The following is a 102,683-nucleotide window of genomic DNA, read 5'->3' on the forward strand; positions in this document are numbered from 1 at the left end:
GCTCATTACCTTATAAATTATTTTGTTAGTCTTTAAAGTGCTACATGACTGCTGGTTTGGTTTACTCCGGCAAGCAATCAAGGTGCTTTTAATAGGGACGAACCAGTAAATAAGAACTTCTCCCATATTAAGATATTTGCAAGCCACTCTCATTGTCTCTAGACACAAGCCCTGTTGCTAATGTTTCTCTGATTTAACAAAAGAACAAAAAAACTAAAAAAACCAAAACATTTCAGTCAGGGAAATTATTCTTCTGCTCTCATGTCCTGCAGTCAGGAAGTTGCCAGGGGTCTGATCCTTCAAATGTCAATTACATTTCTCACTGCCATAGAGTGAAAATCCTACTGTGCGCGCTTGGGGATGTGAAAGAGAATAACTAATACTACTCTCTGCAAGGAAAGCCCCCTAGGGTCTATTGGGTCCAGGACACCTGCGTGACTTTCTGTGCTTTTTTCCCCTAGGAGTTTAAATTGCTTTAGCTCAAAATCAGAGCTGGAACTGCTCTAAAATATTTGGCCCTTAAATGTCTCAAATTTCAGGGGTGTTTGGAAGAGATAAGATTGTCTGCTCTCAAACAGTATGCGCAGCAAATGAAACATACAGGTTGAACTGCTCTAGTCCAGCATCCTCAGGACCTGACTGACACCGAACCGGTGAATTTGCTGAACAACAGGAGATCAATATTGCCTAGCAGCATTAGCAACACTTCCACTGCTTCCTGGGCTCTTACAAGACATTCAGTGGTAAACTATTGTTAAATAATAGCACAGAACACTGGGAGCCAAGGCTGGTGGCTGTAAACAAACTCTGTGGGAACTTGGCCAGACCCAGAAGTGGACATCCAACTAAATAAAATGTCAGACCATGGCTGTTGCCAAACCAGGGATTGATGGACTAGAGAGGTTTAACTTGCGCACAGATGCTAGCTAAAATATCTGAGCCTTAGCAATATTCAGTCTCCCTGACCCTGAGATAACCCAGGTAGACAATCTTCCCTTAGCGGTTGGCCTTGTGAGATGGAACTTCACTTCGCAAAAATCCAGGCATGAAACCCTGATGCATTTCAAGTCAAAGGCAAACTCACATTGACGAACAGAATCAGGATTTTTGCCCTAGTTTTTTTATTATAGACACGTAACCCCCACAACAAAGAAGTGGACATAACTGCTTCACACTGGTTTTGGAACAATATGCCTGGCTACTTGCATCCCCCAAATCACAACCTCTTCCAACAGTTGCAATTTAATCTCTTTTGGAGCAGTTAAATCTCCATTTCTGGGCAGTCAGATTGTTCATGGGTTCAAGCTGTTAAAAGAACTTTTCTCAGCATTCAGTTCTGGTAGGTGATCCTCTACATTTGGTTGGGCATCAGATGTTGAAGAAAGCGCTTCAATTTCTTCTATTGGGTAAGGATTTTTAGTTCCTAGTATGTCTGCTGATGTAAGAAATGTGCCAGCAGGAACTCAAGGCTGGGAGGAATGTGTCTCCCAGAGATCATTTGCATGAGAATGCAAAGGTGTGCCTATGTGATACCTTGCAAACAAAGCCTGATGGGTAGCAAGGAAGCAACGGGGATTTTGTTTATTGTAAACACTTTGTTGTAAAATCACAATTTATGCTAACACTCAGGATAAGAATTGCGAAACCTCACCAACGCTTGAAGTCGTCGTTGGGGGACAGGGCAGTCATCATGACTACATAAGACATGGATGGCACATGGCTCCCCTGTTCTAAAGCATTGTAAAGCAGGAGGGAAGGGGTATTGGTTAGGCTAGCTGGTTGAGGGGTTTTGCTTACCATGCCTTGGTTCTATAGCTATAAGCCTGGTTTGATTAGCCTTTCCCACCTGTTAAAAAAGAGCATTGGATAGCAGTGTTTTTTATGAGCCTCCACTGTGGGAGATATTAAGAGTTGATATCACAGAGTGGCAGCTGTGGCTGCTAAGAGCTGAAATCACAGGGTTTTGCCTCAAACCAAACTCACAGTGGCAGGTGTGGGTGGCTGGTAGGAGGAGCGGCAGGTGGTGTGACTGGCGGGCAGCTGGTAGGAGGAGCAGTGGCCAGCGTGACCAGCGGACAGCAGGTAGGAGGAGCAGCCAGTTGCCAGCAGGTGGCAGTCAGCGGGACGCTGTGGACAGCTAGCACTGCCATGGTGATGTATCTGTGGGCTCTGGGTCTTGGACTGCACTGTGAGAGGTACACCCTGTAACTGTGTGTGGGGTAAAGGCAAAGAGCCCTCAGCAAGAGACGGTTCTATAAAGACCTGGAATGGTACCTTGTTAAAGGGGTTTCGCTCTCCTTTGTTTAGATATATTGCACATGTCACTGTGTAAACCTGGGTTAGGTTATCGTTATTAAATAAGCTGTTTCCATCTTAGACTCTGTGCTTGCAAGAGGGGAAGAACTGCCTTACGGGCACCCAGCAAGTGAGGTGAGATTGTCCCAGGCCACCGGGTGGCAGCTTGAGCCAGTTGGTTGTATCATTGACAGAAAACCCCTAGGAGCTGAACCTGGCCCTTCTGGCAGGCACCTGGCATTAATAGAAGGGTTACATTTATTTCTTGTTCCCCAAAAGATGGAAAAGCCTTCTCACATTTACAGTGGGTCACAAAGCTGCTCCCACCACCCCTGCAAATTATCTTTCCTTCCAATTATTGTATCACTTATTTCTGTGTGCTGGGGGCAGCCAGCTTGCATAGCTCAGGAGCACTACTCTGCTCCCCACCTTCCCCTGCAGCATGGGAACATTCCTCTTGCACTATTTCATCCTTAGCCGGCATCAAGGGCAGAATCAGCCTTGCACTGAGAATGAGCTTTGAGTGGTTAGGCCTGGGAGAAGGAGGCATTTGAAAAGACGAATGCTTTGTTTGCCTACCTCCAGACATGGCTACTGATCATAGATCCCCCCCACGTTTTAGCTGTAAAGGATGCAGAGGCTTAGCAAAGGTGAAGCTAAAAGCACCATTTGAAGAAGAAATATTACCTGTGATCCATGAATGGTTGCAAATGTTTTAGGATGAAGAGTGGAGCTGCTGAAATCGTGACCTTTTCTTGGGCATTTCTCACAGCTGGTGATTTTATTATCATGACCATTGCAAATGTATAGATTTTTTTTGAAATGGGGCTAGACAAGAGGAAGACTTACAAGGGGTGGAAAGGAATCATACAGGTTGAACCACTCTAAGTTCTTTGGAATGTACAGAAAAGAGTTCACATTAGACCATGGTGGGGAGGGGAATGGATTGTGAGGATATGTGTTATCTGTGAATCTAGGGGCACTGAGGCTGACAGCTACTGCAGGACTCCATGGCAAGGTGGGAGGGGAGCCTGGCTCCATGGAAGGTGGAAGCAGCGCGGCCAAGGGCAGAAGGGGTGGGGCCTAGGGCAGTCAGACTTTAGCCCCCCGCCCCCACAGGCCACAGTGTTGGGCCTCCTCCCCAAGCCCTAGCCAGGCAGAGCGGTGCAGCAGTGCTGTCTCAGTGTTTTAAAAGGGCTCAGAGCTCTGGCTGCTGCCCCTGACACTCTGGCAGTGGCGACAGCTGGAGTTCTGGGCCTTTTTGAAACTCCAGGCCTGGGGGCAATGGCCCCTTTGGCCCCTCTCCCACACCCCATCATCGGGCCTGTCTGTGGGTCTTCAACACCTCTGAATAGTAGGTCCCATAAGTCCCAGCTTGAGGCCCCCTCAACAGAGGCACACAACATTAGCAAATACTTCCACAGATGTGGCTGCGTGACACTATATCCAGACGGCAGCGGAGGTGGAAACCTCAATGAAAGCATTATGGGTGAGAGATTGCTTTTACGAATGGAGTAGGCATTGCAGCATTCATAAGGACTCCTGGAGAAACCACAAGAGAGTTGGTTTGGGTTGGAATTAGGCAGCTTTTCCAAATGTTACCCCACCACTTATTTGGAAATCTTGTGCACAATCGCACAGTTATCCTGAGAGAACAGTCCATGTCACTCCTCTGTGGAACTCTCTCCTTCTTTCTACTTGAACGAATACTGACAAGATTAAAAATATATACCCATTTGGCCAACAAACTCACCATCTAGAAATAGTCAGCCCAAAGAATTTGTACATTAAAATCTACATACCTTCTCCACACATTTAAAACATTTTATTTAAAAATAATGGTAAGTACAGTACACACATTTATGATTATATGGGCAGAACTGACACACATTGCAAACGATACTTTTCGAACTGCAGACAGAAATATAACCTCAAGGGACGAGGTCGATTAGCCCTCGTGGATATATAACCTATCAGGAACAGAAAAAGAAATACAAAAATGTTCTATTCCTAAAAATAAACAGTGAGCATGTGAAGTGACTGCTGTCTTCATCCCTATTCTGTTTGGCATGAGAAACAAGAAGAGAGGGTTGAATAACTCCACAAAGCTTTGTTTGTCAGAAAATAAAAGCTAGCCTCAGTAGGGTTTTTGGTCTGTTAATACGGAATGTTATGTTTTTGAATAGGAATATTTCAAAAAACCTGACTATTATTAATAATACTGGGGCAACATCTTAAAAACCCTGATTAGAGCTCAGAGCTCCACTGTGCCTGATAGCATCCACAGATAAAAGAAGTATGTTTTACCTACAATCTAGCATAATCAAACTGTTTTCAGAGGAACGCCTCATGGAGTAAGAAACTACTTAGCAGCATGCAGGTGGAAAAGTTCTGAATGAAACACTGACTGGTTGGAAAACTGGGTTTTGTCAAACTCACAGGAACACAAAAATGGCCCTTCCGAGCCATATCCAACCCAATAGTCTGGATTCTGGTGAGCCAGTGTCAGGTGCTTCTGGGTGAATGAAAAGAATGCAATTACTGAGTGATTGCCCTGTCATCTAGTCCAAGCTGCTGGCAGTTAGAAGCTTCAGAACATTCAAAGCATGGGGTTGTTTCCAGTGTTCTAATTGTTCCCTTCCATGTGTGGAATAAATTTTGTCATGCATGCACTGAGGCATGTGCAAATGTGCACCACCTGTATGAACAAATGCTACCAGCTGTCAGTGCACTGCAAACCAGCTGGGCGGTGTTTGAATCTCTCCTGGGCAGCCACCCAAGCACTTGTCTTACAGGGAACACTGGTTCTGTCTATGACTCTCTTGGTTATAGCCATTGAGAGATTAATCCTCCATAAACCTATCTAATTCTTTACCCCCCGCCCAGAGCCAAGTTATAGTTTTGGTCTTCACAAGAGCAGCTGGCAACAAATCCCACAGATTCATTGTGCATGCTGTGAAGAAGTACCTATGTTATGTGAAGGGGTAAATAATACATTATTCACTTTCTGTGCACAATTCAGGGTTGTATAGATCTGTATCATATCCCTGCCCCCTTCAGTCATCTCTTCTCTAAACTCAACAATCCCAGTCTTTTCACCTTCTCCTTACATAGAAGCTGATCCAAACCCGTAATCAAAAATTTTCTCAGGAAAAAATTTGACTCGGGCAGAGTTTTTCATTGGGGAAAATCAATGAAATTACCTAAAGAGAAACATTGATACCAGCCTGCAAGCTCTACACCTGCCTGATACACCCTAGTGACTCATGGGAATTGGAGTCCCAGGCTTTTCCTGTCCCTTTTTTTCCCTACAGGCCTTGCTCTCTTGACAGATTATATATTCGATCATTCACTAGGCTTTCCCCCGTTGAAATTCCATTTTCCACATGACTGTACTCAGTGTGAATACGGGATGAAGACTATAACCCAAAACACTCCAGCGCTACATGCCCAGAGCACAGTTTCCCTGTGCTCAGAGATTGGAGATCTAAATAACGCCTCAAACCGGCACAACAGCTTAGGTTCTAAGGGAAAATGATCTGTATAAAAACAACGGCTGGGCCAGCTGCGTTGCTAAGTGCCTCCTGAAGCCGAGCGCTTCTGTGGACACAGTGTAGAAGGATTCTACAAGTTTGACAAGGATCTGCAAGTTTGACTCACACTGTAGGAAAAGGCTCACACATCAACCTGAATTGGTTTTTGTTTTCAAACTGTCACTGGAAGAATTTGATTTAACAAACACACAAACAAACAGCAAAATCTACCAGACCCACACTTCACACTGCTGGCTTTCTTTTCAATGGCCATGCGTTTTGAAAGACAGCCTACTCTAACTCTTGATTTGAAAGGGAATGTTTTTATTAAACTACAGCAAGCACGAATGAGGACTAATTTCTGATTCTTACTTTATTAACACGACAGGAAACAATTCTAGGGAATTGCACTTGGAAATACATTGACTATAAAAGATGTAAATTAATAAGCACTTTGTTGCGACCAAATGCTTTTCTTTAATGTGATTTTTTTCTAACTATCATAGTGAATAAAACAATTTCAATCCTTAAGAAATCTCAAAAAGGTAGGAAATTTATTGTTTGAAAGCATAAAGATTTATGTAAAAAATTCTCTTTGAGATGTTTAATAAATCTAGGCATAAACTCTGCCTACTCCCACCCATCCATCTCCTCAAAAACTTCTGCAATGGAACATAGATAAGAATTATTCCCTCCTGTTTAAATTATTTGAAAAATTAGAAAAAGCTATTCATATCTTCCCCCTTAATGCCTTGACACAGAATAAAGCACAGCTGTGTAGGCTCTTCAAACGATATTTTACTGAGCAGGGTGAAATTCACCCAGTACAGAAGACTTGAACAAGGATCCTAGCAGAGTTTTAGAACGACTTCAGCTCCTAAAAGGGAATTAATGAGCTGATCCACTTTAATTTGGTTACACGCAAAATGAAGCAAGTGTTTAAATGCTCAATTGTGGCTTAAATGGGAATTTAAGAGGGCAAGGGGGCGGATTTTTTAAACAGTGGAATTGTACCAATTTTTGCTTCTGTGTGATGGTGTGAGAAGGCATGAATTGTCTGTGGGGTCTGTAGTGTATTTCCTGTTCAGTTCAGCTTTTACTCTCTTGTGAGGTTGTTTCACTCGTCCACCATTCGCCAGAGAGTATTCAGGGCAGACAAGACTTCAGGCAAGTCTACATTTAAACAATGAATTGTTCCAGCTCTGCTGATGCAGCGCTTTAATGAAGACACTCTGTGCCAATGGGAAAGAGCCCCTCTATCAGCCAAGTTAATTTCTACATCTCAGGGAGGCGGAGAAACTATGTTGCTCAGGGGTGTGGCTTTTTCACACCCTGAAGCAACAGAGTTATACCAATATAGATTGATAGGGTAGCCCAGACTTTGTGCTGGTCTCTTCAAAGGAGCTGTGACCCTAGCTCCCATGAGCCCTGGTCCAAAACTCACTGAAGTCAGTGGAAGGACTCTCATTGAGTTCAACCATCTTCTGATCAAGCTGTTAGCCTCTTCCGAAAATCCCAACCTAAAAGTCCTTGATGCTCTCCTCAGACTCCCCAGAACCAGAAGTCAGTCTTCACGAAAGAGAACTCTGGCTCGAGCTTAAACTGTGAGAGAGCTCCCAGACACACCAATCTGCCTGCCTGACCAGGAAATGCCCATCAAAAACTGTGCCAACCTAAATCTTGCCGTGCAGGTAACATTCAAGAAACTACAATTCCACAGTGTCTGACGTGTCCAGTCCTTTCTGGACACTGACAGGTGTTACCCAATCTTCTGGCAGAATACACACCACCAGCCTGTTGGACTACAGAGGATACTCATCTTCCCTGAGGAGAGCATCACAATGGTGAATGTAAAAATGAAATAAGAATTTAAAAGAGGAAATATTTCAGCCCATTCTTAGAAACACCATAAAGAAGCAAATAGCCCAAAAGCTACAAATCCATATATATATATATATATGGAGATACATATCTCATAAAACTGGAAAGGACCTTGAGAGGTCATTGAGCCTAGTCCCTTGCCCTTCTGGCAGGACCAAGCACCATCCCTGACAAATTTTCTTTTCTTTCTTTTAATCTATTTGCCCCAGACCCCTAAATGGCATCCCCAGGGACTGGGCTCACAACCCTGGGTTTAGTAGGCTAATGCTCAAACCACTGAGCTATCCCTCCTCCAGCCTTAAGTTACAAATTGGATCCTGTGGGTTTCTCTGTACTTAGGCTATATCTACACTAGCCCAGAATCGACCCGCTCAGGGTTGGTCTTTCCGGGTTCGATTCTGCACGTCTGACAGCGAAGCGCAAAATCACCTTCTCAGGGATTGCAGTCGACCCCTGTACTCCTTACAAGACTTGAGGAGTCAGGGAGTTTGACCTTCAGTGAGGACGGACAAGGAAGCTGAGCACAGATACGTCGATTCTAGCTATGCAATTGTTATAGCCGGAACTGACTATCTGCCGTCGACTTATTTTGCCTAGTGCAGACATAGCTTTAGTGAATTTCATCATTCTGGAATAAATTCATTACCTTGAACCACAGTTTCAGCATAAAAAGAACTTCAATTTTCACCCTGTGGTGCGTCTTCATAATAAAAAGTTTAATAAATATCTAGTAAACTGCAATTCATTTTGTTCTCTTAAAACAGTCATTCAGTATATGACTTGTAAGTTCACATTTTGAGAAATGTTCATCCCTCTGACTACTATATGGGATCAGTAGATTAGCTTCCTCTTTTCTTACACACGTAGCTTAGATGCTTTCACATGCTCTAGCGTTCGTGTTGCAACTGTGAAGCGGCAAGAAAAAATAGTAATGTGCAACCCTTGCAGAATCTTCAGGTTCACCAGGTATTGGTTCCCATGGACCTACTTTATTTCCTTCTCCTGAAACATGTGGTGAATAGGAGCCTGATCCTGAGAGCTACTGTGTCCCCGTACATGGAGGAAGCACTCAGCACCTTGCAGGGTCAGGGGTTAGTTCTGTCAGCAATGGCACAATTCAAGGGTTGTAAATGTTAGGCAAGAAATTATATTTGCAAACTTGTTTGAGAGGTTTCTTCTTTAACACTGCACCATTTCCTTATTGCAGAATGCATCCACCACCCTTGTCTGACATCTTCATCTGTACTGGCTCCATCAGGTCCTTGGTTCTATTGCCCAAGGATATCAAAGTGGAGGCCCTGTTGGGCACTGCAGCTTGTCCCCTGTAGAATGCTGCACCATGAAATACATTGGCAGGCTGGCGTTCAGTAGCACAAACTGGCTGCAGATAGTTTTTGCCTTCTAGATTTTATTTTCTCAAGGAGACAGTTGCTTCTGAGACAGAACTCTGCTTCCTCCTTCCCTCTGTCAAAGAAAACTGGATTGTAGATCTGAACAGCTGTAGTAGGCTCCATTTGTAATAAGCATTGGGCTTGGCCATGAATTATAATTATTCTAAGGGGATTTATTTAAAAAAAATCACACCGTGATTCTTCTGTAAATCTTTAAAATGCCCACGTGACTTCTAATTTCTCTGACACATTGTATACATGACACAACTGCAGGGATGTGAGCTGCTTTGGCTTTCTTGAGACAGCAGGAATTTTAATGAACAAAATCAAAGTAGTTTTTAAAATGGCTATAAATGTACAATATCTTCAGGTCACTCCAGGATTCCAAGGTCTTCCTTGCTACCCCAGCACACGTCCTGTTTTGAGAAGGATTTTAAGTTACTCCTTCTCTGTTTTGAAGGATCCAGTCTGTTTTGACACTTGAAAAATGAGAGAGAGAGAGAGAAAACAAACCTTTCAAACAGGCGTCGTTCTCCTGTTAACCATGTTGATGTGGAGTCCTTCTTTAAATTCGTTCTGGAGAAAGTTGTGGACCTGCAGAAAGCTGGCTTCTTGATCTGAGTTATAGCTGGCTGCAGTTGTAACCCTCAAGGGCTCTCTGGACAGAGCGTACATGGAAATTTCATTCATAGGGATGGAACTGGCAATCCTCATGCCAACTGGAGAAATGTCTCTAGATGGAGAAGGCTCTGTAGATCGAGAGCTGGATCTGGACTGCCTCCTTCTGTACCTATAACTTGGCATCCTGGCATAAGGGGAAGAGGAAGAAGTCTTAAGGAATTCCCTCTTGGGTTTGAATCTCAACTCTTTGTTTTTCTCAATGTAAATGTTCACGGCCAGTACTCCTATGGTTTCAGCCACAATAAAAGACAAAGCTCCGAAGTAAAAAGACCAGCCGTAGTTGTAATGATTCTTTTTGTCTTCATCTCTCTTGTCACTTGGGTCACCTGCATTGCTGGATATATAGACTATGATCCCTATGATATTACTTAGTCCTGGAAAGAGAAACAAAAAATGAGTCTTTATGAGTGGGAAGGAAGAACCTCAATCCAACTTGCCCTCTAGATCTGAAAACATTAAATTGCTACAAGGTAAGATATCACTTATTCACAGTAAAACAATATATTAGCACTCAGAAATTTAAAAACAAACCAAAAAGACTGCCTGCAAGTAGGCAGAAAAATATCTCCTGGAAACTAAAGGTGTGATCTCACTGAATAGTTTAGAATAATTCTTAGACGGATTGAGACAGCCCTCACTGGACTTATTTCGATGACTTCAGTGTAATGTGGTTCAGGGACATGTAGGATGTTCCATACACACATCTCAAAGGTCTTCACAAAGGAAAAGAAGCACAGGTTGAACGTCTCTATTCTGGCATTCTCTGGTCTGGCACCATCTGTAGTCTGACGTGATTTTAGTTAGCTAGATGCCTGCTTATCATGGGTGTAGCCAAGTTTCCCATGGTCCCATAAAGTTTGTTTACAGCCACCAACCTGGCTCTCAGCGTTCTGTGCTGTTTTCAGCTCTAAATTATCCCTAAATGTCTCCTAAGAGCCCAGCAAGTAGCAGAAGTGCTGGTAATGTATTCTTTTTAATGCTTTATCAATCTATTTCCTTGAGTCAATACACTAATATTGTGTAACAACACTCACACTTTGGTATTAAGAGGGCTGATAAACCTTGGATAGGCATAGGCTTATAGAGGGTGTATCAGTACAGTTAGACTTTATTAAACAGCATTGTGAGTGTTGTTTCACCTATTTGCCTTGGAGAAATAAAACTACAGAGACCCACTCACCACAACATTGGCCTCCTTTGGTTTGGCACTGTGATGAAGTGAGGGGCAGGAGGATTTCATTCCCCTGGTTAGGTTCCATGTGTTTCCTATTGTCCTGTAGCAACTCAAGGTGTGTGCCTCAGTTTCCCTGGGCACAGCATCAGTGCATAGTTGGTGATGGGGGTTTTGATGTGATGATGTCTCGCACGTACTCGATGGCCCCCCATGCCCTTTGTAACCTAGGCAACCAGGTAACACTTTTCTTCCCTGGGAAACAGGACAAAGGAGGGGCCTGGCTAGCTTGAATTAGAACTGGGCTGTTGAGTGGGACAGTCTGGTCTGGCTGGAGAGGGAGGAAGGGGGGCCAGGGCCCAGGTCAGGCACCCCCTTTCCCCCAGATAGATTGTACTGATGGCTTCTGGTTACTGTGCTGACAAGTCTGTTCTACGCTGTGTGTTGGTCAACTAATAAATCTGTTCTCCCTGCTAAGTGAGTCACATCTGACTGCAGATGGGGCACAGGGCCTGGTGACACCCCCCGCCCCCACCACAGTCTGTGACGGGCAGATTCTCTCGTTCAGCACCGGTCAGGTCCAGAGGGTGTTGGACTAGAGCGGTTCAACCTGCAGCATTTTGCAGATGCGTAAAATGAGCACTGGGGCTTACCCAGGATAACCCAGCGGGGCAGTGGCAGAACCAGGAACACAAACCAGGAGGCTTGACTCTCATGCCAATAGCCCATCCACTGTGTCACACAGTCCAGGGCTATAATTGCTCATCTTGATCAAAATGAACTCTCATCCACCTTGCAAGACTTTCAGCTAGTGGCTGTGCACTTAACCTGAGGCTTGAAAGAGAGATAGTAACAACAAAGCTATTACCAGACTCTGATGTCCCTAGAGTGAAAAATGTCTTGTATGTCACAGCCTGTATGTTCTGACAACTTGGGGCACAAAAAAACCATAGCTGCAAGAAATGCCTTATTCAGGGTCCACTAGCCACCTAATTTGAATGTCTTTAATAAAATGTAAAACGCTTGTGTTACTGGCCTTGGGTTAAATGCCTTTCCCAAGTTTCCTTCTTAAAATGCTTCAAGAACTTAGTTTCTCTCATGAGATTTGCCTAAGATGAAGTTGCCGACGCCTTTGAATGCCTGGGAAAAAAGAACAGAAAGGGAGCCTCCTTCCTTGTCCAGTGTTCCCTCAAATACTTCCATTCATGTGCAGAATAATTTTATGTGTACCAAGGCATGTGCAAATGCCACCACCTAGTAGAAACAAAACCTAGCTGTGGGCGCTCTGCCAATCAGCTGGGTGGCTTTTGAATTTCTCCTGAGTGTCTGCACAAGGACTCATCTTACAGGGAACAGTGGCCCTGTCCCCTACCTATTAATCATCTGGTGGGAAATGGCAAATCTCTGCAGCTTTCTGTATAACCTGGAAGCTAAATCCACCTTATCTGTTGCTTTCAGTAGAAGTTTGGAGCACCTAAGGCAAGCAGGATTTGGCCTTGTGTGCCACAGAGTGATAGCCACGATACAGCAGAGTCATATGTCATTTTGGCTGTGTCTACACTAGCACCCCCCTTTCGAAAGGGGGATGCTAATGAGACAGGTCGGGATATGCTAATGAGGTGCTGCAATGAATATGCAGAGCTCATTAGCATAATGGCATCCGCAGCACTTCGAAAGTGCCACTTTTGATTGCAAGTGGCTCATTTACACCAAACAGGAAAAGGGGATTTCAAAATGTGCAGGGTCCTTTCGAAAAGAACCCCGTGTAGACGAGCCATGTGCGATCGAAAGCAGCACTTTCGAAGTTCTGCGGCTGCCATTATGCTATGAGGTGCTGCATATTCATTGCAGCACCTCTTTAGCATATCCCAAAGTGTCTCATTAGCAACCTCCTTCCGAAAGGGGGGCGGGGGGGTGCTAGTGTAGACACAGCCTTTATGTTTTAAAAGTGAATCAGGAGCTTAAAACGTGGGAAGGAAACCCATATGGGCTGTTATGCAGTATTTCATCGGCTCCTGCAACAAACAGGGGGAAGGGCAAACCAGAATGCAGATACCTTGCTGTGGATGATAAGGATCAACCGGCTCCTTGATGTGTGTCAGAAACTGCCGGGAGCTCTATAAGCATCCAGGGAGCATTTGCACATCCCTGGCAAGCTGAGGGGAAGCTCATGCACACCCACCCTGCGTTCATTCAGCCCTGCTGCTCTTAGAAAGCCATTAGCACGTTCACAAAAATGAACCACCAAGGTGCTGCCTCAGCACTCAGGGATCCACGGCGTGTTTCCATTTCCATGTTCGAAAGGAGGTGCTACTAAATCAAAACATTTCAGGCAGGAACTTACCTGCTGCAACAAAGAGAATCCCAGCACTGAGGATAATGTTGTTTTTGCTGTTGTAAATCCTTCCTGCTCCCACGCAGAGTCCTCCGAGCAATAGCAATATCGTGCTTAGGATGGGGAATACGCTGGAAGCACGGACAATACCTGAGGGATAGATCAAAGGACAAACATGACAGACAGTTATCAGCCCAGATCCCTTTTCAGGTGCTAGCAAAGAGAGCACAAGGCTCATTTCCCCAGGCCGGGCCCTCAGCCTCAGCTGGCACCATTGTGCCAGTGGCTGATGTGATGGAGACAAAGTGATTGTGACTGCGCACGTCCATTGCTGCTCCTAAATGTTTTGAGATTTCTGTTGGCCCATTGGGAGCTTTTATCATAATCTCTCTTTTGATGCTGCTGCATGGGAAATATTTTTGACAATGCACCAGCCGGCGAGGTTAGAGAGACTAACCCACAGCATCTGGCAGGTAAAGGCCCTGAAAAATGTATGAGCTATTAACCATGTAATGCCATGCTGGCAGCTTTATGGGTTGGGAAGGTGGTTAGAATGTGAGACACCCGCACATTCAGGGAAGTCAGCCTTTTGTTTTCTGACACAATCTTGCTGGCATCTTTCTCTGCCTGTCAGAGAATATTAATGGGCTCAAAGCTCTTTGACATTTAGAAAGGAAAATATTTAGGATACAGGTCTGTGAATATTTGCATTTAATTGGAATAAATTGCCGCCCTTTTTTATTTCTTTATATGGTAGGAAACTTCAGGCCATCCACCACAATGATATTGAGGCCACGAGGCCAGCAAGCCAGGCATCGGAACAAGGGCACTCCTGGGTTAGAGAACAACAGAAAGGCAAGAGGAGGAGAATAAGAATGGATCCAAGTGAAATGATGAGCTCAAACAAAAGCAGGAGGAAGAAGAGGGCTGCACGCACCAACAAAAGGAGGAGGGGGGGAAGAAATACGGTGGAATGTGCTAGAAATAGTGATACAGAGCAACAAAGAAAAGAGGGGCCTATAGATTGGGGTTGCAGGCAGTGAAAATATATAGAGAGTGGTGAGTACACGGACTGCAAGGCCTGCCAACGGACATCAAAAGGACCAACTGCCCCAGGCCCAGTGATTTAAAATGGCTTGAGGACCTTTAAATTGTTTTTGTAGTGGGTGCCGCTGAGACACAATTGCACCAGGCCTGTCCCTTCCGCTCAAGGCCCCGCCCCTTCCCAGAGCACAGAACCAGGCTCCTCTCCTTGCCTGGGGGCCTGTCCGCTCCCCTGCTGACTGCAACGTGTTGTTCTAATGATGCGATCTCCCTTGAGTGAAATTTCGAGGCCCATCTTGTTTTTTTGCCAGGCGCAGTGAACCAGGCCGATTTGCCAAGGAGATGTGGCCTGATGTCTTAGCTGAAGTCTCTCATTTTAGTTCTGTTGGCAGCGGTTTGCCCGTATCAGCCAAATACTTTCTAACCTGGCTGTTTAGCAGAGGGCTCCTGGCTTCATCCTGCTCCCAGTGAATGAATGACAAAAATGCTTGTGCTCTGCAACAGGTACAGGTTTGGGCACAAGCATCACGATGCTTTATTTTTTATTGCAGCAGATGTGATACATACTCAGAACAAAGGGACAGTCCCTTCCCAAAGGGCTTAAAAGGAAAGCCCTGCGCAGATATAAAAACGTGAATCCGCATCCACACCCCTTTGATATCCACATCTGCTCCAGTACTTGCAAAAAACGAGTCGTTCCTATGGAGTGGCTAGGTGCAGATTTGCAAGGCTCTATTACAATTGTTTTGAACTGCAGCTGTGAGAAAAGTCCATCTCCTGCTCCATGGAGCTTCTATGCTGCACAGGGCCTGTTTATGCTGGAGATATTTTCTAAGCAGTGGTAAAACTGGTTCTGATAAAATAACTGAAAAGTCCCTAGAGATCCTGATCAATTTATGCGGTTTTAGGCAGCGTAAATTGATTTCAAGATGAATAAGCAAGGAAAATATATTCCCGTTCTTTGCTCACTCCTTGCTAGGATACATAATCTGACACCTGTTCCTGCTGCTGCCTTCCATTTTACTTCTCACACTATCATTCCACTCCTTTTACAAGCAACTCATGTGTCTTAAAGCAGCACACTGAGCAAGCAGCAAGCTCTGGTGCTAGGAGTGGTAAGAATAACAGATTAACAAATTGCCTTTTTTTTTTTTTAAATTTGCCAGTGATTCCAAAAAACTGAAGATATTTGTTTCGGGTTGTCTGAAAGCTTTCATTTTGATTTAGAGTGTCACTAAAGGGGTTTTTAAATTTAATTTAATTTTAAAGGAATTTTTTAAATGAAAAATTGTTTCAACTCGAAAAAAAATGGGAAGTTTCTTTTTTTTTCAGACATTTTTTTTTTCTTTTTGGTACCAAAACAATTTGGTGAATTTGCAAAATGTTTCAAAAGACCTACATCTGCTTTTTTCACCAGGGAAACGTTTCACCCGAAAAATTTCACCCACTGCTTCTGTTGCTGTCAGTGTCTCCTCCTGTCTCTTGGTGCCTTTCCAGTAATACCAGAGACTGAATTTTCCCTGACAGAAGCAGTACTATTTAGGCCTGATCTAAATTTCATGTTCACCCTGGTATGGCTATCTTGGCTGGGGACATGAAGAAAACCCTACATCTTGGTAACATCACTGAGGGTTGATCTATGCAAGAGCTCAATCTAAATTTTGCAACTTCAGTGATGTTAATAACATCGCTGAAGTTGATGTAGTTGGATCTACTTACTGCAGTGTTGTCACTGCAGTTAGTCGACTGGAGATAGTTTCCCATCGACCTTCCTTGCGCTTCTCATTGAGATGGAGTAGCAGAGTTAATGGGAAAGTGATTGGCGGTTGATTTATTTTTGTCTGTACCACTGGATCAATCGCTGCCTTGTCAATCCAGCCCACAGTGAAGGCAAGTTTTGAGTGTATCTATAGATACAACTTCCCTACCACAAGAGCACTATGATGCTCCAAGCCACTATAATTCAGGGTGGTGGACTTCCAACACTAGCAAGACTCTTCTTTCTGCTGGCGCATAAACAAGAAGTCCTGTGGTACCTTATAGACTAACAGATTTATTGGGAGATAAGCTTTTTTGGGCAAAGACCTGCTTCATCAGATACATCAGAATGCACCCTGGAATGTTTTAAAGCAGTGGTGGCCAGCCATTTAGTGACTAAGAGCCACGTGGATAGAGTGGAAAGCGCTCAACATATTATCTATCTAGATAATATGTGGCTCAATGCCCTCCCCCTCAGCCTGAGCCAGCACCCCCAGCCACTCCTCTAACCCAATGCCCCCCTCCAGAGCCAGACACCCCAAGCTGCTCCCCCCGATCTAACCCACTGCCCTCCCCCAGAACCTCCAGTCCCCCGCTCAAATGATGCTGGTGACTCAGTGGAGCTGCTGCCACTGCCTTCACCACTTGCTTCTCCCGCCACGTGCTGGGGCGCGTGCATAGTGTGGCGGACAGCACTCCTGGCACATGGCTCCAAGCAGGAGCTGCGTTTAATTGCTCAAAGAGCCACAGGTTGGCCACCCCTGCTTTAAAGGCTTAAAGGGAACTAATTTTTCAGAGAGTTCCAAGTGGCCACCCTGGGCATATGGTGGTCGGAGTGGGACACCCAAACAGTCAGTCATAAATATCCTAGTCAGAGAATCCTAATCAGTAGTAATCAAGTCACACACTTTCCCCTTCTCCCATTCACACTGTTCATAATGATTTCATTTCAGCTAAAAGAACTGACCTACAATGTTGCATTGTTACAGTACGAGCGAATACTAACTACACGAGCCAAATTCTCAGCCTGGGCTGTTCTCCTCCTAACAATTAGCACCCCAGATAATATTTTCTGCATTAGTTAATTAACACAAAGCGAGCTGAAACATGGCATTTTCTTCCCACACCATATTACAGTGTTTTCCTTCTACAGCATGTAGTTTTGGTGCTGAAATTTCAAAGCAGCTCATGTGTGCTGTGCAGAGTTTACATATGTCTTCCCAGACCGGTAATAAAATGACAACACATCCAAAAATATTAAGGGAACCCAGCTTTTGCTTGCTCCTCTATTTGTTTTTTCTTGTCGACTGTCCTGTCTCTTTGCGTAGACTTTGCTGCATCACTATCCATTATGACACCTCTGGGGGGAAAGAAACAGCAGCACCATTCTGCTCTTCTTCCTGCCAGGCTCAGAAAGCTCTACCTTTCTGTTCTGGCTTTTAACGTCACCCAGCCAGGGAGTCATTACGGAAACAGTGTGGGTTATATTTTCAAACAAAGCTACAGACCTTTGTGCAGCAGTAGGGTTAGTGACAGACTTTACTGGGCCCTGGGCTCTCTCTCTCTCTCTCTCTCTCTCTCTCTCTCTCTCTCTCTCTGTGTGTGTGTTAATCATTTTCTCATTGGAGTCGTTCATATTGTATCAAGTCCTTTTATATATCATTGTATTAAGTCCTTTTATATAGAAATTTTAAATCTTGTAGCATAGTTCCTAGCAATAAGTAAGATTAACAAAGGTCTTTCTCACACCCTCTTTTGCTTAACTGATTGCCCTGTTGAGTGAATGAGGCATGAAGGGATAATGCACAGAGGACGAGCACCCTCAGGTAGTTGCAAGGGTTGGAGAAGGGATGAAAGGCAGATCCAAGACCAGTGAGAAGAACTATGGGACCTGTGAAGCGGGCCCACTGGAAAACAACTGGACATATGGATGCCTTGGCAGACAGAGCAAGTGCCTGCTTTTGGAAGCACCACCCTCTTTGAACGTGAATGTGGCCACACTGAGACACCACCCAGAAGAAGGCGCCACAGAACTGCATGTGCTTTGGATGGCTCTCCCAGATTATGCATATGAGTGTGATGGCTAACTGGTGCCAACCTGTATGAGAGGGAAGACACTATAAATCTAAGGCATCTTGCAGCAGGACCCTGCGTCTCACCTTGTTGGCACCGGCGCTTCGATCCGGATCAGCAGAACCCTGGTTCCATCCTCTCACCATCTAAACTCACTGGGCCATTGTAGTTAGGAGGAGCAACTAATGGAGAGAGAGTGTGTGTGTGTGTGTGTGTGTGTAATATGTGCATATGGTAAGTGTTGATTTCTATATGTGCATTACCAATAAATAAAGTGTTTGCCCCCCCCCCCCCCGCCGAAAAGATCCCATATAGTACTTTTAAGTACAACACGGGGCCCCCCAGAAGGGGCAGGGCCTCAGGAAGAAAGGATGGGCTTAGGGACTAGCCTCCCCTGGAAACTCTTCACCACCACACAGACTGAGCCATTGGGTTCTGGTGGCAATTTAAAGGGCTCATAGTGACAGCTGACATGATAGCAACAGTGGTGGCCTGAAACCCCAGGCCCCTTTAAATCACTGGGCTCCAGGGCAACTGCCCCCTTTGCCTCACTTTGTCAGCGGCCCTGTGCATCAGCTCTGTGCAATTTCTGACAGCTCCGTGCATGCATTGCGGAAATGCCTGCACAGTAAGCTGCCAGCCATGATCTCGCAAGCTGCTCTGTACCAATGCACAGACCAATTGCGGTCTCTGGGCCTCAGTGGGGCTCCAGCTGTACACAGCTATAAAGCAAATGTGGAGTTAAGCCTGTGAGTAACTGGGGTGTTGCACAGGGCTGGCTGCTGGCCGAATTGGGCCTTTGAGCAGAGGGGTTCCACCAGCAGAGCAGTTTCCAGGTTTCAGGCCTACAGGCCCTATTTACAAAGGTATTTAAGCACCTAAATACACAGCCAAGGGCCCCAGACGAGTTACAAAAGCACCTGTGCAGGCTGAGTGCAGTACTCATTTTCATGCAGTGTGGTTGCAGCCATGTTAGCCCCAGGCTATTAGAGAGAGAAGGTGGGTGAAGTAATATCTTTTATTGGACCAGCTTCAGTGGGGGAGAGAGTTGAGCTTTTGAGCTCCATCGAGTTCTTCCCTACAGGGAAATGTACTTGGAGCATCGCATTTAAGGTGGAACAGTTTGTTTAGCATCAGTAATTAGCACATATTTCCTGGGCCCATTCAGGGTGAAGTGGTGCCTAATGCTCTTGAGGGGGGAAGGTGGCAGGCAATGTTCCCTCTAATTTTTTCCATCCATGGGTGGGATAAATTTTGTTATGTGCACCAAACATGTGCAGATGTGCACCACCAACAGAAACACAAGCAGCCAGCTGCGGGCGCTCTGCTCATCAGCTGGGCGGCACCTGACTCTCTCCTGGGCAGCTGCCCAAGAGTTCGGCTTACAGGGAACACAGTGGCAGGGACGACTTAAGCGTCTGATCAACTATTCTACTAACTCCAATGGTTCTGATAACTCCAAGTTTTCTGTGAGCTCAAAAGCACCTCTCCATCACTAGCAGAAGTTGGTCCAATAAAAGCTATTACCTCGCCCTCCTAGTCTACCTAAGATCCTGAGTCCAGTAGGCCCCAGAGAAAGTGCTCCCCTTGTTATTGGGCCTGCATAAAACTTACAATTCAGATCTATCTTTTCCTGATTTCCACAAGCACTTGCAGGTGGAGGAACAGATGTGCTTTCGCAGAACCCAGGCTGCCTCTTTTTAAAATGCCCCTTCTCTTTCACCTCCGTGAATTTATAGTTTGGCTGGGCTAAGTCAGGTGTGGGAGAGCCCCGAATCACATGAATGAGTGATGCTGTCCTTGCATGCGCGGGCCTACAAAATCTCCATCCTTGGCTCTGTGAGTACATGCTTTGTTTATGGCACGTGATTTAAGGAACAGACGATTTTGACAATATTTGAAGAAAACAGTTGATTTCATTGGGAGTTCTCTAATCTGGAACTCCCTCATCCAGCAACATCTGTAATCTGGCAAGATTTTAGTTGGCCACATCTATGATAAGTATGATAACTAGTCATCTGGCTAAGATTCCTGTGGTCCCATAAAGTTTGTTTCCAGCCGCCAGTCCTGGCTCTCAGTGTTCTGTGATGTTATTTAGCTCTAATTTACCCCTAAATGTCTTCTAAGAGCCCTGCAAACAGCGGAAGTGTTGGTAATGCTGCTAGACAATATTGACCTCCCATGGTCTGGCAAATTCTCTCATCTGGCACCTGTCAGTTCCTGAGAGTGCCAGACTAGAGAGATTCAACCTGTATGGTCAAACCCCTTCACTTGTAAAGCAACGTCACTTTTGTTATCAGGAAATAAACGACTTACAGCAATCCAACTCAACAGGAACCAGTGTGTGATAGTCAAGCCAGTACTTCTACGTTGATAATACACACTGAAAAACATCCTAATTATTTTTTTTACATTATTGGATTTCTCAGGTTAGATACTTCATGAATTGCCATGTCTTGAAGGCTTTATATAACTGAAAAGCAAGTAATCTCTGTTTCCCATTATTTCTAGTGGTATTTGGTCTTTGTTTCTAGAACCGATGCTTTGGAAGATAGTGACTCTAAAACCATCACTGATCTGTGACTTCACGTATTATAGGAAATCTCACTTCTCCAACCACTCTAATTTCTTTTCTCTGCTTTCACCTTTATCCTAGTTCCACATGTGGGTGGAGGAATAAAACATTAAGGGCAGGGTTCCTTTTACTTAAAAACAAACCACGATGGCAGTAGAACTGCTTGTTAAGATCTAATCTTAGCAGTTACCCTTAATAATCTGATTGGTAGAGGGAGTGCAGTTGTAAAGATTAAAGGAGTAAAATAAATTCAGTTTATACTATGTTTGGAATGAGTTTATTTAGTCACGCGGTCCATGGACAGATTGCTATGAATACACTGGGGCAAATTCTCTTTTTCAGTTTCACCAATAGGAATTTTCTGGGTTGGTGTGTCCTCTATGAAATCAGAGCTGCGTCTACACGTGCACGCTACTTCGAAGTAGCGGCAGTAACTTCGAAATAGCACCCGTCACGTCTACACGTGTTGGGCGCTATTTCGAAGTTGAAATCGACGTTAGGCGGCGAGACGTCGAAGTCGCTAACCCCATGAGGGGATGGGAATAGCGCCCTACTTCGACGTTCAACATCGAAGTAGGGACGTGTAGACGATCCGCATCCCGCAACATCGAAATAGCGGGGTCCTCCATGGCGGCCATCAGCTGGGGGGTTGAGAGATACTCTCTCTCCAGCCCTTGCGGGGCTCTGTGGTCACCGTGGGCAGCAGCCCTTAGCCCAGGGCTTCTGGCTGCTGCTGCTGCAGCTGGGGGTCCGTGCTGCATTATACAGGGTCTGCAACTAGTTGTTGGCTCTGTGTATCTTGCACTGTTTAATGAAAGTGTGTCTGGGAGGGGCCCTTTAAGGGAGCGACTTGCTGTTGAGTCCGCCCCGTGACCCTGTCTGCAGCTGTGCCTGGCTCCCTTATTTCGATGTGTGCTACTTTGGCGTGTAGACATTCCCTCGCTGTGCCTATTTCGATGTTGGGCTGAGCAACGTCGAAGTTGAACATCGACGTTGCCGGCCCTGGAGGACGTGTAGACGTTATTCATCGAAATAGCCTATTTCGATGTTGCTACTTCGAAATTAGCTATTTCGATGTAGCGTGCACGTGTAGACGTAGCCCAGGTGTCACAAGCTATGTCTACGCTAGAGAGTGTTGTTGACAAAACCCTGGTTTGGTCGACAAAAGTTGTGGAGCGTCCACACTAAAAATGCATTCTGTCAACATACTGTCTACCAAACTCGCTCTTTTGTCGACAGCCTTCTGGCCTCTCTCCCACCAGCCAGAATGCCTTTCTTGACAGAATCTGTAGATAAAAAAGATGTGTGGACACTCCAGAGAGCCCTCTATTGACAGACAGCGCTTCCAGGTCACCAGGCAGCCCTGTCTGGTTGGCCATTCTGTTGAGAGAGCGCCTGGGCAGTTCGGCTGCTCTCTGTTGACAGAGTGGATCGCTTTTTCGGTCTGCTCTGTAGTCTGGCCACAATCTGTTGATAGAAGTTTTGTCAGAAGATCTCTTCCAAAAGTAACTTCTCTTGACAGTTGGCTGTAGCGCAGACATAGCCACAATGTGGTAGTGTAAACAACAGCAGGCAAACTCGAACTTGGAACCTCTGGAGATTAGTACATGAACCTCTACAGCCTGAGCTAAAAGCCAATTGCTTTTCAGCTAAGGTCATAGAGGATACTCGTTCTTTCTTTCTGCACATGGTCTAGATGCCACTACATGGGACAGTTAACCACACCCAGCAGGTGCATGGGTTACAGTAGCTCCAAAAATTATTCTCCCAGTGACTGAACCACGTACAGCAAAGTATTAAGTTGTCTGCTGTTTGTTAAGTCTGTGTGCAGCCTGTGGAGGAAAATCTACATACACAGAGGAGTTACTTTTATTATGAAAGACTGAGTATATGTCTTCTGTGCATAGCTCATCCATGATGGCACCTGTCATTTTTTTTTATTTAGTGGGGCGACTCAATGGTAAATATGAAAACTGAAGTGTATATAACTCTAGTGGAGGCACACAGAGTTTTTAAACATGTACACATAATCTCGGTCTCAGACCACTGTTCTTTCACTCCTCATTCCTCCCCCATTGCACCCTCCACCGCTTTGCAAGAGTGCACTCATCTGGTCAGATGCAAGGTCATGGCAGTTCATTCTAGGTCTCAAGGCACCAAGGTAGCAGTTCACTGCTTGGTTATCTCAAAGCACATGAAGTTCAGTATTTCAACATCATGGCCTCTGCAGTAATCTCTGGAAAGTTGCTTGGTAGGAGCCAGTCAATAAGGTGCCACAGGACTTCTCATTGTTTTTGCAGATACAGACTAGCACGGCCACCCCTCTGATACTGGCTACTCCAACAGCTTTGTCTGTCCCTACTGCTTATTCATGAGCAGCCCACGAACTTCTGGCTGGGTGAGGCTAGATCCCAGCTCCATCTCATCTACCCAGACCCTGCTGCTTCATCACCCACCCCCAAACTGAGAGGTTCCCCACTGCAGCCATCGGCTCACACTCTGGGCTGGCTAGTGGCCACAGCTCCTCCCCCAGCCCCAGGGTGTTAGGAGGGAGAGTGCACAGTGTCACCAGAACCTTCTCCCACCCGCAAGAATGTGGGTGGCCTGGCCCCAGCCCCTGGAAGCCAACAGCACAGCCAAAATAGGGATCCTCTGCTGGTAGACTGTGGGCACCTCCATGCCCGGCTGTTTGGGGAGGCATATTCTCCCTCAGCCTCCCCTCCCTACCAGCTATGTGCTTATTCTTATTAATGAGGTGTGCTACTTTGATACTTACGAAGAAGGTATTCTGAGCTGTCATGGTCATAGTCATTGTCCTCAGGGAAGTGGTTAATTCGGAAGCAATGTCCTTTGTAGAGTCCTAAAGGAGAGCAAAACGGAACAAGGCACTGAAACACATCCAAACAAAAAGCAACTTTATAAATGGTCCTCTGCAAATTCTACCCGCTTTTTTTTAATTCAAGGGGTAGTTTTTCCTCCTATAGAATTTGGTCAGCAAGTTCCTCACAGCAACAAAACAATCTTACAACCAGATCCATGTGGATAGAGAGATCCATTCAAAAAGGGTTTAGTATAGGAGCAGGGCCTAACAAGGTGCAAAGGAATCTGTGTAGCTGTAATTTGTTAATTGGTGCTCTTCCACTTGGGAATAAAATTAATTCAGGGAGAGTTATCTACTGCACAGAAATGTTCGGTGCTGACAGATTTGAAAATCATTAGTTCATACCATTTTAACAGGAGCACAGCTGCACCTTCTAGGATATAGCTGTGGATTTACTTGACTCATAGTAATAATGATCACGAGGATTTCCTACAAAGTAATGACTAAGCCAAGGGATTTCTGCAGTGCTCTGTGGCTCACAACTGCAAGTCTTGCAACTACACAGTCCATTGAATTCATTTCCCTGATAAAGTGGCATAGCTACTGTATTAGTGGTAACTGCTTGGGAATGTTATCTGTAATAACAAGAAGTCCTGTGGCACCTTATAGACTAACAGGTATTTTGGAGCATAAGCTTTCATGGTCAAAGACCCGCTTACTCAGATTCTCTGTAATGCATTTCACTGGCTCTAAACAGCAGATAAATAGCCCATCCAGTGTGGGTAAACAACCCTCCTGAGCTGTCTGCTATTCATAAATAACTTTGTGAATGTCTACACAATGCAACTGCTATTTCAAAACAATTTGGAAATAGTGGATGAATTATTTTGAATTTCATAAACCTCATTCTAGGAGGAATAGTGCCTATTCTGAAACAGATATTGCAGAACAGGGGCTGTGTAGACAGAGCAAGACATGAGAAGTCATTCTTAAGCTCTACTCTGCACTGGTTAGGCCCCAGTTGCAGTATTGTGTCCAGTTCTGGGCACCACATTTCAAGAAAGATGTGGAGAAACTGGAAAGGGGCCAGAAAAGAGCAAGAAGAATGATCAAAGGTCGAGAGAACATGACCTATGAAGAAAGGCTGAAAGAACTGGGCTTGTTTCATTTGGAAAAAAGAAGATTGAGGGGGGACATGAAAGTGGTGTTCGGGTATCTAAAAGGGTGTCATAAGGAGGAGGGAGAAAACTTGCTCTTCTCGGCCTCTGAGGATAGAACAAGAAGCAATGGGCTAAACTGCAGCAAGGCAGGTTTAGGTTGGACATTAGGAAAAAGTTCCTAACTGTCACGGTAGTCAAACACTGGAATAAATTGCCCAGGAAGGTTGTGGAATCTCCATCTCTGGAGATATGTAACAACAGGTTAGATAAATGTCTATCAGGGATGGTCTAGACAGTACTTGGTCCTGCCATTAGACCAGGGCGCTGGACTCGATGACCTCTCAAGGTCCCTTCCAGTCCTAGTATTCTATGATTAGGGGCTATTTCAAAATCAGCTATAGTGTATCCAAGGGCTCTAATCCAAAATAGGCTCTTTTGTGCCTCGACACTCTATTTCGAAATAGCAGAGCGCTATTTCGACAAGCATTGTGTGTGTAGGTGTTCTATTTTGAAATAAGCTATTCCAGACATAGCCTCACAGACATTTACAGGCCTATCAAATAATTCCCTATGAAATCCTTCCTCCCACATAGTTTGGATACTTGACTGGGCCCCACATGTGAATTTATTTTGGGCAGACGCTCTATTATTGCAGCTGCTTGGTTCCTTAAAGGGGCTCAATGGATTCTTAGGCTAGGTCTGTACTGCTGTAGAAGATCGACCTGCTCAGGGTCGATTTTCTGCGGTTTTGTTTTGCGCATGCTCGAAACGGCACTTTCTGGGGTCAAAGATGACCCCGTAACTCCTCGTGAGCGGTGAGGATTAAGGAGAAATGCTCCCGTCAATATTCTTCCATATACAGACATTGAAGTCGACCGCTCATAAGTGGATTTTAGCTATGCGATTGGCGTAGGTAAAACAGCGTATCAGTGATCGACTATTATGTTTAGTACATATATAACCTTAAATTAAGGATGATGGTTACATCCCCCAGTTTCACCAAGGTTTTACCCAGGGCATAAACAAACTATAAAATGGCCAGTTTAGAAGGGAAGGGCTTATATTCCTAAGAGATCCAGTTCAGAACCTGTTCCATGTTACGTTTGTTCATGTGTGGAGTTTTGCTGCTCCAGGTTCCCTCTCAGCTTAGAAAGAAATAGAATGGTCCTGACTTGTCACTTTCTGCATTAATTTGTCCATAGGTTGATTGTTTGGTTCCTGCGGTTCTCTAAAAATGTCCTGGGCTTTTATTGAAGTGCCTCAAACAAGTACAGATTTTGTGAGCCCTTGCCAAAAGATTTGTCGTGCTGGCATTATAAAGGAAATCATGCTCTGACAAACGCAGGTGCTTTGCAGAACATGCCAGGTTTGAATTTGCTATCTCACGCTGGCTTCGTTGTTATAGCTGGGGACGCTATTGGGGAAAGAAACCACGAGAGGTAAAAGGAACATTTACAGGGTCTTTAGGCTTTGAGAGCTGTTTGCTAGCTGAGCAATCTTTGTGATACTCAAAGACCCAAAGTCCATCTTCCTTCTGAAAGTTACTCTTCTGTCTATTTAATATTTTGGCAGCACCTCCTTATCCTAAAATTCTCATGTACTCATCCTACCTTCTCTTCACAAGTACAGGCTGAACTTCTCTAGTCAGGCACTCCCTGGCCTGGCAACATCCATGGTCCGGAATGATTAGTCAGATGTCCATTTATGGGTGTTACCAAGTTTCCCAGGGTCACATAAAGTTTGTTTACAGCCACCAGTCCTGGCTGTCAGTGTTCTGTGCTGTTTTTTAGCTCTAATTCACCCCTAAATGTCTTCTCAGATCCCTGTAAGCCGTGGAAGTGTTGGTAATGCTGTGAGACAATATTGACCTCCTGTAGTAGTATGTAGGCATCCTTCAGTCTGCATAGACTATGGATCACGCCCTTTATAGTTTCAATTGAGGGCTTCATTTACAGTGTCCACTGTGACTATGAAGACCCACATGAGAGTGACAGTCCTTGCTGCATCTCTTGCAGATGTGGTGGCTGTCTGGCAAGTCCTTAGTGTGCTTTCTGTGCGCTTGCTTCTCCTCTGCTAGCTGTCTGATCCTCATCTCGCCCTTCTGAAGGCCCTTGTGTAACCCCTGCCTCCATCTGCTGCAGTCGTCTGCTAGTTCTTCCCAGTTGTCCAGCTCGACGTCTACCTCTCTGAGGTCTCTCTTGCAGACATCTTTGTAGTGCAACTGGGGGCATCCGGGAGGTCTTTTGCCAGAGGCTAGCTCACCATACAGGACGTCTTTTGGAATCCTTCCATCATTCATCCTGTGGACGTGGCCTCCTGTGGTTCAGCAAATTCTCTGCTTCAGCACCGATTAGGTCCTAAGGGTGCTGGATTAGAGAGGTTCAACCTGTATACTCATAACTAACCCTTTATATCAAGCCTTCTGAACTCTCACTGTAATCATTAAACCTTAAGCTTTCTCCAGACAACAAGTTGATCTTGTGCCTTCTTCAGTTCTGGCTTCTTTTCCCATCTACAGCCATTGAAGTGTCTCCAGACCATAGTATGGATAACCTCGGACAGTTTCATCAGTGTTGCTCTTTCCATAACACTGGAATTAGTAGTTTGGTTAAAGGCTATAGGTCAGACTCTGTTCTCATGGACACTGGTGCAGATTTGGGTTTACCTCAAGGTACCTGACATCAGATTCTGGCTCTGTGCCTTCTCCATATTGTTACTGTACTTCTCCAGAAAGGAAACCCTTGTTTTAAAATGTCAGCATAGAATCCTAGAACTGGAAGGGACCTTGAGAGGTCAAGTCCAGTCCCCTGCCCTCACAGCAGACCCAACCAAAGTCTAGACCATCCCTGATCGACATCTATCTAACCTGCTCTTAAATATCTCCAGTGATGGAGATTCCACAACCTCCCTAGGCAATTTTTATTTCAGTACTTAACCATCCTGACAGAAAGCTTTTCCTAATATCCAACCAAAACCTCCCTTGCTGCAGTTTAAGCCCATTGCTTCTTGTCCTAGCCTCAGAGGCCAAGGAAAACAATTTTTCTCCACCCTTGTAACGCTATCTGCTATATTTTGTCCCCTCTTAGTCTTCTCTTTGTTAAACATGAATGCACTGAACTCATCTCACGTCAAGAGCTGTTTCCTCAAGAGTTTTCTTCAAGAGCTGTCAGGTCTAACAAACTCTTTGGGCTTGTCTTTTCAACCATCTCCCGTTGTCTGGTAGGCAAAATAAATCTCTTCTGGTCTCTGATTTTCTTACCTCCTGGAGTGGCAAGAATCCCTCCTCTTCCACCATCTGGGGTCTTTCCTTTCCACTGCTTAATGCATTCTTTCCCTCTCAATGATGCAAGCTGAATAACTACCAGTCTCCTCCTATTGTCTCCTGCTCCTGCTGTTTTTTAAAATATGCAGCCCTCACCATGATTCTGGTCATTTTGGCCTCCTTGCAGCTTGACGACATATGCTGCAAGGTCGCATTTGCACCACATCCAGGCTGCAGCTGTCAAGTCCTCTGAGCCTACCCAGCTGCAAATTAGGGATTATGGTCTGTTCTTAAAGAGGGTTATGTTATTAGCTGCCTCCATTTCCCACAAGTTTGGGAAGTCATGTTGAATTCTAGGTATGCTTCCCTGTTTATCCAGTCACTCCATGGTCTCAGTCCTATCCCCTTGAGTCTTCCACTTAACCGTAGCGCTGCTTAGTAATTCTCTTATCTCCCTAGAATGCTGAATACCCCTAACAGGGGCATGCTGACCTGCTAGGCCCCAGCCCTGCTTCAGTGATGCTCTCCTGACAATCCAAAATTAGAACTCTCAGTCTTCACCCCAGTTTTAGCTGAGCTCAGCTCTGCCCAAAGAGCTGGGCACAGTCCTGGACGGGGGACTGTCTTTCTGCCTCCCAGCCTCTCCTGCCTGGGGTTTGTCCTTTTCCACAGTCTCTCCTGCTGGGCCTTTGAAGTCTCTAGTGCGTTTTCCAGGCCTGCCTCCTAGAACATCTTCCTCATGCTCTCCTCTTTTGTGAGCTTTCTCCCCACTGAGTGAGGGCCCGGCAGGAGACTCCTGGATCCCAACAGTATCTACAGACTTCACTAGTTTTCTGGACTTCTCCACTTGGCGACAACTTCCTGCTCTTTTTGTAGTGGAATCACCTGATCCCTCTCAGGTGGGGCTCAGGGTATGATCAGGGTTGGATTCACTGTAGGATATGGGGCAATTTCCCAATTATAATGTTCCAGGCCTTAGATATCATGCATCATTTACAATGGAAGAACATGATTTTTACTCAAGATTCTTGAGATCTGCTTCCACGATCCTCATTCACCATGAGGCATTGTCTAGTCCTATTTCCCTTTACTGTTTCTCCTTTGGTATCTGCCCATAAGCTCTATCTTCTGTGACAAAGTTCCTCCTCAAACTTTGTGGGGCCTGTGCTTTTAAGCAGACCGCTTGCCTCAGAGGCTCACAGCTCCCCATGTAATGGGGAGAGGGTGGTGGGTAGAACTCTGCCCTCTTCTATGGGCTCCACCCCAGAGACACTGTGAAAGCAGCCGCCTACAAACATCTCCAATAACAGAGGCATGACAGCTACGATTTCCTGGGCCCCTTCCCCCAGCCGTTCCCTGCACTGTCCTTACACACAGGCTCTTCTCTCTGACATCCACACTTACTTGCTCCTCCCAGATCCTCCACAGCACCTTCTCTCCACAGCTCCTTGGACACACTGAGCTACCAGAAGAGGAGCCTTTTTTAATGTCTCAACTAATTCTTAATTGTCCCCATATGTCCTGATTAGCCTAACTCACTTGTCTCTGGGAACTGGGTCCATGTGCTTTAATTAGCTTGATTGTCCTGACTAATTCTGGCAAATGCCTGCTAGTTCTAGACTTGCCTCTGTTAGTTTACCCTGGAAGCCGGGACCTATTTAATCTGTGGCTAATATATTTCCCTTCTACTACTTTGCTATAGTCCTCTGGCCTAACTCTGTCACACCCCATTATTTCCTAGGAAGATAAATTGCTAAAGATTTCTCCTCTGTTTCCCCATCCCCAGTTAACTGTGCTAACTAAGCATTGCCATCTTACTACTTTTACACACAGTTTTAGTATGCAGCATGGCTGGAGTGCTACATTTCTGGAGTGCCTTATCCGGTGTCTCAAGTGTACGACGTGCAGCCATAAATAGTGAGAGGCCAAGTAGTAGTCTGGGAAATGTGAACTTTTTGTCCCCACCACTCCCTTGTCTCGTAAAACGTTCTTTAATATCACCAGTTGGAATCCATCCTCATCACGGATCTGCAGCTAACATCATCCATTTCAGCCATGCCAGAGAACTAGCGCCTTCCTTCAGGCACCAATGTCTCCTGCAATATGGTGCATATGTTGCTCTCTACATTGAGTATTAATAATTTTTTTTTTTTTATCATTGGACACATTTCAAATTTCATGCTAGCTGGGGCCATCTGATCTCTCTAGAAATAATAGCCTGCAGGCACCAATGAGGACAGCATCTTCGCTCCATTACCCCGCAGCACCCTGACCAGATTGTGATTTCAGTCATGCTGGGATAAACCCAGAATACCGCCGATGACACGAATGTCAATTTTTTTTTATTAAGATTGACTACTTGTATCCCATCTGAATACCGATACATCTTCGTCCAGAACAATAGCCACTTCTTTCTCGTTGCTTTTTCCTGGCCCCTGCATATGCCAACATACCTGGGGAAGTCTCCTTCAGGGCACATGATAGGCTGTTGCCATCCTGTCAATCATCAGAGAGGCCTGCAATGTCAGTTCTGTCCTCTACAACTTGGAGATTACATGCTCTTCCTGTTTGGAGTAGCATTCATAATCTCTGAATGACAAACCATATTTATTTTCACATTGTCCAACTGTACTTTCTCCCACTGCTAGCGCTACTGGGACGGAGTTTCCCTTAAGGGAGAGTTTTCTATAGTTTAGCCTCTTATCAATTCTTCCTCATTAACATGGTGATCAACTAGGACTTGATGGGCTTCTTGTTTGTATACACATCACAGTTCTAAAGCCAATAGCATGGTCTATAAGTTCCGCCACGAACAAAACATAAGGAAACGGGCTGTTATGTCCTTTCAAATTCCTTTGTTAATTTATACTTTGACATGGACCTGGGCATACTCAGGGCATGAATGCTGATCTCAGCAATAAGTAATGCACTCGGCATAGTATATTAGGCCCCCAGCTCAGGGGTTGGCAACCAAAGTAGCAGGAAAAAACATTTTTGTCAAATTTAGTAAAAAATCAATAATTTAAGAGCTGCAGTGCATGAGAATACGAGACGGTTGTCAGTAAATAACATCAAGCCATACTTTTTGTTAACCCCTATTTAAAGAACAACGCACATAGAAAGATTTGTAATGTGATACAAATTTACTGCAGCATGTTCACAAACTTTTTCTACATTCTATTTCCTCACACTTTACGTGCGTGTGTGTGTGTACCACTATCTTCCTAACTTTCACTCCTGAACCCACTTTAGTTATTCCAATTTTACTTTATATTTAATTTCAGTGGTTCTTCTTAAAATGCATGGTGCCCTTCACAGCAGGAATGCCGTAAGCTTCCTTTTCCTTTTCAGAATCAAGACTTTATTAGCAACATGATCAAAACACAGCTACAGTATCATATCCCACAATGCACTGTGCATATTAACGGGAGAGCTACCCCAACATTTCGAGATTACATATTGTTTGCTATTTATATATGAAATGTTTATTGTTCAGCTTTAGATGTTCATTGTTTATCTAAAATAATCAGGAAGGTTTTTTTTTGTTTGTTTGTTTTTTAAATTTTGCAATTATATTGTTGGGAGCCACAAAGAAGTCCTTGAAGACCCACATGTGGCTCCGGAGGCACAGGTTGTAGACCCTTGCCCTAGATTGTCCGTTGTCTCACTTTTTCAGGCACGTTCGTAAGCTACTGCCATTGTCTTTTTTTAGAGCCTGTTGGAACTACCAAATATCCCCACTTAGACCGACTGGATTTCCTTCATCCGCCTTGGCAGGAGACAGAGGTTTGAGCTGCAATTTGAACAACCCAGCTTTGTAAAACTGTAAGAACCAACACTCCTGGATAAGAACTCTGGAGACCTTTGAGGGTGTTTGGATGTGCTTTTGAAGAATGTATCTGGCATCTATGTTTATAAGAGACCAAGCAAAAGAGTCCAGATCTAAATGTTGTGGCTTAGGCCCACCTCCAAGGTTTCATAGGTCTTGTGATGGTGCATTTGCCCTACACTGAGAGCCAATCAGAAGAGGGCTTGAGGCACTCAGTCAGAGCCAGGCATCACTGTATAAAGAGATGGTTGCCCAGAAGTAGCTCGCTCCTCCTCCAGCTCTGGAGGGAGAGGGACCTAGCTATCTGCTAGCCCAGAGTATCTTGGACAGAGCAGTGCTGGGTAAAGGCAGGGTGAGCCAGGGGAGCTCAGGCCTGAATAAACACCAGACTAAGGCACAGCAACAGGGGCCAAGGTACTAAAGCTGCAGAGGAACAGCAGGCAGAAGGCAGGAGATCCGCACCACCTTATCAATGATGAGTGGCCATTTCCGACTGCAGTTTGCCCTGAGGTAGAGACTAGTTGACTGGTAGTTGGGTATAGGGTGCTAAGGGTTCTCCGGGAGGGGAGAACTCCAGAGTGTTGCATCACTGCTGCAGAGCAGTACTTGGAGGGAAGGGCACTGTGGTCTGAGGGACTACAGGTGTGGATGAGTGGTGGAGAACAGACAAAAACATAATAGTGGGTGAGACACCACCAGGAGAGGGCGCTCTGAGGCTGGACTGAGCTAATTCCTGGTATGACCAACAGGAGGCGCTGCAGCAGTGAGATACCAAGACTTTCTTCACAGTTCCTGCGACACATTCCGTCACATCACCAACCTAACATTGTCCAGAAGGATGTTGTGGTGCAAGGAAGTGCTCACTGTCAGTGGCCAGCACAATTTTTCTGGGTGGGAGCAGTCAGCATCCTATGAGCCCTTCACCATACAGCACCCTAGGGTGCTCTCTGACTTCCACACTCTCCTAGCACTTTTCCCATAAAAGCCCACGAAGACCGGTGGGCCACATTTCCACAGTACATGTTGGTGACATGCACTAGTGGCGTGATTACTGGCAAACAGAAAGAGGAGCTCACATTAGTGTTGCCCCTTGTGAGAGCTCATGATGAGTCAGAAACGCACATGTCACCACAGTACTTATTTCCTAGCACAGACCTGATTATTCAGTCTGCTACAATAACAAAGAACAGCTCTACCTTGACAGATAGCACAGAAATTACGGCAAAGGAAAGCAGCCGCTTGACACTGTAAAGAGAAACTGTTCTAAATTGCCCTCTATCAACTGACTCCTCTCCTCTCGTTAAACACGGCCTTCTGGATCCAATCTCCTCAGCTCCCAGGGCAGAGGCCACTGCACACCAATACTTTTCTGCATGACATCCAGAGCCACTAACAGCCGCCAGGGAGCTAGGGCAAGGTGGGAGGGGGGCCCAGCTCTGCACCCCAAAAGGGGTGTGGCCAAGAGAAGAAGGGGCAGGGCAAAGGGCAGGTGGCTCTCCATACCACCCAGACTGTGGTAATGGGACCCTCTCACTACCTCAGAGCCATGTGCAGCTGCTGCAGTACTGCTGTGGCATTTCAAAGGGGACTGGAGCTCTGGCCACGGCCAAAGCAGCAGTGGTGGTGGCTGGAGCTTTGGGACTCTTTAAAACACCAGACCTGGGGCAACTGCCCCTTTTGCCCCCACCCCCTCAGCAGGCTTGGCATCTGAAAGGATAGCAACAGACTCCCTGTGGCATGGGCTAAAAGCACAGGGCCTGGCACGTAGATCACTTCCCCTGGTGCAAAGCAGGAAAAAACACCACTGAAGTCTATGGATTTAAAGCGGCGTAAATCTTGAGAAGGCAAGAGCGGAGTCGCTCCAGTTTGTAAAGCGAGCTGCCTTTGCAGGCGTAAGAATGGACTTGGATGAGTAAACAGCACAGGATCAGGTGCCAGCGTTGACCTTGAACACAGGTAAGAATCAGAACACAGTACAGGTATACGCAATAGAAACGGGTTGATTTCAGCAGTTCCTGTAACTGAGTGTAATGACAGGCTGATGACTTCACAGCTCAGAGCCATGAAGACGATAACAACTTATTAAAGGCTACAAGCCTTGGGATGGCATGCATAAAAACCTTCAAAAGGTAAAATGTTACATTTCAGAAGGTGTGAGGCACAACTGCACTAATTAATGGATTAGCAGTGCACGGTGTATTTTGACTCTGCAGGCATTGTGTGAAATTTCCATGTCTCTCCAAGCCATGGTTATCCATCACCAAACTCTGTTTGTTTGATGACACTTCTTGAAAAAATTGGATATTGACGAAGTAATAAGGAACCATTACTCCATAAATCATTTTAATTGAAGGAAATGCTGCAATATGCCTGGCTCTGTAATATAGCACCTTGATTTGGGTCCTTATTCATTTCAGAGCAAGCATGTTTTCCTCATTTCTATGCCAGATTGTCAAGACTGATACACAGAGGCAATCTCCAGGGATTGATCATGCTGCATCAGTGATGCAGGACCGAAGAAAGAGAAATGACTACAGGGAATCCAAAGGTCAAGAGAAGGGATACAACTGGCTGGTTCAGGTCCAGACCTTGAGAGCAGCTGCATTTTGAAGAACCCAGGCTGAAGGTTTCAAGTCACTTGCAGAGCTGCATTAGCATCAAGGGTAGGCCATATTTTTTCCATGCTTGGGCAGAATAAATTTTGTTATGTGCACCTAGGCATGTGTAGATGGGCACCACCAATAGAAAAACATGCTGTACACTGTGGGTAGTTATGGATGCTCTGCTAATCAGCTGGGGGGGTACCTGAATCTCTCTTGGGCAACTATCCTACCGCTCAGCTTACAGGGAACACTGGTAGGCCACCTAGATAGTCTCCTCAAGTATTTGTGTGATCTATCATATTGTCAGCCACCAAAAGATTATGCCTAACCACGGAAATATATTCAGGATGTGCTGAGACAGACAGGAATTGAGAGTGCAATAATAAAGGACTCAAAATGCTCCAGCAAAACTGCAAGGAAAACATAAAGAATGCAGGTTTGAAGGACATGCAAAGCTTGGACAGATGGAGTTATGGCTGATTTAATTATAGTTTATTATTATTAGTAGTATACACAGGGTTTGAAATAACTGGTACAAGCCAGCCTGATAGGAAAGTCAGATCTCACCTCTCCGTACCACTTGTCTAAGTGGAGGAGGGGTAGAGATGGAGTACCATCTGCTGGCACTCAGAGAGGAACTTGAAACAGGGGTCCTGCCTCCTGCCATGGTGTTTGCCAGGGAGACCTGTGAGCCATGACAAGGAAGGAAGCAGGGAGTGGCTGTGGGCCAAATTGCCAGAGGGGCCAGGCGAACGGTTGCTTCTTGAAAGGCTGTGGAGAAAGTGCAGGAAATGAGGACAGAAAGGATGGGGCTTTGGAGGCAAAAAGGGGGAAGTCAAGGAAAAGGAGGAAGGTGAGGAAGGAAATAAAAACAGGTGCGATTAAAGAGGAAGAAACAAGACCTCAGGGGGAGAAAGGAAGGAGAAGGTGGTTCAGCTGGGAGGAAGGGAGCTGTGGAAGAAACTAGGGATGGGTCTAAACTAGACCTTAAAGTTGATTGTAGATACACAACTCCAGCTATGGCAATTGTGTAGCTGGAATTGACTCATCTACAATCAAATTATCTGGGTGATCTCACTGAGAGAGGTCAATGGGAGAAACTCATCCTTATGAGATTGAGATGAGATTGAGGATACAGGAGGTGACCCCTGATAGTTCAATTTCTCGTGTCCCCATTAGGCATGTGTAATCAACGCCTGAAAAATCGACCCTGACCAGGTTGATCTTCTGGGTAGTGAAGACATACCCTGAGAGCAAGATAAGGAGAGAGCTCAGAAAAATGAGTAGATGTTTGTGAGGAAGGGTTGGAGCAGATGAAAGAGCTTGCCTGACTGGCTGTCTTTGGGAGACAGAGGACCAGGTGGCTACCCTAGGTCATTTTATGGACTTTGTTTTCCTTGAATCTGATTCCCTTTTCAGCTATGTGTGTTTGCATACACCTCTCCACTCTTTCTGAATAATCACAGTTTTCCATAGCTAGGCTGGTATAGGGACGTGAATCACAAGGGTGTGTCTGTACAAAGTGTTTGGCTAATGATAATTAAAAGCTTGCAACTAAAATATTAAATCCCCGAAGTCAGACAATTGACTTACATTGCTAAAATTAACAAGTGAAACACCCATAGTCAAAATGTAGACAAATCACAAACAAGATCAGTTTTGATAAATAGGAACGAAGGAGAACTCATCTGAGTTCTGCCTCTTGAAATCTGCTATTGTCTCAGGAAAGCTAGACCTAAAAAATGAGAGACAGCAAAAAGCAGCGTTTGCTCTTTTAGCTTTAATTATTCATTAGACATCTTTTCTTCTCTGCTGAGATTCAGAACAACACACTTTGGCAGGTTGCTCCTAAATTTACAGAAGCTGTAACTTCTCCGTTGCACCAGCTAATAAACAACTGAATATAACTGAGGGTATTTGTGGAAGGAGCCATAGGAAAACTGGTTAATGAATAGATTACTTAATCAATATTATCGACTCACAAGAATACAAAGCACCAAAGGCACATCGGCAATGCACTGAAGCAGAGGTGTGTAAATATTTTATTGATAAGAGTTCTGAGATCACTTTCCCACATCTGTTTTTGAGTTCAGTATCACTTCCCCACTATGAAATTCGTGGGTCTCATGGAGGAAAGAAAGAGGGTAATGCTTGTGGTTGTGCACAAACCAATCTATGAAGACTGGGCTTGAAGCTAAAGGACAACTCCATGTGAACCCTCATTCTCCCCCAGAATCATTCTCTGCTTCCTTGGCAAGCAGAAGATGGGCATGTCCATCTCTTGGCAAAGGATAGAGTGGGATAACTAAATAAAATTAATGGGTAGCAGTTTTAAGACTAACAAATGGAAGTTGTTCTTCATGGAGCACACGGTCAGCCTGTGGAACTCCTTGCCAGAGGCTGTTGTAAAGAGCAGGACTTTAACAGGGTTCAAAAAAGACCTAGATAAATTTATGGAGGTTGGGGCTATCAATGGCTATTAGCCATGATGGGTAGGAATGGTGTCCATAGCTTCTGTTTGTCAGAGGCTGGAAATGGAGGACTGGAGAGGGATCACTTCCTGTTCTGTTCACTCCCTCAGGGGTACCTGGCATTGGCCACTGTCAGAAGACAGGATATTGGACTAGATGGACCTTTGCTCTGACCTAATATGGCCAGTCTTATGCTTTATGTTCTATGTTCTTACAAAGGGGTGAGGGATCTAGAGGTGGAGGGAAAATCCATGAGGCTTCCCTCTGCTGAAGAGGACTAGGGAGACTGTGTACCTCCCCACAACTCTATGGGCCTTGTGAAGGATCCATGAGACACCAGGAGCCATCTTGCCCCCTCTCTCTCAGGCCTGGGGATCCTGCTACAGTTGTTTTGGCCTCAAGTGCCCCCCTCTCCCGTTGGCAGTGCCTCAGAGGCTGCAAAGGAAAATCGGAGTGTGATAGTGCGGTTGTATAACGTCTTAGAAACTGGGTACAGAGCAGAAGACAGTGACCTGAAGAACACAACTTCGCTTTTCAACCTTCTGCCCGTGTCATGGCGTCTATATTGTTTTTCCAATTTCCACCGTGAGGCCTCCTCACTCCACCCTGACCCCTTTCCCCATGTAACAGGTGGTGTCTGCTGCAGTGGGCCCCTTCCACACCCAGATCTCCAGAGGCGTCAAGCCATACACCTGAGAAAAACGAAACATGCGCACACAAAGCATGACCCCTGTCTGCCTCTTCTGGCACCACTGTGGTAGGAAGCTAGAGCCTTACCCTGGCCCATCTTGCAGCGTCTAGTTTTTAATTGCTTCCTGCTATTGCGGTGGTGCTCAGACATGGGGCTCTTGTGACACCTTGGCTGCTCGGATAAGCTTGGTTTTCATTTGGGTTTAAATAATGGTGGTGGGCGTCTCTGCTTGGTGATAGCTCCTGAAAGACCAGCTCATGAGGTAATAATAGGAGCAATGAGCTGGGAACACTGCTCTGTGGAGACACCTGGATTTGATAGCAGTTCGGCCCTTGCCACCATATTCAGCATGGGTCACTCTTTTCCAGGATGCTGGTTTAAGCATATTACAAATGTGCCTTGTGGCACATGAGACTGCTCAGTGCTTTCAGGTTCACACCTGCCAAGCAGACCTAGAGCTTCAGTGCTCAGCTTCCCCCCCCACATGCTGTTGCTGTCTTGACCAGACAGCATGACCAGGAACAGTCAGTGGTAGGGCACTCTTCCAAACCCCTGGCTCCCTGAAGGAGGTAGAGAGGGGGTACAATCTGGAACGGACTGAACCTTACAACTCGGTGATATGTTGCCACTATTGTGGCCCTAAGACACAAAAAGTTTCTCCTCCCAGGTCCCTGAACTTGTGTTGGTTCCCCAGTCGCATGCTTGCAATGCGACTCTGTGTGTGCGTGCGTGTGTTTGCGTGCGCGCCACACCCACGTGGAGAAGTCCTGGCAATTCTATTTGTTTCTCTTCTAAATTAAACAACTGCACTCTTCATCACCACCAAGGAAGAAAACAGCACGATGCCCATCGTATGGGACTTTGCTCGACTGTTTATTCTTTGTTCCTCACAAATGCCAAAGCAACTTCGCAGCCTCACAAGGTGTAACAAAGGTATGTTCCTCCCAGACGTCATGTGATTTCAAGACATCAAATGTTAATCAAAATCTTCCCGGTCTGCGAAATGTAGGCTGAAATTCTGAACCAGAGGGCAGCTCTCAAAACATTCAGCCACGAAGATATATAAACTTGCTTCAGCTGTGAAGGGCCCCCTGCTTCTTTGCAGGCTATGCCACGATTTCAGAACATCAGCTCTCAGTGAACGTAGGAGCTCTAATGCTTTCCAGGCTGGATTCATCAGGTGCTATGCCAACAGAATGCCAGCCAAGCAGGAAGAATGTGTTGGTGCCACATAGCTTCAGCCGTTTGTGTGCTTGCAGGGAGGGAGTCATAGCAGTTTAACCAGTGGATGGAACCAGGGAAAAAGACGTAGCCATGCCACATGGGCCGTGTCTATGTTACCAAAAAAAATAACTTCGAAGCTGCTTACTTCGAAGTAACAGACTTCGAAGTTGAGTGTCTACACACAACCTATTTCAAAGTTAAACTTTCAAGTAGGGCACTACTCCATTCCCGGGAATGGAGTAAGGACTTGGAAGTTGGGTTCCCTTACTTCCCAGTTAACTTCCAAGTGAGGGAAAATGTGTATAGACTCTCTGCTGGCTACTTCGAAGATGTGCCTAACTTCCACGTTAACTTCAAAGTTAGTTCCTAGTGTAGACGCACCCATGGTGTGGGTGTTGGTTCACCACATACCTATTACAATAAGCAGTCATGCAGCACCTCGGAGACTAACATATTTATTAGGACGTGAGTAAGGAAAAGGAAATTACCTGTCATTAGTAGGACCACTTAAGGAAGCAAATTCAGCTGGATGTGTCTCATTCATAGCATGCATTATAGAAGTGCAAATATCAAAGGCTGGGAAATTGTAATGGGATAGCCAGTTGAGATCTGTATTCAAACCTAATTTAATTGTGTTAAATTTTTAAATGAATTCTGCTTCATTAACTGAGCCTACTAATGATAGACAACTTCCTGTTTTTTCCTACTCTAGATATCCTGGATTCTGTTATTTTTCCCATCTGATGAAGTATGTTTTACCCATGAAAACTCATGTCCTAAACAATTTATTGTTTTAGAAGTCACAAACTAACATGGCTACCCCCTGACACTTCTCTATAGTGACTCTTACCCACAGAGCTCCCACAGAGTACCCAGAGGGAAGTAATACCTTTCCCTGGGTCCAAAAGCTGCCTGAAACAACGTCACCCACCCTCTGACAGTCCATGAAACAGCTCTAAAGCGACATAGGAGCGCAAGCTGCATTGATAGTCAATGGGACTAGTGTTCTCAAGGGCTTGGCTACCCAAGGAAACTGATGGGTAGCACTAAAGCAGTATCATTATGCTATAGCTATGATGGTATAACTCCCTCGGTGGACAATCTGTTCCAGAATAAAAGTGATCTTGGCATGGCATAGTGTATATCAATGCAATTATGGAAGTGTAATTACACTGCCATAGTTCTGCTGGTCAATTACCTTGTGTAGCCAAGTCCTAAGAGTAGGTCGACACGTACAGGAAGATCGACGCGCTGGCAGTTGATCTTCCGGGGTTCAATTTAGCACGCCTAGTGGGGATGCGCTAAATCGCACTGTCACGGCATGCCAGTTCTGGAAGCTGCGAGCAGTAAGGGAAGTCAATGGGAGAGTTTCTCCTGTCAACCTCTCACTGTATGGACGGTGCCAGAAACCGCTTTTAGACAAGTCGACTGCAGCTACACAATTCTCATAGCTGGAAGTGCATATTTAAAATCGACACTACTTGCTAATGCAGACCCTAAGTCATTTAAGGGCTTTTTCCAGGACACCAGGGACATTGCTGGCACAGCTGTAGCTCACATCTCCCTGAGCCAAGCTTCCTCTGTTTGCCCCCATAGCTTTTTAATAAATCCCATGATCCTATAGTAATTGTCTTTACTTCGCTAAAGTCATGACTATTTTAGTACTGCCAGCTCCACGCATTCAGCTATCAGGAGCCAGAGCCTCCCAGAATGTGAAACTGTCTTAAATATGAGAAATTAAAGATAATATAACAGGTGACCTTTTCAAGCTCTAGAAATCACATTGCAAGATTTACCCAGCCAGTATGAAGACTGGAAACTTACTTTATAAAATGAGATTACACAAATTAAGGAGCTGTAAATGGATCAGTACAAAGCTGGCTGTAGGGTCTGAAATATTCTTCTCTTGTTCGGAAAGATGTAACGTACATGAGACAGAGGAGTCTGCATATGATGTAATTGGCTTGACTGTAATTTGAGGCACAGTCCTGGACCAAACATGGTGTCTAATATGCTTCATTGCAGGAGAAGACTTGGGAGACAGTGTGACTCAGACACACACTCTAGGTCACAATCTTTTCCTTGATCTCACAGGATAATAATTAGCCACTGGCCTACACCAGCAGCAAATTCTGGCATTTCCTTTTCTAGCTCGGCTGTTCTGGCCAGTGGTGGGATGTGTGGACCCACAGCCCAAACCATTCACTGCCCACCTACTCCAGGTGCAAGGAGTAAGCATCCATATATGCCGGCTTACATCCACATAACCAGACATAAAGCATGGGGGTAGCTGGGGGTACGAGTGTATGAAGAGTCCTTATTCCCTTGCATGGACATGCAGACCAAGTCACAATCTAGTCTGACGTAAATATATTATGAGTCTGACTCACATTGCTATTTCTGAGGCAGCTGTAAAGATGAGACCTGTTGCGTGTGTTTTAAAATTCTGGTGATGTTATTTTTGAAAGCCTCAAAATATACAAGTTTTGCTGTATTGAATATCAAACCTGGCTTTAAATATCTGTATAAATTAATACCTGATTGCAAAATCAAGCCCATATTCTACAAAACCTTTACTCCTATTCGTAGTCCTTATTCACACAAATAGCCCCATTTCTGTAGTTAATGGAAATATTTGCATCAGTAAGTGCTTCCAGGCTCTGCCCCTTAAGCTGGAGCAGAAGCAAATCTTGCAGCAGATATTGAAATGCATAGAATTTCTAAACCAAGGCTCAACAGAAAGCATGCTTCCTTGAGAGATACTGAAAGCAATTCCTATACGTAGAATTAATTTATTTGCCAACATGAGCTGTGGCTTTGGCAATCTAAAAGTCCCTCTGACCAGCATGCTTAAGTAGGATACTTTGTGAGCAAATGTGTCACATGGAACGCTTTTCAGCTGCTTTGTCTTTTTTGTGTAAATTGGGTTCAATTCTTAGAGGAGTCAAAAAATTTTGGTAAGTCTCATATTTTACACTTGCTGGCACGACTGACAGGAGTGATTAGAATTTCTGAAATGATAAATATATGAATTTATTCCAGAGCCACCACTTGGATTTTAGGTTGATTTTATTTTTCTTTTATTTCACGTTCCTGACAAGTCAGGGTTACTTGTTCCTTGTTTATATCTGTGTATATAAGGAAATCTCGAGAGTCATACTGCGTTCTTAGTTATGTGTTTGTAATCCAAAATAATAAACTTCAAAGCAGCTACTTCATCACGGTAACAGATCAGAATATAGCACCATTTACACCAAGGTAACAGATCAGAATATAGCCCCGAGTCTCCCAAGTTACTATGGGCTGCTGAATTATGCCTATTTGAGAACACAACTGGCCCCCTTTAATAGTAAAGTTGTTGCATTTGAAATGTTCATTTGCATAAAGCAAGCTTTGATTAGGTATGGGAAGACCCATCAGAGTAACTGCTTTCCTGAAACCATTTGTTCTGTGTTTATATCAAAGTACATGGCTAGTACATCTATTCACAGTGTTAATGTTCAAAAGGACTAAGGGTTTGACATAATACAAGTTGGACCTCCCTAGTCCGGCAGCCTCGGGACCTGACTCCCCAAACAAGGGAAATTGCTGTACCAGGAGAGGTCCCCTGTCTCTGGAATCCCAGCCTGCTGCTCCTTCCCTAGACCAGCTCTGCTTCTACCCTGGCTAGCCCCATTCCTGGTCCCAGCTGCCCTGCTGCTGACAGCCCTGGCTCAGCCCTGTGGCCAGGCAGCCTGACACTGGCCCTGGCCCAGGCCAGGTGGATGCCAACGCTGGTCCTGGCCCAGGCACCACAGATGTTGGCTCTGGCCAGGCTGCCTGATATCAGCCCTGGCCCTGGCCCTGGCCATGAGGAAACCGGCTCTCGCCCTGCCCTGGGCCCCTGGATGCCAGAGGCCAGGCTCACAGATGCAGGCCCCACCCGGCTCCCAGCTCAGCAGTGCTGCAAGCTTCCTTGCCGTGGGGCTCCCAGCCAGCACGGCTCCTGGCCCCAGAGCTGTCTGGTCCTGAAACATCCTGTTGCTGGACGAGAGAGTCCTGGATTTGGGAGGTACAATCTGTAGTCTGATCTTGCTCCCACTGAGCCTGTTTCCAATGACAGTTTTGTTACTGAGTACCCAGAAAGTCTGAAGAACCAATGTACGAGGATCAGATGTGTGAACTCCAGGACTCACACAGCTCAATATGAAGACTGATCCTGGTCCGCAAATGCGCAAGTCAGTAACTTTATGTGAATAAGTGATCCACGGAGGAGGAGGCACAACAAACTTGGGAGTGTTTTTAAGATTGTAGGGCCAGTTACACGAGCGCGGATCCACAACGATTCCACTGGAATCTGGATTACACGAAGGCAACAGAGATGAGAACGAGGCCCACAGCCAATAACGTAGGACTACGGTACAGCTGAGCTGTTCCAAAGCACAATGAAGCAAAGGGAGAAAAGCCATTCTGAATCTGCATTTCCATGTATCGGTGGGCTCAGTTCAATGCTCAATGCGGCGGGCCTCAAATGGGTCACAATAACCCAATTTTAATGGGGTCACCAAGGCTGGCATTAGACTTGCCGGTGCCTGGGGCCCAAGACTGAGTCCCTGTGCCCAGGACAGAAGCTAACTCTGGAAGGCGCCAGAGCTGGGGGGCAGGGTGTAAGTTATAGCCCTCCCTCACCTGGGCCTAAAGCCAGTGGCTTTTGGCTTTGGCCCCTGCACCCAGGGCAGCGGGGCTCAGGTTTTGGCTTTGGGTCCCCTGTTTGGGGCTCCGGTCTTAGTGTCTCCTCTGGGGGTTGTGTTGTAACTTTTGTTTTTGGAGGGGGGATGACAATGGAGCTGACAGACTTTCCTGATCCCTGGGCAAGGTGTGTGTGGAGCAACTCCGCATCCCTGGAAGGGGCAGGGCCTCAGGTGGAATGGGCGAGGCTGGGGCAGCACCAACAAGAGCGCTCTGCACCACACCCCCCTCCCCAGCCCTGGGAGCTGCCTGGAGCACACTGCACAGAGCTCCAGCAGCAATTTATAGGGCCCAGGGCTCCAGCCACTGCAGCTCCTGCAGTAGTGGCAGTGGTGGCTGGGAGCACCCAGCCCTTTTGAATCATTGGGCCCCAAGGCCACCATCCTCTTTGCCCTACTTCCCTGCCTCCCCCCTGACAGGCCTGGAGGCATGGTGCAATGAAGCTGGAGAAGCCCTGCTCCAATATCAGATGAATGTGTGCTCCCCTTGATGCTTTTGTAATGTTTAAAGCAAGGGAAAGAAAACAAAAGATGGAAATGTGCGAGACCTGATCGTGACAGACCCACACGTTTCGTGCGTTGCACGTGACAGAGCTAGGTCTTCAGAAACATCACTGGGGGTCAACCTGAACTCTTCCCGTGGAGATGGGTCACATACATGAAAGATGAAGATCCACAGTTTCTAGAGGATGGCAGTATCTCAGTGCTCCCGTAATTGTGGCTTTTCCCATAAGATGACGGATTGATTGCTGCGCCTGACGCCTTAGATCAGGGATCAGCAACCCCTGGCAGGAGTGCCAAGAGTGGCACGTGAGTTGATTTTCTCATCGGCATACAACCCAGGAGCTCAGCCCTTCCCCTCCTCCCCCATGCAGCCAGGAGCTTGGTCAAAGCCATGCTGCCTGTGAATCAACAAAAGACCAGCTAATGCTACAACCACCACTGAAACGGCAGAGCTCTGCATTTTCATTTATTTATTAATGAATCCGCTGTAAGTAGGATTATTGGTAACTTTAAAAAGTATCACTGACCCTCCCACATACATTGAGGTCAAAAGGTCAAATTTTGGCATCCCGCCTTGGAAAGGTTACTGAGCCCTGCCTTAGATTTTGTGCTAAAATTCACTATACAATCTTTAAAGTGGACCCTATCCAAGCTGGAGGAAAACAGCATTATCTCCAAACACGTTTGTTGCTCACGTAGTTCTAGCATGGCTTCCCCTTTCATTAGCGGCATTTCCACGTCTAAGCATCTAAGTTGAGGTCACTCTCTTCTGGAAACAGGAATCACAGAACACTAGACTGGAAGGGAACTCGAGAGGGCATCGAGTCCAGTTCTCTGCCGTCATGGCAGGACCAAGCACCAATGGAAAAACCATTGGATCTGTGAGTATGTATATACTGCCCTATCACAATAGGGGAATAGAAGCACTTTACCTAGCTAGGGTCCAATGTCAATTACTTCAGTGTAGTCACACCAGGGCTGAATTTGCCTAGGGGCATTTAAGTGACTGGGTTCTGAGCAGCAGAAGAAAACCCAAGCTTAGTTCACTGCCTCCAGCTCTTCAAATGCAAATCAGCCAGTCAACCTCTTCATGCCGCCACCCAGGAGAGTTGCAAGTTCTAAATGTCCCTACAAGAGACTGAACATGTTTGTTTCCAAAAAGTTATTTTAAGAACAAACAGTTTCTAGTAAACCAGGCTCCATTTAAACTGCTAAATGGAGCATCTGCTGAATTAAAAGAGCTGATGACAGCATGGGAAAAGGAACATAAGTCCGATGTACACTTCAGAGACATACTGAGTGCCTGTCTCAGATACTCCATCTACACTACCAAGTTTTGTCAACAAAAACTGCCTTTTGGCATCAAAGCAGTGATAGCCTACACACTGCAGTGAGATTCTGTGTAGAGAACACCACCCAATTTCAAGAAACAAAAATCTTCCACCCCTACCAGAGCCATTTTTAATTTTTCCCTCCCTTTATTGTCAACAAAGAGCTAGTGTACACGCTGCTGTTTGTTTTGTCGCCAGAACTGGCTTCCCTCAGTATCCCACAATGCCTGTGGCTCTGCTCAGTGTTTGATCTCTGCAGGCATGTGCCCCTTCCCTTTCAAAGCTGTGGGAACTGTCTGAAAACTAAGAGTGCTGTTACTTTTTGGGGAACAAAGGGAAAAAAAATCAATGGAGTGCTTCTCTTCTGTCCTGCACTAGGAGCAGACAGACTGCTGTGCTGCTTTGACATTCCTCAGCACAGAGAACTTACAGAGCTACTCACGAGGCCACTCCTAGCAGCTGTGGAGGCTTTGGGAGAACTCAGAGGGATGCCCAAGATGCGCAGGAATCAGCTCTGCCTTCCTACAACACTGCATTCTGGGATACATACCCACCATGCACTGCTCACACTGTCACTGATGGTGCGCCCAACGTGGGCATGATCTGTCAACAGAAGGGGCAAATGTGAATACCTTCTGGCTGTTTTTGTGATGCTGAATTTCAGGTTTAGACATAAGTTTTGTCACCAGAACTTGATAGTGTAGCGCAGTGTTTCTTAAACTATGTTCTGCAGAACATTGGTGGTCTGTGAACAATTCAGAGGTGTACTACAAGCGTCTGACACTTTTTTGGTATCATACACTGCTGGTATGTATTTTCTGTTATTAAAACCAGATGCAACATTACTTCTTCATTGCTATGATACCTGATTCAACTACTTCATTTTGGTTTTGCTGTGTATGTTGCCATTTGTTTTTATTTGGTTTGACAACAATTTTTCAAAGAAAATTTTCACAGGTGTTCCATGGTCTCAAAAAGTTTAAGAAACACTGGTGTTGATGTAGCCTCAAAGAGAGCAAATTAACAATATTTCTTGCCCACGAGCGATGAATAAAAATTATTTTCACGATACAAGAAAGGCCCCAGTGAAAGCAAAGTGAGTAAAGCTCTGCAGTACCTTTCCCTCCACCCATCCTCTCCCGTGGGGGGAGAATATTCTGTTTATTTCAGTCAACAATTTTTCACTTCCTGCTCCTTTTTGCTGTGAGAAGTGTTAGCGATCCCAAGCCCAGATGGAGCAAAGAATGTCTATTGAGTAACACACTAAAAAAAGGAAAAAAAAGCAGGGGTGGAACAGTGACCAGTTGAAAGGACTTCTAAAAAGTTGGATCATTGATGCATTCCTAGGGCAAAATTTGTGCCTTTCCAAAGACATTCCTAATAAAGATGCGGGGGGTGGGGGGAGCGGGCAGTTGTCCCAAGGCCTGGCATTTTAAAAGGGCCCAGAGCTCTGGCAACTGTCGCTATTACTGTGGCAGTGGCTGGGGCTCTGGGCCTCTTTGAAACACCACAGCAATGCTGCTCTGCTGCTCTGTACAGTTCTCAGGGAGTAGAAGGGAGCCCCAGAACTGCAGTCTGAGAGGTACAAAGGGCTGACTGCCATTGGCCCAGCTCCTTCTGCATCTGTCTCTGCCTCGTTTGGGGCTTGGAACCAGAGCTCCCTCCCACCTGGCCCAGGGACTGTGGTGGCTGAGGAGTATTTAGGGGGGGAAATGAATTCCATCCTAGGGAAAGAACCAGCCCAAATGTCTCCATCTCTTGAACACACTGACCTCAACTCATTTCATTATGTGCTTAGCTTATTGCCGTAATTCTCCCATACGCAAAATCCTCACGGACTTCACTTGCATAAGGAATTACAGAACCAGGCCTGAAAGGTGCTACCAGGGAGGTGGCAGGCAAAAGTGTAGAGGAAAGCGTTGGATTTGACCTACTAGAACAAGGACAAAGTCCTCACCTACAAGCCTTCATGTTATAGTGATAAGTATGGGGGGAGTTTTACTATTGACAATGGGAGCCCACCAGGGCCTTTAGAAAATGATCTGGCTATATCTCACCTTACAAAAGACCCTTCTTCTCAACGGAAATAACCCCCTTACCAAACCAACCAGCTGTTCATAGTGCACTGGATGAGGGAGAGTGTTTCTCCTTTGCTTTCTTTCACATTTCACAAGGGAAATTAGACAGAGACAGTGTTTCCTGCAAGCTGTGCCCTTGTGTAGACACTCAGGAAAGATTCAAATACCACCCAGCTGATTAGCAGAGTGGGGCTTTTTTTTTGGTTTCTACTGGTGGTGCACATTCACACATGCCTCAGTGCACATAAATTTATTCCACACATGGATGGAAAAGAGTAAAGGGAACCTAGGACACATCTCCAGCCTCTGGGCTAGTCAGTTGCCAATAGTCACCTCCTAAGCTTCTGGTTTCACAGTGGAAGTCAGACTTCTGGGGCAGCCATTTCAGAAACACAGAGACATCGCCGGGTGATGAAAAGCAGAACAAAATACTCTCTTTATTCAAGCCATGCTCCCATGAACAAGCTTTCACCAGCACTCATCCCAGATTGAAGCCAACTCCTGAATCAATGCCAGAGTAAAGACTGAGTAAACTGTGAAGACTTCAGGCTTTGGCCCCTGGGTGATTAGTGCAATCTGTAGTCGGCATCTCAACTAACAAATGAGGAATGGGCAGAGAAGATGAAATGCAAGATCCTACAGAATGCACACGATTCCTGATGCCACTGTGACTTCCAAGAGAAAACTTCAAAGCTCAGACCTCGCACATGGCTTTCATGACTTCTCCTCTTTGCTCTGCTTTATTTCAGCTTTTTCGCCCTGATCATGTGAACCATAATTATCTAAATGAACAGCATCAGTTCTAACATCCCTTGGTGAACTGACATAGCGTTATCAACAGAAGGGGGCCTTTAATCCCTTTGGCCTGCAAAGAAGCACAGTACACACTATTGAGAACATTTCCTCCATGGCAACAAGACGGGAGTTCCAAGAATGAGATTTCCACAATGCCCCTGGGCTTTGCTTTGCCATCTTCATTGTTCTGCAGCACAACCTCCCCTTCCACCAGGGGAACATGCAGGCAGGCCATAATATCAACCAATACAGAAAAAGGCTACTTGGTTGCTAATTTAGAGGAAAAAAAACCAACAACCCATATAGTTAAAACCTTATGAGTGTGGCTTATGCATTGATGCTGCATATATATTTAAAGGGATTCCTCCATAGCAGCGTTATTCCAAACTGTAGCCAAAATAACGCTTGTGGATAAAAGGCCAAAGAATATTGCACCATTTCAGTTTGCCTTTCAAATGGTTTCAGAGGGGTAGCTGCATTAGTCTGTTTCTGCAAAGACAACGAGGAGTCCTGCAGCACCTTGAACACTAATTCTACTGGAGTCAGGGGCGATGTGGGGGGGCCACCTAGTACCCCCCTCCCCCCCGCACACCATCAGTATTATGCTGCTTTCAGTGAGTGTGGTGTGTTCCTGCCCCTCTTCCCCCGAGAGCAGCACGAGCTAGACCAGATTATGTAGCTCTTGGGCCTTGTTGCTCTAGTGGAGGCGGGGAGACCAACTCCACACTGCGGAGGAAGACCTGGGCAGGGGCAGAGCAGGGGAGGGGAAGAGAAGGGGTGGAGCAAAGGAGTGTAGGGAGACCCAGGGGTGGGGCAAGCACACGGTTCCCCACTGCCACCAGAACCTCCCTCACTAGTCACTACTAAGCTTTGGTCTACACTAGTCGATTGTAAATACGCAGTTTTAGATATGGCAACTGTGTAGCTAGAATCAACTTATCTGCAACTGACTTACCTGGCCGTCTTCACAGATGGAGGTCGACAGGAGAAACTCTCCAGCTGACCTCCCTTACTCCTCACGATATTGAGGAGTACAAGAGTTCACTGCCAACCCAGAGAGTTCGATTTCACACGTCTCTACCAGGAACATGAAACTGACTCCTGAAGATCGACCCTGACTGGGTTGATCTTCTGCATAGTCTAGGCATACCCGTACTAAAGTCCATGGAGTTAAACCTCTGATTATTTGTTCCTTTTAAGGAAAGTGTAATTTTCTCCATGGATTGTTATTAAATACAACAGAGGGAGACCACTGCTGCCTTAGGAAGGCATGCGGAAGAGGTCATCGTGTATCTCATGCGAAAAACAAGAATGAAAACCAGTGGCTCTGTAGGTTTACACCTTAAAAGGAGTCCTCCTGCTCCCCACCCAGGCTCTAAGCCACACCAATCATCATTAACTGACCCAAAGCTGGCAGCACAGCTATTCTGAGTTCAAATCTTCCAGTTTCATAAGCAATCTACTTCTTTTACATTGCCAGACACCTGCCCATAGGAATCACTTGAAGAGTTTGGGCCCTCCTCCAGCAAAGATAATTAGATGCTCAGACTGCCCTGAGTTGTGCTTGTTATGCCTTTAGTTCAAAATGATCACGTGGTGCCAGTGAAAGTCAGGAAAATTCACACGTGCAGAACACACACCAGACGTGTTGCACAAGAGTTATTTTTTTCAACGCAAGCAAGAGAACAAGCACAGGATTGGGAGTCAGGAAACCTGGCTTCTACCTCCAACTAGAGCACTGACTTGTGGGGTTAGCTGGGTTAACATCTCAGTGTGACCCATCTATCAAATGGAGTACCACAGGTTGAACCTCTCTAGTTTGGGACCAGACCAGTGCCGAACCAGAGAATTGCTAAATTGCAAGAGGTCAGTATTGCCTAGCAGCATTGCCAACACTTGCACTGCTTACGGGGCTCTTAGTGGTAAATTAGAGCTAAAGAACATCTTGTCATTTATCTTCCTAAATAAGTTGTCTTTGATACAAAGTAAGAATAGAGGGATACCAGACCTTTATGTTATTCAGCTGAAGTTAAACAATGAAAAAATTGTACATAGAGATGGGTCTGGACCACAATCCTGGATCAAAGTACAAAATAAGCATCACAGTTCAGGACAACAGCACCTGTATTTCTCCTTGGTAGCAACCACACTCAACCCTCTGGCCTCCAGCTCCCCAGCCATTGCCTTTCTTGGATGGAGACCTATGCCCCTATCCCTTCTGAGGGGCCAGGGGAGGCTCTGCACTCCCAGAAGGGCTTTGGCCTTGGGCAGAAGGGGCAGGACTCGGATAGCCAGTGTACCCCACCCCCCAGCCCTCAGAGCAACAGATAACACACAGCACACACAGTGGTACGGCAGTGATTTAAACGGTTCAGGGCTCCGGCTGCTGGTGCCACAGTCGCAGCCGTGGAAGGGAGCCGTGGGGCCTTTTGAATGACCAGGCCCACCTGTGCCATTTGCCCCACCTGCCTTCCCTGTTGGCAGGCCTGGGTGGGGGTATTTCCAGGCTGCCCAGTTCCCTACCTTCACTGTGCATTTCCCAGCACAGACAGCTTGCCCAAAGACACCTGCTGGATTTGTCGTCAGAGATGGTTAACAGGTGTAAATGCCACTGTCCTAAGTGTTACCCAGCACTTTACTCAGATGGTTAAAATGCATGTCAGGAAAAAAAACCCAAAACCTATTAAATGCTATCAAAGAACCTACATGCATAAGAGGTCACCAGCATTCCCCACCCCCAACCTTTGCCTAGGCTCTGGCAGGGCCAGTGGGGTTTTCCTTCCAGTTCCCAAGCCCACGTGCCATGCTGCCACAGCGAGGCTAGAGAAGATGCTCTATGCTGACAGGAGAGAGCTCTCCTGTCAGCAGAACTAAACCACATCTGGGATCAGCAATGCCCACGTCCAGGTTCCTCCCCTCCCAGTACCCCTAGTCCAGGGGTCTGCAACCAAAATAGTGAGACGAGCCATTTTTTCAAATTCGGTTACAAAAATCAATCCTTCAAGAGCCACAATGTACGTAAATACAAGACAGTCCTGAATAAATAATGTCAAACCGTACTTTTTGTCACCCCTATTTTAAGAACAGCATACACACAATGATTCGTCCTAGTTAGAAAGTTAAGTTATCCCCATCTCCAGGATTTACCCGCCTCAGACACCAAATCTGCCCCCCATCCCCAAGCTTAATCCTTTTCAGCCTCTAACCAACCCCCCAAATCCCCAGGCTTTACCTCCCCATCCTGCAAACCTGCCCCCCATCCCCAGGATTAACAACTCGGAACCCAACTTTCCCCCGACCCCACTCCCAGGCTTAACCCCTCTGAGCCCCAACCTCCTCCCACTGGCCCACAGGCTCAATTTGCCTCAGCACGTGCAGTTCTACAGTGGCTCCCCGCCGTTTCCTCCTCCTTCTCGACATGGTTGTGCAGCTCTGGCAGGGGCAGGCTTCGCCGCCCTCAGCCCAGCTCTCCCGCTGGCTGAGACTTCTGCCCATGAGGGGTGGCTCCCTGCCCAGTTGGCTTCATCTTCCGAGCTACCTGCCACAGCTGACTGCTGAGAGGCTCCAGCTGCCACCACTTGAACAACAAAACTAAAATTCAGTTGGCTCAAGGGTGGACAACTGAATTTAGATTTTTGTTTAAGCGGCGGCAGCTGTTGGAGCTGCAAATGGCTCCTTAAAGAGCTGCATGTGACTCCGGAGCTGCAGGTTGCCAACCCCTGCCCTAGTCCCACTGCTCGCCTCAGTGACATACTGCCACTCTTCATCTAGCCCCTTCCCTCGCGAGCAAACTGCACTCCAAAATGGCCACTGAATTGGCAAGAGGGGTGGAGCTGCTGCCTATAGCTAACTTCTGTCTCCCTCCCTGCAACGCCTCCTCCCAGAACCTTCTCCGGCCCTTCTCCTGGGCCTGAACCCAGGAGATGAGCCAACTGGAGCCCTGCTGGCATCGGTGCTAACAGCCACTGTGGGGCTAGGGGTAAGACGGGAGAGGGGTCCAGCTCCCTGCCTCAGAAGGGATGGGGCCAAAGGCAGAAGGGGCAGGGCTTAGGACAGTCTGCCCTGCCCCCACACTCTCCCTCACAGCCATGTGCTCTGCAGCAGCACAGCACTGCTGTGGCCCTTCAAAGGGGCCTGGAGCACTGGCTGCCACCACTGCTGCTTCAGCAGTGGGGGTGGCCAAACCTTTGGGCGCCTTTGGAAGCCCGGCCCGAGGGCAACTGGCCCCTCCTCCTCCCCATCAGTGGGCCTGCCTGCTGGCTCCCTTGCCTCTCCCAGCACTGCACTGTGGTGTCTGGCTTCTTGGCAGCTCAGTGCTTTTCCCTCCACAGCTTGGAGGGAGACTGAGCTCCTCCTGGCCCTTGAGATTTTATAGGGCTCAGCCTGGTCCTGATTAGCTGCCTTCAGCCTCCTTCCGATTGGCTCCTGTCCCACCCCTCTCCAGGGCTGGCTTTAACCCCACATACGCCAGCACAGGGCAACCACCCCCTCACAGTAACATATGCCACATGCCGGGGCTGGTTATTCACCTGTCCTGAACGACATGAATTAGGTCAACATAGGCTGCAACATAGCCTAAGTCATCATAGCTTCAGCTTGGAATAAGCACCCATTCTTACGAGCTCTCAGTAGACCCAAACCTTCCAACCCTCCCCTAGGGACTGTAGCCCTCCGTGGACCAAGGGTCCTGTCTAGGTGCTGGATAAGAAGAAAGCCCCTGAGTCAGTTTATAACCAGACTATTTATTCAAAACTCCATTCTTTGTTGGCCCTTGGAGAATCTGGTCTGATCGAGTCTATGTGACCCACTTCAGGGGTCTAGCTTTAAAGGCTAATAATGGAGGAAGAACGTTAGCAACTCTCTACCTACTAGAGATAGTGAATATAACGCCACAATAACATACATGCAATTGCATTTTCTTTTGCAATATAGCCCCAAAAGGTGTTAACCCACTTCAATAAGATTTAGCTTAATGTAGCCATGTTTGTTCAGGATATTTCAGTCACGCTCAATATTCTGAATAGTTACAGAGAGGTAGCCATGTTAGTCTGTATCGTCACATAACGAAAAAGCAGTCCTCTAACACTTTGAAGACTAACAAAATAATTTACTAAATGATCACCTTCTGTGGAGCAGACCCACTTCTTCAGATCAGGAAATAGATTCCTCTTTGACTTTTGCAAAGAAAGCCAATCTTAACTATGGACAAACCAAACCCTGGGTCTAATCATGCCTGGATGTTGGAGTGTTGGAAATCTTGATTCAACTTCTGTATGTTGAGCCCATCTCTAATTGGAAGCATTACAGAGCTCTGTCTATCTAAGATATGGCAGTAATAGCAGCCATAAAGGTAGGCAAGCACCTCCCAATCTTTAATGTATTTAGCCTCAGGCCACATCTGTGAGATAGGAGAAAGACATTATCCCCATTTTACAGATTGGAATCTAAGGCACAAAGGCTCAGGTTCTCAGAGGGTGCATGTGGGCCTGGCTCCCATTGATGTTAATGGGGGCTAAGGACCTTAACACCTTTAAGGATCTGGGCTGAAATGATTTGCCCAAGGTCACACAGGACATCTGTGGCAAAGCAGGGAATTCAACCAGAGTTCCTGAGGCCTCATTTAGTGCTAGACCATTCGTCCTCTCTTGTGCCTCTGACAAGCCTACTCTGAGAACAGTGAGTTCATTTCTGAGCCTAGAGATATCAACAAGCTGCATGGAATTTGGAAACTAATAATAGACTAATACCTAGTTTTTATTTAATACCTTTCATCTATAGACCTCACAGAATCACAGGGCTGGAAAGGACCTCAGGAAGTCATCTAGTCCAGCCCCTGCTTCAAGCAGGATCAACCCCCACTAAGTCATCCGAGCTAGGACCTTGTCCAGCCGGGACTTAAAAACCTCAAGGGATGGAGAATCCACCACCTCTCTAGGCAACGCATTCCAATGCTTCACCACCCTCCTGGTGAAGTAGTTTTTCCTAATATCTAACCTACACCTCTCCCTCTTCAACTTCAGACCATTACTCCTTGTTCTGCCATCTGGCACCACTGAAAACAGTTTCTCACCCTCATATTCAGAGATCCCCTTCAGGAAGTTGAAGGCTGCGATTAAATCACCCCTAAGTCTTCTCTTCTGTAAACTAAACAAGCCCAAATCCCTCAGCCTATCCTCATAGGTCTTGTGCTCCAGACCCTTAATCATTTTTGTTGCCCTTCGCTGAACCTGCTCCAGCAAATCCACATCCTTTTTATACTGGGGGGCCCAAAACTGGACACGATATTCCAGATGTGGCCTCACCAGTCCCGAATAAAGAGGAATAACTACTTCTCTAGATCTGCTCGAAATGCTCCTCCTAATGCACCATAATATGCCGTTAGCCTTCTTGGCTACAAGGGCACACTGTTTACTCATATCCAGCCTTTCATCCACCATAACCCCTAGGTCCCTTTCCATTGTACTGCTGCTGAGCCAGTCGGTTCCCAGCCTGTAACAATGCTTGGGCTTCTTCCGCCCCAGGTGCAGGACTCTACACTTCTCCTTATTGGACTTTACAAAGAAGGTCAGTGTCATTACCGCCACCTTACAGAGGGGAAAGAGTGGTGGAGTACCTTCCCAGGTCAGCCCGTGGGCCGGTGACCAGCACCACTGATGGGGGCGGAGGGAGCAAAGGGGACTCCTGGCTGTCACTACCTCAATTGTGACAGCAGCCAGAGCCTCAGTCCCTTTAAAAAGCTATCAGGACCCCTGCCGGTGCTGAAGGAAGCTAATACCAGTCCTGCCCCTTCTGGGAGCCGCAAGCTGGAAGCAGATCTGGGCCTTCCCACGTCACACTCAGCAAAGTCCATCCTCAGCCCTGCAAGTGGTGGAATCAGGACCAGAACCCAGAGACGTGCATCTCTAACAATGAAAGGGTGGAGGAACCAATTGATAAGAATTAAAAATATTCCCATCTTGGCGTGGACTGGAAGCAACAGAAAGTTATTTAGCAGCAACCCATGCAGACAAATGGGCTGAAATTAAAATTATGTTTTTTAAAAGTCCTTATGGTGGAACTGTGGAACAGTTGCCTCAGAGAAGGTGGTGGAAGCTCCATCTCTTGGCCAATCTAAACACCGGACTTCACAAATGACACACTGGATGGAATATTCATACATTGCTAGGCCGATGGGCTGTATCCCACATTTTCTAGCTCAAGCATCTGTAATGCTGAGGTTTCAGAAAATCCCAGTTATCAGTGGACTCCAGGAGGGGCGACAATAAAGCCCCCCTGTGCGATGATAAAAATCTTTAACTACACGTTCAGCTTTCCATTAACTTATGCACCTGGACTTTAATGAACACCAAAGAATATGCCCAGCGAGTGTAATAGAAAACATTTTTATGTAAGAGGAGGTGAACATCACTAAAAATCAGAGTGCCTTTGTATGGCATGCCAAACCGCTGAAGCGAAAAAATGTCTTCAGTGAAAGGGCTCAGATGGGAGCATGCACTGCTCCAGGAAAAACGCTGATAATAAATGTGAGCTTGTTAGCATTGCTTTTCAGGGGGAAGCAAAGCCGGAAGGGGAAGTAGGAAGGGTCGTTCCGGCTAATTGAAGCTTACGTTTTCATTCAAGCGCTGCATCTTAATTATAAACTGATGATGACACAAGTGTTGCTTCGTTCGCATCTGGTTTTAAGCACACGTGTAAAAAAAGGGTCAATTATTTATTTACAATTGCGATAATGTTCATTATCCGACATTATGTCTTCCAGGCACATGCCTAATGACATGTTGATACATGTTAATTCTAACGCCTCTTATAACATAGGGCTTAAGTGCACATTAAGAGCCAAATTCTGCACCACTGAAACAGGTGCATATTAATGTTCTAAAGTCAACAACAGCGTGTGGCCATATTTTAGCCATCTCAGCCCCTTGCATAGCCCTAGCCAGTGCAGGTTCATTCTTGTCAGTCCTGCCCCAGAATGCCTCTAGGTATCTTCATCTGCAGTGCTGTTGCTTACAAATGTGGGGCCCTCATTGTGAAAAGACTTACACATCTGTTCAAGTTTATCTACATGAACAGTCCTACTGATCCTGCACAGCTAAGCCTGTGCTGACTTCTTGGAGAATTGGTACTTTAGAGGGGACCTGGACTCCAAATGGAAGATTTCTGACCTCTATGCCCTTCTCTACAGGGTTCTGCTGTGCCCAAAGACACTGTTTCCAGCCAGGATTTCCCCCTTAAAATAGGAGATTGTCATTGGAAACTGAGCGCAGACAGCTGAAAAGTCAAACTTGAAAAAAATCGGGAGATCTCAAGTAAAAATAAGGGAAAGAATCCTAAAAAGCAGTTTTCAGAGTAAATATTCTCTCTTGGATGGCTCAACAAAAACAGTTGTTGTTTAATTTGTTTGCTATCCAATGACAGCAAAGTGTAAATTAGATTTCCTATTAATAAAATATACAAGGTAGTGAGTTCCAACTAAATCCTCTGAGAGATTATCATTAGAAAATTCACTCTGATGCAGTATTTAGTACTACTGCATGCTTCTTATTTTGAATAACACCTTTCATCTTAAAGGATTCTAAAGCACTTTGTAAACATTATGCATCTATTACCACTGAAAAACCAGTGCCACTTTCCAGCACGAAGTACAAGACATGGCACAACAAAGGGGGAATTTCATCTAATTACAGGGCTTTTAATGAAAAGTGCCACTGAATCCTTAATTTCCATTTGTAACAAATAGAACCTTGGATTTTAAGATATCAGGCAACATTTCCAAAGACTCTGAAGTCACTTACTTAGGTGCTTAAGTCCCATTTGGTGTTCAATGAAAATGAGTCACTTTTGAAAACAGGCTCCAAAGTCACTCAAGTACTTTGAAAATTTTACTCCCTCTCTTTGAAACTCCCTGTAAATACCCAAGCACTCAATATATGCTTGAATTACATACAGTAGAAGCCCTATTTTACAAATTTATTGGGGACTGAGGAGTTCATAAAATTGAGAAGGTCATAAAATGAAACATTTCGGAATCATGGTAGGTAGAGTGTATTAGCTGAAGTATGGTGTATTGAATCACTTCCTTCTTCCTTCGAAGTATGCAAAATGATTTCTACTCCACGTAAACAACCATCAGAATGGGAGGGGAAGTCCCCTTGTTCTTAATTGACCTCACCATGGTTATGTTTGTTTAATTTGGGGAAAATGGTTCATATTCTGATCATTTGTAAGATTAGTGTTCCTACAATTAAAGGTTCACGGCTACAGAAGGGTGAACAGACCATAAAATACTAGCACTGGCAGGGACCTTGAGAGGTCATCAAATCCAGTCCCCTGCCTTCACATCAGGACCAGGCACCATCTAGATCATTCTTGGCAGATGCTTACCTAATCTGCTCTTAAATATCTCCAATAATGGAGATTCCACAACCCCCGCTAGGAAATTTATTCCAGTGTTTAACCACCCTGACAGGAAGCTTTTCCTACTGTCCAGTCTAAACTTCCCTTGCTGCAATTTAACCCCGTTGCTTCTTGTCCTATCATCACAGGCCAAGAACAATGTTTATCCCTCCTTCTTGTAACTAAGTCTATCAGGCCACCATTTGAAGCTGTGGTTGCAGGAAGCGACTTCCAATCTGTTACTTAGACTACTGAATTCATAATCTTTATGTAATGAATTCCATATACTCAGTGTGTGGTAATATTCCTTAGTATCACAGGTTCCTAATATGGCCCATTGCAAAACCCTTTTTTTCCAGGTGCTTATATTGTTGCCAAATTTTAGCCATATGGGCTGAAATTTTTGTTATTGAGTGTCTTGCTTGGCTGAATTTTATTTGGACAATGTCAGCCAAAATAGTGGCCATCTTTGAGGAAGAGGCTAGGGAAAAATGCATTGTTTTGCACTGTTAAATAACTGTGGAGGACCTTTTCCTTTACAAGCACCAGTGGCCCCCTGCTTGGAAATAGGGGCTTGATATTTGGCAAGGGGGTGATCTTTGGCTCAGGGATGTGTTTTTTGCTGTGCCTATGAAAATCCATCCACATTTGTCCACTTTATTAATAAAATCCTCAGCTTTCACACGTTCAGTACAGACTTTCATGTGTTCAGTTAGCATGATCAGGTTTCTCAGTGTGCTCACAGTTCCTTCCAGTGCTAAACAGACTACATCTCTGGAGAGCAACACTCTACCCCCCTCCACAGATCCTAGGAGTGGCTTGACTGTGCATGTGCTGCCCTTTCAGGGTGGCTAGGCAAACAAACAGGGGACATGGAGACAGGGGTAAGGTACAGGGAATGGCTGGCCAAGGAGACTGGGCATGGTAGCAAGGGGAGTCTGGTACTGGGACGGACAGTAAAGAGGCATGAGACTAGGTCTTTATGGGTAAGGAAGAAAGGATGGGGTCAGCAGCATGAGAAGGGGAGAATGGAACTGGTGAGGTGAGGACCGGGACGAGGCACCAGGAATGCAGAAAAGGCTGCACGGGTAGTGGGCACAAGGTGATCACACTTGGGGCTAACATGAAAAGTCAGTGCCCACGCGCACACACTCTCCTCTGAAGTCTGTAATAGATCCCTGAGGCTTAATCTACACTACCACGGAAGGCTGCCCCACTCAGGGTTGATCTTCCGGGGTTTGATTTTGCGCACTTGCAAAATCAAGCTCTCAAGGGTCAAAGCTGACCCCTGTGCTCCTCACGCAAGGCAACGAGTAAGGAAGGTCGAAGGGAGAAACTCTCCCGTTGACTTTCTCCTGTTAAGATAGAGAAGTTAGCTGAGTGTAGCTACATTGATTTTAGCTATGCAAACGGCATAACTAAAATTTCGTATCTATGGTTGACTTCCATGTCTAGTATAGACATAACTTTAGTTTCACCATTTGTCTGCTGTCGGCAAATACTCGCGAAGCCCACCAGTGGTGTCCTAAGTGCTGATCCATGCAGAGAATAACATCCTTTCTGCTCCAAACAAAAAAGCAGTCCTGTAGCACTTTAAAGACTAACAAAATAATTTATTAGGTGATGCGTTTTTGGGGGACGAACCCACTTCTTCAGATCTGCAAAATTCTGAAAAATGTCCCCAGATCTGAAGAAGTGGGTCTGTCCCCCAAAAACTCATCATCTAATAATTATTTAGTGTCTTTAAAGTGCTATAGGACTGGGCTTTTTTGTTTGGTGAAGACACATCCTAACACAGCTACCTCTCTTTGACTATCCTTATTGCTTTCCATTACTCCAGTGACAGAGGTCTCCACAGTGATGCTAAAGGTTACACCCCTACTGATGAGTGACATGTGAGCGTCAATATAAAGGCAAGCCTGTTTCTGGCCTATTCTAGCTTTTGTTTGCTTGATGTCACAAACTTAATCATGACTTTAAAACATTTTTATGCATCTTGCACTAATGTTAGATACAGTATAAGTTCAGATTTGCAAATTCTCTTTATCCAAAAATCCTGGTTATACAAAACTATAGTGTGTCCCCCATATGAAGTAAAAATAACACTTCTGTTTAACCAAATGCTGACTTATCTAAAAAATTTCAATGTTCCACGGGGCACATGGACAACCAAAAAATGTACTAAATACACATATAAGAAAACAGTCCCATAGCGCATTAAAAACTAGCAAATTTACTTATTAGGTAATGAGCTTTTGTGGGTAAAACTCAAGAAAGTGGGTCTTACCCACAAAAGGTCATTACCTAATAAGTAAATGTGTAGCCTTTCAAGTGCTACAGGATTGCTTATTATTATTTGTGAAGCTACAGACAAACACGGCTACTGTGAGTCTAAATAGATATATGTACAGACACATGTATAGTGTATATAGACACATAAATACACACACCCTTTTGACATATGTTATTGATATTAGTTACATGGCACTGAAAGCATACAAGGACACTTTACAAATAGAAACTGGTGCAGATCCAAAGAGCTTGCAGTCTCAGATCTCCAGATGATATACAGATGAATGATTGAGGATGAGCAATGACAACAAGCAAGACGATTCTCGCACAAAATTATCCAGAATTTTCTGATAATAGCAACTAATGTTAGTAGCTCAGCTATATAACAAGTATATTTGCCATGTTTTAGATTCGATTTCTGCTAGGCATTGCTCCGCCAGGCAAAAGCCTATTTCAAGTCATAGCTGTGACATATCATGGTTTCACTTTAATGCCTCACAGCAACCGTACATAAACTGGGCCTTTGGGAAGCAAACAGGACAGAATAAACAATCTTAACCTTATTGAACATCATAAGGGAACGTGTTCAGTCATCCATATTCACTATCAAAAAGAGTTATTTAAGGCTTAAGAACAGAAGAAAATTGATCTGAAATCTCCTGTATAAAAGCTAGCAAGGGCTTAAAGACAATTATTAATGAAAGCTGGAAAAAGAATATGAAGTGAGGACGGTGCTACATTTAATAGACAGAGAATGTTTTCTTCTCCTGAATATCTTTGAAATATTCAGCACTATTGAGTTAACGGGATCAGCTAAATGAGAAACATTCAAAACACAAACCAAGATTGCAATTAAATGGAAGAATGCCCAAAAACAATAATAAAAGGGATTAATTTGAACTGGGACTGACAACCTGAAGGAAAATGCAATTGTTCCATAAGAGCATCTCTCTTCCTTTGTCATACGCTTCCTGCCTCCTAACCATCATGTTTATATTACCACTAGATCCTTTAGGGTAGGTCTACACAGCAGCCTGATTTCAAAATAAGCTATTCTGGAAGAGCAATTCCAGAATAGCTTATTTTGAAATAACACTGCTACACAAAAATGTATTTTGAAATAGCCCTCAACTATTTCAAAACAGAATATCAGCACACACAATACGGCCTATTTCAAAATAGAATGTCTATACACAATAGATCTTATTTCAAAATACATCCATTGGACACACTATGGCTGGGTCGACACCACAGAGTTTTGTCGACAGATAACCCACGCAGCTGCCACATGCTTGAAGCATTCAGTCAAATATTATCCCTCAAAAATTTGACAAGATCAAAAATCTGTTTGCAGAGCTGCCATTCCTCTTTCTGTCACCAGAGGGTAGTGCAGTCTGGCAGTTGTGTATAGATGCAGCAAATTGTGTGTAGCAGCAATCCGTCGACAGAAGTTCTACCGAGATTTCCCTGTCAACAGCATCTTCTGTTGACAGAAGCTTCTAGTGTGGATGTAGCCTTTGTGTGTACAGGTTGAACCTTTCTAACCTGACAGTCTCAGGACCTGACCAGTGCCAAATGAGAGAATTTGCCGGACCACGAGAGGTCAGTATTGTTTAGCAGATTACCAACACCTCCACTGCTTACTGGGCTCTTAGAAAGACCTGCCATTCTGCTTAGAGGGCAGCACAGTCTGGCAGTTCTCTGGCGACAGAGCAAATTGTGCGTAGATGCAATCTGTTGACAGAGGTTCTGTCGAGATTACCAGACAGTAACTTCTGTCGACAGATGCTTCTAGTGTAGACATAGCCTATGGCTTATTTCAAAATAGGCTCTATTCCCTGTCTTAACAGCACATATTTTGAAAGGGCTATTTTCAAATAGGTCAAAGGAGGCGCTCTTCCTCATGGAATGGCATTTACCGACTTCAAAATCAGCCAACTGCTAGGTTATGTATCTGCTAGCAAAGTTATTTTGAAATAAGGGCTGTTATTTTGAAATAACTTTGCTGTATAGACCTACCCTTAGATACATAATTAGATACATAGCAAAATCTGATTTATTATGAAAAATTTGAATTATTACTTCAAAGTAAACAAAACCCTACACAAACACACTAGACACAACATGAAGGAGGAGGAGAAAAATTCAAGAACACATCTAACCCTGTGATCAGAACTTTTCCAGAGGCCAGGGAAGAGGGAAAAAAAGATGCTTGAGAACAAAGAGGCACTTAGATCCTTTGATTTCTACTGGCGGCAGAATGTTCGCTCTGGTTGTATCTACACTTGCATTCCTCTTTCCAAAGAGGCATGCAAATGAGGGAAATCAAAAATGCAAATGAGGTGCAGATTTACATATCTGCTGCCTCACTTGCATATTCTTTTGAAAGAAGAAAAGCAGTGTAGATGTCGCTCTTTCAAAAATAAATGGCATCTTCAAAAGAACCCTCCTTCCTGAAACAAAATAGGAATTAGGGTTCTTTCAAAGATGGGATTTACTTTCAAAAGAGCCGCGTCTACACCGCTTTTCCTCTTTCGAAAGAAAATGCAAGTTAGGTACCAGATATGTAAATCTGCACCTCATTTGCATTTTCAATTTCCCTCATTTGTGTGCCTCCTTCAAAAGAGGAATGCAAGTGTAGGCAGCATCAGTGTTGGTTTGGTGTGAATCCTGCACAGTCACTGAAAGCTAATTTTGTAGACAAGCTATAACACACCAGCAAGAAGGTGTAGAAAGGCAAGGCAGAACAACGGTGGTTTCATTACCACGCTCTGTCAGATGTAGGAGAAACAGAGCCAGATTCACTGGCTGAGTAAATGGATCAAACAGCTCTGAATTCGATCCAACGTGCAATTAAAACTGGCAATGAACAAATAAATAAATAATCCAGAAATCCTCTTTGAAGGGAAATCTATCTCCTGTCTATCTAGGACCAGCGAAAGTTACTTACATATGTGTGGTAGGCTGTTCTGAAAGAACATATGGACAGACAGAAACCATTCTCTCTCTTGTAACTGTAAGTAACTCAAGGGAAAACAAAGACATGTATTTTTGGAATGGAGAGCAAATGACTGGAACAAATAAAATGCAGGCCAGGGAGACAAGGAAAATGAAGGGATTGGACTAAATCAAACATGTTCTGACAGACCAAAATATACATAAAAAGACAGACTCCTGGGCAGGGGGTATGTGAGCCAGTGTAAAGATAAAGACAACCAGTACAGTATCTGGAAATGAAATTCTTTTTGATAGCACTTCAGTTGTTCCTTAATGTCAGTTAAAGATAAGGGAGCTCAGGACTTAACAGCTAGGGGCCATACAAGTAGACAGACTTATTTATTATTACACAGCCTCGGTTGTTCTTCCAATATTGCTTACATGTAAAACTTCCTGGGCAAGATTCAGTGAAACACTTGCACTGCTTTGTGCTAATATAAGTGGCTGTTTTAACTGGTGCGTGTTGCAGGGAAGGAGCGGTGTCCTGATCCAGTGTGATAAATAATGGTTTTTGTACAACACTTACAAATGTGTTTCAGTTTCTCAGATACCACGACAGCTCTGTGTTCCTCTTGTTTATTCTACTACCCCTTTGTCTGACACCTTGCCCTCATTTTGTAAGCCTGGCTGCTGCACCATAATAAAGAGGAGCGCGAGGAAATGTAAAATGAAGGTGAGCACAAAGCAAAGTAGAATTCTGAAGCAGACTCAGAATTCCGACGCAAAAAAAATAGCAGCTAGTAGGATGTTTGCACTCAGACGATGGCTGGCTCAAAAAAGCAGAACTGGGAAGAGATGTTTCACTGAACAGGTGGGCCCCAATTTTCTCTAACTTACATGAGTTTTATACTCACATAATTCCACTGACTTCCAAGAAAGCACTCCGAATTTACGTGAGCGTAAGGAAGAGGAAATCAGGCTGGTCTCGTGTTTAGAGACAGTAAGCTGTCTGTTGAAATCTGTGTGCTTATATGCAAAGCTCCAGTGGATTTATGCTTCCTACCATGAAAGAGCTGCCATCGAATTTATGTCCAGAAGAGACCATTCATTACATCCTCTAGACCAGAGGTTCTCAGTTTTTTTCTTATTCTATACCTCATTCTGGAGCTACCAGCTGCCCATATGCTTCCTTCTAAATCTATCTGCTTGCCACGTACCCCTACCCTTCTCATCACTGATACTTCGTGTGTTCTTAATGCGACCTGTCTTTAGCCATTTGCCTATACTTCACTGTGACTTAACAGATGTCATTATATTGTGGCTTATACAGCTGACCACCACCTCAATTCTCTGTTCTGATTTGATGGAGGCTGTGCAACTGAACCCACGAGGTACGGTGACGGGAGGTGAGCTCTGTATACAGCAGCATATCTGTGTCTCTGTGCTCTCCTTAGTACATCCTGAAATAAACTCACTATTGTATTTTAAATTCCCAAAGAAAGTTAGAGCATTGTCTGAATAGCTTGCTATGAAAATGCAATAAATTAAATAAAATTCACCACGACACTTCTTCCAGCCTGGGCCTCACAGAGATGTCCCGTGCCATCACCCAGGATATGCCTAACACAGTTGGGAATACTGTTCTCTCTAATCTCTTCCATCCATGGGGGGACTAATTTTTTTTCTGTGCACCGAGGCATGTCTAGATATGCATCACCAGTAGAAACACATGCTGGCATCTGAATCTCTCCTGAGCGGCCATCCAAATGCTCAGCTTAGAGGGAACACTGCTTGGGAATCCCTGAAGACTGACTTGAAACTTCTACTACCAAACCACGTAAACACAATTTTTACCGTTTTATAGGAAATGGTGCAAAGTACCTAATTCATTTACAGTGTGCACACACCTTTGCTAAGTAACTGTGTAATCTTAGCAGCGCCGGCGGCCAGACCTCCAGGCCCCTTTGAAACATCGGGCGCCGGGGCTACTACTTCCTTTGGCCTCCCACCCCCTACCCCAATCGGCAGGCCTGCCAGTGCCTTAACCGTAAGACCGTCTTTTTTTCCTGCTGCTCTGGTTACCTTTTAGTTGTTTCATGCATGAAAGTAGCTGGTCAGCTCTTTGGTATGCAGCCCATGTACAATTCATCTTTGCTGCCCATCACCTAGCGACTTTTGAGCTCCCCCTTCCCAACTTTTGAATGTGATTTCGAGTGCTCAGCATCTTTCAGGATACAATCCGAGATCAAAGTACTACCTATGCAACTCACACTGGAGAGGGTCCAGCTAGTTAGGCTTTCCTATGCCAATCAGTGGCCTTCCTAGCCTCTACCTTGTTGTATAAAACTCTGATTAGGATAAGTGTGAGCCACTTCACATTAGACAGAAACAGTCTTTTGCCACCGAGCCATATGAAAGACCAGAAAGAATATAGCTTCATTTTTACCTGAATTCTCAGTTCCTGTCTGAGATTGCTGCCGTCACAAAATACTGGCATGTTGCTCTCTTATACACACACCCCTCTATGGCTCTGCCCAGCACACCTTACATATAACACACCACCACACTATGTAGTTAATTGACTATGTATAATCTATTGTGTCCTCCACTCTTCCCACATAGGATATCCTGAAACTGTTAAGGAAAATGCATATTATGTACATTACATAAATGAATAAGTACAGTCATACTGGATCAGGCCAAAGGTCCATCTAGCTCCAGGGGCTGATGCCAGGTGTCCCAGAGGAAATTAAGAACAACGTCTTCCACAGATGGAGAAAAAAACCCAACCCTTAATAGCTGGATTACAGACATGCTTCCGTTGGTTTATGGCTTCCAGGGAGCATCACGAGTGCACTCACGTTGTTGGATTTGCACTGGGATCTCTGATGTTCTGAAAGCTGTGTAAAGAAGCCTGATGCTTCCTATTGGCTACATACTGCACTGCAGAGGGTAAATTATTCCACCAATGAATAAATCTTATGTGATAAATTGATTTCCAATCCATGGCAATACAAGACAAACGGATGTGCTAAATCCATGCCGTCTCCTGAGATCTGCTACTGCAAATGATGAATGAAGCACGTCGTCATCATCACCATCATCAATAACCGTGGGCTCAGCACCCGTTAGTGACAGAGGCATCAGAGACCATTTTCTTCCTTCTTTCCCTGGCAAGTGTGGAGTGGCTTAGTTTCTGTAGACTAGCTCCGCACCAATCTATTCATTCTCTGGGGGGGTCTGCCTCTCCTACTCGAACTGTCCATTACGCCAAATACCAGGGTAGACCTTCATTTCTTACAGACCATACTGGCCTTAGGTCAAGGCAAGCAAGGCAGATGCCTTGGGCCCCACGCTTTCAGGGCCCTGCACTCCAATTGAGTATAGCATCCACCACCCATTGGCAGGGCCCTGTTGTCAGTGTGCCACCGTGAGCCCCCCAGGTCCAGCTCTGCTTAAAGGAGAACAGATTGATCTTTTACTATAGGTTCTGCTCAGCAAGGCCAACAGCCACCATGGTCCCTGTGGCAACACGGCAGAGGGGGAAGCTCTGCCCCCTGGAGGGGCAGGGCCACAGGGCGAAGGGGCCCTCAGTGCCACTCAGACCACAACGCCAAGCCCCCCACCCGCCCCTCACCGCCACACAGAGAGGTGAAGCAGCGCGGCTGAAGCACTTCAAAGGGGCCCAGAGCTCCCACTTCTGCCACTGCCAAAGTAGCAGTGGCAGCGGCTGGAGCTCCAGGCCACTTTAAAATGCCAATGCCTGGGGCAACAGCCTCTTTTTCTCCCTGTCCCCCACCCCCCATATTGGCAGGCCTGGTTCTGCGAGTAGCGCCTCTAACACAAATTTCCACAGTTTTAGAGCCCTGGAGCGTGTCCATCTGTGGGCAGAAATTACAAGATATTTAAACTCTGATTCCAAACAGGCCGCTTCCAGCTCAGAAACGCTCTCTAGGAAGCAAAATGCCATAAATAGAAAAACAAACATTAAAAGTCTGTCCAAAAATAATTCACTCAGCTCCTGGCAAATTCCTGCTGTGTAAGTGCTGCACGGATCATACGGGATCCATAGGAACCGTACAAATTCTTCAACAGCATGCAGGGGATGTGATGTGTTTTGACCATAAGCAAAAAGACAGGGACTCGGGACTGTATGAACTGGAAGAAAATGAAAATCTGGGTTGACTCTCAGACCTTCTGCAGTATGATTTGTTTTGTTGTAAAACATTTCATGCTACATTTTCAAGCCTCAGCTGTCCCAGCAGAACATGTACTGTTCCCGAGAAAGTTTATCGTATGCCTGTAAGTACCGCATGATACACTCACTCACCTTGGTGTTTTCCAAGCACAGCCATCTATTTGCACAGCATGAAGTAGGCTCCTACGAACAGTGAATCTGGAGATGGAAAAATATGCAGACTTTCCTTGTTTGAGTATAAGCCATGAACTTGGTTTTACAGTATTCACCTTGAATGGCAGCGTCCTTTTATGGGCTAGCCTCAGACATTTGTACGAGCACATTTTTTGTTTGTTGACAAGGATCTGCACAGAAGCAGAAAATGTCACAAATACCCAAGTGAATGAACGCCTGACGTGTTGCACAGAATTGTGCAAATAGGCATTTGTGCGGATGTTGGAGCTGTAAGTGATGCGCTTGAGCTTTTCTCCAGTTTCTAAAAGTTTGAATTATCCAGTCGACGTGCACAAACAATACTGCAGTGACTTAAATGAACAATCCCACAACACAAAGTACAAAATGGGGAATACTCAAAGCAAGATTCCCAGCAAATAATTCAGGGGTAATCCTCACACTAAAATGTAAATATAAAACCACTCTGGCTATGTCTACACTTGCCTGCTTCTTCACAGGGGGCATGGTAATCAGGGTGACGGGACATTAATAATGAAGTGCTGTGATGCATATGCAGTGCTTCATTAGGCTAATTCTCCCCTATGGCAACTTCAAAGTGTCAAACTTCGAAGTGCTGGCATGCGTGCAGCCGCGGGCACTTCAAAGTGCCTTAACTTCTCAAAATTTTGACACTTCGAAGTTGCAGCAGGGAAGAATTTGCCTAATCAAGTGTTGCATATGCATCACAGAACCTCATTAGTAATCTCCCATCACCCCGATTACCATGCCCCCTTCAAAGAAGTGTAGACATAACCTCTGAATAATTTCACAGCAAATAGGCTTCACAATTTCCTAAATTAATGTCACAAGGCCCAGCCCTGAAAACGCAGGGGGTGCGTCTACACTAGCCAGCTACTTCAAAGTAGCCGGCACAACATTGAAATAGCACACGTCACGTCTACACGCGCCGCGTGCTATTTCGATGTTGAAATCGATGTTAGGCAGCCAGATGTCAAAATCGCTATTCTCATCCGAAGATGGGAATAGCGCCCTACTTCGACATTCAACGTCAAAGTAGGGCATGTGTAGACGATCCACGTCCCGCTACTCCGAAATAGCAGGGTCCTCCATGGCGGCCATCAGCTGAGGGGTTAAGAGACCCTCTGTCCAGCCCCTGCAGGGCTCTGTGGTCACCGCATGCAGCAGCCCTTAGCCCAGGGCTTCTGGCTGCTGCTGCCGCTGCAGCTGGGGGCCTATGTCTGCAACCAGTTGTTGGCTCTGTGGATCTTGTGCTGTGCAGGCCATGTGTGTCTGGGAGGGGCCCTTTAGAGGAGCGGCTTGGGGCTTTGCTGGCCCCTTATTTCAACAGGGAGCACTTGTGTATGTGGATGCTTTGCATTTCCTTCCAGGGAGGCTTCTTTTGATGTTCTCCGTCACTACTTCGATGTTGAACGTCGACGGCACCAGCCCTGGAGGATGTGTAGACGATACATGTCGAAGTAGCCTATTTCAATGTTCTTATGTCGAAATAGGCTACTTTGACGTAGTGTGCTAGCGTAGACGTAGCCAGGGAGTAGTATTGTGTACTATGAATAGTTCTATGGACTACCGTGTGACTATTTCAGGGAAGGCTGTGGGGATGGTTTTAAAATATATCCCTTTTTTTTCTAGGTTGGGTTTCAATGCACTCATCAAACCAGTGGTACTAGTCATATAGTAGTAGAAGCTACAGAAAAAATTATGTGTAGTGTATGTTTCCGTAGTTCATCTTGATTTCAATGGAACCGTTCATAGTAGGAAGCTTTCCACCTGGTGGTGTTTGCAGGTTTGAACTCGTTTACCTCTCAGGGCAGAGGCTCTTTTGGCGTAAACTGTCATAGGGCCCTTATGGAGCTATGGCAATTTACACCAGCTGAAATGTTGCCCCTAGACTATAACCACATCATATAATAAAAAAAGAGATCACAGTTTTTAGCTCCTGTTATGGATCCCTCTTCTATAGTATATGTAGATCCTAAGACATAACCCTAAGATCAGGAGGAGAGGCATGAACCAGCAACTTCTTCGGTAAGTATATGCACACTATCCCTAGGGTACTTTTTAACAGTTTGTTATTTAAGAGAAGATAAATTTTTATATATTTTAAATCCTTCAGAAAACAGTGCTACTGTGTAATGCCATCTAAGAACTAGTGAACCTCCAAGTTCCATCCTGAAAGAAGCATGATTAAAAAGAACAAAATTGTATATTAATAGACAAGAAATTAAACTAACGTTGCTTAAGTGTTATTCTGGAGTGACTGCACTCCCTTATTTTATCTACTAGTATCATATCTTCCTGATTTGTTAAACAATGTAAAAAAGAGGAAAGCACAGGGGAATGTCAAGAGCTCACAGAAGACACTTTTTCTACATTATTTCAATATTTTCTCTGAAAATTTGCAGTTTCCTGGGTCTTAATATGTAACAGAAATCAAGAATGTACATTTTCATGGAAATAGGTTAAAAACATTTTAATGGAAAAATTTAACTGACTTGAAAAGGACTCACATATAAAGCTTTATTCACGTCAGTATCCATTTAAGAGGCAGTTTAACAAATTTCCATCTTACTTCCAGTTTGCATCTGAGATCTTCCCCAAGATAAGAGTCAAGTGGTGTTAAACCCATAAAAATAAATGAAGTAGATTTTGACAGTGATTATTAAACAAATAAACCCATAAAAATAGAGTTCTAAAACATCTTCAAGACTACTCAAATTAAACAATCATAATTTGAAAATATTTTCCCGCTGTTTTCCGCATCAGAATTCTCAGTCTTATATTATGACTTTATTAAAAGACCCACCCATGCAAGGTTATTAGCTCAGATTAGCTGTGTCTACACGTGCACGCTACTTCGAAGTAGCGGCACTAACTTCGAAATAGCACCCGTCGCGGCTACACGCGTCGGGCGCTATTTCGAAGTTAACTTCGACGTTAGGCGGCGAGACGTTGAAGTCGCTAACCTCATGAGGGGATCGGAATAACGCCCTACTTCGACGTTCAACGTCGAAGTAGGGACCGTGTAGACGATCCGCGTCCCGCAACGTCGAAATTGTGGGGTCCTCCATGGCAGCCATCAGCTGGGGGGTTGAGAGACTCTGTCTCTCCAGCCTGTGCAGGGCTCTATGGTCACCGTGTGCAGCAGCCTTTAGCCCAGGGCTTCTGGCTGCCGCTGCTGCAGCGGGGGATTCATGCTGCATGCACAGGGTCTGCAACTCGTTGTCGGCTCTGTGGATCTTGTGCTGTTTAGTGCAAGTGTGTCTGGGAGGGGCCCTTTAAGGGAGCGGCTGGCTGTTGAGTCCGCCCTGTGACCCTGTCTGCAGCTGTGCCTGGCACCCTTATTTCCATGTGTGCTACTGTGGCGTGTAGACGTTCCCTCACTGCGCCTATTTCGATGTGGTGCCGCGCAACGTTGATGTTGAACATCGACGTTGCCAGCCCTGGAGGACGTGTAGACGTTATTCATCGAAATAGGCTACTTCGATGTAGGCTTCACGTGTAGACGTAGCCATTGTCACTCAAAATTCCTTGGATTTCTTTTTAGAGATCCCTTTATTATTTTTAAAGCATCAAAAACCTGCTGTACTGAAACCAAAGTGTCATTATGTGATGTTAAACTTGGATATTTTCATGTACTTGCACAACATATTTTCAAAGAAAGACGAATGAAAATAATTTGCAATGAATTATTCATTTGATGAATGTAGGCTCTCTTTCTGCTTAGCTGTGAGCAGATACCAATCTTCCCAGATTTCTTCATTTCTTGGAATTTGACAAATAGTCTATTTTTTTTTTAATTTTGTGGCATCATCCTGAATATTTAAATATCAGTCAGTGTTGCCTCACTGAAATTGGTTAGGTGAGTCACATGGTATCTTTTCTCTTCCCTGAATTATAATGTTTACAGTCCAACCCCCAGTTCTTCTATATGTGATTCTGCAGGTGCACATACTATGCAAATAAAATGTGGTTGCTCACTTCTTCAGAGCAAAAAAGGACAAAGAGTCAACACAGTGTGAACAATGTAGACCAACATTAGCAGATTTTTTTTCTGCAATATCTCAGCACTTTGCTAGATTCTTTAGTTTTATGCAAAAATTCTGATTAGGTCCAGCTGAAGTCCCCATGGTTTCAAGGGAAGCAGGATTAGGTAATTAATTATGAGCGTCTTGAAACACTGAGGTGAAACCTTGGCTCCACTCAAGTCAATGACAAAGTCCCTTTGATTGAAATGGAGGTAGGATTTCACTCCAACCAGAATGCCCCCAGTCCTGCATTCATTGCTGAGCACCTTTTGTTGGATGCTGACCAACTTTCATTTCCAGTGACCTTAGATCCTGGTGGACAGGAGACCAAACTTGGCCAGGACCTCCAAATTTGACCCAAAGGTTTTCAAGGGGAGTTGAGGCTGTTCAGTCTCCAACCCCCCACCTCCAAAACAAATGAAGAAAACCAAAAACAAAACAAAAAACTTCAGCATCTTTCAGGTTTAGACAAATATTTGCTAGGCATAGTTTAAAAAATTCAGGTCAGATCATGGGCTGGGGTCCTTTAAGGAGTCGCAAAACAATGGAGCATTATTTCCAATGAAACAGCGCTGTTTTTGAAATGTTTGTGATTCGTCCATTTTTTTGACACAAAAGTATTTTTCTTCTGTCACACAAGTACAAAATGCCACTGATATAGGAAAAAAAATACCTCAGCTCCCAGGGAATCTTTGTATCATTAGCTTACAACACCCAACTTAAAAGGCACTTACAGGCTGCCACAAATTTCCCAGCAAAGAAAATAATCTACACAGAAGTATCTCTGAATTATCGTTGGTCCTGTCTGAGTGTTGAAGTTTGTGAGTGCTTTAACTGAGTGGACTGAATTAAGGGCAGGGCTGCAGAAAGACAGACTCTAGCCATCCCCACCACCAAGGGCCAAACAGAAATACCAGACAAAGACAACAGCTTGGTCCCTGATTTATCACTCCTGAGGCCACCTTCCCCCTCCCCAAGTCCAGTTTGCGATTCCAGTGTCCCAGCAGCCTTGGTCCCTTTGCCAGACCCCTGAACTAATGGGGGGCATGGGGACCCCCCAGCCCTTCCTTTCACACAGAGCGCCAGGCTCTCAGGATGCCCCAGGGGTCACTTCTCTCCTGCTACACCAAATGCCCCTGAACACCTCCGTGTCCCTTTCCTAGAATGGTGACCCAAGTTTGCAGACAAAGCCACCATTGGCTGGAGCAGAGACAAGGTGCTTTGACACCTATGTGAGGGCTGTGCTGTAATTCTGGTGGTATACTGGGGCGGGGTACTTCTTATTTAGGGCCCATCATTTAGACTGTAAAGGCTCTTCAGACAGGGACCCTGCATTATGGGCACTCCACAGGGCTGAGCACACCCTGGAGGGACTTAAATCATAACTTCTTCCATTGGGTTTGCAGGTTCCAGGTGTCAGTCTGGAGGGAAATTGGCTGCCTCCCTCCTCGCAATCTCTGCCTCCCACAGCTGCACCACGATGGTCTCATCACACCAGACAGATGCCCAGACTGAGCCCAGGAGCACAGAGCCCCTGCTCAGCAGACCTCAGAGAGGGCAACGACCCTAGTCAAGGCATCCCTTGGCAGTGTCCTGTTCCCATAGCGATCTCCGAGAGACTAGTTGCCAAGGCAACAACCTCCTCCTGCTCCTCCTCCTAGACCTTAGTGGGAGAGTCCAGCTAGGTCTAAGGGTCTGGCTGGGTGCGGTACAGCCCCAGCTAGGATACAGCCTGTCTCTGTGCAGCTGCTCAGCTCTGCTGCGAAGTTACTTCCACAGAATCATAGAACACCAGGACTGGAAGGGACCTCGAGAGGTCACCAAGTCCAGTTCCCTGCCCTCACCGCAGGACCAGGCACCACCTAGACCTGTGTTTCTTAAACTTTGTCAGACCCCTGGAACACCAAACAATGATATTTTTTTATGCAGAACTCCTGAGAAAATTTCCTTCCCTGCCCCAGCAACACATCCAGCAGAGACAAGAGGAAGTCATTTAATCAGGTACGGGAGCGATGGAGAAGTAACACAAAGCAGTTGTGGCTTTAACCACAGAACATCCAGCCCCTCAGCGTGTTTCTCCAAACGCTCCTGGCTCACCTGGGAGTTGCTCCCGGCGCACCAGGGAACACCGGTGAAGACACGCTGCTCTGGCCCGTCCACACAGGCGGGTGTCTCACCTGCTGGGAAAAGTCTCCCATGATGGAGACCCCACAAACCTTCCCAGGCATTTATCCCAGCGCTTCGCCCGCCAGGAAGTTTTCTCTCGCCTCCCTGGCTGCAGTTTAAGCCCATTGCTTCTTGCCCTGCCCGGTGAGAACAAGGGGAACAATTTCCCTCTCTCCTTCTGCTGACACCCTCTTGGGTGCTTGGCAGCTGCCATCACCTCCCTCTCCGGCTCCCCTAAAGGGAGGGTGCTTGGCCCTGCCAAGAGGGCAGGGGACTGGACTCAGTAACCCCCCGAGGTCCCTCCCAGGTCTCTGAGAGGTGCATCTCCCCCGGCCCCACCCCAGCCCGTACCTTCCAGGCAGCAGATCCGCCAGAGGCCGGAATGGGTGAGGTCCCCCTTCGCCTTGCGGGGCTGGCTCTGCGCCTCCTCCATGCTCACGTTGGTCCCGTTGCAGATGTGGGCGCTGGAGTAGAGCCAGTAGTCGGTGCCGATGGCGATGGCCATGAGGCTGAAGGCGGCGAAGGCTCCCACCGTGGTCAGCAGCATCTGCACCCCGCGGTCACACCACCCCATGGTGCTTCATAGTCCCCCGGCCGCGCCGGCTCAGCGGGCAGCGACGGGGCCAGGCGAGCCGCGGCCGCTCCCATGCACGCAGCGCGGGCACAGGCAGCCCCGGCATTGGAGGGGGGCGGCGGGGACAGACACGCCCGAAGTCTCCCCGGGGAGGTGCAGGGCGCGAGCCGCGAGGGCCCCACCAGCCCGGCCGGCCCCTGCCCGAACTCCCGAGCCGCTGGCGGGAAGAGCGGGCAGTAGCCCCGCCCCGCCCCGCCCCGCCCCACGGGAGCGCTCGGAGGCGGGGGTGGGGCGCAGGCAAAGCTGGGCCGGGCGCCCCGCCGGCTGCAGGGGGCTTTGAGCAGCCCCAGCTGGCGCAGGGCGGAGCTCCGCGCACCGCCAGCCCCCCACCCTGGAGCTCGCCCCCTCCCCTGCGGGCGCCCTTCGCCGCCCAGCTGGGAGCTCTGCCTCCTCTCCTTCCCCCGACCTGCAGGCTGGGCTGCAGCCAGGGCGGCGCCAGCCGGAGCCCCAGTCCCTGAGCCTGCCCCCTGGGAAGACACGCGCTGGGAGAGAACTAGTCCCCGCGGCTGCTCGAGAGAGGAGGGTGGGGAAAGCCCCCGGCTCAGGAAGCTCTGGCCCCCTGCTGCCACGCCCCCGGGAGGGGAGATCATCCGTTCTCCTGCCAGGGGGAGGAGAGAGGAACAGCCACCTCCACCCAGGGCCAGACTCCCCCCCGGCAGCGGAAAGAAGACAGTTCCTTGGAGGGGAACCCGCAGGTGGTAACACAGCGCCGGGGGGTAAGGAGGAGGATGGACGTAGCTCCAGGGACACCCACTCTGTCCATATCTTATGATCCAGCTAGGTTTTGCTCCCACCCCGTCACATTCCAGTGCCAGAGGATGTGTTGAGCAGCTTCCCGAAATATCTGGGTCCTAAGGCTCCCTAGCACAGCAGTGCCACCCAAAACTTTACCCCAGCCCCCACCCCGCTCAGCCTCTTGGATCCAGACACCCACACTTCACTGCCGGGAAAGAAGAGGTTTGCTGCTCCTGTTGAGCCTTTAAAAGCCTCCCTCTGCTGCATCCCAAAAGAACAGTTCCACAATAGCCCACCTCTGGCATGGCTATAGCGAGGGGCCACTTGTCTGTGTGGAGACAGGCAGCAGGCCAGCTTTTATATGGTTCTGTAGCTGGCATAGAGTGGGTCTTACATGTAATTATTAATAAATTATATCTATGCTATTTAAAAAGGTGGACAATGCATCTAAAATAACAAATGGCAGGTTTTTGGCAGAGAAGGGAAAATAGAGAGACAAGACGGGTGCAGGATGGTGTTCCCTGTAAGCTGAGTGCTTCGAAACCTCCCAGGAGAAATTCAGGTGCCACCAGCTGATTAGCAGAGCATCCAGAGCCACCCCAGGCTGGCAGCATGTGTTTCTATTGTGGCGCACATCTCCACATGGCGCATATAACAAAAGTTATTCCGCCTAAGGGTGGAAAATATTAAAAGGAACACTGGTGAGGGACCATCTTTTAGAAGCCCAACTTCTGTTGGTGAAGGAGACAGCCTTTCCCATTTTCACAGAACTCTGCTTCTTGGAAAGATATTCTTTGGGGGGATTGGTTTTTGGGGATGGGATTCATTTCAGTCACAAACAGGAAAGGAAAAGAAGTGGGTCTGTCCCACGAAAGCTCATTACCAAATAAATTATTTTGTTAGTCTTTAAAGTGCTACTTTATTGCTTTTTTTGTGTTGATAGTATACAGACTAGGAGGGCTTTCTCTCTTTTACTAAACAGGAAAGGAATACATTTTGGAAATGGGAAGCCTGTGGATTTAACAAAGAGCCTTTTGTATCCATTGCTTCACTTGGGCAGGAGAGATTTCAGAACCTCTAAACCTGACTTTTTGGACTTTAAGGGATTCTTGTCTATATGGGGAAATTTACCAGCATAATGATACCAACATAATTATACCACTATAACTCCCCATATGATACTCTGATGTTGGAGTAAGTGTGTCCACAGGGGAGTTGTAGCAATATAATTAAAGCAGTATAATTATGTTGGTAAATTTCCCCATGTAGACAAGTCCTTATTTTAGGATCAAGCCCAAAACAGCATTGTAGGTGCATATTCTGGCTCCTCTTTTATTTCAGAGAATGAGGGATGGGGAGAGAAGTGAAAATGTTTTCTCTAGGAGAATTGCCAATGGGAGAAATGTCTAAACCATTTTCACCATGTTACCACCACTTCCCTTTCCCGTGTCTGATCATAGTAAGCTAACACATCAGTCCTGCTCCTTCTTTCCCTGAATGACGAGTCAGATGACTGGAAAACAATGCTGATGGGTTGAGGTGTATTTGTGCTGAGTGAAGGTGGCAGCAGAGTTTAGTGTGTTTGAATTAGGGTGTGGGAGAACTAGAGCTACAAAAGCTCCAGAAATATCACTGTCATCCAGTGCAGTTCATTTAGAAGATTGCAAGGACTTTGGGGTGAGATTCACCGTTTATTGGCGCCTAAGCAGCTTCATGAATTCCTTTGTGACTTCATTGTTCAGGTTCCAGCTTTGAACTGTATTTTGGAGGAAGATATGTTTTTAGAAGAAAAATTAAAAGAACATCTTTGGTTCAGTAAATTCTATAGCGGTCTTTCAGAGCCATTTTTCATTTAATACATCTGTAAGGGAATATTCAGGATTTCTGAACCCCTCATTATTCAGGCAGGCTCCCATTCTGCCTTTTGTAACTTCCACACTGAAGTGAGCATGAATTTGAATCAAAATGTGAGAGCAAAGTTGCACTGAAATGAACGCAGAATGTCTGCCTTCCTCTGTACATAGCAGAACTCTTAAAGGGGCAGTAGAGACAAGATTTAAAGGGGCAAGAGAGACAAGAAAAAAAGGCAAAACAGTAGTTGTACAGTAAACCCTTGAGTTACGCAGGAGGTTGTGTTCCTGCATAGCTCAAATTTTTGCACAAGCTGGGGGGAGATGGGAACCAGGCTGCAGCATGGTTGCCAGCTCCTCTGGGCTTGCAGAAGCCAGGAAACTGACCAGAGTGGTTGGGAGCCAGGAAGAAGGGGGCAACCTGGTTCCCATCTCCACGCCACTTGCGGGAGGCAGCAGCACATGGCTGGTCAGTTTCCCAGTTCCAGCCAGTTCAGGGAAGCTGGGAACCAGGCTGCTGCTTGGTTCACAGTTCCTTGTAGCTTATGGGACCCAGGAAACTGACCAGCCTGGCTCCTGGCTTCCCTCCACTCCTTGGGGCCAGGAAACTGACCAGGGCTACTCCCTTGGTCAGTTTCCCAGCTCTGCAAGCAGAGGGGAGCCAGGAGCCAGACTGCTGTCTGGTTCCCAGCTCCCCACCGCTCCTGGGACTGGGAAACTGCTCCTGACTCTTGGCTGCCACCCCTGACAAGAGTGGTTTCCCGCTCCTGTCAGGGGTGGCAGTTGCTTTAACCTGAGACATGCGCAATTTGGTTGTGTGTATCTCAAGGGTTTACTGTATTGAACACAAAAAATTACATCAAGAGAATGTGATTTAGGCTGCAAAATCAAGTAACCAGAAGTTAGGACATACCAGAATTAAGGGTGATGCTTAAAGGTAAATATGGCCCTTCTGTTCATATGCATAATGGTACAGTCCTTAGTTATGTGGTCACATATTCAACTTCACATGCTTAATAATGTTCTTTTAGTGTAGGTTTTGTCAGTTTTGTTTTTGTAAATATCCATGAGTTATCATAGAATCATAGAAGAGTAGGACTGGAAGGGACCTCAAGAGGCCATCGAGTCCAGCCCCCTGCCCTCATGGCAGGACCAAGCACTTTCTAGACCATCCCTGAAAGCCATCTATCTAACCTCTTCTTAAATATCTCCAGTGATAGAGATTCTACCACCTCCCTTGGCAATGCGTTCCAGGGTTTGATCACCCTGACCGTTAGGAACTTTTTCCTAATGTCCAACCTGAACCTCCCCTGCTGCAATTTAAGTCCATTGCCTCTTGTTCTATCCTCAGAGGCAAGGAAGAACAAGTTCCCTCCCTCTGCCTTATGACACCCTTTTAGATACCTGAAAACTGCTATCATGTCCCCCCTCAATCTTCTCCTTTCCAAACTAAATAAGCCCAATTCTTTCAGCCTTTCCCCATAGGTCATGTTCTCTAGACCCTTGATCATTCTTGTTGCTCTCCTCTGGACCCTCTCCAATTTCTCCACATCCTTCCTGAACTGCGGTGCCCAGAACTGGACACAATACTCCAGCTGAGGCCTAACCAGCGCAGAGTAGAGCAGGAGAATGACTTCTCGTGTCTTGTTCACAACACACCTGTTAATGCATCCTAGAATCATGTTTGCTTTTTTTGCAACAGCATCACACTGTTGACTCATATTTAGCTTGTGGTCCACTATAACCCCTAGATCCCTTTCTGCTGTACTCATTCCTAGGCAGTCGTTTCCTATTCTGTATGTGTGACACTGATTGTTCCTTCCTAAGTGGAGCACTTTGCATTTGTCCTTATTAAACTTCAGCCTGTTTATCTCAGCCCATTTCTCCAGTTTATCCAGATCCTTTTGAATTATGACCCTATCTTCCAAAGAAGTTGCAACCCCTCCCAGCTTGGTATCATCTGCAAACTTAATAAGTGTACTTTCTATGTCAATATCTATATCGTTAATGAAGATATTGAACAGAACCGGTCCTAAAACAGACCCCTGCGGAACCCCACCAGTTATACTTTTCCAGCAGGATTGAAAACCACTAATAACTACTCTGTGGGTACGGTTATCCAGCCAGTTGTTCACGCACCGTATAGTAGCCCCATCTAAGTTGTATTTGCGTAGTTTATTGATAAGTATATTATATGAGAACGTGTCAAATGCTTTACTGAAGTCTAGGTATACCACATCCACCGCTTCTCCCTTATCCACAAGGCTCGTTATTCTATCAAAGAAAGCTGTCAGACTGGTTTGACATGACCTGTTTTTAACAAAACCATGCTGGCTGTTCCCTATCATCTTACCACCTTCCAAATGCTTGCAGATGATTTCTTTAATGACCTGCTTGATTATCTTTCCTGGCACAGAAGTTAAGCTGACTGGCCTGTAGTTTCCCAGGTTATTCTTGTTCCCCTTTTTATAAATGGGTACTATATTTGCCCTTTTCCAGTCTTCTGGAATCTCTTCCGTCTCCCACGATTTTCCAAAAATTATTGCTAAAGGCTCAGATACCTCTTCTATCAGCTCCTTGAGGATTCTAGGATGCATTTCATCAGGCCCTGGTGATTTGCAAACATCTAATTTTTCTAAGTAAATTTTAATTTGTTCTTTTCTTATTTCAACTTCTAAACCTACCCCTTTTACACTAGCATTCTCTATGGCAGGCATTCCTTCAGATTTCTCAGTGAAGACCGAAACAAAGAAATCATTAAACATCTCTGCCATTTCCAAATTCCCTGTTACTGTTTCTCCCTCCTCACTGACCAATGGCCCTACCCTCTCCTTGGTCTTCCTCTTGTTACCAATGTATTTGTAAAAAGCCTTCTCGTTTCCCTTTATGCTTGTAGCTAGTTTGAGCTCATTTTGTGCCTTAGCCTTTCTAATCTTGCTCCTGCATGCTCGTGTTGTTTGCCTATATTCGTCCTTTGTAATTTGTCCTAGTTTCCATTTCTTATACGATTCCTTTTTTATTTTGAGATCATGCAAGATCTCCTGGTTAAGCCAAGGCAGTCTTTTGCCATGTTTTCTGTCTTTCCTACGCAGCGGGATAGCTTGCTTTTGGGCCTTTAATAATGTGCCTTTGAAAAACTGCCAACTCTCCTCAGCCGTTTTTCCCCTCAGTTTAGCTTCCCATGGGACCTTACCTACCAGCTGTCTGAGTTTACCAAAATCTGCCTTCCTGAAATCCATTATCTCTATTGTACTGTTTTCCCTTCTACCCTTCCTTAGAATTGTGAACTCTATGATTTCATGATCACTTTCACCCAAGCAACCTTCCACTTTCAAATTCTCAATAATTTCCTCCCTATTTGTTAAAATTAAATCTAGAACAGTTGGTGTTTTCTTAGTTCTCTGAAGCTGCGAGTAGTACTTTCTGTTGAAGTCAGTTGGGTTTTGCCTAAGTTGTGTTTTGATGGAAAGAGTAAGAGCTTCAGAGACTGGCTGTCTCTCAATCACTGTTTTAAGTACAAATCATCTTCAACTTCTTCTTCGCTTTGTTGAATGGTCGGTTGCAGCGATCGTTTGCCATTTGATCTGTTCCTTTGCAGACACAAGGCCTATGGTTACGGTGAGTTTTGCCGACAAAACTGGTGGAACGTCCACACACAAGATGCGTTTTTGTCAACAGTTTGTTGCGCTAAGCCTGCAGGAAAGCTGTGGGGAGGGGCAGCTGAGCCTGCCTCTCCCAGAATGGTGCAGCCACACTGAGGAGGAGGAGGAGGTGGAGGCGGCGGCTGCCATGGAGAAGCAGCGTCGTCTGAGGCAGATTAATCTGGGGATGTGGGGGTAGGTTTGGGGATTAGAGGGGTTAAGCCTGGGGATAGGAGGGCCATCGGGCCTGAGAGGGGTTAAACCTGAGGATAGGGGCACAATTTGGGGCTGAGAACAGTCAAGCCTGGGAATAGGGCGGGGTGGTTTGAGGATGGCAATGGGGGTAACAACTTTCTAAGTGGTACAAATCAATGTGTGTGCGCAGTTCTTAAAATAGAGGTGACAAAAAGTATGGTTTGACATATTTATTCAGGACTGTCTCGTATTCACATGCATTGTGGCTCTTGAAGGATTGATTTTGTACCTGACTTAGAAAAGAATGGCTCTTCTCACTAGTTCAGTTGCAGACCCCTGCACGCCAGAAGTTCCTAGACCAAAGCAAACACAAGCATCTCCATTACAAATATAGGACATTGGCATTTTGTGTGGGATGCCTCTAACTTTGCCCTGTCTAAGCAGTGTAGTGTCCATGTTTCAGAACCATACAGCAATATGGAGAGGGAGGGTATACATCAGAGAAGTATAATAAGGTTTTCACTGTCACCAAACAGTTATTTGTATTATGGTAGCACCTAGGAGTCCTACAAATGGACCAAGACCCATTGTGTTAGGTGCTGTTGAAGCACTGAACCAAAAGACAGTCCCTGCCCCAGAGAGTTTGTAATACATGAAAAGAAACCAGTGGATACAGACAGTTTAATAGGACAGTGCAAGGAAACAGTGAGACAATATAGGGTAAGGCTCTGAAATACTACAGGTATCTGCAGTGTTTTTTTCTAGAAAAAAGGGTGCTGGACCTCAAGTCTGATGATTCATAGGGTTAGGATGTTCAGTTTTAATGCCGTGATCCCCATGCTACTGTGGGACCAGCGCAGGCTCCTGCCCCGGTTCCCGCACTGCTGGAGAACCAGCAGCAAACATTTTTCTGGTGTTCTAATGGAAAAAAGGTGCCGGAGCCCCGTTCCGGTGCCTTCTCCCAGAAAAAAAGCCTGAGTGTCTGTCTGGAGGGTTTTGCCCACATGCTCAGGATCTAACTTTGTTTAGGGAGACTGTGGGTTTTTGTTCTTGTTTTTGGGTTTTTTTCTTTCCTTTGCAGCATGGGGGCATGGGTCATTTGCCGGTTTAAACCAGTGTCAGTGGTGAATTTTCTGTAGTTTGCAGTCTTTCAACTGTGATTTGAGGAAGATGGCAGCGACTCAGCTAGAGGATGTGGGTCTGTTAGATGAGAGAGCGGGTGAAATTCTGTGGCTTGTATTACACAGGAGGTCAGACTACTAGACGATCATGAAGGTCCCTTCTGACCTTGAAGTCTGTGAGGCAGCGCATCAGTTGCTTCCTGTTCTCAGTTTTCTTTATGTGGGCATTACAGAAAAGCCGTGTTTAAAAGAGGGATTTGAAGGAGGGTGAGATGTTTTTGAGGTGCTTGTCTCAATGGGCAGCATGGGAGAAGGCATGGAGTTTCTTGTTGGAAAATCCAACGATTGGACCCTGTAGGCTAGTACCATTGGGTGGTTAGAGATGGAGATTTTTCAATAGTGAATTAGAAATGATGGACGAGGCTAGGTTGTATGGGACCTTGAAAATGAGGACAAGTCGCTCATGTTGGTTGTGATACACATATCCGCAGAGATGTTCTGCAAAAAAGAATCATTAAGATATAGGCCTAGCCTGGATGTTCAGACCTAAAAGGACATGTGAGTCAAAGATTAACCCCAAGTTACCACCTTGAGTGCCACGCATATGATTTGCATCCAGTGGAAATGTGGGGGAATAAAAATCTTAAAACTCATCTCCCTGAGCAGCCTGACATTTAAACTCCACAAGGAAATGTAAAAGATCAGCCCACTTCACTGTTATACAAGAAGATATTGCTCATCAAACACCTGACCTGATAATCCAAGTTTATGTCTACACTATGCAGCTTTTATCAGCAAGGCTGTGTCGACACAGCCCTGCAGCTAAAAGTCAGCACACGTGAATGCTTTTTGTGGGCACTTTTGCTGACAAACTATTTCCAATCCCTAACGAGTGGCTTTCACTTTGTTCTCAGGAGAGTGCCCCAGCTAACAAAGCAGAAGTCACATGCCTTTCCACCACAAAACCGTCTCATTCACCAGGGAAGGAGGGGCAGGTGTTAGGGTTTAAGAACCCATGAACAACAAAAATTTTGTTGAGTAAGTGCAAGTGAGGACACAGCCAAAACATTGTCAGGACCGAAAGATACCTGAAGTGCTTCAGATTACTAGAAGGTAGGGTCATCTGATGAAAACCAATAACCCTTCAGATCCTGAAGCAAAGAGCAGCAAATGAGACACAAAGCATGAGGAATGTGAACTGAAGCATGATATTGGTATTCTAATGCTACTACTTAGCACTTACAAGGGGGCTTTTCATCGTCAAAGAGTGTACAAGCATCTGCTAAGAGAACCTCCCAACTAGCCTGTGAGGTAGTTCAGCTAGAACCTCTCTATCTGGCGCCCTCAGGACCTGACCAACACCAAACGAGAGAATTTGCTGGACCATGGGAGGTCAATGTTGTCTAGCAGCATTACCAACTTGCACTGCTTACTGGGCTCTTAGAAGATATTTGAGGTACATTACAGAGTGTGGTGGGGTTCAGGCAGCCCCAAACTCTGCACCCCATCCAAAGGCAGGAGTTACTCTCACTCAGGAGAACAGTGGGTTTATTAGCCAATAGGGCACAGCATTGTACAGAGGAGTCATTACAGCAATCAGAGACAGTCAGTCCAATTCATGTTGGGGAGAGGAGGCCCTGCGGGGCCCAACAAACTGGGGCCTTGCCCCCCTCCTTTGTCTCTCTCTCTCTCTCTCAGCCCACACTAAGTGCTTTCCAACTCCCAGTTCCAATTCAAACCCCTCAGGCTCCACCTCCTCCTTTGTGTGCAGTACAGAGGTGTCACCTCGACCACCCTCAGCAGGAGCCCTGCACCCTCTGTTAGCCACACCCACAGAAACATGTATCTCCCACTTCATCACACAGAGGAATGACAGTACAGACCACTGAGAGCCAGGACTGGCGTCCGTAAAAAAAAACATTATGGGACCATGGGAAACTTGGCCACACCCATGATAAGTGGTCCTCCGGCTAACTAAAATCATGCCGGATTACGGATGTGGCCAGATGAGAGAGTGCCAGACTAGAGAGGTTCAACCTGTAGCTGTCGTTATTGGCATTGAAAGTAATGGGCAAAATGAGGGCCTAGTCTATTTTAGGCAAAATCCTGTTGATTTTTGCATATGAAAAAAATGAGTGAGGACTACAGGCCTCGGCTCTGGATTTGCATTTGTGGCAATTTCCTAAGTTTTATTCCCACCTCTGTTCCAGGCTTCCTCTGTGGGCTTTTGGCCTTGTCTCCACTCCACAGGTTTCAGCAACAAGGTTGTAGCAACACAATAGTGTTGTTAAAAGTTGGGGAGTGGAAACAGTGTTTGTTGGCATTTTTGCTGACAAAACAATTCCACCCCACCATAAGCAGGGTTCATGTTGTTGACAAGCAAAGGCTCATGCTGACAATGAGCTGTTTACACACAGCGGCAATGTCACTAAAAGCTGTGGTGTGCAGAGGAAGCCTTTGGCCTTGTCTACGCTACCAAGGTTTGTTGACAAAACTCATGTTGACTGCAGAGTTCCTTGTAAGATGAGTGCGTGGGTGGCCACCCAGGCGAGATTCAGGGGCCTCCCAGCTGATTACCAGAGCACCCACACAACCACCCACAGCTGGCAGCATGTGTTTCTATTGCCGGTGTACAACTGCACGTCTTCGTGCACATAAAATTCATTCCTCCCATGGATGGAAAAAATTAGAGGGAACCCTGGGTGACACCCAAAAGTCAACAAAACAGAAATCACCAGAGGGTGTTCAGCACTTGTTCCCTCTGTTAACCAATGATGTCTACATCCTCGACAATGTGAACACTGTACTTTGGGTGTGTATCCCACAGGCTAGTGTTGTGGGAAGGTGGAAGTGATCCTTGTGCATCTTGGGATGCCCTCTGAGTTCTCCCACAGCCTCCTCAGCTGCTGGGAGCGGCATCAGGAGTAGCTCTTTGAACGGGGGGGGAGGGTGCACAAGTTGTCACATGCACGCCCCATCCAGTGTCCAACCCCTCTCCGCCCCACACTTACTGTCAGCGCTGTGCCACTTCTAGTGAGTGTGGGGGGCAGTCCTACTGCTCTCCTGGAGCAGTGTGGCCCTAAAGCAGCACAGGCTTCCTAGCTTTGAACCATAGAAGGTGGACATGAATTAGCAGAGCCAGTTAATAAAATATAATACACTTATAACACAAACCTAGATGTTGTGCCTGGGATTGGTTTTCCTGCCACATTCTTTGCACAGAAAGCAGTTGTTTTGGTACACAGGGCCTTAATTTGGAGTGTGTGAGAAACCAGCGTGATCGTTACACTGAGCGGCATCGGGCATCGTCTAACCATCTGACTCCTTTTTCCACTCAGTTTTTAAATGGAGAACGCCAGACTTTTTTAAATGCGTGAAACAGATTCTAGAGAGCCAATATGACATTCCACTGCTGAAAGCTGTTGGAGTATTTTACACTGAGGTTTGGCTGTAGTGATTTTCTAAGGATTTTGCATTCAGTAGACCCAGCTGTAGAATGCTCTTTGTGTGCATGGGGGGACTGGGAAGACATAAGTGTTTTTTAACGTTATCAATAGAGAAAAGCATGTAGACTTTGCTTCAATACAAAATCCCCATCACCCCTTGCTGTATGGAAATCTCTGGTGTGCAGACTTAGAAAATGAGCCTTTGCTTATAATATTGCCTAGAGCCCGATGATCTCATTGCTCTCAGTGGCCAAACTCTAGCTACACGTAGGATCAGACTCATTATTATTTGTAGAACCCTAAATCTCCGCCATGGCTCAAGGCCACATTGTGCTACGCACTGTACAGATATGCAGGAAGGCAAAGCCTATGGCCTGAGGAATTGAGAAAGAAAAGTTAATAATCATGGAATCACAGAACTGGAAGGGACCTTGATTATCCCTGATGGGTTTATCTAACCTGCTCTTAAAAATCTTCAGTGATGTAGATTACATGACCTCCCTAGACAATTTATTCCAGTGCCTAACCATCCTGACAGGACACTCTTCCTAACGTCCAACCTAAACCTCCCTTGCTGCAATTTAAGCCCATTGCTTCTTGTCTTATCGTCATGAGTTAAGGAGAATAATTTTTCTCCCTCCTCCTTTTAACAACAAAGCTGTTATGTTCCCTCTCATTCTTCTCTTTTCTGACATAAACAAACCCAGTTCTCTCCCTCTTCCCTCATAGGTCATGTTTTCTAGACCTTTAACCATTGTGTTGCTCTTCTCACAACTTTTTCCAGTTGTCCACATCTTTCCCGAATTGTGGTATCTAGAACTGGACACAATATTCCACCCGAGGCGTAATCAGCCCAGAGTAGAGCAGAAGAATGGCGTCTCGTGTCTTGCTTACAGTACCTCTGCTAATGAGTCCCAGAATGATGTTTGCTTTTTTTGCAACATTATCACACTGTTGACTCCTTTTTAGCTCATGACCCTTAGATCCCTTTCTGCACTCTTCCTTCCTCGGACATCACTTCCAATTCTGTATGCGTGAAACTGATTGTTCCTTTGTAAGTGGAATACTTTGTATTTGTCCATATTGAATTCCATCCTATTTACCTCAAGCCATTTCTCCAGTTTGTCCAGATTATCTTGAATTATAATCCTTTCCTCCAAAGCACCTGCAGTGCCTCCCAGTTTAGTATCATCCACAAACTCTCTACACCATTAGCTAAATCCCTGACGACGATATTGAACAGAACCGGTCCCAAAGCTGATCCCTATGGTCCCCTACTCATTATGCCCTTCCAGTATGACTGTGAACCACTGATAACTACTTTGTCCAACTAGACCCACCTTATGGTATCTCCCTCAAGGTTGTATTTCCCTAGTGTATTAATGCAACATTATATCACAGGGATCGGAAACCCCCAGCCTGGATCTGGACCCCAAGGCTCAGGGATCCTCTCCCCAGCATCCGGCCTGTGGCAGGGTGAGAGGTGGGGAGCCCTGAGCCTCGTGGGTTGGATCAGGCAAGCTGGGGCCAGATCTGGCCTACAAGCTCTGCAGGAGATGGGGTGTGTGTGTGTCGGGGGGGAGATAGGAAGTAGCTCTGGGTTCCGTGCATGGCCACTGCTCCTCCCTCTCCCCGCTCCTCTGGCTGGGGGAACAGGAGCAGAGGGCTGGTGAGAGAGGTTTCTGCCACTGCTCTCATTGGCCGGAACACCAGGTGGGCAGTGCCTGGCAGCAGCAGAAGGACAAGCTCCCTGGAGAGGCTTTTCTCCCACTGCTGCCATTCCCCCAGCCGGGGGAGGGATCGGCAGTGCTGGCACATGGCGCCCCAGCCCAATCCTACTTCCTCCTCCTGCTCAAACCTTCACACACCCTTCTGCTGCACCCACTCCCTACCACAGCCCTCCACCCCCACCCTGCTCCTCCACCCTTCCCACCCAACCCCCACCCTCAGCTTACTCGTGCATCCTCTCCAGCCTGGACCTCCACCCTCAGCCTACTTCTGAACTCCCCTCACTGCTGTCCAGCCCACTTATGCATCTTATATCCTACTCTGATCCCCCAGCCCACTCCTGAACCCTCCCTGCACCCAGGCCTCCACCCTTAATCTGTTCCTGCACCCTCACTCCCACCCAGACCCCAAACATCCACCCCAGCCTGCTCCTGCACCCTCCTTCCCATCTAGACCCCAAACTCCTGACTGATTTTTCTTTGGGTCAGTGGCCCTTGACCCAAAAAAGGTTCCTCACCTCTGATATATCAAATGCCTTACTAAAGTCTAGGTATACCACATCTACCACTTCTCCCTTATCCACAAGGCTTGTTATCCTATCAAAGGAAATTATCAGGATTGCATACATATCTACGTAGCATATATAGCTATCCAGGACAATTAATAAAGATAGAAACTTGAATTTGACTGCCTCCTAATACAATGATTTTCACGTTCAAATCCTGCCTGAACTCTTGCGTTTTTGAACTGAAAACAAATTGCTTTTTTGGCTACATCCAACATCTTGTGAGAGCCGTCATCCTCATGAGGTTTTATCCCAAATCTGCAGCCATATCACCAACACAGCAAACTGCAAATTTTCAACTCTTGGGCATACCCACCTCTACCTCAAAGGAATGCCACATCCCTACAAGCAGAATTTGGGCCTGAGGGTGTATTACAAGAAGCTTTTCTTACCTACAATTTAAAAAGATACGTCCAGAATGTTTCTTAAAGTTATGATTGCAAATGGTATGAGCTTGCTGGCATTTTTCTCTGAGTGCAAACCGTTGCTTCATTGAATAAAGCTTTTGATGTAGATGCAGTCTGACCACCATCAAAACCTAAGGCAGACATTTCTCTTTGTTCTCCCTTGCCCTTTCCAAGCTTTTAGCTGTATGCCTGCTGTGTGTGAGCGAGAATGAGTTTTAACATCTAAGCATACCCTGAAGCAATAAAGACACCAGTGTAATTGACTATTGTCATTTCTTGTGGTCCTTGATATCTTTCTTACTTAATTTGTTGCCGGTTATGAGGAAAAAATAATCTTTAAATGTTTAATTGTAATTCTACCGCATATAAGGAGATGAAAAAATGTTTTATTTATCATGTGCTGCATCTTGTGTGGTATTGAGCAGCTTTCTTTTATATCCAAACTAATTGTGAGATTCAGCTCTGAACCCGACCATGCACAAATGAGCCTTGGAGGCAGATCAACATAGAAAATATAAAATGAAAGACAACCAATATTAGATACATAACACATCTTTAAATAGTAGAGTCACTAAAGCTATTCATAGAATTACAGGCTCATGTCTTAACCACAAAACTATTCTCTTTCTTCTACTACAATAAATTCTTTCATATCTGGCAGCCCTGGGAGCAGGGGATTGCCAGATATTGAAATATTCTGGATAATAGAGAGGTATACCTAGCAATGAATAACACTAAAGAAAAACAAGATTAGATATTAAGAAACAAACAAACATATGCAGAGTACTTTGTTTACCAAGAACAGCAGTATTGTACACTGTAAACTTATACTGTACTTGCTGTATTTATTTGTATTTACTTTCACTACACTATACTTACAAAGAATGCAACTAAAATTTACTTATGGTTAAAATGCCAGTAATTTGAGAGTTCTGGATGATAGAATGCTGGATATGAAAGAGTTTAGTGTACATATTTTAGAAACGTTGTGTGTGTCTGTCTGTCCATCCATCCATCCATGAGTCTCTTTCTTCAAGAGCTCTTCCTAAACAGTAGGAAATGATCACCAAATTTGGTATGTAGCTTCCTCTTACCATAACTTAAAACAAGGAAAGTGCTTGTATCAGGACAGCCTGGAATTCAATTGTTTCTCATAAAATGAAAAGAGAGGGGTCTGGTAGGAGGGACAGTTATACTGCAGAATGACCAGGGTGGGGGGTACAGCAAGGGGCCAGAGATGAGGACCATGACAGCTGTAACCCCACTGGGTCAGGAGGGAGCTGGGGTGGAGAAAGGCACCACTATCTACTATATACTTCAGAGAGTTTGCCTGTGTATCTGTTTCTCTGTGTCACTGTAAAGACTAACAAAACAACTTACTAGGTGAAGAGCTTTTGTGGGGCAGACCCACTTCTTCAGATCTGAAATCATCTTTCGAAGATCTGAAGAAGTGGGTCCGTCCCACGAAAGCTCATCACTTAACAAATTATTTTGTTAGTCTTTAAAGTGCTGCAGGACTGATTTTTCATTTTGTGCAGATACAGGCTAACACGGCTACCTCTCTGTGACTGCTTGTCTGTGTGTCAGTCTCTCCCTCAGCCAGCGGACATGCACCATTCCCCGGCTGTATCCAGCTGCAGCCATCATAGACAAGTGCCTCTCCCCTGGCCACAAGCTGCTGTGGTGAAAGAGGGCTGGGATTGTCCTCTCTCCCTGGCACAGCCCGCATATATTGAGCCTCTCATTCCCAAGCCCATCATGGGGCAATGATTTTAATGAAGTAACATACAATTTATTTGAATTAAGGGCCTGAACAATGTTGAGTAAATCTCCTAGCTTTAAGACTATAGGAACATAAGAACAGCCATACTGGGTCAGGCCAAAGGTACATCTAGCCCAATATCCTGTATTCCAAAAAAGAGTCTACCATTCCTATCCATCCTGGCTAATAAGTATTAATAGACCTTTCTGCTAGGAATTTATTTAGCTCTTTGCTGAACCCTGTTAAAGTCCTGGTCTTCACAACATCCTCTGGCAGGGAGTTCCATAGGTTTACTGTGCACTGCATGAAGAAATACTTCCATTTGCTTGTTTTAAACCTGCTACCTATTAATTTTATTTGATAACACTTAGTTCTTGTGTTATGGGAAAAAGTAATAACTTTTCCTTGTTCACCTTCTCCACACCAGTCATGATTTTACAGTAGACTCCTGTCTTACATGTCGGTTGTGTTGCTGGACAGCCATGTATAAATCAAATTTTGCGTAAGTTGGGACCGGGTGTAGGAGAGGGGCCCTGCCACCTTCGGGTCCCCCACTCCTGGCTGCACCTGGCTCCCTGTTCCCATGAGTGACGGGGAGCCCAGAGCCAGGTGCAGCAATGTTGATCAGTTTACTGGCTGCTGAGAGTGGTGAGGAGCCAGGAACCAGGCAGAAGCTGGAAAACTGACCAGAGCTGCTGCACCTGGCTCTGGGCTCCTCACCGCTCATGGGAGCCAGGAAACTGATCAGTGCAACAGTGCTGGTCAATTTCCTGGCTCCCGAAAGTGGAGTGGAACCCAAGAACCTGGCTGCAGGCTGGGTCCCACTCCCTGCCACTCACGATTTTGACTCACGCTATTGCAAGAAATGCAAAAGTCAAAATCATGATGTTGGAGGTCTGCTATATAGACTTATGTCTTATCTCCCTATTCTTCTCTTTTATAAACTGAAAAGTCCTTGTGTTTTTAATCTATCTTCATATTGTGCTTGTTCCAAACCCATAATCATTTTGGTGCCCTTTTCTGAACCTTTTCCAATGCCAATATTTTTTTTGAAATGCTGTGACCACATCTGTGCTCAATATTCAATATGTAGATGTACCATGGATTTATACAGAGGTGGTAAGATACACTCTGTCTCATTCTCTGTCCCTTTTTAAAAGATTCCTAACTTTCTGTTTGCTTTTTGTGACTGCTGCTGCACATTAAGTGGATATTTGCAAAGAACTATCCACAATGACTCCGAGATTTCTCTCGAGCGGCAATAGCTATATTAGACCTCATAATTTTGTTTGCATAATTGTATGATATTTATAATGTTTTGCAAGGTGTCTTTCATCTCAGGGGATCCCACACTGTACAGACCATTCTCTTCCCTCAGTACTGAATTGCAGCCAGGCAGTTCACCACCACCTCACACATCTGTCCAGGCTAGAAAGTGAAAGCAGTTTTGATTTGAAGGGAAGATTTATAAGTCAGAAGCCCTTTTCCTTCTCCCATCCAAAAAGTTACTCAATAATTTTCAGACTCTCATTTTAGAGTGAGGAGACAAAACCTGATCATGATAGGGGAAAAACGTAGTTACTCATTTGCCATGTGCCAGGACATGTCATTCCCTTGATTCTATTATTTCTTTTAATATATTAAATATTCTGATGATTTAATCATGGATGGCAAGACAACACGCTTGCTTTATAATAAATGCACTGTGCTCAGAAACAACCCTGAACCTTCCATACGAACAACATAATTTAGTTTCCCAATAAGCCAGATGCTACTCTTGGAAAAGTAGCTGCCAAGGTTTGTTAGCCAAGCCTAGATATTGATATTCAAGCGTGATTGGCTGGAGCCGACGTGATGGCAATGCTTCTCTTTTCACAAGAATTCTAATTTTTTCCCCATTTTTTAAACTGAAAAATATTTTGCTATGAAAACTCCAAAACTTGGAACCAATATGTATACTGCATCTGTAGACGGTATTTCTATAAAAAGACACCTGGGATTTTGACTGTTTTACAGTATTATAGTTGTATTTTTTTTTTGTAATGTATTGACTGGCATGGGAGAATACTATTTATTTACTTAATCATGCTTCAGGATATGACAGGTCACATTAGTTGGCTTGCCAATTATTACACAAAATATCAATGGATTTCACATCAACATGTAGAATGCACTATTAATGCACACATCTCACAAGTCTGTGTGTCTCCAGTTCTGTGTGTTCTCTGTCCAGATGCATGAGTGCTTCTCTTGACTCTTACGATGTTATTTTAAGAGACTTACCCCTTGAGGGAGTCCATCTGATGGTAGGCACTCATGGCTGGAAAATTCACTGCAGCCTGAAATAGAATATTTAAAAACAAAATGTCAGGAGCACAAGTGGTTGCAGGTTTTTGGTGCAGGAGTTGGGAAGATTTTGCAGAAGAAGGCAAGAGCTCAGGGCCAACAAGAACATGATGTCAGTCCTCCACAGAGCTTCAGTGGGCATAGGGGGAAGCGTAAATTTAATATAATAATGTAAAGAGAAGAATGACAGAATTTTGATGAACAAGTCTTTCACTGACTCTGTGGTTCCCGGTAGAAGACTTGAGTCTGTCTGTCCCTCCAGAGGGATGTTTTTTCTGGATGACACGGTATTGTATGGTTTTATCTCTTCAGATCTTGCTCTTGCACTGGGGTGAATAATTTAGTATCTTTATGGCAATAGAAACTAGATGAGGACAAGGTGACTGAGGCTTAATCCAAACAAGACTGAAGTGGTGTTTTCAGGCACAGGCTGGGCGCTATTACAGCTAACACCAGAATAAGGGGCATTCAGGCCTACAGAGATATCCAGAGGAAGTTAACAGGATTTGCCATGCAGAAAGATGGCCCTTGACTGCACCCCCTGGACACTCTGCACAAAAAACACATGATGCTTGTGCAGAGGGGTATTGTGTGCTGAATGAAAAGATGGTGATTCGGGCTTTCTCTCCTTGCAATTGTACCCATAGGTGCCAGAACTAAGGGTATGTCTACACAGCAGCCCTATTCTGAAATAGCTTATTTCAGAATAACACACCTACACACAAAATGCGTTTCAAAATAGCACTAAGCTATTTCTGAATACAAGCTCTATACCCATAGAGCTATTGCGAAATAGAGCCATTGGACGTAGTATGGCTTATTTCAAAATAGGTGCTATTTTCTGTGACTGGGTCTATACTACAGAGGTCTTTTGAAAGAAGCCCTTCCAGAAGCTCTCTTCCAAAAATACCTCTTTTGAAAGAGTGCGTCCACACCCACAAAAGCAGATCAAAAGAGTGATCTGCTCTTGCAAAGGAAAGCATCCACATAGCCCCTGCTCTTTCGAAAGAATGGGCCGGGATCACAAAATCAAGCCCCATGAGGACTGCTCTTTTGAAAAAAAAGGCCTGTGAAGCACCTACACGTTTCCTTTTGAAAGAAGCTTCTGAAAGGGGGAGGTCTTCCTGAAATGGGAAAGGAAGAGCGATTTCAAAAGGAGTGCTGCATTCTTTCCATTGCTTTCAAAAGAATGCTTTTTGTGTGTAGATGCTCCGCTGGCTATTTGGAAAGAGTCCCTTCCCTCAAAAAATCTTTCGAAAGAACTTGGTAGTGTAGATGCAGCCTGTCTACACAGCCCCTGTTTCCAAACAGGTGCTATTTCTCGTGGAATGAGGTTTTCCCATTTCAAAATAAGCCAACCACTATTTGGAAATTATTTTGAAACAATGGTTGTGTTTTATTGACACTAGGAAGGTTATTTTATCTTTGCTATGTAGACCTTCCTTAAGGATAATAGGGGTGCTGTAGCATCCCCTGACTTGAAGTGGTTTCCATTATATACAGGGTTTACAGTTTGGTTCAATGGCTTCCAGCACCCCTGCTTATACCAGACAGACCTGACCAATATTTGTGCCACTTCAATCACTTCTGTGCCTGTCAATGAAAGGTGGGGATTTGGCTCCTTATTTTAAAGCTCAAAATGAATGAGATTTGTGGTGCAGATTATTTTAATACACATGCATTGTAACACAGCCTAAAATGCTGGCAACTGAAAATGGGAAGTATAGAGGGTTTCCAGTCAGAATCCTGGCAGCCGAATGAGTGCTGCCTGGATTCAAAATAACTACCTTTTGTCATTCCACACAAATGAAGATGCATTGAGTGTTTTTAATGTTCTTTAAATAAATCTCATTTCAAACAAATGTCCTTCCCCTCCAGACCTGAGGGAACTTGTTCTGAAGCCTGGTACAAGTGATGCTGACTGAAATCACATGAAGTATAAAAAAGCCAGTCTGTTGCAAGGGTTATTTTCTTTAAAACAAACCCCAAAAAAACGAACAAAAAAACCCAAACAAACAGTGTCTTACTGGTCTGCCTAAACAGTAAAGGAGAATTATCGTAGTCCAATGAAAGTAAATAGCTTGCTGCATACATAACTGCATTTTAACCATTTTCAAAAGGCCTTCAAAGGGAACATATTGGAGGGGAGATTGAGAGATGCACATTTTTAGGATAAGTTTTAAATATTTAAATAATTTATGATACAATTCTACATCACATCTTATCTTTTAATCTGTTGCAAGTAAGTTCCCAAGAGAGACGGCTGAATAATTTCGAGCCACATAATGATGGATTTGAAAAGAAATCACTGCCAGTGAGCCGAAAGGATTTTTTGATTAGTGCCTCTGCCAGCTCTTCATCACTGTGAGATGGTGAGCACACCCCTCCCTGGAACAGAAGGGGTTAAAACTCTGTGGGTGGAGGAAGTCCCATCCCTCCAGTCAAACTGGGCATGTTCCAAGTGCTGGGGCAGTATAAAAGGAGATCAGCTCAGTCTCAAGAGGAAGGACATACTAGTGAAGCTCTAAAGGTAACCCAGTCAGAGATCCAAGAAGCTATGTTAATCACGTCACCACCTGTTACAATCAAAGATGTATTCTCTCGGAAGCACGTCCTTGTATTGCACGTTGAAAAGCACTATAAAGGTTGTTAATTGGGCAATAGCTCCATCTGACTCCAGCCAGGCTAGAGTGGTACTTTTCCTAAGGATGATCCTAGGTAGGCTCAAAAGGAATTCTAAGGGTATGTCTACACTAAGGGGAAGATTGACTCTGTCTCAGTCAGTCTTCTGAGGTTCGATTTGGTGCCCCTACTAGGAAACGGGCAAAGTCTGGCTCATACACAGAGCAGGGAATGTGAAGGGTGTGAATACATACACCCCCATGTCCAGTTTCTTGCCCTTCGTTTCTGCTGAGTTGTTCAGGGGAAGCCTGCACGGCATGATGGGAGAACACAAAGCACCGTGGGGGCTGTTGTTCCTTGGACAGCTCCCTGCCAAGATAGCTGGCCCGGGAGCAGGGAGAAGACCACATTTCTCAGCATGCTCTTGGCCACTAGCAACAGAAAAAGGAGCGGGACAAGGGAATATTGTTTTTTGCTTACGATATTACAGCAAGATCCCAGAAGGTAATTTCTATAAAGCCTTTATTACGCTATACATTTTGTGTGTTATAACAAAATCATTTGACCAATTATTGTTTCCCCTCAAATCTTCATTAACCTCTCTTAGGCAGGCTCATTGCATGACCATTTTGAACTTCTTTATATTTAAAAGAAAATGCAGTCCACATTTACAGAAAGAGCACCAACCCCCACATAGAAATTTCTGCGTACAGGCATGTAAATTAAATGCTGAGGACTCCCTTGTTGACCTCAATGCTCCTTGCTGTTGCGGAGTAATGTAAGTCAACAGGAGAGTTCTGCTGTGGGGCTGCACCAGAAATTCAATCTGAGGTAGATTGGCTCCACCTATGCAATTCTTGTAGCTGGAATTGCAAATCTTTGGTCAAATCTCTGTTCTAGCATAGACCAGCCCTAAATGTCACAAGCACTTGCTAGAGGAAGGTGGATGCAGGGAGAGCAGCTTGTCAACCATGGATGCTGATAGACACCCATCTTGACAGACATTGAGGGAGCATGCCTCTAGAAGGAGAGGTTGGTTCTGTCAGCTCAGGTGGGAATATGCTGGATATCCACAAGCTCTGGGTAGAGAGGTTGAGTTTAGGTAAGAAAGTCTGCATTTAGGCCTCTCCTTCTGTTAACCCCTTTTCTCAAATGCTTGTATCTTTGAAGAATAAATTAATAATGCTGTTTTGAAGATGCTGTTTCTGTGTCACTGCAAATGCCAGCAGCTGTCAGTGGGTTCCGAAGAGAAGCCCTAACAGCAGCCAAAATGAAGCTGTCTCTCTGTTAACACGGTTGAGGCAGCAGTCCAGAGATCCAGTCGGAGTGTGGTTGGACCACACCATGAGGAAGCCAGGCCTGTCACTTACATGCTGCGCTCCAGAGGCCTCAGAGACATGCTTTGCCCTATAGCCATGATACAGCCCCTCTTACACATTCAGCATTTTGTCACAGTGTGAAACCCACAAGTGGCGGTTCTATATGTGGTGATGGATGGGAATAAAACATTTCAGAACCTTCAAAAAGGTTATTTTTGACTCATGTTCTAAGACGAGGAAATGTTAAGGAGACAGAGGTGGGTGTATGCTACTGAGCAAGGTCATGCTCTGAGCCAAACTTTTACAGAGTTCAGAGGGGTTTGGAGCTGAAGTTTTTGGTGCAACCCTTTATAGACAGAAGTCACCATTCTGCCTCTTCCTCTTTGGAGGGTTTCTTGTTTAATTGCTTTTGTGTCTATTTACATCAGTAAGTTTTTGTGGCAGTGAGATCAGCCACAGAGAGATCGAGGCTGTATCTACGCAGCAGCATTATTTCGGAATAGGCTATTCTGGAAGGCTACGTCTACATGAGAGGGGTTTTCTGGCAAAACTGGGCATTTGTTGGAAAAACCCGTGGAGCGTCTACACGCAAAATGTGTCGACAAAACCTAGCACAGCCGCCAGCAGTGTTATACCTCTCCACGTTCAGGTATGGTTCCTTTCTCAACAGTTTCCTGTCAATAAAACAGCTGCGTAGACACTCTGGGGCCTTTTCGTCAACAGACAGGGCTTCCGGTTTGCAGAGCTCCCAGTCAGCCATTCTGTAGAGAGAGGGACGGGCAGTCTGGCTGCTCCCTGTCGGCAGGGCAGATTACTCTTTAGATCCGTTTTTATGTGTCAACAGAAGGTTTGCCAGGATATCCCTTCCGACAATCACTTCTGCCAACGGAGGCTTCTCTTGTAGATACAGCCTATGAGATTTTCCAGAATAGCTTATTTTGAAATAGTGCATCTACACACAAAATGCATAACAAAATAGCACTCAGCTATTTTGAAATAGAGCCTCCACTCTGACAGGCCAGCAGGGCACCCTGTGCGGGTCTGGAGGCCTCCTATTTGAAATAACACCTACTCCCAGTCTATAAGGCCCCTACTCCAAAATATCTATCTATGTCGGAATAGGCCCTGTTCCTCATAGAATGAGTTTTACAGAATTCAAAATAAGCCATGTGCTATTTTGAAACTATTTTGAAAGAGCAGTTTTGCTGTGTAGACGTTCACAAACTTATTTTGGAATAGTGGCCATTATTCTGAAATAACTATGCTGTGTAGACTCACCCAGCAAGATTTGGTGAGCCAAAACCAAAAACAGAATAAGTGCTGGCTCTAGTCTAGGGTCCTTTGAAATCACTGGGAGTTCTGCTGTTCGTTTCAACGGGAGCAGAGACAGAACCTTAATTTTGCTTAAACAAGGTAATTAATTTGGAGACATTCTAAAGAGTTTGGATTAGGTAGCACATTTTGCTTTCCTGGCTCTGCTTTTAATGTATTCAAAATAATAAACAAACACATGCCATACAACTGGAAGGGACTCAGAAGGTCATCACATCCACTCCCCTGGCTTTTTGGGATAGTTAAGCACCATCCCTTCCCCCCATCTCCTTAAATGGTCCCCTCAAGGGCTGAGCTCACAACTGTGGGTTCAACAGGTCAATGCTCAATCCACCGAGCCATCCCTCTTGTGATGAGCTGATCCAACAACCCTCACTTATCTAAGCAGGCCCACTGCATAGTCAAGATGGGTGAGGTAATATCTTCTATTGGATTGTCTTCTGCTGGGGAGAGAGAGAGACAAGTTTTTTTGTCTACCCAGCACTTTTCTTCAGGTCTAGGCAAGTCCGACTACAGTCATGTTTTCAGGATTGGGCCCAAAGGCTGCCCACAAAATTTATGTGGAAGCTTTGGAATGGAAGGAATTTGCCCAGATAGGAAAGCTGGACTGAAGAAAAAAAAAAACCTCTGATATCCAGATATGGGAAAAAGACCCAGTCAGCCAGAAAAGCAAGAGCTAATGCACACACACACACACAGACACACAAAGCCAAAAGTATACAGAGATACACTCTGAAATGAAGACCTTCTGCTTCCAAAGTAAGCCTACAAGATAGGATAAAGATGCAGCTCGCCAAGCTACCATTCTCTAACTCATCCAAATTATCCTGACAATTCTGGCCAGACAGTAAATGAGATCTATACTTCCCAGGTCTTGCAAATTGTAATTTCATTTTCGTCAAATAAATTCTCCCTCCTTAAAATCTTCCTGCAGTTTAAAATAGCTATGGCTTTCTTCTGTACTAGTGGTGTCACTGCAGACTGTTAATAACAGCTATCATGTACCCGCTTCTCCCCCAGAGACAGAAGCATTTCAGGAAGGGACAAAGTGGTCTCAGGGTATATCAGTTTGTTAAGCACTTTGAGACAATTTAGGATACTATGATTCTGTGATTCTACTAACAACTATTAAAGTGTGGGTTATTATGTTTAACAATGGCTAGATATTTAGGAGCAGAAAGCTGAACAGCTGTGAGAGTTTGGATTAAAATTTAAAAAAATAGAGACTTGTATGAAATGATCATTAATATTCTATTTCTGTCTGTATTTCACTTCAGAAATATCTAGCTGTAGCATGAGTTTCAAAATGATGATGGTTGTATTTTGCTGTAATGTTGCTTTAAGGACAGGCAATGGTCACTTTAACTCTGAGTTTTATTTTAACCTGTTTGGCAGAGATAGACTTTGATGTACCATATGTTGATAATTTAGAAATATTGAACATCAGAAATATGGTACCTATTTGGACGTGGAGTAAATATAATGTTGATCCACTGGCTGTCATGCTGGGCAATAAAAATGACCACATACAAGATTGAGGAGCATGGTATATGTATCCAAAGAGATGCAGGTGAAATGTCACCATTAAAACAAACCAAAATAAAACCAAACCTTCACATTAACTTTGTGCAATAATAGTCGTAACAAGATACCTTGACATGGTTGTGTGGAGGAGCTCTGAATGACTGCACATAGATATGATGGTTTTAGCAATAATCAACCATGATTTCTCCTCAATGCAGCATGTGAAACTGTGGCCCCTGGAAGGTAATGGCAAGACTCCCATAGACTTCAGGGAGATCAGAATTTGATCCTGAGTTTTTCAAGCGATGTTGATGCCACCTCAGCCACGCAATGACAAACTGATCCCTTCTCTCTTTGCAAGCCTTCATATGTCACTTGCTGTCTTACGGCTGGATCGTTCCACGCTTACCCATGCTGAGTGGGGCACTGAAACCGGCTGGGGCTCCAGGCCATGATTACAAATCAATAAAATAAATATCCATTTGCTTCTTCTTTCAGTTAAAGTCAATAGCAGTGGGACTCAGAGTGCCGATCAGAGTACGGAAAGTGGTTTCATTTGCTGTTTATCCTCTCTGTGACGAACTGCTCACATCATAAGCTAAGCACTATGTGGATTCAGTACCATTACTGGATTTCAACAAATGCACCCTTGGATGAACCTGCCAGTGGTTGGGGTGAGGCACCTGCACATAGAGCAGAGGTGGTTACAATGTGTGGGGATGTGGTTCTGAATTTTTCCAGATGCTTTCCTACATTTCAGTGACCAGGGTTGCTCTTGGCTGAGGAGAAACAGCTGCTGAGGCCTTGTTTGGGTGTAAAGACAGACAAAAGTGTTTCATTTGCCTGTCACCCTCTTTAGACAGAGAAACACCTGAAGCCACCTGCCTCCTCAATGATACGTGAGTCAGCAGTAGCGAATCACAAGAACAAGTGTTCTTTGTCAGGCCTTCCTTCCCTCAGACAGGCTCTGACAGGCAACACTCTTAGAAGCCATTCCTCCCTTCAACCAGCCCTTGCCCACAGAGCGAGAGCCGGAAATCTGTTCTCCTTCCCAATCTGCCACCATCTCTCAACACCCTCCTTCAAACTGGTCACCTGTTACTGCTTTAGTAGGGCAGGGAGGAGTAAGCCCATAGAAGCTCAGGAAGTGTATGTCTACACAGAAGCCGGATTTTGAAATAAGCTACACTGGAAGAGCTTGTTTCTAAATAACGCTGCTACACACAAAAATGCATTTTGAAATAGCCCTGAGCTATTTTAAAATACACCCATGGAAGCTCTACGGCTTATTTCGAAATAGGCTCTATTCCCTTGGCTCTGTCTACACGTGCTCCCTCCTTTCAGAGGGGGCATGTTAATGAGGCAGTTTGGAAGACGCTAATGAGATGCTGACATGAATATGCAGCACCTCATTAGCAAAATGGCAGCCACGCGCAATTCCAAAGTGCCACTTTCGGAACACGCACTGCCCCTGTAGATGGGGGCCTTTCGAAAGGATCCCCCTGACTTCGAAAGCCCCTTCTGCCTAAAACCAAATTAAAAAAAGGGGCTTTTGAAGTCATTGGGTCCTTTCGAAAGGCGCCCGTCTACATGGGTGGATTGTGGTCCAAATGTGGTACTTCTGAATCGTGCGCGGCTGACATTATGCGAATAAGGCACTGCATATTCATGTCAACACCTCATTAGCATGTTCCAAACTGTCTCATTAACATGCCCCCTCCGAAAGCAGGGAGCATGTGTAGACACAGCTTGTCTTAACAGCACCTCTTTTGAAACAGCTATTTCAAAATCGACACCATTCCTTCTAGAATGAGGTTCACCAATTTTGAAATAAGCCAGCTGCTATTTTGAAATTATTTTGAAATAGCAGTTGTGTTGTGTAGCCACTAGGATAGTTATTTTGAAATAACAGATGCTATTTCAAAATAACTTTGCTGTATAGACGTACCCTAACACTTTCAGGGACAGTGTGGAGTTTAAAATCCCCATCACAGGTCTGTAAACCATATACCATGAATGCTGGAACTTAGAACTGATAATTAACTGGAGCTGCCAAGCGCCTCCAAAAGTCAACCACATCAAAAGTCATGCAAAAAAACAATTCTTGCCTTTTAAATTGCCAAAGGATGCAGTACAAAACTGCTAAACCCTTGCCGGGATAAGCAAATCACAGGCAAAATGTACCTAATAATCTCATCTCAGAGCAATGATGAGTCTAGTAACGGGCCTTTGGAGGATTACACGAATTCACAAACAATCCCACAGTTGCACTAAAATCCTCAATCAAAACCATGAATCACTTCAAGGGATTCAATCACCAGTGATAGATTCAGCAAAGAAACAGATGGGTTCACCATGGGCTCATCTGTATTATTAGAGGCAGTCTACAGGCAGATTTTACAGAAGCAGAAAGCACATGCCCGTAAATTGGAGAGCAGCAGCCTTTGCCTATACAGCAGGTAGATGGTCTGGAAAAAATGAAGATGCTGCTAGCAAGATATCAAATAAATATCTTTTAAAATGTAGCATCAATTTCTCTGCTCACACCTGATCCTTTTGCACCATTCTGCTACAAAGGAGACAGCATGAAGTTGTGTACTCCAGCTGACACAGGTAACTCTACCATCTCATGCCCTAGCCAGGGCCAGAACTGGTTGTTCTCAGCTGACAGTCTGTTAACTGCAGCCTGCATGTGAAGAAGCCAATTCGGGAGTCACCACCTGTAGAGACAGAATACAGCTGGGAATCTGTGCTGTGGTTTTAAATCTGATGGTGACCCCGTAATCAATCTACTCCAATTTCCCCATCTGCAAAATGAGGGCATGGATTCCTCCGTCTCCTGGCCTCCCTGCTTCACAGGTGTGTTGGGAGGCTAATGAGTTAACGTTCTGAAAGGCCCATTTCCCCTCAGATATATTGTAGCGATAGTGATATGATGATGATGATACGGCCCCTTTTCGTCTCAAGAGACGGTGGTTAGCAGCGGTGGCGAGGATCTATGGTTTGTTTACAATATTTTGCATATTTGAAGCTGCTTGACTAACAGTAGCACTTCAGAGCATAGGATGCCACTCAGGATTGCCTGAGTTTCTGGCTGCAGCGCAGAATTCCTCTCACTGAAGGACTAAAAATATCACAAATACCCATTTAATTGTGAAATTTATGGTGATGGGCTGAGGACACACAACTCTCCCCTTTATGACTCTGCTAGATCTCTAAAACCAGCAGTCAAAAAATGCCAAATTCCTAGGTGACAGTGTGCGGTAATTTAAACTATTGCCCTGAGAAGCTCTGGGGAACGTGAAGACTGTCAGAGTAGGTCCCCGTTTGTGTGAGGCAGTTGCTGTCATTACACAAGGAACCTTGCGTGGCTAGAGCCATCACAGATCATCCTTCATCTTGAAAGGTGTTGCTCGGGGCTGCAGGCGTACGGGAGAACTGCAGACAGCAGGCACTGGTGTGTGTGTCCTCCCAGAGTTAAACGACAAGGGTTTAATTGTTAAATCAGAGCCTTCCATGCTATACAAAGATCACCACAACCGTATGTGGTATCCCTGATTATATCACAGTCAGCAGAACTAAAGTCACAGGACCTGGAGAGACTTTTATTAAGAGTAATGAAATAGGGGGAGTTTGTCTGCAAGCAACTTGGCCTGATGGATACAGCCACCCAGGAGATTTAATACAGTTCCACTTGTTCAAATTAGCCGGCAGTCAGCTTCCTCTTTTCGAACACAACACTGAAGTCAAAGGAGTGTTGCCTGACTCCTGACCATCAAAGCTCTCTGGCCTAGGAACAGCTCTACCCTGCCAGATCACGGTTGTCGCCAGGCCAGAGAGTCCCAGTTTAGGGAGGTGCATCCTGTACAAGAGAAATCCATTTACCCTCAGTACGGCATACTGTAGTCCCAGAGAACAACCACTAGCGGGAGACATTAGCTATATACGCTTGACCCCTGGGTTCTGTGCGGGTGGTGTCCTGTACGCATCTCTTTGCTGGCTTGAGTGTTCAGG

At 45.4% G+C, this 102,683-nt stretch overlaps 1 protein-coding gene across 1 annotated transcript; it reads right to left on the reverse strand.

Moving 5' to 3' along the window:
* Nucleotides 1-9,616: 9,616 nt before the first annotated feature.
* On the reverse strand, nucleotides 9,617-74,192 carry CACNG4 (calcium voltage-gated channel auxiliary subunit gamma 4). Its single transcript, XM_075014653.1, has 4 exons — nucleotides 73,794-74,192; nucleotides 23,514-23,597; nucleotides 13,297-13,437; nucleotides 9,617-10,155 (listed from the first exon to the last, which is right to left on the reverse strand). Exons 1-4 carry the CDS (start codon nucleotides 74,014-74,016, stop codon nucleotides 9,617-9,619), a joined length of 987 nt encoding a protein of 328 aa, XP_074870754.1. The 5' UTR covers nucleotides 74,017-74,192.
* Nucleotides 74,193-102,683: the final 28,491 nt, after the last annotated feature.

The sequence above is a fragment of the Carettochelys insculpta genome, chromosome 20 (genome assembly GCF_033958435.1).
Source record: "Carettochelys insculpta isolate YL-2023 chromosome 20, ASM3395843v1, whole genome shotgun sequence".
Classification (NCBI taxonomy): domain Eukaryota; kingdom Metazoa; phylum Chordata; order Testudines; family Carettochelyidae; genus Carettochelys; species Carettochelys insculpta.

Bases quoted from the DNA above. Each gene is read 5' to 3' on its own strand.
- CACNG4 (XM_075014653.1), bottom strand. From the start codon at position 74,016: ATGGGGTGGTGTGACCGCGGGGTGCAGATGCTGCTGACCACGGTGGGA. The intron at 23,598-73,793 runs GTACGGGCTGGG...GCTCTCCTTTAG, and splicing joins GCGGATCTGCTGCCTGGAAG to GACTCTACAAAGGACATTGC. The intron at 13,438-23,513 runs GTAAGTATCAAA...TCTATCCCTCAG, and splicing joins CAGCTCAGAATACCTTCTTC to GTATTGTCCGTGCTTCCAGC.